This window comes from Quercus suber, unplaced genomic scaffold, assembly GCF_002906115.3.
Source record: "Quercus suber isolate HL8 unplaced genomic scaffold, Cork oak 2.0 scaffold_480, whole genome shotgun sequence".
NCBI classification, from domain to species: Eukaryota; Viridiplantae; Streptophyta; class Magnoliopsida; order Fagales; family Fagaceae; genus Quercus; species Quercus suber.
The window spans coordinates 506,631-617,458 of record NW_027069931.1 but is presented as its reverse complement, the minus strand read 5'-3'; the positions used below and the strand labels follow the sequence as shown (position 1 = coordinate 617,458).

Here is a 110,828-nt window from a genome sequence, read left to right as displayed (position 1 = left end):
TCTCTCTCTCTCTCTCTCTCTCTCTCTCTCTCTCTCTCTCTCTCTCTCTCTCTCTCTTGCGCGCACAATTTCTTTCTCTTTATTTATTGGCTGAAATGTGTTTTGATTTGCTTTTTAGGTTTAGCAATTCAAAAATCTAGGTTTTATTTGATTTGGGTTTAGTTTTTATTTGTCAATGTCGCTCAGATAATTACAGTTCCACTACTTCACCATCTACCAGCCAATTGGTTTCTAATGAAACCCAGATAGAAAAGTCAATTCCAAAGCACAATAACACATCAATTGTTACAAATTGCTTAGAGACTACCCAGTATGAATTTCCTTACCATTCTTTTCTATGTGATGTGCCTCTCTTGAACATGTTCTTGTTCCATGTTGTACCATACCCAACTCCAAAATACCGACTACCTTATTTGTATATAGTATACACACACGTTTTGGCTTTTGGTGGGTATGAAATTGTTGGAAAATATAAGATTTTTTTTTATTGTCTTCAACCTTAGATTTTATCTATTTATGGGAGACCTCATTATAGATTTTGATCATTGGATTGTGATATATCATATATCTATTTGATCAAGTTTAGTTGGATTTTCAATGTCACAATATTAAACCATATATGGTGTAAGTCTCTTTATATTCAATGTCACTAACCAATATTGCACATTACACAAACCTATTATTTATAGCTAATATGACACAAACTTTTTGCAGCACGACGATAGATCATGGACCCATTTATCATAGTATATTGACAGAACAAGTTAAACATTGATTTGAGTTACTGTGGAACCCTGGGGGACAGGTAATTGCATGAGTTTTCTTGTACTATGCATTCATGTCACAACTCTAATTAGCCATAAATACTAAATATTTGCATAAGATTTTTATCTATTATTATAATATTTGCAGGATCCTCCTAGCACGTTGGATTGTCGAAGTCACTATGAAGAGTTGATACTTCGAGGTCCTATGGTAGATGATCGTGTCCTTACCATTGTGAGGTTGCTTGGTCTAAAAGGTTTGCACTTGGTCCCATCCATATAGCTTGACCGTACATTGATCACTGCATTTGTAAAGCGATGGCGCCCAAAAACCCAAACATTCCACCTACCACATGGTGAGATGACAATCACATTGCAAGATGTGGAAGTTAACATGGGGTTGCCCATCAAGGGTGAGGCAATGGTGGGGCCTACTAAAAGAACTTAGATAGAAATGTGTGCTGAAATGCTTGGAATTCAAATTCCAAATGGCCGTCAAACTGTGCTAAAAGGTCAAAGGATTCTGATACCCGCACTTGTCGACCGAATCAGACAACCACTGCCTCCGGATGCCAATGAAATTCAAGTTCATCAGTACGCTCGCTGCTATATACTAGCCCTACTAAGGGATATAGTATTTCTTAACAAGTCCGAAGATAGGGTCCATTTCATGTGATTAGAGTTCATGCAGAACCTTCGTAATCCATGCAAGTATAGTTAGGGTAGTGTAGCCTTATTATGGTTGTACAGACAACTGTGCAATGCAACCGACAAGAAGGCAAACCAAATTGGCAGACCATTGATTTTGGTCCAATTGTGGATATATGTTAGGTTCCCACATATGTCCCAACAGATGGTGCCCCAACCTGAGGTTGTTTATGGTCCACCACTACCACTAATTCCTCTTGCTATAAAGTAAGTATATATTGCATAATTAGTGTGCTATCATGTATTATGCCACATTTTTTTACGTAAATGACTAATGACCATGCGATGTTATCTGGTTGTAGGTGGGCAGGGGCGATGTGTACAAAGAATGCTCCCACGCACATGCTTTCCGCATATTGCAATCAAATTGCCACGACACGACCTGACCAAGTATAATACTTGTATTTATACGTCCATAACATCTCATGTACTTCAAAAAGTTTTTCATTGCCCACTATTGTGCTACTTGTTATGCAAATTATGGGAAAATTTCCGAATGTGGTTGCTTTACTTGGTGGCTTTTGTAGGTTAAGTGGGAGCCATATGGAAATGACTTGAGCCACCTTCGTCCTAGTTTTCACATCGAAAGGAGTAACATGTGGAGGTAGACCGTTCCACTTATATGTTTTTGGCTTGTAGAGCTCCACCTACTCGATCATGTCCTACGACAGTTTGGGTTAAAGCTGGAACAACCCAGAGAAGCTAATACCAATCACGATTTACACAAAATAGATGCAAGGGGCAAGGTAGAGAAAAATTGGTTGGTGGAACATGCAGTCCATATTCAGAAGTGGAATGATTGTGACGAGTACGTTTGTAATGCACTCAAGATGGAGAAGGTGATGTCACGTCATTATCCATATATGGTGTGGTATCGTAGGATCACTTGACTGTATATCAACTGCACTAGCGCTAAGATGGAAATTTTGGTAATATGCATAAATTTATTTTGTTTTGCATGTTGTGTTTGACGTTATGTATGTGTCATACTTAATAATGCCGGTGATTTAATGACAGCTTGCAACCCAACTGGCTATCCTCAACTGGTTTAATGAAGAATCTTACAAATACAAGTTCATTAAGAAGGCCCTTGAGGATGTGGATGAGGTTGATCATATCGATGTGCCAGCCAATGACGAAGTAGCAAACCAGACTAAAATACCACATGTAGGGCCCAGTACGAGCTTAGCTACTCTAGTGACACTTCATCGACTTGCCCCCACCCCTCCTTTGGCCCATGAGACCCCTGTTCCACCTGTATCCACCCTTCAGGACACAACCGAGCCTCCATGCCACCCATCCCTTCCATTGACACTGGATCTCCTTTGTAGTTTACCCATGCTGAATTTGAGTCCTCCTTACACACCACCACTGTTGACCACAACTCACCCATGGCCCCATCCTATAGCTCCCCCAAACAATTATACCAACCCCTAGCCTTCAAACACCCTACATTGAGCTTATGTCTACCAAACCAAGTCATACACAATCACGTCCTACCTCCTCTACCTTGATACATGTTCCACAAGCCATGTATCCACATGACAATGGCGTTGAGCAAGGGCAACGTGACCAAGTTGAGCAGCCACAAGATGCAAACGCTCACGCTCCACCCAATATTTTAGTGCGTCGATCATAGAAATAGGCGACAAGTTTGCACCAAATATAGTCAACCAATGTAGATATGGGTAGTCCACGTGCACCTTTTAGAACTTCATTGAAACACTTAGACATATTGGTAGTCATTGCCCCATAACAGTGTCTACCATTATGTGACAGTGTCCACATCCTCAGACCCTCCTTCATTAGATAGGAGTACGGCTTCTTTTTTACTATATTGGGATTAGGTTCCTTACTGAATTTGAGTTCAACTTCCTAAAGGCAATCCAATATATTTTCAAGTTTACAATCTTGATGCACGTATCCTATTTTCAAGGTCAAAGACTTTAAGAATTTGTCATTAAATTGAGTGTTGAAGTTGCTGGCCACATGTTTAATGCAATATCTATGATATACCGAAACATAATCATTGGGCCGCTGTGCAATTGATGATATTATACCTCTATGGCGGCCTGATATTATGCAAATGTTGGAGTCGAGTACCACATCCCGTATTGCGATTCACAGGCAAGATAAAAACTATCCCTAATTGGCCCCCATCTTATCATCCACAACCGTAAAGGTAAGCGGAAAAATCTCATTATTAGCATCAGTAGCCATTGCAATCAACAACTTTCCTCTATATTTTCCATAAAGACGAGTTCCATCAATACTAATTACTGGCTTCCAATGTATGAATCCAGCAATGGAAGCAGCGAAAGCTTAGAACACATACTTGAATATAATAGTACCCAGTATGTCCCTATTGATCGACTGAAAAGACATTTGTGTAGCTGGATCACTATCCTTATATGCCAACAACAACTTCTGCAACTTTTGGTACGGCTCTTCCTAATTCCTGTGTGTATTTGCAATAGCCTTTTGTTTCACATCTCATATCTTGTAGTACGATATATCGTGGTTAAACCTTTCCTTCATTAGATTTTGGAGATCCTTTATTTTGCTGGTGTGATATGCAAGTACATATTTATGAAATTCTTTGGCAAGAAAATTCGAATCCATCATTCTGTCATTTTTGTTCACCCCAACTAACTGACAAGTGTGAGGATTGTCGTATACTGTGACGGCCCATAATCCGTTAAGCTTCTATTGCAAGAATGCTCGAACTTTCCATGCACATGACTCATTTGCGAACTTTGTTGAGGTTCAAAATTAATCACAGCCCAAGGCCCAAAGAAATAACATATTGGGCTAATTTCAAGGGAAATGAAGGTAGGAAAATAAAGGAGCTGGGCTCAAGTAATAAAGAAAAGAGGAAAAGAAAGAAGAAAAGGGTGAGAAGTCCAAAGAATTGGGATCCAAAGACTCATGAAGGAACGGGCTTTAAAGTCCATGAAGCAAAGGAAAGGCCCAGCCGGCCAAAATCAGTAAGACCAATAGGAAAAGCTGGGTTGGGATCCCTAAGGTTACCAGAGTCCTGGGATCTCTAGGACGCTTAACATAGTTTAAGTAAGAACGAAACGGCTCAAAGAAAAAAAACACAAAGGACGAAGGGCAGGCAGGTCTCAAGCGCCCAGTCATGCAGTGAAGGATCAGAAAGTACAAAGCAAACATTCATGAACGAAAGAGTTGTGCCTCAATGAACCAAGAATGAGAAAACCATAAGTAGAGGTGATTGGAAAGGAGCTTTCAACCCAGCAGTAAAAGATTCCAACTGTTTAGGGAAAAATGACAAGGATGGACTACAACCAAAAGTTGGAAAAGTGAAGAAAAAGGGTCAAATAGCTAAGATCAGCAACCTGAGGGGATCTTGAAATAGAAAATCAACTAGAGGCTTTCAGCTTGGTAGCACCAAAAGGAAGAAATTTCAAGAAAAAAGGAAACGACCAGCCCCTGGATAAACTAACACAGCATGAGCTCTGAGGGGCAAAAGAGAGAAATTACTGATACCCCGGAGCCCTAGAGTCGCACTATAAAAGGAAGGAGAAACCCATGCTGAGATTCATTCATTCATCGCCATTTTTCTGGATTCTTAGAAAAGATAGAGCTTTAGAAAGAAACTCTATAAAGTTCAAGGAAAAACAGAGGAATTTTCTCTTGGTATCTCAGAGACAGCCACTATAGCACATACTCGGATCCAAATGATTCAAATTTTACAAGTCTTAGAGGCTTAAATAGCCATCAAAGTCTGTATTTTTTGAACTTAGTTGAACCTTGTATCAAGTATTAGTGAGCACACTGTAATCATAACCAAAGAAAATTAATAAAATGCCTCTCATTAATTCAAGGATCCTTAACCCCTGTTTTACTGTATTTTTATTGCTGCGCATTTCTTTGCTGTTTGAGCTATCATTCAATACATATATTTTCGCTTGTTAGTTTATTTGTGTTGTAGGAAACTTGCTTTGTGCACCACTTGGTTCTTAAACAGCCTTTTAGCTGCGATGAACCAAACCCAGTCCACCAAGAACAATTATTTGGCCCAGGATCCTTGGGCCGTTGTGCTGAAGAAAACGACACTCTCACAAACTTCACACATAATCTTTGCTAGTTGGAACACTCAGTTATATAATTCTTATTATTGTCCATTGAGTAAACTATTAATGTTTGCCTCACCGCCTCTTTCTAAAATTCACTCCCCGCACCCAACTTGATGAAAATGGTATCTACATTTGAAGGATCAACTATATTATTCCAAGTGTTTGCATGGAATGACGGGCCATGAGCTTCATATGCAGAGACTGTAGTTGTAACATGCTGCACACTTATACCATCACCTGTATCATCTTGAAACTCTATAGCATCATCATGATGATCATCCACAACATCATGACGGACATTGTCAACATTTTCATAGTGATCAACATACTCGTGAAAGTCATCTATCCCAATCATCTCTTCATACTCATCTCTACCATGATCAACATCGTCTTCGTCTTCGTCTTCATCTTCCCCCCTAGAGATTGAATACATTATTGTTGATAACTAGATCCGCAAACCTCCATTGGAGTTGGTGCCTCTTGACATGGTAGTGTATAACCCCTAACTATGCTGCACAGGATAAGAGTTGAATGACTGTTCGCATGTAATGATTGGAATTCTTCCCCGCCACCACCCTCCAAAGTTGTTTGTTGTACATCTTCACTGCCAACTTCTATACAAGGCTCCACACTTATATACAACTCAACAGTTTTTAACCGAGGTGTAGAGTTTATCCTGTCAAACATAATCTTAACACGTTTGTCTCCTTTTATTTCAATAGGCGTGAAGACAATACGGTCACTGAACACTGCATGAAGAGCACGGTATATAATTTTTATGTCATGCAACTGACAGTCCAAATCCAACTCTTTAATAATTTTCTTTTTCAACTTCTTCAAATTGATCTCCTGCTGTCTTTTTAGCTGAATAATCTCTAACTTTTTACCTGACCCTTCATATGTCACTCCATAAGTCATATCACTGTGGGGCTTCCCACCATAATATATATAAATCAATTGAACTCATACAAGCTATAAGTCAAATAAGTTTACTAAAAGTTAGTGACGAATATATCACCTTTATTCGATATGAACTACAAAATATTGCCTCAAGCCAAATATAAGATAACATTGTATAGGTCCACCAAACAATTATAAACAATTGAGATTTGATTCTCTTCCAAGCAAAAATTCGAATTTTTAAACTCAGACAAATTTTTACATGGTTCGCTACCTTAAAATATAATATCGTTACACCTTACAACTAACAAACTATTACACATTACAACACATTGCAAATAAATAACATGTTACCCATTCATTCGCATTATACATAACAACACATTACAAAGAAAAACTCATTGCATATTTCAAAATAACACCATTACAAGCACAAATAACAAACAAAAAAACAATAATAATAATAATAATAATAATAATAATGATAAATTACTATTACAAACAAACATATTACTCATCAACAATAAAAGTGATGTGTATAATATTGTATAATATATATCTACAAATGAAAAAAGTGAGTATACATATTAGCCAGGAATAACAAAAAAAAAAAAAAAAAAGTTTTGTATAGTTACCTACAAATTGAAGAAGAAGAAAAGCTTTTTAGATTTGTAGAATGATTAATGTGTGTGAAAGGGGAGTTTAGGTGTGGGAGAGAGCTTGGAGAAGTGAGAGTTGAGTGAGATGGAGGTGAAAAGTGTATCAAAGAGTTTATATCTGAGACGGTTGAGGTTGGTGTAAAATTTATTGGAACTCAAGTTTGATAGACTTGAGTTCCATTTAATTTTTTTTTTACCGTGCTCGCATAACTGAGATAGGGTGGTGTAATTTACTAGCTGGAAGTCGAGTATGCTATACTCGACTTTCAATAGTCTACGTGGCTTTTTCCTCTTTTTTTTTTTTAATCCATGTTAGAGCTAATTTTTGGTAGGAAGTCGAGTATGGTAAACTCGATTTTGGCTGGAAGTCGATTTTGCTGTACTCAACTTCAAAAAACAGTCCAACTAACTAATAAAGTTTGAACGCAAGCCATCCACCTAAAACTTTTCCAGAATTATACTGTTTGGCAAATTTTGCCATTTAAACGAGCACTATTGATCCCATGTTAACTTTTGTTTGTTTCTTTACGTGTGCAAAACAATGATGCATTGTTTTTTAAATGGTGTGATAACATTTTTTACTATTCAAAAATTACACACCCAAATTATGCCTATATTTATCAAAACGTGGAATTTGGCGGTATTAACTATTGATTTTAATTAAATCCTTCTGAACTTTCAAATGTATTCATTTCATCAAATCATTTTTTTTTTTTTTTTTTTGGTTAATATTTAAAGTGATATGAACATGAAATATTGTTTATACCAAGTATTGCCATTGAAAACTTAAAAAATATAGTTAGATAAGATCAAATGGCGGTTAAAAAAATTAATTGTACCTCACAATTTCATGTCACATTGTTCTTACTAATGGCCACAAATGCATAAACTGAAAAACTATTTCCTCAAAACGATCATTATTATTTAGTTATCGTTTGATAAAGACAATGATGTGAACACAAAATAATCATAATGCTGATTCTCAAATAATAATAATAATAATAATAATGAAAAGTGGTGTGGTGTTCGTAAGTCCCTCTTAGGTTTGCCTACTTTTTTTTGGATTGCTTCCTCAGGCAATATTTTGTCTATAGAGAATCTCCACAAGTGAGGTATGACTATTTTGGATTCGTGTTGTTAGTGTAAAAAGAGTGGAGAGTTGGTGGATTGTCCCTTTGGACTCTAATGGGTTATGCCACAGAGAGTTATTAATATATTTGTTACTTAGACTGAAATATAATTTTTTGGAGGGCCGTATCACATTGTATTATGTAGTATCTTTGACGGTATCAAAATGTTGAAGTTTTAAAGGATGTGAATGATTTATCCTTAAAGTTAAATAATTTTTTATTGCATAATTTGTTGGATAGAAGTGTTGCTTTTCATTTTGTTCCTTGTTTTTCTTTTCTAAATATATTTGATTATTGTAATTTGAGAGATTGAGAGCCCATTTGGGATGTGATGCAAGCTTCAACTTGTTTGAATTTTTAGCTTCTTTTTTATATTATTTATGAGTCTTATTGCACTTTTTGGTACTATTTTTGGTCCTATTATACTATTTAGCTAGTTTTTTTTACAGTATTTTTAACAAAAAGTTTTCAGTTTCAATTTATTCAGTCGTTTTCAAACAGACCCTTCGGTACACCTTTGGTGTATTTGAATTTGTTTTGTTTAAATTTAAATTTTTCCCTCCCCATGAGTGTTTTTTTTTTTTTTTTTTTTTGGGTTTCTCAAAAATTTCCAACTTTTTCTATTAAAAAAAAAAGATTAATAAATATAAGTGGTTCGTGAATATGGGAAAAAAGGGCAACTATATTTGGGCTCAAAGCCTCAAATGAAGCACATGGAAGATAGGGAATGCCAGTATTTGACTGATTGGGCTTCGGCAAAAGCCCTAGTAAGAGTAAAATAGATGGGGATACAGCTACATGTCCGTAATCCGTTACCCTATCGCTTTTTAATTTTTTAAAATTCAACGCTATTATGTACTCTCTCTCTCCAGGCTCCACCAGCTCTCCCATCCCGTCTCCCCTGCAAATTCCAAACCGACTGGAACTTTCTCAAAAACTCTTTTTACATATAAAAGGAAACACGGAGTCAAAGTCTGAAAAAACACACACATCCTCAAAATATCAGTATAGGTCATTGCAGACAAAGTAGAAACCCCAAACAGTGGCATAAAAGCCATAAAGTACGATGGCCATGGAAGCCGAGGCTACAACTGCTCCTGCCTTGGCCCTTGCTGACACCGATATCAATTGGGACAGGTTTCTCTTTTCATTTCGTTTCTCTCTTCTTCTTTTTTTCCGCCCCTAAAATCCAAATGATGAAATTACACCTTTTTTTTTTCTTCCCATTTTGCCACTGTTCGGTCCAGTATGAAATTACACGTTGAATTGTCATTTTGGCCCGTAAGTTTTTTTTTTGATCATTTTAATCCTTAAATTTTAATGTTCATGTAAAGATCATTCCGTTCATTGTGGCTCAACTCGACAAAAATGATTTAAAAAAAAAAAGGACGAACATGACAATTCATCTAAATTTAGAACGTGTAATTTGGATTAGAGGGTTTATATATATGTATATATGTATATGTATATACACACACAAACACAACAACTTTTCTGTGAACGAGTCATTTCCTTTTGTTCTAAAAGGTTTCATTTGATCTTAGCTGGTTGTTGCATTATTTCATCTGCATTTGCATTTTTGCACGGACCAAATAGATGTTTTTTTCTTTTTAATAATTCGTGGTTGGGGAAGGGGGGGGGGGTGATTTTTGAACTCTGATGTCTTCATTGGAAACATTAGGAAGTGTCGGTTGAGCTACATGTGTTGTTCTGTTAGATATTAAGAAGCAAATTTTTTATGCTGATTGTTACTTTCCGTGAACCACGCTGAATGGTCTTATTTTTGCCTCTAATCAAGAGTAGTTGCTTATGCATGTCACTTTGAATTGTGAGTTAATAAGAAACCTCAACGGTACCACAATCGACCGAGGACTAGACCTCATGAAGTGAAGTCCGCTAGTTTGAATCTCCCATTACTCCCATTGGAGCCAAAATTCACTTATTGATCTTCTTCTTTTTTTGGAATAAGTGGTCATTTATTAGGAGGCACCTTGATCATGAAGTTTTGTGATGCGTGCAGCTTTGTGGAATTATTAATTTTATGGTGTAATTTTTAGGTCTATATATGGTTTGCCAATTTTAGTTAGTGAAACAATTCAAGAATGCAGTTGGGAAGGATGAATGCTTGATTTTGTGCTTTGTAACTAAATACTTTTCTCTCCACTTTGAATTCTATGATTGTTGCAATTTGCCATTGTACAACAAGTCTGTGACCACCCAGGAAAAATTGAAAAAAAGCTCAGCCACCAACAACCATTTCTTTTGCAGTTCAGTTAGAGTTTCTTTTTTATCCTGATTTTACATTGCATATCTTTTATATGTGGGAAGTCATTTAATGTGCTCAAATTTGGTCTAAAAATAATTCTTTTTTATAATCTTATTGGCCGCACTTTAGGTTGGACAAGACAAAGTTTCATATCATTGGAGCTATCCTCTTTACTGCTCAGACAGCCTTGTTACATCCTACAGCAGTTGTAAAGACTAGAATGCAAGTAGCTGGTTCTGGTCTTTCTCGCATGCGCGGAATTTCAGTATTTAAACATATATTGAAGACTGATGGTATCCCGGGCCTCTATAGAGGTTTTGGCACTTCTGCTGTTGGATCATTGCCTGGTAGAGTCCTGGCTTTGACATCACTTGAAATATCAAAAGATATGATGTTAAAATATACTGAAGGTTTAGATATGGCTGAATCATCGCGTGTCGGGATTGCAAATGGAGTGGCAGGAATGATGTCAAGTTTGGTGTCTTGTGCCTACTATGTGCCTTTGGATGTGGTAGGTGAACTTATTCTTTCCATTATATACACTCCTTTTGTGTCATCTTCCTAATCTAGAAATATGGGAAAGATGTTTGGAAGGGGAAAAATGGCTAGGCATGCCCATAATGTATTTTTTCTTGTTACTTGATGGCTGTTACAATTCTAATGTCACAGCTCATAAACTTTCTGAGTTGTTTTGATCCCATTGTGCATACAAGTGAGTGAGCTAAATAAACTATTTGCTAATTTTTTGTGCCAATATTTTATGTGTTATACTATTTTATGCACTGTGGCTTAGATCCAAAGGTCCAAAACTTGTGGAAATTTTTCTTCTTCTTTTATTATTGGCCTCAAATGCATTAAAACTTATCCAGTTTAGATTGGATTATTAAAACAATGTGTCTCTTGTGAGCTTGGTAGTTAGAGGCCAGTGTTTGGATTCGAATGAAACATTTTGGGTAAATGTCTTGTATTAACCATAGTTTTTATGTTTATACCATTTACCTATAAAAATAAAGCATTTTGGTTTTTTGAGAGTTAAGCGCACCAAAGGAACCCATTGCAATGACTTATAATTGAAAGTGATGCATTCTCAGATCTGCCAGAGACTAATGGTACAAGGGCTTCCTGGGACTACAGTCTGCAATGGACCATATGATGTGGTGTGTAAAGTGATTAAGGCTGAAGGGTTCCGTGGTATGTATAGAGGCTTTGGATTGACAGCCCTGACGCAGTCCCCAGCATCTGCACTTTGGTGGGGTGCCTATGGAGCTGCCCAACACATTATTTGGAGGTTCCTCTTAATGTTCCAGTGATCTATCATATTCCTTCACAGTTAAAATGTAGACTAATGTGTTCTCCTCTTTAACATTTCTTATCACTTCAGGAGCTTGGGCTACAAAGATGATATGGACAAAAAACCATCTCATATAGAGATGGTGACGGTTCAGGCAACAGCAGGAATGGTTGCTGGTGCTTGTTCATCTGTTATCACTACTCCCATTGACACTGTAAAGACACGATTGCAGGTAAAGTAATGTGTGTGATCCTCTGTTTCCATTGCCAGCTCCAAAGGATAAAGAACTTACCCTTTTATGTATCATGTTTGGTGCAACCTGTTGAATATTTCATACATGGAAAAACTCTAATATAAACTATATTGAATTTGGCTCACTTACATTGAAGGTCATGGATAATTTTGGGGCCGGAAGACCATCAGTACTCAAGACAATGAGGACGCTCCTTAAGGAAGATGGATGGCAGGGCTTCTATAGAGGGTTTGGACCTCGATTCTTAAATATGTCACTCTATGGAACAACAATGATTGTTACCTATGAACTTATAAGTATGTTGGCCTCCTAGTTGTCTCATTTTGAAAATGGTTATATCTGAAGTATATGCAGTTTTTAGCTTTGTTAGGACATCTTGTGCACATGCTTTGAATTGCATCAGCTATCTACACAATATGTCCCTCAATTCTAGCATTTTCCCCCCATGTTGTTTTGGAATTTTGGTATTGCCTAGAAATTGGTGTCCAATTTGAAAAAATAAAGTAAGTTGTGGATATTCTTATTACTTGAAAAAAAAAAATGGCTGCAATGTTCCATGTTCATTTTTTTCCTTGAATAGAAATTTATACAATATTTTTTTTTTATAAAAAATCTTTGATTGTTATTTTGCATGTGTGCATTGTATCTTATCTTGATTCTGGTTGGTTGGATGTACTAGCTATGACTAGAAATTCCATTTGATTACCAACTAATCTGTGTTTTCTTTCTCACTTGTTTTATCAGAGAGGTTATCTGTGAGGCAATAATGAGATATTGAGCTTGAGGAGCAAAGTTGGCTTGTTCAAAACTGAAGTTATTTGAACTGCAAGGAAATTGATACTGACAAGTTTAAATTTCATAGACTGAGAATGTGGAGACAGCTCTAAAGTTTTGCGTGACACAACGTAGGAATAGTTGGAATCTAGCCATTCTTAGAGAGAGGGTTTTCAATTCACTTCCTTCTCTATAGTTTTGATTAGAAGGTGGTATGTTTTCCCGAAATTTGTCAATGTTTTATGCCATTGAATTTCCATTGCTTATTCTTCCCTGTCATGATGTCGCTGGACTGCAATTCATAGACATTGCATAACAACGACATCGACTGGTTGTACCGCAAAACATTAATATTTCTTGTAATTCTAAATAATATATGAAATATTAATATTTCTTGATAATTTCAAATAATTATATGAATTTAACCTTTCATTCACAAAAACATATCCAAAATGGGAAGTTGTTTATAATTTATTGGGCCATTTGGAGCCTCAAATGGAAAAATAGACTATAAAGTATAAATTCAAAATCTAAGAAAAAAAGAAGTGAAAAAACATATATATTTTTTTAGCATCTTTCATGTTTAGTACCTTGCTTTCTGGAGCGAAGCATGCTTGCAAGTATCTGTATTTCAATGGAGGTTTGTAGCTTTCGGCTGCTATGTGTTGGTGTGTTGATGGTTGAGATCTAAGTTGTCAATATTGTACCAATGGTCATTCCAATTTGGTTAGGAAACGAAAATGTTTTATAAGCCAAAATATTAGACCATGTATATTTATCCAATTTAATAATTTTTTTTTTAGAGAGCTTTAATTTATGACGTCGGCTTCTCTTATTTAACCATTAAAAACTTTACCAGTTGAGCTAACTTTAGTATCTAGTATCAGTTTGATACATACCAACCATTATGGTATTAAATCTATTGATTACTTTGGTTGAGATTGACTTGTGTCGGATATATTTCCTCTTTTAATAATACCTTATTTATTAAAAAATGTATGGCTTCATACTCTATTAAAAAATTTAAAACGTTCCTCTATTACCATTCAGCCAGCGGCAGCGCAAATAAAAATAAGTTATACTCATAAAGAATTGAGTAGAAGTTTGTTTTTAAAATATTAAATTTTGTTAAGGAAAGTCATAATGTATATGAAACAAGGAAGTCGATACCGTACCGGTACCGGCCGTACCGGTTGCATTCCGGTATCGAAACATTAACGTTTCGTACCGGTTTAAATACCGGCCGTACCGGCCATGTACCGGCCATACCGGCCAATTTCGGGCAATACCGGCCAGTACCGGGCGTACCGGCCGGTACAGAAAAAAGTTTTTTTTTTTTTTAATATTTTAAGTTTTGTAATTTTTGAATTTTTGTTAGGGTAGAATGATAACTTATTTGTGGGTAGCAGTGGCTGATATTGGTGGTCGGTGGTTGATCTGTGGGTGGGTGGCCGGTGGTTGTGGGCTGTGGCGATTGATCTGCGGTGTGGGTCTGTTGCTGTTGGTGATAATAATGGATGAGGGGATAATATATTATTTTAAGAGGTAGTAAATATTATTTAAATGTATAAGATTGAATTATAAACATCTGATAAATGAGATTTGTAAAATGATGTGGTAAAATAATAAAGTAGGTGTTTTATGTGGTAAAATGGCAGAAATTTTGCAACATCTGATAAGGATGCTCTTAGTGCTAATCCGTAGCCTGTTGGAAAAGTTGACAAAGAAAGAGATGGAGCACTAGGCCATTACGTCATGGGCTATATGGAACGCAAGGAATAATGGAACTTCGAAGACACTCAAGTGCACCCCGTGGTTATTCTTTGTGGGCAACTTCTTTAGTAGATGAATATCAAGCATTGGAAGCAAACAAAGGACCCAGCTAGATTTTTTTAGTTGTATTTTACTGGTGTATGTCTTGTTCACATGCTTAAGCTAGTTGCTAAACCTATATTAGCATGGACCCTCTTATACTTATATTACTTTATTTCTTTTAATAAAATGATTCTACCCTTTTCAGTCAAAAAGGACTCCTAAGATTTAGGATATTTTTTCCCCTTCATGTTCAAAAATAAATTACAGTTACTGCTTATCTTTAATTTATCATTTTTATTTGTTTAAAAAACAAAAATATTATTTCTAAATTATAATAGATGCAAATTATTAACTTTACTTAAAAAATAAAAGAACCTCTAAGCACATACATGAGTGNAAACTCCAACACACCCACAAAAAACCCATATCCTCTATCACCGATCCAAATCAAAACCAACCCACTACAAAACCCACAACCATGGGGCCACCACAAAGGTGAAATCAGTGAACCTACCACCACAATGCCACCGGACAGACGAAGAGAGAATTAGAGGTTATGGACTGAAAGGTCAGAGAAAAAGAGAGAAATTATAGATCAGAGAGAGGCGAGAGGTTCAGAGAAAGAGAGAGAGAGAGGCGAGAGGTTCAGAGAAAGAGAGCGAGAGGTTCAGAGAAAGAGAGAAAGAGAGGCGAGAGGTTCAGAGAGAGAGAGAGAGAGACAGACGAGAGAAGTGAAGAAAAAGAAAACATTTGATGGGTTTAGATTTGTTGTGTTTTTTTTTTTATTTATTTTTTGAGTGAGTAATTAATATATTATTTTAATAGGTAGTAAATATTATTTTAATGTATAGAATTGAAGTATAGAACATCTGACAAATGGTATGTTGTAAAATAATGTGGCAAAATAATAAAGTAAGGTTTTAGTGTGGCAAAATGGCATAATTTTTGCCACATCTGATACGGATGCTCTAATATATATACATATACAGGGGAGTGTCATTTTATGAAACGTGGAACCTTTTTAGAATTATAAATCAACAAAACTGATTAAGAATAACTCAAGCTCAGATTGTGAGAAAAAACTTGTTTATGTTTGTTTTTTTAGCAAACAAGCCAAACTTATCTTTCGGGTTGTCCACAAGTCAGTCCAGATCGATTTTTAACTCAACTTGGACCCAACCTGCTCATGTAGAGTGGTAGGAAAGACCTGCCATCGACCGTTAATAATCACAAGTCTAGTTGAATCAGGCTCGAGCACACAACAATTAGGTTCAATCGAAGCTAATGAAGGATCAACATTGATGGCAAATTGGGCGACAATCTATATATCTTTGTTGGATCTAGGCTAAGATCTCTTAATCTTTGCTGGATCTAAGCAAGAATCTTGAGATTTTCATTGGATCTAAGCAAAAAACACCATATCTTCATCGAATTTGAGCAATAAAATACCATATCATCACTAGATTTGAACATATATGAGTAGAATCGTTCTTCTTTCAAGGGTTAGTCAATCGAATCATGTGGCTCAGGTTTTGGAGGAGGAGAGCCAACACTTGACTCACCATAATTGATTTTTGAAGGCAGTGACCTACTGTTAACCGCTGGAGTCGTTGGATTGGGTGATTTGGTTTCAATCAGTTACATCGAGTGGGTCAGGTGGGCTGGTGGCTTGGATAGCTCTACTCATCATAAGTTTAGTGTATTCGTAAACAAGCTATTCAATATAGCCTCTAAGCAGGCGTGCACTCATGTATGTGCTTAGAGGTTCTTTTATTTTTTAAGTAAAGGTTAATAATTTGCATCTATTATAATTTAGAAATATATATTTTTGTTTTTTAAACAAATAAAAAAGATAAATTTAAAGATAAGTAGTAACTGTAATTTATTTTTTGAACATGAAGGGGAAAAAATCCTAAATCTTAATAGGTCCTTTTTGACTGAAAAGGGTAGAATCATTTTATTAAAAGAAATAAAGTAATATAAGTATAAGAGGGTCCATGGGCTAATATAGGTTTAGCAACTAGCTTAAGCATGTGAACAAGACATACACCAGTAAAATACAACTCAAAAAATCTAGCTGGTGGGTCCTTTGGTTTGCTTCCAATGCCTGATATTCATCTAGTAAAGAAGTTGGCCCACAAAGAATAACCACGGGGTGCACTTGAGTGTCTTCGAAGTTCCAGTTATTCCTTGCGTTCCATATAGCCCATGACGTAATGGCCTAGTGCTCCATCTCTTTCTTTGTCAACTTTTCCAACAAGCTTCGGATTAGCACTAAGAGCATCCTTATCAGATGTTGCAAAATTCATGCCATTTTACTACATAAAACACCTACTTTATTATTTTACCACATCATTTTACAACATCTCATTTATCAGATGTTTTATAATTCAATCCTATACATTAAAATAATATTTACTACCCCTTAAAATAATATATTATCCCCTCATCCATTATTATCACCAACAGCAACAGACCCACACCGCAGATCAACCGCCACAGCCCACAACCACCGGCCACCCCCCCACAGATCAACCACTGACCACCAATATCAGCCACTGCTACCAAAAAAAAAAAAAAAAACTCAAACAAACACTACAACCAATATCAGCCCCTACACAAGGAAAAAACCACCATCAACCCAAATCTCACACCCACCCTAAATCTCACACCCACAATCCGATCAACCTACCACCATTAACCAAAATCAGCCAACCACCAACCACCAATAATCAAAACAACCAACCACCAAAAAAGAGAGAGAGAGATTGGCGAGATCGGAGCGGCGATGACGATGGCGATGATCGGAATGGCCTCACCCATGCCGCTTGCGCCTTCGACGGCGATGATCCCATCGGAGTGGCGATGAGAGAAGAGCTGGGTCCAATCGGAATGGCGATGGCGATGAGAGAAGACCGATGATCCGATCGATCGGAGCGGCCATGACGATGGCGATGATCGGAATGGCCTCGCCCATGTCACTTGCGCCTCCGACGGCAATGATCCGATCGAAGTGGCGATGAGAGAAGAGCTGGGTCCAATCGGAGTGGCGATGGCGATGAGAGAAGACCGATGATCCGATCGGAGTGGCGATTTGATCGGAGTGACGATGGTGATGGTCCGCTTGCGCCTCGCCCATTTTGTTCTTTCTCTGTTGAGGGAAGAGCTGGGTTTGATGTGAGAGAAAGAGCCGGTGAGTGAGAGAGAAGGGAAGAGCTGGGTCTGATGTGAGCCAATGAGTGAGAGAGAAAAGAAAAGAAAAAATGAAGAAAGAGGAGAGAGAAAGAAGAATATAAAACATTAAAACTTTTGCCACATCTGTCCGTACCGTTGCAAACTTGCAACGGTACTGTAGCAATGTGGTATAATTTTTGAGATTTGGCACATCTCATAAAGCATCATTTTTTTGTTTAGTGTGGTAAATGTGCCAAATATTTGGCATTTGGCACATTTACCACATTTGCTACAAATCCTCTAAGAAGTCTAGAGCATGTGCCTTGCACTTCTAAACCTTTCCACGAACAAGTGCCCACACATTTTTTGCTAGAGGACATTCCTAGAGGATATGGCCAACAGTCTCTTTGTAATGCCGACATATCACATAGTGAGGTTCCACCTTCACTCTTCGCTTTTGCAAATTAGCTCGAGTAGGGAGGATTTTTGCACATGCTCTCCATAGAAAGTTACGAACCTTTGGTGGGGTGTTGAGGGCCCAAATTGATTTCCACAACCATCCATCTGCTTATGATTAGGAGAGGTCTCCTGATGATGGATACTGAAGCCTCAACACAACCTTGTACGCAACCTTGTACGCTTTTTACAGTGAACGACTGGCTTTTGTTCTCCTTCCATGTCAGAGCATCTTTTGCATGCATCTTATTCAAGATGATGCGTAAAATATCACTGCATGTGTGGGGCTCAAACCAGCAGGCAATCTTATCACGACCCCATTGTCAAGTTACTTCATCCACCAACTCCACTACCATACATGGTCTAGGTCCATCTCTCCGAAAACATGGAGGTCTAGGCAGCCATCGATGATTTTCAATCTCAATCGTGGCACCATTTCCCACCTTCCACATCGAGCCTTTCAGTATAATATTCCTAGCTTGTAATAAGCTTCTCCATATGTAGGATGGGTTACTCCCCAAGTTTGCCTCCAAGAAGGAGTAGGTAGGGAAGTAACGTGCCCTGTAAACCCTATATAGCAGGGAGTGATGATGATGGATTAAGCGTCACGCTTGTTTTGCAAGCATCGCTAGGTTGAAGTCATTAATATCTCTGAACCCATTCCACCTTTTGCCTTCAGATCACATAGTCAACTCCACCTCATCCAATGAATTTTATTCTCATTGCTTGATTGTCCCTACCAATATTTTGCTAGTATGGAGATAATATCATCACAAAGCACCTTGGGTAATTTAAACAAGCTTATTGAGTAAGTGGGTATCACTTATGCGACTGTTTTGATCAAGATTTCTTTACTGCTTTCAATATATACTTCTCTTTCCACCCTGTGACTCTTTTGGCAATCCATTCACGAAGGTCTTTGAAGGTGTTAACCTTGTTTTACCCCCACCATCGACAATCCTAGGTATTTCTCAAAGTTAGAGATGATTTGGGCATTGAACAAGCGGCAGATTTCCTATCTTTGATCCATGCTGGTATTGGGACTGAAGAATAGAGTAATTTTTTGTCTATTGATGGCCTAGCTCGAAGCCTGCTCATACCGACCCAAGATGTGCAATAGTCAGGTACACTCCGAAGGTATGGCTTGACTGAACAATAAACTGTCGTCGGCGAAGAGGAGGTGGGAGATGCTGACACCATTTCGACATGACAGCAAACCCTTAATCTATCGTGTGTCCATAGCCTTAAAATAGGAAGAGGTAAGGTAACAAAGAATCACCTTGCTTTATTCTTCGGGAGGGTGAGATAAATCCACATGGCTCTCCATTTAATAACATTGAGAAACTTGATGTTGAGACACATTACATAGCCATATGAACCCATCTTTCATTGAAACCTAGTTTCAACATTATTCTGCATAGGAAATCCCATTCCACTTGGTTGTAGGCTTTACTAATGTCTAGCTTCACTGCCATGTGCTTGATCTTGCCCTTCCTTCTATTTCTCAACCTGTGCAACATCTCATAGGCTACATAATTATTGTTATAAGTAAGTCTATTTGGGACAAAAGTGCTCTAAGCATCGGATATAGCATTCGGTAGTATAGTTTTAACTTTATTGACCAAAACCTTAGGGACTAACCTACTTACCATGTTACTTAGGGGTCGATAGTCTGACATGGATTTTCTTTTTTGGTATAAGTAAGATGTGAGTAAAGTTCATTTTTTTTAGAAAATGTCCTGAGTTCAAAACATATAAGACAGCTTCAGTAACATCCCCCTCCCCATAATGTGCTTTTGAAAAAAGAAAGGAGATTAGGGCTATAATTGGTTCGGTTCGTTCGGTTTTTTTTTTTTTTTTTATCCGGCCACCAAAACAGAAATTTTCGATTTTTAAAAGTCTCAACCAAAACCGACCGAAATAGTTAAAAACCGTTGGTTTTTGTTTGTTTCGGTTTCGGTCGGTTTCAATTTTTGGGCCTGGAGTTTGGGCTAGTTGGACCTTTGGTTTTTTTTTTCCAAAAGTTTTCTGTTTGGGCCTTTTTTTAAAAAAAAAAATGCAGTATTCAAGCCTCTTGTTTAATCTCCCTTTTATGCTCTAATTTAGTCTTTTTTAGAAACCTGTTTTGGGCTTTTGTTAGGAACCAGATTCAGGCCTTCTCTATTTTGGCAATGGCCATCTTTGGGCCTTTTTTAGCTTTCTTTTTGGCCCTTTTGGCCCAGATTCGGGCATTTCCTATTTTGGCCATTCTTGGGCCTTTTTACACATCCATAAAGCATTTTACCAAAAAAAAAAAAAATCACAACTGCTTTGCAATTTAGGGTGCATTTGTTTTGGTGTAAAACATTTCAGGAAATCTTTTACACATTTCCTCGTGTTTGGTTGTGCAGGAAAATGGATTTTCCGGAAAAGAATTTTAGTTGACCGTAAAATTAAGGCCTTTGACCCGAAAATTATTTTTAGCCAAAATTTTACCTTCAAATCATTTTCGGAGACATGCAAAGAGAGAGAGAGAAAGGACTCACGCGCAAATAGAGAGAGAGAGAGAGAGAGAGAGAGAGAGAGAGAGAGAGAGAGAGAGAGCGAACCCAGACCCAAGATTGTCGCATCACCTGCGAGATTGTCAAACCCAAGATCGCAAACCCAGACCCACGAACCGCGAGTCGCATCGCGCTGATCGCACTACAACGATCAAGCAAAGATCAAACCCAGTCGCCTCACACGCCTTCGCCTTCACCTTCAAACCCAATCACCTCATCACAACGATCTGGTCGAATTTGATGATTTTTTTCTTTGGTTTTGTTTCTTTTGTGGCTTTTGATTGTCGGAGTTTGCCGCCGTGGGTTGAATTGGAGTTTCGGTGGTGTGTGGTGTTGTTTTGGTGGTGGGTATAAATTTCGGTGGTTATGGGTAGAAGTGTGCATGGATCGGGTTGAGGGGATTTTTTGACCCCACCCACCATGGTGTGTCAAAAAAATTCAACCCAACCCAATCCATCACATAAGTCCAACCCAACCCAACTCAACCCAACCCACATGGGTCGGGTTGGGTCGGGTTGAACCCATGGGTTTGACAAATTTTTTATTATTATTATTATTAAATTGAGTAGAAAAAAATATAAATGTTAATATATTAAAAAAAACCTAAAGATTAGTATCAATGTAACTCTCTAAAGGCAAACAACACTAATGACTAAACAACAATAGTAATTTATTAGGGTTTGTGTGAACTGATTGGCTTTTATATAGGATAGGAAGAACTGGTTATTTTAAAATTTTTATTAATTATATTATGTATATATATATATATATATTAAATTAGTATTAGTAGGAGGAACCGAAGAAGTGCTGCTCTACAACTGATTTTTTTTTTTTTTAAATTATTAAATATGGATGGGTTAGGTTGGGTTTGGCAGGTTTGTAATTTTATGACCCAAACCCAACCCGATCTGCTATAAAAAAAATTTTTGTAACCCAACCCGACCCAACCCACCAAGCCTTAAAAACTGACCTAACCCAATGGGTCGGGTTAGGTCGGGTCGGGTTTGACGGGTCGGTGGGTTTTTTGCACATCCGTAGTTGTGGTTTGTTGTCAAGTGTATAATTTGAAATTTTCTGTAATAAAATTTGTTTGGATGCTAAGAAAATAGCTGAGAAAATGTGAAAAATTTGTAGGAAAATAGCATTTTTAGAATATTACCAAACACCGAAAATTATTTTCTGAACTATTTTCCATTGCACAACCAAACAGCCGAATACGTTTTCCTTTCCCGAAAATAGCGTTTCCAGAAAATAAATGTTTCCCGGAAAATATTTTACATAAACCAAACACAGCCTTACATTTTTCATAACTTGCTTTTTGCTCAACATAAATCCAGAAATACACATTATAGCAGATTCTTCAAAAATAATCACAACCTATTATAGATTCATAAATCCAAAAATACAACACATATAGCAAATTCATAAATCACAACCTATCATAAATTCATAACCTGCTTTAGAGCTTCTATTATACTTATTAAAATACACATCACATATTCATAAATCCAAAAATAATCTGTCAACATGATATAACCTGTCCACAATACATTTGCACAAGCATAACCTATCAACACAGATTCATAAATCCAGAAATAATCTAGAGCAAAAAATTGCTCTAGTGCTCAAAGCCTCAAACTAATCTATAACTTGTTACAAGCACCCATCAAATACAAACAAAATTAAAAAATAAATTGTACAAATCAAAATAAAATAACTAGTGCATATTTCATTACTTCATTAGTAATATGCCATTGTCCACATATTTTCCATATGTAAATACCTACATAATAGCATTATAGCCAAAGACTCAAAATAAATTGGCTATATGTCAATGTCAATGTCAACATATACACTGTCCATATTTAATATTTGGTCAAAGACTCAAAATAAATTGGTCATATGTCATTGCCTATTGTCTAATATCATATATTATCTATGATTGCCTATTGTCTAATATCATATATTATCTATGTATTATGTATAGGCCACTGTCAAAGCCTATATTTATATGTAGGTCACTGTCTACTAGTGTCTAATAGCAAAAAGTGTATATATCAAAAAGTGTACATATCATCATCAATACCAATATACCACCTGTCCAAAGAGCACAAAGCAATCTTCAACCATCAACATCAGTAGGTGTTGGTGTGGACATGCCTAGTTTCGATGTTAATGCAGCATCACTCACGAGTTCTAAAAACAAAAAATGAAAAAAAAACATAAAAGTCACTTGTACAATAAAACAATAAATATGTCAAGAATCCAAGACATTTAGGTTTTTTTTAATAAAGGAAGAAGTAGACATGCAAAATATACAATAAAACAATAAATATGCCAAGAATCCAAGACATTCAGTTTTTTTTTTTTTTAATAATAATAGACATGCAGAATTTGTTTTTAATAAATAAAGAAATAGAAAGTCATTTTTTTAATATAACAAATAATAGTTATACCTCCATCAAGCTTTTCAAACTCCTCAACATCATCTATAGCAGCACGAAGGCAGATTGGAGCCGATGAAGGACGGAGCCAATTTTGACCACAAATGAGGGCTTCCACCATAAGTGAAGGTAATGAACTCCGAAAGGGGTCAAGTACACGACCAACCGTACTAAAGGCAGATTCTGAGGCCACAGTGGATACCAAAATTGCAAGAACATGTCATGCAACTCTTGAAAGCACACGGTATCGTGGGGAATTAACCTTCCACCAAGCCAAAATATCAAAATTATCATTGAAGATATCTTCACAACTCTCTAACAAGTATTTATCAACCTTTGATTTGGTATTTGAAGAATCAATAACCTTCAAGTGCTTCTTAAATCCCATCATCCTCATTGCCTTCGCATCAACCACACTAGAATCATCTCCCTCCATTGATCCACTTGGTTTTTGGCCTTGGGCTTGTGCAGTAGCACTAGCACTACTACTCCCCTTTTGATTTTGAGTATAAGATTTATACAAGTCCTCCAAAACAGCCTTTATTCTTCCTACCATATCAACAGCCTTTTGCCTCTCATACAAAGTACCAAAACAGTACTCAAAATACCTTAACTTGTATCGAGGATCAAGAACTAACCCTACATACAACAAATTATTCATATTATCAAAGTTCTCCCAATACTTTTCAAATTTTTTCTTCATATAATCAGCCATTTTTCTCAACAAATAACTATTTTTTTCATGCTCCAACTCTATTGTGTCATGAATTGACATGAGCTCCAAAAAAAAGAATTGCTAGTGACATAATTAGCACCCGAAAACCGCAAGGTTGCATCATAGAAAATTTTAAGAAATTTTAAAAAGATCCTAATCTTTTCCCAATCCACATCATCCATTCCCCAAGCAACCTCATATCTATCATTTCCTTCTTCCTTTGCCTCCTCTCTAATTGTCATAAGAAAATTTGGATCATCTTCCTCCAATCTCTCAAAAGCCTTTCGATACTTCTCAGCCTTCTCCAATATAATATCGGTGTAGTTCCACCTAGTGAGTACATCTAAGCACAACTAATTTTTAAAGTCAACTTTCTCCTTCTCCGCACATAACTTAAATGTGCTTTGTCTTTGTGGAGATGATCTTACATATCACACAAATTTCCTCACCTTAACTATTATCTCATCCATTTGAGCTAACCCTTCACAAACAATCAAGTTTAAGATATGAGCACTACACCTCATATGCAAGTATTTATGCCCTAAAATTGTTGTCTTCCTATGCTTAGTTTTTTTTTTTTTTTTTGAATAAAAGAAATCAGCTCACTATTAGAGGTAGCATTATCAACTATAATAGTTAGAATCTTGTCTATCCCCTAATCAAGTAAACACATCTCAACCGCCTTCCTAAGTGTTTCACCCTTGTGATTTTCCACTAAACAAAAACTAAGAATCCTCTTGTATATTTTCCAATCACTATCTATAAAATGGGCAGTAAAATACGTGTAGTTCAAATTTTGAACGGATGTCCATGTATTTGTGGTAAGGCAGACCCACTGCTCTCTTAGGGCTTCTTTCAACTTTTGTTTCTCATCTAAAAACACCCTAAAGCAAGTTTTGGCAATTGTTATGCGGCAAGGGATTGGATTGAACCTAGGTTGGGTAACAGACATAAACTTCCTAAAACCAAAACCCTCCACAAACTTAAAAGACAGCTCATCTAGAATAATCATCTCTGCCAATGCTTTCTTGCATTCCTCAAAATTAAATACCCAAGACACAAGTTTACCACTACTTTCTCCTTCTTCTTTAGGTTTGAATGCTAGGGTTGATTGGGTTTTTTTTTTTGTCTTCCCTATAAGGATATTTCAAACGTTGTGATTGTATGTGAGTTCTCATGTTTGTAGTGCCATTACACTAAGTGTCACAAGCATAGGTTGTGCCACAGTAGTTACAAGCTGCCCTAGGATCCCCCCCCCCCTTCAATAATAGTGAAATGACCCCAAACAATAGATATTTTTTTACCAATATTACCTTCACTTGGTGGGAGTGGGCGTTTGCCTTTGTCTTCATGCACATTGGGTACCCCTTGACCCGCTTCATTGTATTGACCCTCTAGGATTTCTCTCGTCTCATTCATCTACAATATAAAATAAAACACAATAAGTCAGCAACTATAAAAAGTAAAAAATAGGGATAATTACACTTTACCCACCTGTGGTTTGCCTCTAATTCGATGTGCCTACCCATGGTTTCAATTTTGACACTTTACCTACCTGTGATTCTCACCGTTACTGTGCTGTAACCCACCTCTCCACTTTCCGTTACTCTAACATAGAAAATGTAAAAAACAAAACCCCAATCGGATTAAAACACTCCTCACATGAAGAACATACACAAACATGGATTGATCCAATCTGGACTGACTGGTTTTATCAATTCTTTGCTTTGGCCACCAAGGCCGCTTGGAAATCTGCTCAGACCACCGGAGGAGTGAAGAAGCCCCACAGGTTCAGGCAAGGAACTGTTGCTCTCAGTGAGATCCGAAAGTACCAGAAGAGCACTGAGCTCCTGATCCGAAAGCTCCTATTCCAGTGCTTGGTTCGTGAAATCGCTCAGGATTTCAAGACCGATCTCCAATTCTAGAGCTCCGCCGTGGCTGCGCTACAAGAGGCCGTTGAGGCTTACCTTATGGGTCTCCTTGAGGACACCAATTTTTGTGCTATTCACGCTAAGAGAGTCACCATCATGCCTAAGGATATTCAAGGGTGAGCGTGCTTAGAGTGAAGGATTTTGTGTAGATAAAGAAATTTGGGCAAATCTATGTGTTTTAGGGTTTTTTTTTTTTTTTTTTTTCATGATATGGTATTTGCTTTCGTTGTTAGATTTAGATTGCTTATCTTTAATCACTGTTTAAAGCTGTAGTTGAAGCTTTCAATGTAGTAGTGTAGTCATTTGCACTAATGGAAATTAATTGCTTCTGCTTAATTTTGGATCCTTTGAATTAGCACTAATTGGTGTTTGGTTATTATTATCTCTTCTGAGTTGTGCATTTTTAAATATGCTTTAGCCCTTTAAGCAAGTTGTTGTGCACTTGATGTTTTGGCATTACTTTTTTGCTAAATTAATACATTTTGTTTCACAGTTTGGTGATGGTTGAGCTTGTTTTGTTTTCCATTGCTATCATTGTGATATTTTAGATTGTATTGAAACCTTTGATACTATGCTACTTGAAATACCATTGGCAACATTTCTCTTCCAAGTTGCTAAAAAACTTTGCATATGATAAGTATGGAAAGATACAATACAACTGAACAAGAGAAATGTGTTGGGATTTGAAATGACAAATTCATCTAACTACGCAAGACTATTTCTGGAAAGATTTGTAGGATTCTTCTTTGTTTTCTTCTGCTTCATTGATACAACCAGTCAATCCAGATTGTATCAATCCATGTTTGTGTATGTTCTTCATGTGAGGAGTGTTTTGATCCGTTTGGGGTTTTTTTCTTTACATTTTTTGTGTTAGAGTAACGGAAAGAGGAGAGGTGGGTTACGATACAGTAACGGTGAGAATCACAGGTGGGCAAAGTATCAAAATTGAAACCATGGGTAGACACATCATATTAGACGCAAACCACAGGTGGATAAAGTGTAATTATCCCTAAAAAACTTAAAAAAAAAAATGAAAAGGACTCTTCACTCTACTCTAGTATACAATATCACAATAAGTCAACAAGAAAGAAAAAAAGAAAAAGAGAAGGACTCTAGTACACAGCAACAAGCCGACAATAAACACGTCAATAAGATAATAATAAACACATCAACATCAAGGCAATAATAAACAAATACCCTAACATCACAGTCAACTATTAACAAATACACCAACATCACAGTTAAGCACATGGGGTTATTGATTTTCAAATCTATAACATCAATAAGAAAATAACAACTCAACATCACAGTCACAGATTCACATGTCAACAACAATAAACAAAAATATATCAACAATAAAAAAGAAAAAAAAAGAAAAAAAAAAAAAAAGAAGCAGCTAACTTTATATATCAAAACTCAAAGGCAATTAGCTAATCTGTATTTTTATAGGAATAATCATTGCATAGTCACTGAAGTTAATCTTAAGTTATAATTATTGAAAAAAAGAAGTGAATCTTAAGTTATATTTTTCACTCTCCATTTTTGGTTGACCTTTTTTATTATCTAGAAATGATAACTTGAGTTTGAATGTTTTTTTAGTTCTTCTGCTAGACTAATCTTACTAAATTTGTGGCAGATGCACATCCACCGTCACAATACCAATTTATGTATAGCAGTTCAAAGATCCCATTGCATGGAAGTGGGGTCTTATTGTCTTAACCACTAAATCATCTAGCTAGTTAAACACAAGGAAAAGGAAACAGGTTTCTGATACCTCAGCTTTTGCAAGTTTGGAGACAAGCCACAGTGAGTTAATATTCTCAAGATTAACTTAGAGTCCTCTTCGAATGTTCCAGTTTATTTTAAAACCCCTAACTTTGTTGATTCAGTATTAAACAAAACCCAAAATACAAAATAGAGAAAGGGTTATCGAGATTTTCAACGACCACATAAGACAAAGGCATAAAAAAAAAAAAAAAAAAAAAAAGAAGCAGCTAACTTTATGTATCAAAACTCAAAGGCAATTAGCTAATCTGTATTTTTATAGGAATAATCATTGCATAGTCACTGAAGTTAATCTTAAGTTATAATTATTGAAAAAAAGAAGTGAATCTTAAGTTATATTTTTCACTCTCCATTTTTGGTTGACCTTTTTTATTATCTAGAAATGATAACTTGAGTTTGAATGTTTTTTTAGTTCTTCTGCTAGACTAATCTTACTAAATTTGTGGCAGATGCACATCCACCGTCACAGTACCAATTTATGTATAGCAGTTCAAAGATCCCATTGCATGGAAGTGGGGTCTTATTGTCTTAACCACTAAATCATCTAGCTAGTTAAACACAAGGAAAAGGAAACAGGTTTCTGATACCTCAGCTTTTGCAAGTTTGGAGACAAGCCACAGTGAGTTAATATTCTCAAGATTAACTTAGAGTCCTCTTCGAATGTTCCAGTTTATTTTAAAACCCCTAACTTTGTTGATTCAGTATTAAACAAAACCCAAAATACAAAATAGAGAAAGGGTTATCGAGATTTTCAACGACCACATAAGACAAAGGCAATTAGCTGAGCTAACTTTAATAAAGAAATCAACTAGCACAAGCAGCCAAACACATGGGCTATCAATTTTTTCAAAATTTTAACTTTATTTGCATATAAAACATTAAAACTTGAAAAAATAAACATCTTGATCTTATGTTGTTTTTGCAAAGCAGAGATTCACTATTTTCAAAACTTAAAACACAAAACAAAGAAAGGGTATCAAGATTTTCAAAACAGAGACTCATCGTGAGATGAGAAGCCGATGATCAAGACGGCATGGGGAGGGTGGCGTGTGGAGGCGGCGGCAGAGGATGATTCGGCATGAGAGGTAGGGACTGTGGAGTGGACTGTAGAGGTTGTCTGAACTGAAGTCTGAACGTGAGAGAGAGTGGAAAGTGTGAGAGTGAAAACTGAAAAATGTGGGGTATGTAGGGTAGGGTTTCCAACTTTTGATTTTATACTCTAATTAGTTTTAGTTTAATTAGATATTTACTTAGTTTAATTATAGGTGATTAATCTAATGGGCTTTAAAATGTTATGTTTAAAAAGATAAGCTACTAAGCTAAGCTGGATCATTTGTTTGAATTTTGAAAATTTTGAATCATTGAAAATTGAATTGTGAATCACTGAATAGTCTGAATTGTTTTAATATGAAGTGATGGAAGCCCACTGCCCAACGCAAAGCTGCCAAAGGCCCAATGCCCTAAAGCGTGTGTATCTTCTTTTTTTTTGAGAATCCAAAGTGTGGGTCAATCAGAGTCATCAGTCAAATATTTAAAAAATATTAGATATTATTATATTTAATATAAATTATAATATAATAATATATTTCAGTTCGGTTTATTTAAATTTGCAACCGAAAACCGAACCGAACTTTTCAGTTTTTTATTTAATAAAATCGAAACCGAACCGAACCGAAATTTTTGCATCGGTTTGAATCAATTTTTTCGGTTCTTCAGTTTTTTGCACACTCCTAAAGGAGACATATCGTCTAGACTAGGCGAATTCGAAGGGTGCATTTGGAAGAGGGCTTTAGAAACTTCCTTACCAACAAAAGGCAAAAGCAAGTTTCGGTTCATGTCCTCTATGATTACTGCATCCACCAAAGCTAACACCTCATCTATAGTGTTTGGGTGGGAGGTAGAAAAGAGATTCGTAAAATACCTCTCCACCACTTCCAATATATTCTCCACTCCAGTTCTCCAGACACCGCCTTCATTCATTAGCCCATCGATCTAGTTTTTTCATCTTCTTTGGCTTGCCCTTATGTGGAAGAATTTAGTATTCTTGTCACCCATTGGAAGCCATATTGCTCTTGAACGTTGACGCCAAAAATCTTCCTCCTAATGTAGTAAGTCATTGATCTCTTTCCTCACTTTGTGAATTTGTTCCTATTTATTGGCATACCCCAGGTTGATAAGTTCCTCCATCTCATTCTGCTTCTATTCAAGTCTGTATTTTGTGTTGCCAAATGTCATTCGGCTCCAAGCTACCAATTTAAGTCGGCAATGTTTTATTTTCTCAAATAGTCTGAACATCGGACTACCATTCAGTGGGTTTAGGGTCCAAGCCTCTCTAATCACTTCTTCACATTCCTAGTGTGCTACTCACCTCTCTTCAAACTGGTGAAGTCGCTTTTTTCGAGCCTGGCTTTGCTAGGTATCATGCTGCATATTCAAGAGTATCGGGCCATGGTCCAGTAGGATACTTGCAAGTGAAAAACTCACACTTCGGGAAACATCAGTTGCCAAGGCGTGGTGGCGTCTAGCCTTTCTTGCACAAATGCATCCCCAAGGCACCCATTCCACCATGTGAAGGTATGTCCCTAAAAGCCCAGGTCTTCTAAGCCGCAATGAAGTAGAGTTTCTTTGAAAGCGAGCATCAGAGCCAACGGCTTTAAGAGGCATCCTTGCTTCTCATTGGAGTGTAGAATCTCATTGAAATCTCCCATGCAGACCCATGGTAACAGCACCCTAGCATGTAGATGTCTGAGGAAGTCCCAGGATTCATGCTTTCTATGCCCCTTTAGTCGGCCATAAAATCCGGTTATGCGCCAAGCTTGTTGATTAGTTGGCAAGATATGTGTGTCAATGTGATTGTGGGAGAAAATTTGGATGTGCTGGTTACACTTTGCCTTCCAGAACATACCAGGTCCACCACTCCAACCATCACTAGGTACAGCTAGAATCGATTGAAAGCCAAGATCAAAACATAACTTACGCATCTATAAACTTTAGGAGTTCTCTTTTTGAATTCAAAATGAAAATTGTTATTTGACATTTATGACTTTATTTCTAAATGAAGTTACCTTTCATTAGTGAGGGTATTTTTGAACCACATAAAAGTCTAGTTTTTTGTGTGTGTGTGTGTGTGTGTGTGTGTGTGTGTGTGTTGATAAGCATAAAAGTCCAGTTGAAAGATGTGAATCTTCTTATATATAGTATAAATGATTTTTTTTTAAGGAAACAATAATACTTATTAGAATACACAAACACAAAAGTAATATATAGAGTTTTTTAAACAGACTTATAATACATTACATAATCAGAGTATCACTATAAAATGGCTTAACATTTGTAGTAATAGTTTGGAGTTACAAGGACTGAAACTCTAACACACACAATCGATGATTTAAATGTGTTTATGTTTGTATAAATAATTTTATGAGATATCAAATTATTATTCATAAAAAAAAATGCACTCTATTAATTTAAATAATATATTAATCATACATTAATTATTTATTAATTATTAGCATGGATATAATGCGGAAAGTATAAGCATACTATACTATAGCATGGATTTGTGAAATTAACCATAAAATAATATATAAAAAAACTTGTGAATATGCTTAAACTTTTTTTTGATAATATAGTTGATGATGTACGAAAATCACTAGGCTAAAATATTTCGAGCTATGACAGTGGCTGTAAGTCCTGAAAAGAAAGAAGGAAGCGTCAAAGGTGGCTGGTATCATGGTATGACCTGGCCAAGGACCCTCCAACGATTAAGTAGGTTTTCTCTCTAGGATACAAGGACAGAAAAATAGCAAATGGTTAGAACTTATCTTTGGTAGATGGGACCTATTCCTTTTATAGAGAATTTGACGTCAGTCTACTTGTTTGGGATCCATCACCATCGTGGGTGATGTTGGTGGTTAATGAAGAAAATGGGGTATGTGGAACGAAGTGTATGAAATTCCTTCCATGTACCAAGCAACGTGTCATGTTTTGCTTATGTAGAACCTTTGGAGAATTTCTTGTAGAATTTACCAAGTACAATTTGATCGTCCATGGGTATTGTCGTCTATAACATGGTCGTCCATGGACAAGTTCTTTTTGGCAGATCCCATTATTCTTAATGAAGGGTCTTGTTCATGCATTCTGTCATTTTGTTGTGGTTTTCCTTAGATGAGATCAAGTTGTGAACATGAAACAAGGACGGGCTATACTTAGTTGATCCACATCAATAGTAATATAAGCTTAATCTTTTTTAAACAAAAACATGAATTAAACATATCACATAGTTTAACTAAATTTTTGCTCCCATAGAAAAAAAAAAAAGGATTTTAGCTCGTTCTATATTTAAAATAAAATTAAATAAACAATTTTGTTTAGTTGGCTTAACTAGTATAAGTAGTTGTAGATTCCAGTTAGCTTAATTGGTAAAATCTTGAATAAAAGATTTGAGGTACAATATTTGAGTAGTTGTGGATTCCAATTAACTTAATTGATAAAATCTTAAATAAAATATCTGAGGTACAATATCCGTTTACATCAAAATTCGATTGTTGTCTTAATCTAATAATAAAAAACTATTATGAGCGGACGACATAAGATGGAATTATCTTAATAATAAATAAATAAATAAATTTTTAAAAAGAAAAACAGAAAAAAGAAAAAAGGAAAGTAGAAGTGGTCTATCTAATTTAGTAATTTACCCAACAAAATTTAAACGCGTCTCTCTTTAAAATTCAAAATTTAAAAGCATCCCTTTTTTCGCGAGGTCCTTCCTCGATATATATAGGAGCAGAGAAACGGAAAGAAAGAGAAAATCCAAAAAAAGCATTTGATCCTTAATCTGAATCTAATTTAGCTCAGAGCACCATTTCCATTCGAAGTAAGCTTCTCTTTTATCCACCTAAATATCTGTTCTACTTTAATTTTCGGTTCAGATCCGATCTGCTTTTTCGAGATCTATGTGATTTGATTTGTTTGCTTTGTTCTGCAAAAATCAACGTACTGAAATTGAAAAAATGATCAAAATAATTTCAATTTGTTCGTGTTAGTAATCTATTACGTTTTTGTCTTTAGCTTGATCGCTTTGATTTCTATATAGATTATAGGAAATGAGTTTGTGTTGGGTGGGATCTAATGCAATTCTCATGTATTGGCTGTGAAATTCGAGTTTTGTGGGTTTGAATTATGAATATCATGCACAGTAACATGGATGAGCCAATGAGGTTAGGTTTTGTTATGTGTTAGATTTTAGATTGTCTATTTGAGTAGTTGATTTGATAATCCAATAATAACAAGAACATAACCTTAGTCCTAAAACTTTGGGATCGGCTACAGGTTAGAGTTGATTACATGTATTATTTTTGATATTCGATCATATCCAAAATCATACTCTTTGTTACTTGATGATTTGATATCAACCTTTTGGAAATATTTTTTGGGTAGATCTAAAGGAATCAAATGTCATGTTGTGTAGAGTTATACAAATGAGTTTTAGTTTATCTTTAATGATAATTTTACTTTTCGTCCTGATAGAAAACTTAGAAAATTACAGTACTATAGTCGCCTTTATGGTTTATAATATAGCTCTTAACCGAGCTAGAATTAGTACAAAGGTAAAAGTTGGGCCTGATTAGGCTTTGGATTAATATTCTAACGTGTGTTATATAACAGAAGAAAGTTTGCAAAAAATTAGTACGCATATCAATTTTCTCAAAATGCTCTTAGGTGGATTGTGTGTGTTTGGAATTATTAGAAAATGCTCTTACCATGTGGATTATTAAGTTTGATTTATTTCATTAATTAAAATGCATGCCATTTACATACTTTCATCTGTCATTGGGTGGAGGGAGTATGATTTTTCAAACTTAATTAGAAGGGAAACGGGATTTTTGTGGGTTTGTACTTAATTGGTTTGATGATGATTTATAGAGTACAATTGTATGAAGACTTGTAAGTGCTTGATATTTTGATGGTGTTTGATATATTTTTTTACCAATGTTGCTGGTTCAGAGATTACTTAGAATATGTGAAGAAGTTGCTATAGTGTTAGAATGATAGTTAGGTGATGAAATTCACTTTTTCCTATCAACTTAAGTTTCTGGGATAAGTCATTGAATGGGAGTTTGCACTTCACGTAACACATAGAATGCTTATTGTGAATTTGTGATTAGCTACTGAATTATTGTTCTTATTCATTCCATCCCATGTTGCATCTTAGGAAGCTACCTTTATTTACTTTTTTGTTGATTTTTTTTCATTATTTTTGCTCAGCGAATAAAGGGAGCTTGTAAGCTTAGATATGTAATAATTTCTTAACATTTGATGGATTTCTGACTCCACCTTTGGTGACTGGATATGTCAGATACAAAATGGGGCTGTCCTTCACCAAGCTTTTCAGCCGGCTTTTTGCTAAGAAAGAGATGCGTATTCTTATGGTTGGTCTCGACGCTGCTGGTAAAACCACAATATTGTATAAGCTCAAGTTAGGAGAAATAGTTACCACCATCCCTACCATTGGTATGTTTTCTTTTGTATCATATCTAAAATGACTAAAATGCCCTCTCCTTGTTTGTGATTTAGTTATTTAGCATAACAAGATGAAAGTGGAGGTTTTGCTGTTAATTGGGTAGCTTAGTGATTTGGGTTGCTATAAATCTAAAACCTTTGAACAACAGTGCTAAATGTGCACCATTTATCTTAATACCATTAATTGGGTAGCTTAGTGATTTGGGTTGCTATAATTCTAAAACCTTTGAACAACAGTGCTAAGTGTGCACCATTTATCCTAATACCATTTTTTTCTGCAATAATATACTGTTTCTTTTTCCTTTCCTTTGACAGGATTTAATGTGGAAACTGTGGAATATAAAAATATTAGCTTCACTGTGTGGGATGTTGGTGGTCAGGACAAGGTGAGCAACGTCTTATTCTATGATATCCTGACTCAGTAATGTTGTCTTTGACTTAATTTAGTCTACTTATGCAATCCTGCTTATTCTATCTCTTTCTACTGCAATTTAGGTGGTCCAGATCATGTCTGATTCAGTCAACCTTTATTTCAGATACTTTTATACGTAGACCCTAACCATAACTGATTGTAGTTGAATTATACACCATAGAGATCCCATATGGATGCTTAATATATCATACTATATATATGGATGCTTAATTATTGATTTTAGGTACCTAACGCTCTCGTAGGTTATATTCAGGAGACCACACTGGTCCTTAATATGCATTGTGGTTATAACCTGCCATGGAATTTTTTGTGTTAATTTAGATGCATGATGGTATGATGGTTAAACATTATCCTCAGTCTATGCTGTTCTGCTTTGGTCCTATTTCAGTTGTCATTACTCTATATGTCGCAGCTGATATGCATGCATCAAACACGATATTATTTCATTTTTTCTTTTGGGAAGGGGGTTGATATTTTGCATTTGGCATGGTTGGTCAATCTAGTGCTTATTAGGTATGTCTGTATTGTCTTGACATTATCATCAAGTTGAACTCACTCCTTTAAATAGATCTTAATTTGTACGAGTAAAGCTGATTGACTGTGTGGTTGACAAGTTTGTCCTGTTGAAGCCGGTTAATAATATTTGTCTCATATTTACTTTTATTGGATTGTACAAATCCACATCATAGTTTTATACCTTCATTTGAACATCTATGATGCCTCTTCAGTTCAATCTGAAAAGTTTTGAAATAACTTTGGTCTAATTCCATCAGGTGTTCACGCCCTTTACTTTTGAGAATTTCATTTTGATTTGATGGCTTGTTTCAGATTCGACCTTTATGGAGGCACTACTTCCAAAACACCCAAGGGCTTATATTTGTGGTTGACAGTAATGACCGAGACCGTGTTGTTGAGGCTAGAGATGAGCTGCACAGGATGTTGAATGAGGTACTACAAAATTTTGAGCTTCAATCAGCTATATTTTCCATATAATTAGTGGTAAAGTGGTTGTGTTTTGAAAGTGGTCCTGTTAACAGCAGTAAGTTCTCTTTTTCTTTGGCAGGATGAATTAAGAGAGGCTGTGTTGCTTGTGTTCGCAAACAAGCAAGATCTTCCTAATGCAATGAATGCTGCTGAGATCACTGATAAGCTTGGCCTTCATTCTCTCCGGCAACGCCATTGGTAAAGTTGATAAACATCTCCTCTCCACTCCATTAAAGTGATCAAACCACACACAGAAATACTCTCAAAGAGACAAACATGTGATTTGCTGTTGATACTTTGCAGGTACATCCAGAGCACATGTGCAACTTCTGGTGAAGGATTGTATGAGGGACTGGATTGGCTGTCAAACAACATTGCTAACAAGGTAAGATTATAGTTTTTTTCACATCTGCCTACGATTCACACAAAATTACATTAGCTTGCTGCGCTGTTTATCTGCTTTTTATTTCATCTAAATCTTTCTAATTCAACTTTTCCTGATCTTAGGTTTAGAGGATTGCGGGCTGGTCTCTTTATACTTTTCTTAAGCGAATGTGGCAAGAAAAGAGGATTTTTCGTTTTTGTTTAATTCTTTTGTATCCTACCCCTTAATGTGTACTTTGGTTGCGATCAAAATTAAATTTTCTGTAAGCTATTGGCATTTGCTTAAATACACAGTAACTCATGAAATATTTAAGTTTTGTTTGTGGTGATATTTTATCAATATCAGAAGAAGTGGTGAATAAATAATTAATAGAATACAAATTTTATTCTGCCAATAAAAATAAAAATATGCCAAACAGCCAAAGCCCTAATAGTAATAAGTTTGATTACCGCATTTGGGAATTGCATTGTACCCTTCTGCCAAGAGTTCAATTTGCTATAAGACATCAGTATATGCCAATCTTTGTTCTTTCTTTTTTAAGACAAGTGCGCAAGCCAAAAAAATAAAAACGTTTATACGAAATTCATTAAGAATCAAATGCACATCAAAATAACGGGTGCCATGACAAACGCAGGAGCAGTATCTTAAAGGTTAGCGTGATCCATGTAGTGTGGCTTTGCAGGCCATCATTGCTTGGTAAAAAACCTAAAACTAGGAGGAATCTACACATCAAATTCATCTCTAATAAATTTCACAAATATGTCTTGAGAAATCATGTAACCCAACAACAAAAAGCCAAAAAGGGAGGATGGCACACCCAGTTTGTTCAACATTATAATTTATATGTTAATTTTAGACATGAATAAATTTATGAGCTTCCTGTTGCCCCAACATACATCACTCAACAGCCAACCACAAAACTCTATTCAAAGCCTTTCTTTGTCCCTCTGCACAACTTCATATTGAATCAAATACTCTCTCACCTGGATTGCTGGAAGAATAAACTAAACTCAGGGTAGGCATTCACGAAACTTGAAATGAGCTGCAATGGTAATGCCTGCCCTTGTATTAGAACTTGGTGGTGTTTCTCAATCAATGAAAACACAGCTCCCTTCTGATCGACCTCTTCCAAACTACCTGTAGTCCCAACATGAAAACAGCTGATCACAATATAGAGCTTGGAGGAGTTCATGAGACATGCAATCATTTGACATACCCATCATACACAAGTTATAAACCAACCATTAAATTTGAAACTTCCGTATAACCATCCTCATTTATGATTGGTTGTAGGCACACACAAGTATCACATGAACTTCAACACGTGAGTGCAAGCACAAGCACTCATAAAAAGCACAGAATGACATGGCAATCAAATTCTTATTGTGTTGTTAGGAGAACCCTGTAACTGTAAAAAAAAAAAAAAAAAAAAAAAAAAAAAAAAAAAAAAAAGAACGCGGGAGCCTGATGCTGGAACCCATGTTATATCCTGATTTAGCTGATAATAAAAGAAAAGATGATTTCGAAAATAAGGGTTCAAGCTCTGAGGAATTAGACGGCAGTATCCAAACTTGCGTTGAGGATGGAATTCTTTAAATTTTGACAAGTCACAAATCCTCAGACCATTTGTAAATTATTACATATTTTACTACTAGAGCAACTTCAAGCAAAATAGTTATGGTCTTGGTGACTGGTGAGATTGTGGGTTCAAGATCCATGGGGTGCATACATAAGTACCAATAAAAAAGAAAAGAAAAGAATAGGCTACTAAATTATTAGTAGGTGCTTTAAGTTTTAACAGATCAAGTATCGGCACACATACCTAACTCAGTCTCATGGTCTTGATCTTCCTCATCTCCTTCCTCAATAACTATTCCATTTTCCAAAGCAACGGCTGCTTTAGCATACCTATCCAAAAATTCTTCTTCAGTTTCTTCATGTTCCTCAGCTTCAGACTCCTAACAGGTAAAAAGCAATGAGTGCACAAGCAAATATGGCAGTCAATGTACAAATAGAGAAATCAAATCCCTGAATACGAACTTATCAATTTTATGTACTCAGCCAAAAAAAAAAAACCTTATCAATTTTATTTTCTGGTCATCAATTAGAGTGTAATGAACAGAGCAGTTACAAAAAGAGGATAAGCTCAATTCACCTAGACCAATGGGCAATGACCTTATTTAACAGGTCCATCTCCCAGACCAATGTCCTTGTGCGTAACGACACTTCTGCCCAGCACAAGTACGAGGCGGTGGGCAAGGTAACGGATTCAAACCTCATTAGGTTAGTGAGTTAATTGCCAAGTGTGAGAACCATCCCCTAGAGGGGCATTTTGCCTTGATTAGGAGTGCAAGTAGTAGACAACGGTGCAGAAACTATACCTTACCACCAGAATTCCTTAAAATTAAATATATACAAGATTTGGAAGTCAAACCTCATCATCATCTTCGCTTTCTTCATCATCAACATCATCATCGTCGTCGTCGTCATCATCTTCGGCCTGTCCATCATCTTCATCTTCTTCCTTCTCTTCCTGCACTTCTTTCCAACGTACAGATGCCTCCAACAGTGAAGTAAAGCAGTCATGCAACAAAACACCACTTGGCTTCTCCAGTCCCAACAGCCGTTCAACCACCTGGGCAAGTGCCATCACTGAGAGTCATTGAACAACCATTAGTAGTGCCCTATAGTGTTCAAGATGTAAAATGTAGGAATTTCTGGAAAAAAGTAGTAAAATATAGCAGAACGAATAAACTATGACAACTAAAGCAGACAAACAATGATCACCTGTGAGGTGACATGATCACCACCCCTCAAATTTTTCTAAAACAAGTATATAAGTATCAGATGAGAACATGAGGTCAGTGTGGGTTAAAATCCCAATCTTTAAAAAGTGCCTTCAAAGAGTGGAATCCAAAAGTGAAATGTCCTCAATGAATCTGGCTTGCAAACCATCGGCCATTTTATATAAAATAAACAAAAACATTCAGGTACACAGAGTGTACAAAAGGTTACACCAACAAGGGGACAAAAAGAAAAGATAGGGAAATAGGAGAGAATGAAAAACAAACAGAATCCAATAGAGCATCAACAAAATATAAGAATGAACCAGTTGCTGGCTTATGTTCAATTAAAAATAGATGTCTACCACTTATTGGCAGCAAAATAAGGAAAAGAAACAAACAGGATATGAAGCAAATATGGAAGACAAGGACCAATAACTTAAAGCAATATGTGGGTAAAGAAAATTTTTATATTAAGAGTTTAGAAGTAAGCTACTAACCAACCAACTTTATCTCAGATGTTGCCGACAGACGAGGTTCAAAGGAGCTGGTGAGGAGAAAACCCAGGGCAGAAGCCCAAATTGCAAAACCACCATTTTCACCTTTCTCCAAAATCCCCTCCACCATGTCAGGATAGCATAAGTAGCATGATGATATAGCAAGTAACAAAGGCTTCCATAGTGAGCTAGGCTTGCTTTGAATTTCTCTGAAATGAGAAAATGCTGCCCGACTGAAAGAAATCACCAACGACTGCTTCACACCATCAGTTTCAAATGAATAACTTGGGACATGCAGTAGTACGTGGACACATGAGCAAGCCCTCCATGTTGCAGACGGATACTGCAATATGGCCTCACTGACAAAAACACCAATGCCTTCAATGATAGAACGCTGAGGCACAGGTGGAGCTGGAGGGGACGGCATCTGTCTTACAAGAAAATTCTTCAAGCCATATTTGCTGTGTAGATTCACAACTTCCTTGATACAGTCAAAAACTGATAAATCCTCTGATTCTTCCCATGCATTCCAGTCTGCTATTAGGTCAGCCCAAACTAACAATAGCTCCGACACTTTAAACTCTAGAAGCATATTACTTCCAGTAACAGAGTGCATAATGGACAAGAGCAACTTTGATGAATCATCTATGCATGATGGAGGGGCAGAAGCCTCACCTTCCTTATCCTAGTCAAATTCCAGGGAAATAAAATAAATTTTATGATAAAATTCGAGAAGATATGATGAATTAAATGAAAACATTAAATATTGGACTACAGAGAGGACACGTGACCATCAAGGCCACAAGCAGAGCAAATGCAGAAAGTATGGAGGATAGGAAACCATTATTTAAAGGATAAACCAAAAGAATAAAAACCCTTAATTCAAAGACCAAACTAAGAACATAAATTTACACTAAAATGATAGGACTTAAGAGTAATTGCAAACAGCTATTGATACTTGAAGTTAATACATAAATGAGGTGTCAACACCTTTCAAAATATTTGCATACTCCACTTAAAGATGTGATACATGATCTTATAAGGCTGCACCTAGCATATCCATCAGATAAGTGACATTACACAGTTGGAAATAATACAATCCAGAACGACGATGTAGTGATAGACCAGAAAAGAAGAGCATCTCAACCAACTAGCTTTATTTGTGTGTGTGTGTGTGTGTGTAAAAAATAAGGCTCTATGTTCGTATATCCCTGTATAAATTATACAGCTGATTGATATGAGTGAATAGTGATACTCCATATTCTGTTATGCCATGCATAAAAGTGCACCAAATTATTGACTGTAGAGGTTACATGCCTAAAAATTAAAAAATATTTTTTTGATATATATATATATATATTTACAATGTAATAAGTGTGACTATGTAAAAAGCTCTAAAATTGAAAAACGAAATGCTTGAAGAAAAAAGTACAAGAAAAATAAATTGTGCAGCAAGACTAGAGCCACTCAAAAGAAAATCAAAAGGTACCCAATACTGAACTGCAATCAACTTATGTGGAAACTTTAATCCCCCACAGACACATTCTTTGTTATCCTTCACTCATTGAACATACGGCTTAGGAATATCAAGGTAAGTTCCCTTACAAATATATTACAGAGAAAGAACTTAAGACAAACCAGTTGGTAAACAGTTGAGAGCCAAGCCCGTTGCAAGAGAGCAGAGAATGCTCCACCAATGGTAGCTCGGCCAGATGTCCACTTTTCACTTGATTCATTTTGCTCAAGTTCTTCAGGCACAATGTTTTCCCAACATTGAACCATCACAGCTAATGCTGCAAAGCCCCGCTCAACCACCTATCATGACTAAAGTATCAGTTCATCAATAGTACCATATTTAACTCATCATCAATTATGTCATCTTCAAACCCCCTTTTTACAAACAGAATAAGCCTGGGATCAGGAATTTCAATCTGTCAAATCCCAGCAAAAGCCAATTACAAAAGAATAGGTATGCAAGCACATTTACCAACAAATGAAAGCAAATGTATTTACCATGAAAACTATGGTGCGACATTAATAAATAGAAACAGATGCACCACCAATGAACCAGTGGGTCAGATGCACATGCAGGTCGTGTGCACACATGCAAAAGTGTGTGTGTGTGTGTGTGTGTGTATTACGGATAAGTCAAAACAACTGACTTTATTTAACAACGCATACCTAACACTTGATTGGACAAAATGGGCAAAGGATGGGGAAGATAATGGTTAAAAATTCTCAGACTTGAAACCTTTTTAGATTCTGATTTAATCAAAATAATTCTTTTCTTTTTTCCTCCCATATTGGTAAAACCTAATAAATAAGCCAATTTTATAATATATATATATATATATATATATGTTGTATTCCCATGTCTTAATTCAAAAAATCAGTACAACATGCTACAACCAGATTTTGAAAATGATAAAAACCAATGGACTAGCAAGGAAGATCCACACATACTTGAGGCCATGGCTCCAGATTTGCAGGTATCCACTTTGAGATTGCACCCACCAATGATGAAACAATATATGGTATATGAACAACAACAGTTTCATCTCCAGCCTCCACCACTGAACTCAGAAGCTGGAATAAAATGGAGCTCTCTTCATCTTCATTACTAATCCTACCAATCACACCTTCAAGTAGAGGTAACCACTCAGGTGGCGCATAGTCATTCTGAAGAGAAGAAAATAGCCAGATGAAAAACCGGAATGACCTTGCAATGGACACCATTACATAATCCAAAAGGGTTCATTCAAAGATCTACCTCAAGAAGCGCAGCAATTGCTCCAGCAGCAGAAACCCTGACAGGATAACAAGAAGTATCCCCTTTATCGGGCATGGCCAATGCCTTGAGCAATGAAGAATATACATCTGCACTCATCTCCTAGAAGCAAGACTAAAACTCAGTGGGGGACATGATAGTATCCATAAAAAATTAGTAATTCAGAGCTCAAGAAATATAATTCAAAAGAAGAAAGTGAGGTAGTGTGATATAGCAAGTGATCAACACTTCTTTTGTGTCAAAGAAACACACAAAAGAGATGGCATGAGTAAGAAAACAGTCATACTTCTGGTAGACAAGTTGCAAGCTCTCCAAGTATCCAATTTGCAGTGGCAACCAAGTACGGTAGGCTCACAGATAGCATATACAATGGTAACACCCGAGTACGAATAATAGTAGTTACATAGCCAGATCCTTGCTCCCTTAGAAACTATAAATGCAATAGTACAACTATAAACTTGTTATTGTACACTCTAATTTAACAATAACTCACCATTGAATAAACTAATGTGGTGAGATCTCCTTACATCTTGCAGACCACCATATGCCATCAGAACACCAAAATAACTGTCATGTTTAACATTTAAGAAAAAAATTATACATACGTACATATAAAATGCAATATAAAAACAAATATATGCAAACAAGGGAGCCAGCCAGCATCTTTATGACTTTATCGTCCAAATGAAAATTAACAGAAGACAATGAAATAAGGTACAAGAGCAGAAACTGTTTGAAATAGAGGTGGCAACGACAATAAGTGGCAATTATTCTAATAAGGCATCACCTTTGGGGAGGTCATAGCCCAAATGAAGAGGCTTTGGTGGCAGACGATATGAGTTGGCATAATGGAGTCCTACACTTGGATGTTTTGTTTACTAGGGCCATCCATGATTGGGACATGGGGCTTTACAAATCTTTTCTGCTTTCTCTATTCCATCAAAATTAATAGGGATGGTGAAGATCGGGTGCATTGGCTCCCAGCTAGGTGTGGTAGTTTTGAAGTTAAGTCTTTTATTAGTCCTTAATACCCGACCGACCCTAGTCTTCCCATGGAAAAGTAAATGGAAGGTTAAGTTCCTACTAAGGCTGCAAGAACAGTGGATAGTGACACGTGTCAAGTCAGACCTTTGCAACAGGAATATTAAACAACTTGGAAACGTAGATAGATAACCTAGTATTAAGCACCTAAGGTTGGTTGGAGTCGGCTACAGACTTTGGAGACAATTTCAATAGAAATTTTATTCATCAAAATATCCCCCTTAATAAGAGTACAAGACTTTGCTTATATAGACAGCTAAACCCTAATTATAACTGACATAAGAATCCTTAATTGCTTTATTACAAAAAAAAAAAAATCTTGTGTTTAGGAAATAAAATAGTAATAACCTAATAAACTACTAGGACCTAAAATAAAATACAATTAACCAATAAATAAAATAAAAGTAAATCAAAAGAAATCTTTGCTTGCACTCCGCATCATAGCAAATATGGTGCAGAACATGCCAGACCTTTGCAACAGGAAAATTAAACAATTGGGATATAAAGAAAGATAACTTAGGAGTCAATATTAAGATATCTATTAAACAAAATAAATTAAAATAAACCCTTGCTTGCACTCCCCTCATTAGAGAGACTATAGACCATTTACTGCTTCACTGTACTATGCAAACAATCTATGGCCTATAGTGTTTTATCTGTTTGGGCTTCAATGGGTTATGCCTAAGAGGGTAGTGGATTTGTTGGCTTGCTGGACGGGTTTTTGAAAGACATTGTTCTGTTGATGCATGGAGGGTCATTCCCCTATGCGTCATGTGGACCATCTAGAGAGAATGAAACCAGCACACAATTGAAGGGATTGAGCATTTGTCTTTGGAGCTGAAACTGTTTTTACTTCATTCTCTTATGGCTGGATGGCTGCTTTAAGAAGTCATTCATCTTCTTTTGGAGGAGTTCCCAGATTTATGTAACTTGTGATGATCTTTGTAGCTTCCCTAGTACACTGCTTGTGTACATGGGGAGTTTACCAAAAAAAAAATTCCCATCCTCCCCTACCCCTCACCACAAATTGGTAGGAATAAGAACAAAACAAAGCGCGCGTGCACACACACACATAAAGCTGTAGAAATATTTGTAACCAAACCTTAAATATCTGTTTTGCAAGACATACAGATTCAAGTTGTAATTGATGGATAATATCAGAGAGACATTCAAGAACTCACTCATTAATAATTCTAGTTTGTGATGCATTTGCATCGGAAGGAATAGGAAACTTTGACAAAAATGGAAGAACAAATAACTCCCCCATATAACGGTGCTGATTATGTCTCTTGTTCTTTTCACCTTTTTTGCGCTTTGATGAAGCTGAAGGACCATTACTGGAAGTTCCCATCGGAGGGCCCTATAGGGACCAAAAGACAACATAGACAATATTACTTATCAAAAAAAAAAAAAGTCTCAAAGACATTTATTAAGGAATACAACAAAGCAACCTTTGACATTGAAATAACACCAAGTAAGTTTATTGAGCTTTTTCTGGCTGTAAACAAATCCTCCCTCCATCCAGAAATTTCATCCTGCATAAGATTAAAAGCATTAACATGATAGCTAAGCAAAATGGCATATAAATATTTTGTAAAGATCATGATCAACTTTATACAAGATCAGATGGAAGATTCTTCCGCATGTATTCATCTGCATCTTCTTCCCACTCCGAAATATCCTATTTCCAACAATAACCATTGAAAAAGTCAGGATTTACATGACTAATCAGATTGTTAGCCTTTAAAGCAATTTTCAAATAGTAGCATACAAATTTCTTTCAGAAACCATACCTTCTCATTCATTACTAGAGCTGGAAAGATTGCAGAGTCCAACAAGAAGGTAAAATGAGGTGAAACTAATCTCCATCCCTGTAGCATATGAAAATGAATACCTCCAAAAAAAAAAAAAAGATGATGTTGCAATCAAACTAGGACTCCAACTGTCACCTTCTACTCATTATCTTTTCAAATAACTAATACCACTTAAGAGTAATATTGAGCAGAGAATTTAACAAATACCATAAAATAACTTACTGGGCCTGTCTCTAGGACACGTGATATCACATCAAAAGCTAGGGAAACAATCCTCTCTGATAAAAAATCAAGCTTCTGCAAAGGAAAAATTACTTTCAACTTTCAAGGTTCTAGAATGACCACAAAGCAGCTAAATAGCCAGCTATGGCAATGTCAACTTATGAAAGCAAGCAAATTCAAGCTGAGAGCCATATAAAATCACATAAAAGCACAAATCCATGGTGAAAAATAATTGTCAGCAGGATACAATATGAAGTTTTGGTGCTACACAGAACAAGTTGTGTGAAAACTAATGTGAGATGTTCAAGATATACATTTTTGCATAAATTTAAAAAAAAAATTCTTACACTGATATTTTTGCTATATTTGACCACATTTAAAGCACAGTTTATAATGTCTGGCATCAACCTGAATATCAGAGGGAACGCATGTCAACACTAACTAAAAATACTTCTGATCCAATCAAATTGAATAACAGATGTTATTACTTATCAGAACACTTCCGGTGTCGGGTAACCAAAGCACAGAAAATAAGCAAACTTCTCTTCCCAGTCTTCAATCTCATCATGTATCCATCCTCCAAGGTGACAGCACAATCAAAACTCAAAGAACCCAGAATGCTGATCAGATCACGACAAAATGAAGGCAAAAGAGGAGCTAAAGTAGATGGCATATACGACCTCACCTATAAAACTAACAGTGGTTCAAAAGCAATCCCTCAGGTGAAAGAAAAATGACATGACTGTGCAACAGAAAATCATAACTAGAATTCAAAAGGCAACAACAACCAAGTCTTAGTCCCAAAATTAATGGATTGGCTATGGATCCTCAACAGTTTAATTATAATCAGTCACATGTATTCTTTTCCACAAGTAGAATTCAGCAGGGGGGAAGCCAAGACACAAATGTTATTTGCAGCGAGGTACCACCAGCTATTAAATAGCAAAAATAAAATGAGAAAAAAGAATGTAATGGATTACGGTCATACCAATCTATTACTTGTGCCTTCTCATGTAAATATTAAGGCAGTTGTCAAACAATTGAAAGAAGAAACTCATTACTTTAAAAGATATATGAATCTGTAAGGACTAACAAACACTATGTTATACAATTTTGATAATTCCAACAGAATCTCTACCCCTTAAGTGTTGCAACAGTACATGCCCTAGTATGTGAAAAGTATAACCCATCCATGTTACAGACATAAACTAATGACCATGCATCACCCAGATAGATAGGTCAAGTTGTTCAAACAAGGATTTAACTGTTCTAACTTAGATCACTAGAAGTCCAGGAGAGCACAGAAGAAAGTGAGAAGCATCGTATACTGATTATCACATAGGCAAAGTGGTAACACAACCATATTTAGACACCATAGTACAACAAAATTTCAACCAAAAATTGCATATACCACTAGCAAAGCACCAGAATCAAGAAGGATACACTTGGATTTAATTCAGCTCTAAACTGATTCCACATATTCCAATAATTGAATGTCAAAGTGAATAAATACTACTGATGGATTACTAAATTTCTTTAACATCAGTATCAGAAACAGAAAATAGTACTTACAGCAAAATATATGCATTTACAGACAGTGAGAAGGACTTTCTCCGTTTCCATTTCTGTTCTATCATGGGTAGCTAAAGCCTGTTTCACACACCAAAGAATCAGACACTAAGGAGACTTGTAAAAGAGTGCCAAGTGCGCACAGGGACCACAGAGCACAATGAAGGGTAAAGATGACTACCTTTTCAACCAAATGATGGAATAATGCCAGCAGGGGTACAAGAATTTCTTTCGCAATTAGCTCTAGCTGTGGTGGCACTGGCTCCTTAGCAACTTTAGGATTCAAAAAATACTGCAAGAAAAAGTTTGAAGTTTGAGTGACTAAGAAAACCATAAATAATATGATTCCAAACATAAATTAATACTTCAAGATTTACCAACTTTGGCTTTACATTCCCGTTTCATATACCATTGAAAGTCTCAAAAACTTTTTTTAAAACATTGAACGATGATATATAGAAACACAGAGTAACTAAATAGTTTATGCCTTTGTTTCCTCCATGGGAAGCAGATGCATGAAAAAATATGAGAAATGGAAACATGAACAGATACCAAAAAAGGTTCTATCTTAGTTGGGAGCAAATAGGAAAAATGTACAGGGAAGCAACCAACTAAATTGAAAATTGAATGCGAGAGAGGGAAAACACATGAGAAAGTTAAAAGGTGATTGGATAAACTATATATCACTACAATATGGGCCATTGTTTGATTGACACTTCCCACATTTTAAAAAAAAAAAAAATTCACTTCACCATTATCTTTAATCCATTTATCACAATTTTAAGGAATCTCTCCAATTGTTTCCTACATCGGTCCATAGAAATATAACAGTTTTCACACAAATCCCATCCTCATTTAAAAGAGAGAGAGAGAAGGAGCTGGGGGCCTCAATCAAGTAGCCATTGTACTTGCTTTCTCCATGGGATCTTAGCAAGTTAGTTTATAAGTCACCAGAGGTTAAGCACCTGGAAAGGTCGAAGAAGTGCATGAAGAACTGTAAGGGCATTGATGGTGTTCCATCTCCAATCTGCACCATTGCTAATAAGGTTACTATTTTGAATAGCAGACAACAGATCAGGTACGAGTTCAGGCCATGAATTCTGCTTCACAAACTCAGCGACAACAATGATCCGGAACTGCGAGCATATCCAAAGCTTAGACATATAAGTAATGGACCTAATGCTGAAAAGAAGTTTGGATGTGCAGTAAAAGAACCCAAGGTCTAGATATAGAAAAATACGCATACCGCTTCTACCAAAACTTTTAGAACCACAGGTTCAACTTGAAGCAAAGCTTGCAAAAGCTGCTCCTTGAACTCCTTACTGACTTTTGACAATGTACCATCATCATTGATGCTTCGTCTAGTGAAGTTCTTAAGGTAGGTGGCAGCAGCAACTTTTTGACCTTGATTTTCACCACCTATAGATAAAAGTATAAGGTACCTAACATTATATCAAGTAACTTTCACCATTTTACAGGTATGAAATTAAATCCAGTACAACAAGCAATGACGAACAAGAATTAATGGGCTTTGACCTTACATTAATCAACATGATATTTATGAATTGAGAAAATAACTAAACTTGGGGTCCATTTAGCTGCTCAGAAAATGTAAGATGAAATCCGTTACTGTCAAATTCCTTCCTATTTTTTGTTTCTTACTTTCATTTTTGCAATAGGTTTAACAATAACAGTGCAAAATAACAAATAGTGAACATTTTCAATTTGACTTTCAAGTCATGTTTGGCATCTAAGGAAATACAATTTGAAACACTAGAAACCAATACCCAATAGGTCTGTAAAAAAACACGGGCTCGACTCTGAAAAAAATTGTTTGTCCATTTATTTAGAAAACAAGCTAAGCTCTGAGACTTAGGTTCATCGACAACCCAAGGTCATACATTTATTTTTGGATAGGTAACAACCCAATCTCATACATAATAATATATTTGTGAGTGAATTCATGAACATGGAGCTTGATATAATTATGCATGTGTGTGTGTGTGACTGTGTGTATAAATAAAATATTTACATATGGTTGAGACTGGATTGTCAATGTTTGTAAATAAGGTCATAGATATAAAAATATTGCATTTTATTTATTGATAATATAAATAGTCCATTCACTGCTAACAATTATATATCATTTTTTTTTATAAGTAATAATTTTATCGAAAACCATAAGAGTCACCCAAGTAGATGTATACAAATGGGACAATACAGTCAATCACGCAAATTACAATGATCTATCAAATCGCAAATCAAACATAAAGAATAACAACCCACAACTGACATCCAATCCAACAAAATTCTAAAGAAAAATAATTTAAGACCAGGCAAAGATCTTTCAGAATCTTCAAAGTTTTGGGCATTCCGCTCTCTCCAAATAGCCCACATTAGGCAATGCGGCACCGCCTTCCAAATAACATCATTTCGATGATGAACAAACCTCCCTTGCCAAGAAGCTATTAGATCAACAATACACCACAATTTCATAGCAACAGGGCAATGAAATAAAAGACGATTCACAGATTCCCCATTACTTTTTTTTTTTTTTTTTGACAGGTAGATTTTGGATTACATGTGCACATGCAACACCAATCCAAAACATATATATACTCTGCTTGCGCAAATTATCAGTCGTCAACATTTTCCCCAATTATATAGCATTTGTTACAAATACAAGATAGGCTAAATCTATAAATGAATATTAATATATCAAATTAACTCAAACAATATAATTATAACCATAATTAACTAAGCATTATCAAAGATTTTACAAAGAACAGCAAAAATTTACTAATAATCATAGTAATTCCTTCATATAACTAAAGAACAAGTTTAGCAACCCACTCACGAAAATGGTTTAGTTTATTCAAAAATAAAGAAATCAACCAAGCATTTCTAGCTTGGTGATAAGCTTGAGCTCGAGAATGCTCGACTCTATTACAGCCGAGCCTAACACTGTGTCTAGCTTAGCTATATATTTCTCAAAAACAAGAACGATTTCAAATGCTAGGCTTAGATGTATTTAATTTGAGCGAGTCTATACATACATACATACATACATATATATATATATATGGAGAGAGAGAGAGAGAGAGAGAGAAAGAGAGATTGTAAAATGAAGAGGATTTACCGGCGGCGATGGCGAGGAGGGAGAAAGGGAATTCAGGGCGGAGAGAGAGGCGATCGAGAGCTTCCGAAGCGGTACGGACGGCGTTGCTATCGGGGCTGAGCGTCTGGCTGAGTAGCGGAGCGATCTGAGCGACCTCCATAGGTGGTCAAGATTCGTAGAAACCCTAGCTTTTGGTTTGAGCTGCGGATAGATGAGAAGGAAAAGGAAGAGAGAATAAAGAAAAAGAAAAAAAGTGTGAAAATTAATTGGGCGGGAAAAAATTGATTGTAGTAGTTATAAACTTGTCATCTCAACGGTGGCAAGAGCTGCAAAGCTGTAAAAAAATTAAAAAATAAAAATAAAAATTGAGATCTGAATTCAAAATGACAAAAATATATCTGAATTCCGAAACGGACAAGGAAATAAGGGATGGAGATGCGGGGTATCGAACCCCGTGCCTCTCGCATGCAAAGCGAGCGCTCTACCGTTTGAGCTACATCCCCCCCATCAGCTGTTCTTTCGTTTACATTAAATATATTTTATTTCTTTTCCTGTATCATGCAATTTATTGAAGAAATTAATGTCAATGTTCAACCCAACCCACAAACACGACATAAGTTTTTGCGGGTTAGGGTTGGGCCTTAGTGGGTTTGAGTTATAAATGAGTCAACTCAAAAGCGACACGATAAAAAACGTGTCATAAGTTGGTCAACTCGCGTAACCGGCAATAGACACATTTGACATACTAATTTATTTTAGTCATCCCAAAAATAACTCATTTAACATAACCTGTTTAACTCGTCTAACAAATAAATAATAATTTTATTTTAGATTTGTCAAATACCTTTTATATCCTACCTATATTTTAAATTAAAAAAGAAAAATAAATAATTACAAAAACTTACAAGGGATAATAGTTGGTAATTGAAACTTTACAAACCTTGAGGATATTATATTTTTGTTGAAGTGTATGCACTTCTTTTGGAGTGTAAATAACTTATTTCTAGATAGATGTTATTGTTTTATTGAACTATATTATTTTGAATATGGGTTGAGACTTTAAGTGTATGAACTACTTTTGGGATTAAAAAAAAATTCTAGATAGATGTTATATTTAATATTATGCAGGTTGAAATAAGTTGCATTACATTCATGTTAACGCAACACGACCCGTTTATCAAGCATCTCAAGTGGGTTGGGTTAGGTCAATCCGCCTTATTAATAGGTTGGGTTAAAGTTGAAGGGTTATGACACGATTATTAAATGGGTCGAGTTCGGGTTAAGCCACTTAGTCGAATACCCCTATCTTGATACGACATAAACCCAATACGCTAACCCGAATTGACACCCTTAATTAATATTAGTTGATGGCCTCAACTCTCTCACCATGGGCCCTGAAAATAAAGATAGGTAGTGTAAAATTGGATAAAGTTGAAAACAAATTTCAGGTGCGATGGATAATTTTTTCTATGAGTCCCGTGCACTGTTCACGGGACCTAAAAGTATAGAATTCAGGAAAAAAATAATAAAATAAAATTGGGCCTCACACGGCACTATTCATATTTAAAAATTTTCTTGCTACAGTATTTTCAATTTTTAATAATAAGAATAGACTCATTATCAGGAGACGGATTGTTTTCATCAAAAGAGTAAGAAGTGACTTGTCAAAGTACAAAGTTATTCTAAACACTACATGACAATTTATTAGACTAGCATAATTTGGCTACAAATCAGGTAAGAAAATAACATGCATCTATTTCATGTGCAATAGTTAATAAACACTAGCCCCCTTTCTCTACTCGATATCTCACTCGGACTCTGCCCCTCACCGTGTAGTCGCCGCAAACCCAACCCTCACTGCCGACTCCACCGATTCGTGAGCCACCGAGCCCTCTACCGCCAGGTACCCATTCCCGTTCCCGCAGGTTTTACCCGTTCCCCTTCTCCTTCCCCATTTCCACTCCACCGGCCACCATCGTACCCCTTCCCCTTCCCCCTTCCCCTCCACCTCTCACTCTTAATACCCACAACCTCAAAGCCAAAATCCCACCCCTGGCCTCTTAAGACCCAAAATCTCAAACCCACTCTTAATATCCAAATCACACTCTAGGTAACTCTCTATCTCTAGTTGGTGGTTATTTTGGTTTTTTTTTTTTTGGTTTAGCTTGAAGTTTGGTTTGTGTTGTCTTAGGCATATGTATATGGCTGTGCCACTGTTAGTTCATTTTGAGGTCTGCAGTTTCGATTCTGGTTCAAGTTGTGTTCTTGTAGCTGTTGTTCCAATGGATGAAAGAATATGGTGTGATGCGTGTTTTTTTTTTTTTTTGAGAGGTGTTTTAAAAATGCCGGCAAAAATTGTAGAACAGAGGTCAAACATCATTATATTATTTAAAATTAAATAATTATTTGTTTATGAAAAAAATTGTCATACTATTTGATGATAGGAAATGACTAAATGTTGTTTAAAGAACATTTTATAATATTGACATTTATAATTTCATTGTTTTATGTCTAAGTACGGTTTAAACTATCAGGCTAGTGTATTGATAAATTTCGTTGTAAAATAATATTAGCTTTTGCAGGGAAGCATTCTCGCTTGGGGGAAGCTTGGATTTCTTGTAAAAAGGCTGGTGATCTATTGAGCATAGTAAGTACTTTTGACCTAAATAATTTTTCAAGTCTACAATATTAATGAGATGTTAAATTTCTGCTTTGTGGTGGGTAGTTGATTTGGTGCAAGCGGGTGGCTTGCGTGGTAATATAAGATGGTTTCAATGGGATATCGGAAGTGTTTAATGTGTACTGTGCATTGTACATATTTAGATTTATGTGTTTCACTGGATTATATATTGTGAGCCACTGATTTGCATCAAAATATTAATGTATTCAAATATAGGAAAAAACATATTGATTTAACATCACTACTCTTTTTTATATATATAGGCATTCATGTTTATGTAATATATATATTATATAGGTTAGGATATACCTTTCGTGTGCTGAGAATCTTGTTACTCCTGTTATATTAATTATCTTCATCTCTCAAATAATTTTTTCTCCATATATATACTCTTAAAGTATATGTTTATTATTTAAATATTTTCACAACTTTTAATACGTACGTAATGTACTTCATGCATTCTTATTCATACAGTTGGTATAAAGCTACCAAAAGAAAGAACAAGCTTAAATTCAAGCTTATTCTACACAGAGTGCATTCCCATAAAAAAAATGCTTCAAATTATGCAATTTCACTAACTTTTTTTGGTGATGTATGATTGTTTAATCAAAATGGAAGTCCTATTAGTTTGCAATTAGCTCAAACTTTTTCATATAATAAACCAATATGAAATCATATCAAATATGAAAGCCAACATTAAAATTTTGAAACGTAAAGGGACAAAATGATTACCACCCCCAAACTATAAGGGTCAAAAGTGTACTTTAGTCTAACCATAAATATGTGTATAATTAAATAAAATATATTGAAAGATTTTAATTAAGTGCATATTAAGTTTGGTCAATAACAACCAACATTGTCTACATATCATATGTCCACGTTTAAAGCTTTAGATGTTAAGAGATTAGGATCTAACCCTTAGTATGTGCACTAATGAAATGGTGTTGTAGGTAAAATTCGTAAGATTTTGTTTAGCAATGGATAAAAGTTGGATGAACAAGGAGAGGAATACTTGGGAATATTTTGAAGGTGTAAAAAATTTTGTGAAATTTGCATCTCTTACTGCACGCAATGGGAGGATGTGTGCATGGAAAACTGTTTCCAACAAAAGTTGTACGAGATCACCTATATAGTTATGGGATTCTTACCAATTACAGACCTTGGGTTTTTCATGGGGAATCAGAGTCAACCACGACACCTACTAAAGGTGGGAGTATGCTTCATTGGTAACGTTGTTGTTAAATTATCTTACGATGTTGCCTTTATTGTATTCAGGATGATGATGATGAGGATACGGATTGATGAGTATTCTCCTGCTCCTTACTACTGCATTATGGTTATTTACTTGTATTCAATGTATAAAGTAGGATACTTAACTTTTTATATGTAATGTCTACAAAATTTGAACTGGCTTCTTTATTTGGCATTTCAATCTATATATTATAGCTTGTTATAGTATTAATTTGGTAGTTTGGAAAGCGCGGGCGCTTTAGTTAGTATTGAATTTTGTGGAGTTACAGACAGGGTGACAAAAATTGCCTACGAGCTGTAAAGAAATTTTGTGATGCCAGGAGCTAGTTCTGCCCAGGAACAAAAAAAGAAGTAAGTGAACAATCTTATGGGCTATTAATACTCGGCTTGGTTGAACTCATTTACAATCATACTTTTCCTTCCAAACACTTTAAAATCCTCATACATATAATGATATTATACTTGCAAGGTTTCCTATGGTTCTTACTTGGCATCAAATATAAATTCTCTTATTATAAATGTGACAAGTGGCATAATAGGGGAATCACACTTGTAAAACCATGGGAATGTTGAAAGTGACATTGGATCATACATAGTACTTCTCATGCTAATTACTAGCCCATTAAAAGTGCATGCAAAAGAGATATGGCTTTAAGTAGTTTTACGCAGCTACAAACCACTATTTGACGTTGCCACAAGTGCCATTCAAGCCCAAGAAGAGCGAAAAATGTGAAAAAACCAATTGTTAGTAATCGTCAAACCTCAAGGAGATAAAGACACATGTATAGAATAATATCGTTACAAAATTATTGAGTCTCAAGTATATGTAAACAGAATGTCTGCTTTCAAGAGAATGGCACCACTCGCTATTGACAAACATGCATATACAATTATCATTCTCTTTCGTCCTAATACACCCCCCCCCTAAAAAAAAAATATATATATATATATATAGACTGAAAACCTAAATTACAATTCTCAAAATTTTATCTTAACCTCACTCTTCCTCCACTCAACCTCATCAACGCCTCCATCACTACTGCTACTGTTCTTTTCCTCAAATTAGACCCGGTGTTGTTGACTTGCTGCGACTGCTCCTTGCTGCAACTGCTCCTCCTCAGATCCTTGATCATAGTCACACACAAGTTTGGTAAATCTAAAAAATTTCTCTCCTTTCTCAAGTTCATATTTTTGTTCTTTTGTCTTTGCTATATTGCTCTGCATTGGTCCTCTGCCCTCTACGTTTTTTTATGAACTGAGATATGTCGTGTTTGTGAGTTGTGGCTTTTTATGGACTGGTGTGTTGTGTGGACTGTAGACTAGTTTGTGGCTTTGTATTGACTATTGTGTAATTGTGGCTTTTTGTGTAGACTGGTCACCTGTGTGCTATGTTTCAATGTTTGTAACTTTTTTTGTTGGTTTTATCTATAAAGACATAAAGTGGGACCACTAGGACAGTAGGACGTGAGTACTGAATTGTGATAGTGAATTTGTGAGACTAGTCTTTGGTAGCGACTGTTTTGTGAGTTGAATTTGTGAGACTAGTCTTTGATAAGTCATAAGTGACTTTTTTGTGAGACCAATTAACCAAAGTCTTTGGTCTAATTGATTTGGTTTTATCAAAAACTTTGTCTTTGTCACTTTGTGTGATGTGATGTGGCTAATATTAGTAATATATATGAACTTGTGAACTTTGTCTTTTTCACTTTGTGTGATGTGGCTAATATTAGTAATATATATAAACTTATGTGCTTGTTTGTGATTATTTTGGTTTTAGATTTGTTTTTGTTGAGATGTCCCTTTTTTTTTGGTTGGTGTATAGATCTACGAAATATGGAAATAATGAAACATTTTTCTTGGTTTGTAGATCATGAGTAAATCCACTACAAAATTAAATTTGTTTTAGACTTGGTAATTAACTTAGAAATTAACTTTCTTTTCATAATTAGTTGTTGTTAACATGTCCTCCTTTAAGCATAAAAAGTCCTCTTAATTGAGGCAATACTAAACCACATCCACTAAAAACAAAGTCAACATAATCCATCCCAACCCATAATCAATCAATTTGAAGAGGCATCAAACCACATGCAACCACTTCGAATAAGTGAAAATTATAAACAAATCAAATATTATCCACATGCTCTTTCATTTTTTTTTTTCCAAAATACAAAACTTTATTGAATTACCATTGAAGTTTTAAGCCCCTCCACCAATAGCAAAATGGTATCACCAACTACAAAATATTAATATTATTTCAACGGAATTTAGGCGTGGAATGATCTTATTTTTGGTGCAATGAAGTGGGGGAAGTGAGAAAAAACCGAAGTGTGGCAACTGAAACTGATCATGGATTCATGATTCTTTTTTTCATGATGGAATCATGGATTCATAATTATGTGGGTTGGTAGTTTTTATTTTTGAATGTTTGAGGAAGTGCTACTAATTCAAATAGTCATCTCTTAGAAGTTGTGATTGGGATAATTGGGAACTGGCTTGCCGTTTAGAAAAAATAAGGATATGTGATAGTGACTAAATTTAAAAAAAAATATATGAGAAGTTATAGTAATGGTTTTATAGTAGAAATGTTTTTTTTTTCTTCTTCCAATTCAAAATAAAGAAAAAGAGATTTGAGATGGGAAAAAAAACATAAACATGAGAGTAGAGAATAAGGAAAGTTGAAATTCAAAAACAAAAACAAAAACGTGAGATTAGGAATTAACAAAATAGGAAATTAAAAAAAAAATTAAGAAAAAAAGAAACCGGTAAGTTTTTATTTTATTTTTTTAATAGGCCAGTAAGTCTTGTTGATAAAGTAAAAAAAGAAAAAGAAAAAAAAAAGGTGAAACGTGGTGACGTGGTGAAGACATGGGTTAGTGAGAGAGTTATTTTATTTTGTAGGCAAAGTTTTAGGTGGAGTTAGAGATGTATTTTTACCATATTGTGCTAAAATTTTGTTCTACTTAAACTTAAGATGTTGGGGTATTTTCAAACTGCTTAAAAATCCAACTCAAGAAAGAGAATTTTATGGGGAAAATTTAGGGAAATTTGTGACGTTATTGACCCTATTCCTATAACATTTGTATGAGAAGTTATTGATTACTAGATGTAGTATTTTTTACGAGTCCAAATCTTCTGTCCCACTTTTCCTGCTCCACTCTATACTCCACCAATAAATACTTGCCACGTGTTCACCTAATTAATTAAATATTATCATTATTGACTTATTAATCCTACAGTTATTAATTAATAATATCACGTGGCATGTATTTATTGGTGGAGTATAGAGTAGAGCAGAAAAAGTGGGAAAGAAGATTTGGACTCATTTTTTACCTTTAGAAAAGTCCATATCAAAGAAGAGAATTCTGTTATAAATAGTATAAATAATACCATGTTTTCAATTAATAAAAAGGAACAATAAATATTCTTAATGCCATGTTAGGAGAGATAAAAACAATATAAGAGCAAAAAGATAAATAGGCAAATAGGCAAACAGCTAAACAGCTGTACAAATATTTTATAAGAAGATTGTTGAAGTTGTTTCTTTATAGTGGAATTTCCATGGGAGTAGTCCTTTAGTGGTTTTTCTATGGAAAAGGTCACTACTTGGTTTTTAACTTCATTACAAAACCTGTAAGTGCTTTTATTGCCTTGACTATTATTATTTCTTTAAATCTGGTATTTGATATTTGTTTGTGTGTGGAATTCATAATGCACTAATTGAATTAATTTGTGTATTCGACTACATAAATTGCTTGGGATCAAATAGAAATTTTTAACAATTTTTCTATCAATTTTTCTCCACGAGTTGCCCAGTTGGTTTGAGGTTGAATTCTCTATGCTATTTGCCTACTTCACTTACTAGTTATTTCCCTATTCTGAAGTGTGCACTGTGCTTAGTGTTGTTTGGAACCGCAAAAAATTTACAAGGGAATCTGTAAAAAAATATATAGGTTTGCTTAGTTCGTAGTCAAGAGTTATGAATTATGATTAAAGAAAAAGTATAAATTATTCTTGTTAGTGTATCGTTATTTACCGGCGGCGATGGCGAGGAGGGAGAAAGGGAATTCAGGGCGGAGAGAGAGGCGATCGAGAGCTTCCGAAGCGGTACGGACGGCGTTGCTATCGGGGCTGAGCGTCTGGCTGAGTAGCGGAGCGATCTGAGCGACCTCCATAGGTGGTCAAGATTCGTAGAAACCCTAGCTTTTGGTTTGAGCTGCGGATAGATGAGAAGGAAAAGGAAGAGAGAATAAAGAAAAAGAAAAAAAGTGTGAAAATTAATTGGGCGGGAAAAAATTGATTGTAGTAGTTATAAACTTGTCATCTCAACGGTGGCAAGAGCTGCAAAGCTGTAAAAAAATTAGAATAAAAATTGAGATCTGAATTCAAAATGACAAAAATATATCTGAATTCCGAAACGGACAAGGAAATAAGGGATGGAGATGCGGGGTATCGAACCCCGTGCCTCTCGCATGCAAAGCGAGCGCTCTACCGTTTGAGCTACATCCCCATCAGCTGTTCTTTCGTTTACATTAAATATATTTTATTTCTTTTCCTGTATCATGCAATTTATTGAAGAAATTAATGTCAATGTTCAACCCAATCCACAAACACGACATAGGTTTTTGCGGGTTAGGGTTGAGCCTTAGTGGGTTTGAGTTATAAATGAGTCAACTCGAAAGCGATACGATAAAAAACGTGTCATAAGCCGGTCAACTCGCATAACCGGCAATAGACACATTTGACATATTAATTTATTTTAGTCATCCCGAAATAACTTATTTAACACAACCTGTTTAACTCATCTAACAAATAAATAATCATTTTATTTTAGATTTGTCAAATACCTTTTATATCTTACCTATATTTTAAATTAAAAAAGAAAAATAAATAATTACAAAAACTTACAAGGGATAATAGTTGGTAATTGAAACTTTACAAACTTTGAGGATATTATATTTTTGTTGAAGTGTATGCACTTCTTTTGGAGTGTAAATAACTTATTTCTAGATAGATGTTATTGTTTTATTGAACTATGTTATTTTGAATATGGGTTGAGACTTGAAGTGTATGAACTACTTTTGGGATTAAAAAAAAATTATAGATAGATGTTATATTTAATATTATGCAGGTTGAAATAGGTTGCATTACATTCATGTTAACGCAACACGACCCGTTTATCAAGCATCTCAAGTGGGTTGGGTCAGGTCAACCCACCTTATTAATAGGTTGGGTTAAAGTTGAAGGGTCATGACACGATTATTAAATGGGTCGGGTTCGGGTTAAGCCACTTGGTCGAATACCTCTATCTTGATACGACATAAACCCAATACGCTAACCCGAATTGACACCCTTAATTAATATTAGTTGATGGCCTCAACTCTCTCACCACGGGCCCTGAAAATAAAGATAGGTAGTGTAAATTTGGATAAAGTTGAAAACAAATTTCAGCTGCGATGGATAATTTTTTCCATGGGTCCCGTGCACTGTTCACGGGACCTAAAAAGTATAGAATCCAGGAAAAAAATAATAAAATAAAATTGGGCCTCACACGGTACTATTTATATTTAAAAATTTTATTGTTATAATGTTTTCAGTTTTTAATAATAAGTGGTATCTAAATAGACTCATACTCAAGAGACGGATTGTTTTCATCAAAAGAGTAAGAAGTGACTTGTCAAAGTACAAAGTTATTCTAAACACTGCATGACAATTTATTAGAGTAGCATAATTTGGCTACAAATCAGGTAAGAAAATAACAAGCATCTATTTCATGTGCAATTTATGCGTACATTTCATGTGCAATAGTTAATAAACACTAGCCCCCTTTCTCTACTCGATATCTCACTCGGACTCTGCCCCTCACCGTGTAGTCGCCGCAAACCCAACCCTCACTGCCGACTCCACCGATTCGTGAGCCACCGAGCCCTCTACCGCCAGGTACCCATTCCCGTTCCCGCAGGTTTTACCCGTTCCCCTTCTCCTTCCCCATTTCCACTCCACCGGCCACCACCGTACCCCTTCCCCTCCACCTCTCACTCTTAATACCCACAACCTCAAAGCCAAAATCCCACCCCTGGCCTCTTAAGACCCAAAATCTCAAACCCACTCTTAATATCCAAATCACACTCTAGGTAACTCTCTATCTCTAGTTGGTGGTTATTTTGGTTATTATTATTTTTTTTTTGGTTTAGCTTGAAGTTTGGTTTGTGTTGTCTTAGGCATATGTATATGGCTGTGCCACTGTTAGTTCATTTTGAGGTCTGCAGTTTCGATTCTGGTTCAAGTTGTGTTCTTGTAGCTGTTGTTCCAATGGATGAAAGAATATGGTGTGATGCGTGTTTTATTTATTTTTTGTTTTGAGAGGTGTTTTAAAAATGCCGGCAAAAATTGTAGAACAGAGGTCAAACATCATTATATTATTTAAAATTAAATAATTATTTGTTTATGAAAAAAATTGTCATACTATTTGATGATAGGAAATGACTAAATGTTGTTTAAAGAACATTTTATAATATTGACATTTATAATTTCATTGTTTTATGTCTAAGTACGGTTTAAACTATCAGGCTAGTGTATTGATAAATTTCGTTGTAAAATAATATTAGCTTTTGCAGGGAAGCATTCTCGCTTGGGGGAAGCTTGGATTTCTTGTAAAAAGGCTGGTGATCTATTGAGCATAGTAAGTACTTTTGACCTAAATAATTTTTCAAGTCTACAATATTAATGAGATGTTAAATTTCTGCTTTGTGGTGGGTAGTTGATTTGGTGCAAGCGGGTGGCTTGCGTGGTAATATAAGATGGTTTCAATTGGATATCGGAAGTATTTATTGTGTACCATGCATTGTACATATTTAGATTTATGTGTTTCACTGGATTATATATTGTGAGCCACTGATTTGCATCAAAATGTTAATGTATTCAAATATAGGAAAAAACATATTGATTTAACATCACTACTCCTTTTTATGTATATAGGCATTCATGTTTATGTAATATATATTATATAGGTTAGGATATACCTTTCGTGTGCTGAGAATCTTGTTACTCCTGTTATATTATCTTCATCTCTCAAATAATTTTTTCTCCATATATATACTCTTAAAGTATATGTTTATTATTTAAATATTTTCACAACTTTTAATATGTACGTAATGTACTTCATGCATTCTTATTAATACAGTTGGTATAAAGCTACCAAAAGAAAGAACAAGCTTAAATTCGAGCTTATTCTAATCTACACAGAGTGCATTCCCATAAAAAAAAATGCTTCAAATTATGCAATTTCACTAACTTTTTTTGGTGATGTATGATTGTTTAATCAAAATGGAAGTCCTATTAGTTCGCAATTAGCTCAAACTTTTTCATATAATAAACCAATATGAAATCATATCAAATATGAAAGCCAACATTAAAATTTTGAAATGTAAAGGGACAAAATGATTACCACCCCCAAACTATAAGGGTCAAAAGTGTACCTTAGTCTAACCATAAAATATGTGTATAATTAAATAAAATATATTGAAAGATTTTAGTGCATATTAAGCTTGGTCAATAACAACCAACATTGTCTACATATCATATGTCCACGTTTAAAGCTTTAGATGTTAAGAGATTAGGATCTAACCCTTAGTATGTGCACTAATGAAATGGTGTTGTAGGTAAAATTCGTAAGATTTTGTTTAGCAATGGATAAAAGTTGGATGGACAAGAAGAGGAATACTTGGGAATATTTTGAAGGTGTAAAAAATTTTGTGAAATTTGCATCTCTTACTGTACTCAATGGGAGGATTCCATGTCCTTGTAATCGATGTGTGCATGGAAAACTGTTTCCAACAAAAGTTGTACGAGATCACCTATATTGTTATGGGATTCTTACCAATTACAGACCTTGGGTTTTTCATGGGGAATCACAGTCAACCACGACACCTACTAAAGGTGGGAGTATGCTTCATTGGTAACGTTGTTGTTAAATTATCTTACGATCTTGCCTTTATTGTATTCAGGATGATGATGATGAGGATACGGATTGATGAGTATTCTCCTGCTCCTTACTACTGCATTATAGTTATTTACTTGTATTCAATGTATAAAGTAGGATACTTAACTTTTTATATGTAATGTCTACAAAATTTAAACTGGCTTCTTTATTTGGCATTTCAATCTATATATTATAGCTTGTTATAGTATTAATTTGGTAGTTTGGAAAGCGTGGGCGCTTTAGTTAGTATTGAATTTTGTGGGGTTATAGACAGGGTGACAAAAATTGCCTAGGAGTTGTAAAGAAATTTTGTGATGCCTAGGAGCTAGTTCTGCCCAGGAAGAAAAAAAGAAGTAAATGAACAATCTTGTGGGCTATTAATACTCGGCTTGGTTGAACTCATTTACAATCATACTTTTCCTTCCAAACACTTTTAAAGCCTCATACATATAATGATATTATACTCGCAAGGTTTCCTATGGTTCTTACTTGGCATCAAATATAAATTCACTTATTATAAATGTGACAAGTGGCACAATAGGGGAATCACACTTGTAAAACCATGGGAATGTTGAAAGTGACATTGGAGCATACATAGTACTTCTCATGCTAATTACTAGCCCATTAAAAGTGCATGCAAAAGAGATATGGCTTTAAGTAGTTTTACGCAGCTACAAACCACTATTTGACGTTGCAACAAGTGCCATTCAAGCCCAAGAAGAGCGAAAAATGTGAAAAAAACCAATTGTTAGTAATCGTCAAACCTCAAGGAGATAAAGACACATGTATAGAATAATATCGTTACAAAATTATTGAGTCTCAAGTATATGTAAACAGAATGTCTGCTTTCAAGAGAATGGCACCACTCGCTATTGACAAACATGCATATACAATTATCTTTCTCTTTCGTCCTAATACCCCCCCCCTAACTACCAAAAAAAAAATATATATATATATATATATAGACTGAAAACCTAAATTACAATTCTCAAATTTTTACCTTAACCTCACTCTTCCTCCACTCAACCTCATCAACGCCTCCATCATTGCTGCTACTGTTCTTTTCCTCAAATTAGACCCGGTGTTGTTGACTTGCTGCGACTGCTCCTCCTCAGATCCTTGATCATAGTCACACACGAGTTTGGTAAATCTAAAAAATTTCTCTCCTTTCTCAAGTTCATATTTTTGTTATTTTGTCTTTGCTATATTGCTCTGCATTAGTCCTCTGCCCTCTACGTTTTTTTATGAACTGAGATATGTCGTGTTTGTGAGTTGTGGCTTTTTATGGACTAGTGTGTTGTGTGGACTGTAGACTAGTTTGTGGCTTTGTATTGACTATTGTGTAATTGTGGCTTTTTGTGTGGACTGGTCACCTGTGTGCTGTGTTTCAGTGTTTGTAACTTTTTTTTTTTGGTTTTATCTATAAAGACATAAAGTGGGACCACTAGGACAGTAGGACGTGAGTACTGAATTGTGATAGTGAATTTGTGAGACTAGTCTTTGGTAGCGACTGTTTTGTGAGTTGAATTTGTGAGACTAGTCTTTGGTAAGTCATAAGTGACTTTTTTGTGAGACCAATTAACCAAAGTCTTTGGTCTTATTGATTTGGTTTTATCAAAAACTTTGTCTTTGTCACTTTGTGTGATGTGATGTGGCTAATATTAGTAATATATATGAACCTGTGAACTTTGTCTTTTTCACTTTGTGTGATGTGGCTAATATTAGTAATATATATAAACTTATGTGCTTGTTTGTGATTATTTTGGTTTTAGATTTGTTTTTGTTGAGATGTCCCTTTTTTTTTTTGGTTGGTGTATAGATCTACGAAATATGGAAATAATGAAACATTTTTCTTGGTTTGTAGATCATGAGTAAATCCACTACAAAATTAAATTTGTTTTAGACTTGGTAACTTAGAAATTAACTTTCTTTTCATAATTAGTTGTTGTTAACATGTCCTCCTTTAAGCATAAAAAGTCCTCTTAATTGAGGCAATACTAAACCACATCCATTAAAAACAAAGTCAAAATAATCCATCCCAACCCATAATCAATCAATTTGAAGAGGCATCAAACCACATGCAACCACTTCGAACAAGTGAAAATTATAAACAAATCAAATATTATCCACATGCTCTTTCATTTTTTTTTCCAAAGTACAAAACTTTATTGAATTACCATTGAAGTTTTAAGCCCCTCCACCAATAGCAAAATGGTGTCACCAACTACAAAATATTAATATTATTTCAATGGAATTTAGGCGTGGAATGATCTTATTTTTGGTGCAATGAAGTGGGGGAAGTGAGAAAAAACCGAAGTGTGGCAACTGAAACTGATCATGGATTCATGATTCTTTTTTTCATGATGGAATCATGGATTCATAATTATGTGGGTTGGTAGTTTTTATTTTTGAATGTTTGAGGAAGTGCTACTAATTCAAATAGTCATCTCTTAGAAGTTGTGATTGGGATAATTGGGAACTGGCTTGCCGTTTAGAAAAAATAAGGATATGTGATAGTGACTAAATTTAAAAAAAAAATATGAGAAGTTATAGTAATGGTTTTATAGTAGAAATGTTTTTTTTTTCTTCTTCCAATTCAAAATAAAGAAAAAGAGATTTGAGATGGGAAAAAAAAAACATAAACATGAGAGTAGAGAATAAGGGAAGTTGAAATTCAAAAATAAAAACAAAAACGTGAGATTAGGAATTAACGAAATTGGAAATTTAAAAAAAAATTAAGAAAAAAAGAAACCGGTAAGTTTTTATTTTATTTTTTTGATAGGCCAGTAAGTCTTGTTGATAAAGTAAAAAAAGAAAAAGAAAAAAAAAAAGGTGAAACGTGGTGACGTGGTGAAGACATGGGTTAGTGAGAGAGTTATTTTATTTTATGAGTTTAAATTCTATAAGGACGTGGTGTAAAACCCATGTTTTACCCCTCCAATCCCAACATGACACATCATCTTATGACATATTTAAGAATAAACACAATCACACTTAATCAATTCTAATACCCATATATAAATCCAACCAAATTGGGAATCTATTAAGATGTTATTAGGTGTGGTAGGATGTATTGAATTTTAATAAATTTTAAGTAAAATGCGAATGTGGCAATCATTTATTGGATGGTGTAAAACATAGATTTTACACCTCATCCTTATAGAATTTAATCTCTTTATTTTATAGGCAAAGTTTTAGGTGGAGTTAGAGATGTATTTTTACCATATTGTCCTAAAATTTTGTTCTACTTAAACTTAAGATGTAGGGGTATTTTCAAACTGCTTAAAAATCCAACTCAAGAAAGAGAATTTTATGGAGATAATTTAGGGAAATTTGTGACGTTATTGACCCTATTCCTATAACATTTGTATGAGAAGTCATTGATTACTAGATGTAGTATTTTTTACCTTCAGAAAAGTCCATATCAAAGAAGAGAATTCTGTTATAAATAGTATAAGAGAGATACTACGTTTACAACAATTTTACAACAATTTTACAACAAATCACAGGTGGTTAGTTGTTATTAGTTTAAATTTGAAACTAACACTGAGATTACTTTTTTGCCCCAACAATAATAACCAGTAACAACCTGCCACTTAGGATTTGTTGTAGAAATATTGTAAAAATGTTGTAGACGTATCATTTCTCATAGTATAAATAATACCATGTTTTCAATTAATAAAAAGGAACAATAAATATTCTTAACGCCATGTTAGGAGAGATAAAAACAATATAAGAGCAAAAAGATAAATAGGCAAACAGCTAAACAGCTGTACACATATTTTATAAGAAGATTGTTGAAGTTGTTTCTTTATAGTGGAATTTCCATGGGAGTAGTCCTGTAGTGGTTTTTCTATTGAAAAGGTCACTACTTGGTTTTTAACTTCATTACAAAACCTGTAAGTGCTTTTATTGCCTTGACTATTATTATTTCTTTAAATCTGGTATTTGATATTTGTTTGTGTGTGGAATTCATAATGTTCTTATTGAATTAATTTGTGTATTCGACTACATAAATTGCTTGGGATCAAATAGAAATTTTTAACAATTTTTCTATCAATTTTTCTCCACGAGTTGCCCAGTTGGTTTGAGGTTGAATTCTCTATGCTATTTGCCTACTTCACTTACTAGTTATTTCCCTATTCTGAAGTGTGCACTGTGCTTAGTGTTGTTTGGAACCGCAAAAAATTTACAAGGGAATCTGTAAAAAAATATATAGGTTTGCTTAGTTCGTAGTCAAGAGTTATGAATTATGATTAAAGAAAAAGTATAAATTATTCTTGTTAGTGTATCGTTCATTTCACGTTTAGGATATATATGTTGATATCTTTGATTGACTAAAATAAATAAAAAATATTAATTGTATTTGATTTTAGTTTAATCAAGATATTTTTTTTAAGTCAATTTTAGTTCTTATATGGTTATATATACCTTATTAGGTTAATCGTAAAACAATAATTTTGAATAGAAAAAATGTACTAACTGTCAAGTAATTTCTGTAATTGATGTAAGTTGTAAGTCAAACCACATAATTCTTTTACTTTACATATTATTCTTTTTTCTCTAGTATTTTATTTCTTGTTTTTATTTAAACAATTGTAAATTTGTTAGCATTTATATTGATGGTGCTAAAAATTAGCTTTTAATAACTCAAAAAGTCATTTTATCTATTTTAACACATTACTTTACAATACATCAAATATCAAAAGTTCTATTTTTTTAACCACTTCATTTAGATATTCTTTCTTTATTCTTTATTTATTTTTCTTTCTCTTTCTTCTTCTTCATCTCTCTCTCTCTCTTCTCTGAAGCAAGAGCTACCAACAAACACACACCCACCACTAGCCACTACCAGCCACCACTACCAGAAGGAGGAAATAAAAAAAAAAAACACCAGCAGACCAGCCACCACAACCCTCTAGCCCCAAAACCCACTCAATTAATGGAAACTCATGGCTTGTTTGGAAGTTTAGAGAGGGAGGAGAGTAGAGGGGAGTAGAGGGGAGGGGAGTAGTGGGGAGGAGAGTAGAGGAAAATGATTCCCCTTCACCTTGTTTGGATGTTTTTAAAATTAGTAAGGGGGAAATGAGTAATTAGCCATTTCTCTTGTGTAATTTTGTTAATATAATAAGGGTAAATTAAGTAATTTACTTGGTCAATAGTTTATGTACTCTACTCTCCCTCCAAATCTCTCCAATTTGGGGGAATTAAAAATGGGGGGCTAGAGGGAGTTAAAACCCCTCCAAACCCCTCCCCCTCCTTTCTTAAAAAACTTCCAAATAAGGTAATTAGATTACTCTCCTTCCCTCTACTCTACTCCTCCTCATTTTTTAAACATCCAAACAGGCCATCAATTTTAACATTCTCCTACTTGCACAATATTAATTGGTGTTTTGTAATTTTAAAAATAAATTTGAAAACGACTCTCGCTGGTTGAGCAATAGCTATTATGGTGGCCACCATCTCGGGTATCAACTCAATTACAAACACATCCAAGAGGCTATGGTCCAACAAAAACACAATAACATTAGCATAAATATTCATCCATGATAACAATGTCAGTAATTTCGTTAATATGATCACTATTTGATGTGATACATGTAGATGGACTTGATAGCACTCCTTCATGTCGTCAACTGCCGAACTTTATAAGTTTATAGCCACAACGGAAGTCAAATTGGGAGGGAAAAGAGGGAGTCGCTGTGGTGAGAGAAAAAAGAGGGAAGAAGAGACACGGAGGAAGTCAATCCAAAGAGAAAAAAGAGAAAGTTTGTTATAATGAGAAGAGAGAAAAGCATAATAAAATAATAGTTTTAGTTTTTTTTTTTTTTTTTACTTGTAGCTGCAATTAACTGGTTTCATAGCATTTTACTACGGCTTAGTTATTAAAAATTTTAGCTGTAACACCACCAATGTAGTACGTCTTTAATGTTTTGGATGCAAAAATAGCATTTTAGCAATTTTAGTACCATCAATGAAAGAAAAAAAAAAGTGATAAACATGAGTAACTGGCGTAAATGTAAATGTGTTCAATATTTCAATATATTGAACACATTAACACAAGTAATAAATGATTAGCCTTTGAGCACGCGCATGCTTAGAGACCCTTCTATTTTTTGGTTAAATTTAATAATTTGTATAAATTATAATTTGAAATTACTACATTTTTTAATTACAAAATACCTAGGGGTGTGATGAAAAAAATATTTCATGTACAAACACATAACACTCATCACATCCCTAAGTATTTTTGTGATTGAAAAATGTAGTAATCCAAAATTATAATTTATGTAAATTATTAAATTTTATCCAAAAAATAGAAGGGCCTTTGAGCATGCGCGCTCACGCTTAAAGGCTAGTATTTCTTTAAAAAAATATCATAACACCAAATACAACAAATAACTAAACATGAATTTATGAAATTAGTCAAAATTAAAGCTACTAAAAGTATCTAATAGGCTACCATTTTATTTGAAAACTCAATTAAAGTAAAATACAAATTCTACAAACTCAATGGAAAAATACCGTGTGAAAAAAAAAAAAGCCTCTATAAATTATTACTTGTGTGCAATGGAGCTTTTTTTTTTTTGGATTTAGTGTCATAAAGTAATTCAAAAAAAATGATGTAAAATGAAAACTTATCTCGCATTTCACCTGAAATGTGACCAACATCACCCAATGTAATTGACTAAAGCATCATTTAGAATCAATAAATCATACATCCCAGTAAGTTAATTTTTGCACATTGAAAAACATAAAAGTAAAATGTTGGATTAATTTCCAACTAAATACAGTGAGCAATGACATATGTAAAGCCTTATGTAAGAAATAGAAACTTGCAGCAGAATATAAGTAATCGGTTTTTTGGCATACCTCTCTTGGCCTAAACCGATGATCACATAGGAGTTTTGAGATTGTTCTACATTATCTAGAACCACCCTCCATGCAGACCAGCTATTCAAACACATTCTAAATTCCAGTTTGTATGATCCACAAACCAAAACTAGAGTGATGCAAACATAACCCACAACCTAAAAGTTTCACAACACTCTATAAACACTATGAGAAATGTAGAATTCATTCACTGTTCAATGGGTACCATTCTTGGTGTTTATATACACACCACTCCATTAATATTGAGTGGGATAGTGGACTTAGTATGGTAGAGTAACGGTCCAATACCATTACTCCTTAACTCCTAGATGTTATAATCTGACTAAGGCAAATAGAGAGACATGCTCACTTAGGAGAAATTATAGAGTCCTCTGGTGGACCACGTCATTTGTCCACCATTCCACTAAAAAACTTCCACTTATTTAAAATTGCTGAGTCAGTAATTAATTTATATTTAAAAAAAAAAAATTCTAACTAACAATTTTAAACAAGTGGCAGTTTTTTAGTGGAATAGTGGACCACATTACTTATCTACCATGTGGATCTTATAATTTCTCCTTACTTTGGGTGTCTGTCCATATTCTTTTCAGTTTCTAACACCTTATCTTTCAAACACTTAGATAGCCAGATTTATTACAAAAATCAAGTGAAAATGTAATGACCAAATGGATTAATAAGAGGCAACAACCAAAGTTAGTTTTTTTGTTCATTAACGTTTAGACAATTTTTTCATATCGTTGTATAACGCAATCAATAAACAAAAGCAAAGATTAAACACAAAATGATTTTACTTTTTAACTTTTCTAAGTTCTAATTAATCACAAAATACAAATATAATCCCAAAGATATTGTGTAGGGTCAGTTTTTGCGGCCCAAGCCCAAGGAGGTATGGATTTGGAACCCTCTGAGCCCAAAACAATAAATTTTGTAGAGAGTGGGCGAAAGGGCTAGGCAAATAATGAAAATTACAGTATTAAACAGCAACACCAATGAGAGAAGTTGAATTAATGTGCTCTCGGACTAATGAGTACTCTGTCCGAAGAGAAGTTGTTCATTGATAATCAAGGGTTACAATTGCTGGAGCTACAACCATGTAAGGTACCCTTTCTCTCTCCTGTTTTTCGATCCCCCTCTATCAGAGGTACCCTTGAAAAAAAAAAAAGCCTCTATAAATTATTACTCGTGTGCAATGGAGCTTTTTTTTTTGGATTTAGTGTCATAAAGTAATTCAAAAAAGATGATGTAAAATGAAAACGTATCTCGCATTTCACCTGAAATGTGACCAACATCACCGAATGCAATGGACTAAAGCATCATTTAGAATCAATAAATCATACATCCCAGTAAGTTAATTTTTGCACATTGAAAAACATAAAAGTAAAATGTTGGATTAATTTCCAACTAAATACAGTGAGCAATGAGATATGTAAAGCCTTATGTAAGAAATAGAAACTTGCAGCAGAATATAAGTAATTGGTTTTTTGGCATACCTCTCTTGGCCTAAACCGATGATCGCATAGGAGTTTTGAGATTGTTCTACATTGTCTAGATCCACCCTCCATGCAGACCAGTTATTCAAACACATTCTAAATTCCAGTTTGTATGATCCACAAACCAAAACTAGAGTGATGCAAACATAACCCACAACCTAAAAGTTTTACAACACTCTGTAAACACTATGAGAAATGTAGAATTCATTCCCTGTTCAATGGGTACCATTCTTGGTGTTTATATACACACCACTCCATTAATATTGAGTGGGATAGTGGACTTAGTGTGGTAGAGTAACGGTCCAATACCATTACTCCTTAACTCCTAGATGTTATAATCTGACTAAGGCAAATAGAGAGACATGCTCACTTAGGAGAAATTATAGAGTTTTCTGGTGGACCACGTCATTTGTCCACCATTCTACTAAAAAACTTCCACTTATTTAAAATTGCTGAGTCAGTAATTAATTTCTATTTTAAAAAAAAAATTCTAACTAACAATTTTAAACAAGTGGCAGTTTTTTAGTGGAATAGTGGACTACATTACTTATCTACCATGTGAATCTTATAATTTCTCCTTACTTTGGGTGTCTGTCCATATTCTTTTCAATTTCTAACACCTTATCTTTCAAACACTTAGATAGCCAGATTTATTACAAAAATCAAGTGAAAATGTAATGACCAAATGGATTAATAAGAGGCAACAACCAAAGATAGTTTTTTTGTTCATTAACGTTTAGACAATTTTTTCATATCGTTGTATAACGCAATCAACAAACAAAAGCAAAGATTAAACACAAAATGATTTTACTTTTTAACTTTTCTAAGTTCTAATTAATCACAAAATACAAATATAATCCCAAAGATATTGAGAGTGAGAATTTTATCTTGTACAAGAAGGAAAAAAAATTAAAGAAAGAGATGTAATACTGGATGCAAATTGTTTTCTTCGATCATAGTCTTTCCTCCAAACTTAATGAAATTACACCTTCATCCGTGAAAACCATTGAAAGAGAATCAAATAGACACCAATTAACTTCATATCAGAGGAGAAAGTGAATAATTAATTTTTATTTATTTATTAAAAATGAAAGTTATCAACCTAGATTGAAAATGTAAGCCTCAGAAGTTTATTTGTAGGTTGTTCCTTGTAGAGAAAGAGAAACAGATGTTCCATTAAAATTAAAAAAAAAAAAAAAAAAAAAAAAAAAGGAAAGAGAAAGAGAAATAGATGTCCATTAAAAAAAGAAAAGAAAAAAGAAACGGAGAGAAATAGATCAATCCGTAGGGTTGGTGTCTTTTTTATGGGATAAGTTTTCAATTTGTGGAAGATATCTATGAGTAGTTTTGGTTAATTTTAAATTTTGAATAAAGAATGGTGAGACATGTGAATAGGGGTGAAAAAGGAGGAAATTAGATAAAAGTGGATTAGTGGGACGGAAGAGAGAAAATGGAAGGTTTTTTTTTTTTTTTTAATTATTTTTTAATTATGAAAGAAAAACGGAAGTTTTGTTTTTGTAAGTGGGGTGGGAAGTTTTTTTGGTTAAATTAGAAACAGGCATGCCTGTCAAAAAAAGAAACAAGCGTTGGAAGTTTTTTTTTTTTTTTTTTTTTTTTTTTTTTTTTTTTTTTTTTTTTGTGTGTTTAGTGGAAAGTTAAAAGGAGATTTTTTGTGGTAGTTTCTTGTGTTTTTGTATGAATATTAGTACATGGGGTGTTTTTAAAAAAAATAATAATAATAAAGCATTTAAAAAAAATAAAAATGACATGTATTTTAGTGTTCTTATTTTAGTGTAAGTTAGACATATATTTTTACCAAATTATTCTTTAATTTTATCTTTATTTAAACTTAGAGAAATAAGGGTATTTATAAAATAAATAAAAAAATTCATTCTAAATAAGAAAAACTTCTTAAATAATAGTATAGATTTAATGTAAATGTTTGATAAAAAAATAAAATAAAAGGGACACCCCTTCTCATCTGATGCAGAAAAGTGTTCAATATTTCAATATATCTGCATTCCTGGTTTCTTAAATCTTAAGTGATAAACACGAGTAACAATAAAGAGTTTCATCTTTCAAGTATGACACTAGCATTGGACCAACGTTCCCAAACAACGCAGAAAATCAGCATCAGTTTCAACAGGAGATAAAAAAAATGACCCAACCAAAGAAAAGAGAGAGAGAGGAATGGCAGTACACGTGGAAGGGGCTTAATGCACTCCTGTACCATGCAGGCAACTGCCGAACTTTATAGCCACGATGCATGCCACGTTCTCTGCGTGCACCAGACCTTCATCCTTTATAAACTCAACCTCTCTCCCACTTCCACATCAAGCAAAGAAACACGAAAAACAAAAGAAGAGTCTCTGACATTGTTGTTTCCATTGCATTGAAAAATGCCAGGCTTGACCCTGGGAGACACAATTCCCGACCTTGAAGCAGATAGCACCCATGGAAGAATCAAGCTTTATGACTTCATCGGTGATAGCTGGGCCATCATCTTCTCTCACCCGGGTTGGTACTTCATATCAATCAATTAGTGTTTGTAAATCAAAAGGTCCTTAATTTGCATCATTGGTGTATTTATGTGTTTAATTAACATGCATGTTTTGGTTTGCTTGGAACTTTTGTTTTGTTTGTGTTATGTGTAGGCGATTTCACGCCGGTTTGCACTACGGAACTTGGCAAGATGGCAGCCTATGCTAAGGAGTTCGAGAAGCGAGGGGTGAAGCTTGTGGGGCTGTCTTGTGATGATGTGCAGAGCCACAAAGAGTGGATGAAGGATATTGAAGCCTACACTGTATGTTTTTTTTAATCTTAATTCTTATGTTTTGGATTAATTCTCGTTAGGTTACTGTATTTTTGAAAATTGACACACCAATATGTAAAAATTATCTAGAGAAATTGCCACTATCCCAAGCATAACTCATAAAACAAATGTCTTGTTAATTTATTATGTCCTTTCAGCCAGGGTGCAAGGTGACATACCCGATCCTTGCAGATCCAAACCGAGAGATCATCAAGCAATTGAACATGGTGGACCCAGATAAGAAAGACTCCTCAGGAAACCAGCTCCCATCTCGAGCTTTGCATATAGTGGGCCCAGATAAGAAGGTATAAACTCTATATATATATATATGGTTCCAATATTGTGTTAATTTGTCTAAATTAACAAAATTACTAGTAGTAATTGTTGGTGCTAACATTTTATTTGGTGGGTTGTGTAGGTAAAGCTGAGCTTTCTATACCCGGAAAGTACTGGCCGAAACATGGACGAAGTGGTGAGGGTCTTAGAGTCGCTGCAGAAGGCAGCTAAGCACAAGGTTGTCACCCCAGCGAATTGGAAACCAGGAGATCCTGTGGTCATTTCTCCCAGTGTGTCCAATGAACAAGCCAAGGAGATGTTCCCTCAGGGTTTTGAGACTGCAGACCTTCCATCCAAGAAGGACTACCTGCGTTTTACCAAAGTGTGAATGATCCAAAGCACAAAGTTGTGTTGTAAATAATGTATGAAGTCAAGTTTTATGTAATTAATGGGGTTATTTCAGTTCCATGAGCAGTACTAGTGTGCAACATGTGTGCATGTCTTTCTTATGACATGTTCTAATGAATATGTGAACGCTGTAGGAGTTGTTTATATGCTTATGGAAGCAACATATTAGCAGTAATTAATTAATTTTGTTTGCTCGACTAATGTTTCTGCCTTTCTGGTTTTAGTTTCTCCTAGTTATCTTAAACCTTTTTCTTTCGTTCCTCTTTAGCGACATGCAGTTTAATTTCAATGCATGAACCAGAATAAAAGACAACTTACTGATAGGCTAGTGGTTTCTGAGCAACCAAGCCCTCTTTGAGATGAATGAGACCCTGGATTGGAAATCTTAATCAGTATCTTTGATCATTCCTACGTATTCTTTGGATTGGAAATCTTTAATCAGGATCATTCCAACGTTTTCTTTCCTGGCTTTGAAATCTTTAGTCAATATTTTGGGGTTATTCTAGCGAATCATCTTGTAAATTACTTGATATGTATAACACATGATCATACACATCCGCAAAAATGTAGTACCCACGTTGACCCATCCCGGCACAGTTGATGGGGCGGGATGGGTTTTGCTGCCCCGTTCCAAATGTATTTATAAATATTTAATATTATACTAGCTTCATCACACACGCACAGGGCGTGCAATGAGAATTTTTTTTTTTTAGTAGTCCTATTTTGTGGAAAAAATTTGTGTTTTCTTTAATTATTTTATATATAATTTTTATTTTGAAAATTAATAGGAAAGTAGTCCGATTTTTTAGGTAATGTTTTAATGGGAGTTAGAGTTGCATATTTACCAAAATGTACTTTAGTTTTATCTATACTTAAACATAGGGATATAAGGGCATTATTGAACTAAAAAAATGAGAAATCCAAACAGGAAAAACTCCTTAAATAATAGTATAGATTAGCTTCTAAGTACGTGCTCACACTACAAAAAACGCGGGCTATAGCCGCGTTTTTTAGCTGCGTTTACAAAAAAACGCAGCTATAGCTAACCTATAGCTGCGTTTCTTAGAAACGCAGCTAAAGCCTCTAGCTATAGCTGCGTTTATCAAAAACGCGGCTAACGCCTCCAGCTATAGCTGTGTTTTTTCAAAAACGCGGCCATAGCTAACCTATAGCTGCGTTTTTCAAACGCGGCTATAAGCCCAGTAGAATAAAATTTTTTTAGGGTGACCTATAGCTGCGTTTTTTAAAAACGCGGCTATAGCTCACCTTTAGCCGCGTTTTTAAACGCAGCTTCAAGTGAGCTATAGCCGCGTTTTTGAAAAACGCGGCTATAGCTCCAAAAACGCGGCTATAGCTCACCTTTAGCCGCGTTTTTAAACGCAGCTTCAAGTGAGCTATAGCCGCATTTTTGAAAAACGCGGCTATAGCTCCAGCCGTATAAGTAATCGGGGCCTATAGCGGCGTTTTTTAGCCGCGTTTTTAAAAACGCCGCTATATGTAACAATCAGAAAACAAAAAAAATTTTTCCTTTAGCTTCCCACGTGCCCTCCCCTTTCCCACCTACATCTCCACCTACCCCCACTTTCTTCTTTTCTTTCTTATCTCTTTCTTTCTTTTTTCCTTTATTCATTCTTCCCTCACACTCTTCTTCTACCGTAGCTCTTCAGGTTCTTTCTTTCCTTCTTCTTCTTTTTTTTTTTTTTTTTTTTTTTCATAGTTGGGTAACTTNCCCCTAACGGTCTCGGCTAGCCGAGGACGACATCGTCCTCGGCGATGTTTCCTGGCAGCTTGGACTACCTGTGTTCCTTCTCGGACATTCCTTGATTCTCGGCATGGGCCTTGGGCCAGATATAAGATGGGCCGGGGTTGTCGAATTATTAGGCCCCACAACTACTATTTAAGGGGCTTCTTTGTTTGGATCAGATTTTTTTTTTTTTTTTTTTGTTCCAAAATACCCTTACATCCCTAGGTTTAAGTAGATACAAAACTAAATGATAGTCTGATAAAAATACATGTCAACTTGCACTAAAACATTGCCTACAAAATAAGAATACTCTTCCACTAACCCATTTCTTCAAAGCAACTATACATTTTTTTTTTAAATAGAAAAATAAGTTAAACAACCGACATTGCTGCTTTTTTTTCCTTTTAAAAAAAAAACATCCCATGTTTATCCAAAAACAAAACTAAATATCAAAAAAAAAAAAAAAAACTAAATAGATATATACACTCTTTTTTTTATAAGTAGATACATCTTTTACTCCCATTAAAATATTGCCTACAAAATAGAACCAATCTTTTGATGATTTTCAAAATATTGTTCAATTTTTTTTTTTTTGTAAAGTTAATAATTTGCATCCATTATAATTTGAAATTACTACATTTTTCAATCACAGCTTAGGGTGTGACGAGTGTTCTGCATTTTGGATGAAATAATTTACTCATCACAGCACCCCTAGGTTTTTTTTTTTGTAATTGAAAAATGTAGTAATCCTAAATTATAATAGATTCAAATTATTATACAAAAAAATAAAATAAAAAATAAAAGAGTCTCTGAGCACACGCTTATAATGGCGTGTGTGACTCGACTTGAGTTTTATCTATATTACCATTTATAGGACTTCCTGTATTTGGACCGGATTTTTTTTTTTTTGTTCCAAAATACCCCTACACTCCTAGATTTAAGTAAAGACAAAACTAAAAGATAATCTAGTAAAATACATGTTTAACTTGCATTAAAACATTACCTACAAAATAGGAACACTCTTCCACTAACCCACTTCTGCAAACTATATGTTTATTTATTTTTAAATAGAAAAATGAGTTTTTTTATAAGAAATATTTTTTTTAAAAAAAAGTTAAACAACCTACATTGCTACTGTTTTTTTCCTTAAAAAACCCCATGGTTATAAAGAGTGTATATATCTATTTAGTTTTTTTTTTTTTTTTGATATTTAGTTTTGTTTTTGGATAAACATGGGATGTTTTTTTTTTAAAAGGAAAAAAAAGCAGCAATGTCGGTTGTTTAACTTATTTTTCTATTTAAAAAAAAAATGTATAGTTGCTTTGAAGAAATGGGTTAGTGGAAGAGTATTCTTATTTTGTAGGCAATGTTTTAGTGCAAGTTGACATGTATTTTTATCAGACTATCATTTAGTTTTGTATCTACTTAAACCTAGGGATGTAAGGGTATTTTGGAACAAAAAAAAAAAAAAAAAAATCTGATCCAAACAAAGAAGCCCCTTAAATAGTAGTTGTGGGGCCTAATAATTCGACAACCCCGGCCCATCTTATATCTGGCCCAAGGCCCATGCCGAGAATCAAGGAATGTCCGAGAAGGAACACAGGTAGTCCAAGCTGCCAGGAAACATCGCCGAGGACGATGTCGTCCTCGGCTAGCCGAGACCGTTAGGGGAGGAAGTAATCAGCCACCAAGAACAGCTTTTCTGAGCATCCAAAGAAAAAGGGGAGATGCAACGTGTCAGCCAGAGAAGCCTGGTGGAGAAGTAAGTCCAGAACGAACTGTCACCTCCACATTAAATGCCCATAACTAACGTTCTGGCTTCATTAATGAGGAGATGACCCCTGAACAGTACTGTCTTGGTTGCCACAACCCACCGGAAGGATGGAAAGGCGGCTGATGAGACAAGCACTCGAATAGCGGCCTGGTTGATCAACAAATGTAGGGCTAGGGTCAGTTGAGGGGGGATATATAATGTAAAGAATCCCTCTAGATGAAGGAAGGAAGAAAAAATAAAGGAATACGGTAGCAACCGGGATTCTCCCAAAAATCATTATAACCAATCACAAAGGGAGTAGTGAGAACCGCAAGCTCCTAAGAGAAGAGCCGAGGAGCACCATTGCGTATTTTAACCCACGTTTATGTCATTCAATCCACATGCAACCAGGCCTGGCCGTTGCATCTCTCGCTAGGGCCTAATTCTTGAACCCGCTCTTTACAAATTCATTGTAATGGGCCAACCGGGCTTGAGTCCACTCTCTCAACAGTAGAAGTGCTCAAATTCGGTCCCTACAGTAGTGTGTGTGTATATATATATATATATAAATTTTGGGTATATATAACTTAATATTTTTTATATATTTTTTAATTATAATTTAATTATTTTTATACATATTATTATCATCTTCAAAACACTTGTCTCACACTTGTCTCTGTACTCGCAGGGTTAATTATCATCTCTCTTCACATTTCATCTTTTTATTTCATTATGATTAATAAAACCATAAAATTTAAAGTTATATATATTCTAGATACAAGAACACAAACAATCCATATATTTATGACAGTTTAGGTCCGTACCTCTAGAAGCTATAAGCAAACCTTAAATAAATTACATGAAATTTCAAGCATACACTTGGCATAGCTGTAAAAGCTACGAGCAAACCTTAAACCATTATTCAAAGGAGATAATGAAATGGAATGGAAAGTCACTTCCCTTGTTTAAGAGATTTAATGAAGGGAATGAAATTGGTAGAATATTCATTCATCTCTGTTCCTTTAAAACTTCAAGTTTTTTATTTCTCCAAAAATTGGGAGGAATTGGAGGGAATGAAGTTAAATTTAATGAATTTTTTACTAAAACTATCTAAATACCCTTATATATTCAACTATTTATTTTAAAATAATTAAGGGTCTAATAATAATATTATCAGAAAATTATTTCATTCTTTTCCTTCTATGTTACTCCCAAACAAGGTTACTTACATTTCATTCATTTTCATTCATTTATATTAAAATATCCAAACAAGTTTACTTTATTCCATTCCATTTCTTTCTTTTCCATTCATTTTCCTTACTTAAATACATTCATTTTCTTTCCATTCCCTTATAATTATTTTATTCCATACCCTTATGACACTACAACAAAATGTATTTTCAGTGGCGAAAATTTTCGTCACTAAATGTCCAGTTTTTTATCGCCTAGGATTTTTAATGATGAAATCTGCTTTTTAGCGACGAAATTCATTTTGTCGCTAATACCCCATTGCTAACTCCTCTTTTCAACAATAGCTCTTAATTAAATTACACGCATAAGTGAAATTTCAAGCATACACTTGGCAGACCTCTAAAAGCTATGAGTAAACCTTAAATAAATTACATGCATAAGTGAAATTTCAAGCAAACACTTGGCAGAGGGCCCATATATATCTTCCTTTGCATACTCCTCCTCTTTTCAATGATAGCTTTTAATGAGGCATGTCATCCTAACCTTTAGAACAAATGAGATCTAGGGTTTTGTCCAATGTTAAGAGTAAAAATGAGACATAGTCTTATATATTGAGACCCACCAATCATGCATGGACCATGTGCTTTAAAATCTACATTCTACCTCAACGTTGGACTAAGCCTAATAAAAACAAGAGATGAGACATAACCTTATATATTGGGACCCACCAATCATGCATGGACCATATGCTTTAAAATCTACACTTTACCTCAACATCAAACTATGCCTAATAAAAAACAAGGTGTACCAATGCCTAATATTGAATATGATCACGAAAAATTAATAGGCTCTTAGGTAGATTAACTGAGTTATATCTAACCCGTTCATATAGCCAAAAGTCCAATTGATGGAAGCTCAATTCTAATATTCTTCCACTTGGGCAACATTATTGCATATTTTGTAATTTTAAAAATAATTTTGCAAACAACCTCCAACATGATCCGGTCCAACAAAGCCACGAACATGGAATAGGTATGGCATTATGGGAAAATTATTTAATACTCCGGGAGTACCATAAATGTGTATTCTTCCATCTCACATGAATTGTAGGTCCCACTATAAATTTAATTATTGGGACCCACAATTATGTGAAAGGGGGGAGTACGCATTTATGGTATTCCGGAAGTATTCAATAGTTACTCGGCATTATGCAATTACTCTCTTAAATTCATCCATGATCATAGTGTCAGTAATTTCATTAAAATGGTCATCATCCAATGTGATGCGTTTAGTATGGACTTAAGAGCATCCACAACCGGTTTTTTTATCTCATCTTATTTTACCATCTCAAAAAGCTACTTTATTACTTATATCATACCATTTTACAATACACTCAACATCCCAAAATTCTATTTTTTTTCCCCATTTTATTTAAATATTCTATTTTATTTATTTATTTATTTTTTACTATTTCTCTATTTCTATTCCTTTTCCTCTCTTTCTCCCTCAACTTCTAGCAGACTAGCATCGGTTTCAACACAGAGCCACACACCTAGAGACCCATCATACACCGATCCACCTATCCAAACACATCACCACACACACAAAGCCACACACACACACAAACATAGGTAATCACTCTTTTGAAACAAATTGTTTCATTCTTGAAAAACCACGACAAAAAAGATTAAGAACCAAGATTTATAAGTTTCATTTTCTCTCTGTTCTTCCTCAACTTTCTAGGAAACCAAACAAGAACAAACAAGAACAAAACCCAGAACCTTCTCTTATTTTCTTTCGTCTTCACACCAAACAAAAAAAGAACACAATCCAAGAGTTCCAAGAGTTTCAACTACCAAACAGCCACTGACCCAGTCTTTAAGCCTCCACTGCTGCCACTGTCGCCATCCCCTACTTCTGCTATAGCCATCTCTATTCATCCCAAATCCATCTGTTCTCACCAGCAACCATAAAAATTCAAAGATTAAAAACCCAGCCACCACAAATTCAGCCACCCATGGCCTTTGACGGCCTGGACTTTGAACCTGTGCTTCTTAGCCATCTCAAGCAACTCAACATACCCACCCCAATTTTACGATCTAGCCGCCATTGATCACCGACCCCCACATCGCCACCATCAAGACCATGGGTAATGGGTTTGAAGAAAATGGGTTTTGGGTTTGAAGAAAATGGGTTCTGTGTTGGTGGTGGCCACCGTTACCCATCATCGGAGAGAGAGAAGCTTCTAACTTATCGGTGATCATGGGTTCTCATTAAACGCTCATACTATTTTTTTTTTTTTGAGAGAAAAATCGCTCATACTACGAATTTGAAACATGTAAACTTTTCCTTAACAAAGATAAACAATATGTCTTCCCACAGTAGTATGAACAATAACATAATATCGCTAGAAGAATAACAAGTATGCTTCTCAATGGTCGTGAAGCCATCATATATTTTATTTAATAATATAAGGTAACATCTGTCACTCAATGGCAATTCAATTATCAATACATCTCGAGAACTTTATTGACATTAATCCATATAAAAACAGATGTTACCTTATTTTTATTGGGCTTGTGCACTAGTTTGATGTTCAGGTAGAGTATAAGATTTAAAGTCTGGTCTATAATGGATGGATATTCACTAAATAATAAATATATAAGGTTAGGTGCCCACTCCATTCCTGACATTAGACAAAGCCTTAGATCTCATTCTTTCTAGAGACTATGGTGACTTATCCCATCGAGAGCCATCTTGAAAGGAAGGACATGGAGATGAAGATTTGCTTGGGCTGTGTGCCTAGTGTGTGCATGCGATTTCTCCAAGTTACTTATTAAGATTTGCTCATAGTGTTTAGAGTTACGTTCCTAAACCTCATAGCTAGACTTATTACTTATATGTGTTCTAGACTTATAGTATTTAACATGTATATGCCCTTTAAATCTTGCATGAGAAAACAAATAATTTCATAAGTCACATTTTTTTTGTGTGTGGATAAAAGTCACATGTTTTTAAATCTAGTGGAATTCCGCTTGGATATGACTTTTTAAATTATTTAGTCTTGTTAAAATGGTAAATTACTATGGTAATTCTCTCATACATGGATTTGTTGATACTAAAATCCTTTTTTTTTTTTTTTTTTGATATGTAACATAAAAATTTTATTAAAAAGAACACAGCCCAGTACATAGGGAATGTACTAAAGAGGCAAAAACATCAAGAAACCAAATTACAATAATCAAGCAAAACAGGAAGGGAAAGACAAGAAAAAGAAGGTAAAACTAAACACCATTCAAGAAGAGTAAAAAAGAAAAAAGACCTAAACTCAAGAATGGACCGTTCGTATCCCTCAAAACTTCTAGTATTCCATTCCTGCTAGACACACCACATCAAACATTGCGGCATAGTCCTCCATATAGTTATATTGCGATGTCGCCTGAAATTGCATGACTAACAATCCAACAAATCCACTACCCTTTGCGGCATCATCCAACAAATGCCAAACAAGCAAAAGACCATACTCCACATCTCATATGCTATAGGACAATGAAGGAGGAGATGATCTACAGATTCCCCACACCTTTTGCATATATAACACCACACAAGAACAATAAAATGCCTTTTCCGAAAATTATCTGTAGTTAGAATCTTGCCTAAAGCAGTAGTCTAAGAGAAAAAAGCTACCCGAGGAGGAACCTTCGATTGCCACACCATTTTCCATGGGAAATAAGCGATAGTAGAAGGGGATAGAGAATTATAATACCTACTCACCTTGAAACCTTAACCGCTGGCTAGCTTCCAACAAAGTTTGTCAGAACCAACACCCCACACCTTTGTGGAATAAATTAAAACCACAAACGAATCTAAAGATTGACTCTTGATCATTCACTAAACGACAAAACTGTAAATCCCAAAATATTCTCCCATTTGCATAGCGCATAACCTTAAAGACCGAAGTATCCCTTGTCCTACTAATATTATATAAATCTAGAAACGTCTCCTTAAGAGGACGATCCCTACACCACACATCATCCCAAAACTTCACTCAAGTACCATCACCCACATCCTACTGAAGGAACTTGGAAAAATTCAACTAGCCACTTCTAATGAACTTCCACACAAACACCATCTGCCCCAAACACAGATTTTGTACACCAACCACCCCACTCATTCCCATACTTCGCCCCAATGACCCTTCTCTAAAGGGCATCATTCTCCACACCATAATGCCACAACCATTTGCCTAATAAGGTAGAATTAAACCTTCTTAAACACCGAATGCCTAACCCTCCATTCTTCACTGGCCTACATACCTTAGACCAATTTACTAAATGAAGTTTACGTTCGTCACCAATACTAGTCCAAAGAAATTCTCTTTGTAATTTCTTCATCTGCTTAGCCACCTTAGTTGGAATAGGGAGAAGAGAAAGAAAATAAGTAGGCAAGCTAGAAAAAGTACTCATAATAAGGGTAACCTTACCCCTCCTTAGATAAATACAACCTCTTCCATCCGGCTAGCCTTCGCTCCATCTTCTCCAAAATAGGATTCCAAATCATCTTATCTTTAAAGGTAGTACCCAACAGAAGACCTAAATATTTCAGCGGAAGAGTAGACTCCCTACAACGCAAAATCTCCACTAACTTATGTAAATTAGGCACATCCCCAACTAGAACCAATTCAGACTTTCCTAGATTAATTTTTAACCCTAGCACCTCCTTAAATCTGGAGAGAATCCCACGCAGAGCTATTATATGATTGATGTTAGCATCACAGAAAATAAGGGTATCATCCGCAAACAACAAATGAGACACTGTCATCAAGGAACCAGTCGCATTCCTAACTGTGAAGCCCGAAACTGTCCTGCTGTAGTAGCTGCAACCAACATATGGCTCAAGGCCTCCATGACAATATCAAAGAGAAAAAGGGATAAAGGATTACCCTACCGAAGTCCTCTGAAACTCCTAAAAAAATCAGATAGGGAACCATTGATCAAAATGGAGAATTTAATAGTTGATATACAACACCTAATCCACCTTCTCCACTTTTTAGAAAATCCACAACGCTGTAACAAAAACATCAGAAACTCCCAATTCACATGGTCATACACTTTCTCAATATTCAGTTTGCACAACACCCCCAGAACCCTTTCCTTCAATCTACCATCTAAACACTCAGAAGCAATAAGGACAGAATCTAAAATCTTTTGACCTTTCACAAAGGCATTCTGAGAATCTGAAATAAGACCGTGTGCCACCCTTCGAATTCGATTGGCTAACACCTTAGCAATAATCTTGTACAACCTTTCCACCAAACTAATAGGCCGAAAGTCCTTAACATCCACAACATCATTTTTCTTAGGAATGAGTGCAAGAAAAGTAGCATTAAGGCTCTTTTCAAACACAGCATTGGCATGAAAATTATGAAACACATTCATAATATTTGTTATCACCACGCTCCAACAAGACTGAAAAAATGCCATTGTAAAACCATCTGGACTTGGAGCTTTATCACCATTGAAATCATGGACCACTCTAAATACTTCATCCTCATCAAAAGGTCTGTCCACCCAAGTAGCATTTTCCTCAGAAATTTTGAGTGCAAGAAAAGTAGCATTAAGGCTCTTTTCAAACACAGCATTGGCATGAAAATTATGAAACACATTCATAATATTTGTTATCACCACGCTCCAACAAGACTGAAAAAATGCCATTGTAAAACCATCTGGACTTGGAGCTTTATCACCATTGAAATCATGGACCACTCTAAATACTTCATCCTCATCAAAAGGTCTGTCCACCCAAGTAGCATTTTCCTCAGAAATTCCAGAAAAAACAACCTCATCCAAAAGAGGTCTGTGGACCTCATTCTCTGAGTATAACTGCCTATAGAAATGAGTAATGCACCCCTCAAGGATCCCCTGATTTGTAGATAACTCCCCATCAACCATAACCCTATCAATAGTATTACATCTTCTACGGGAATTTGCAATACGATGAAAAAAATTTGTGTTCCCATCTCCCTCTTTAAGAAAGAGAGCCCTAGATTTCTACCTCTAGCAGATTTCTTCCAACAAAGTTGTTTTTTCTAACTCTCCACGAACACGTTCCTTTTCCATACTTTCCTCCGCTGTAAGAACACGATCATCCTCGATAATTTCCAACACATTAAAATCCTTCCATAAATTCTGTACCCTAAGTCCTACATTACCGAACTCCTCCACATTCCATCTCTTCAAATCCAATTTCAACATCTTTAGCTTGTTTGCCAAAGTATAACTACGAGTTCCATGGAAATGATAGGACTCCCACCATGAACACACCCTTTCCACAAAGCCCTCATCCTTTAACCACATGTTCTCAAACCTAAAAGGTTTTTTGCCTCCTTGTAAATTCTCACCCTCAAGTATGATTGGAAAATGATCCGATAGCAACCTAGATAAACGGCGTTTACAAACAGATGAAAATTTCTCCTCCCAATCCGCTGACAAAAGAAACCTGTCCAATCTAGATCTTGAAGCAACCTCTTTAGAATTAGACCAAGTGAAATTCCCTCCAACCAAAGGCAGATCAATAAGGCTTTGCTCTGAAATAAAAGTTGAAAACCGATGCATAGCTATAGTGAAATTTGCTGAACCAGAATGTTCAGAAGGAAACCACACCACATTAAAATCACTTCCCACACACCAAGGCACATCCCACCAACTACATAAGTTAGATAACTCCTCCTATAAGAAACTTCTGTCTCTATCACAATTAGGTCCATAAACACCAGTGAATGCCCAAATAAAATGATCCACCACATTTTTGAATTTACAAGAGACTGAGAAACGACCCACTGCTTCCTCCACCTTATCCACAACCCTATTGTCCCTCATCAACAACACCCCACTTGAAGCACCCACAGAGCCTAAGTAGAGCCAATCCACATGTTGACCTCCCCACAAACTACAAATGACACCTTTATTAATTAACTCCAACTTAGTTTCTTGCAGACAAACAATATCTGCTTTCCAATTTCAGATCAAATTTCAAACCCGTAGCCACTTATCCTGCTCATTCAACCCTCTCGCATTCCATGAAACAATGCCCAAATTCATTAATGCACTACAATAGCCCAATCTCTACTAGCACTCCTACTCCTTTCTAACACATTCTCATTATCCCAAGAACTCATTAAACTCTTTAATTCATGATGCCCTTTGTGCCTAGCCTTAACCATCTTTCTCTGAGAAGCTACATCAAGCATCCACTTTTTTCTTCGAGCTTCTAAAGCTAAAAGCAAACCTATAACTTGTTCTTTGAAACCCTCCAAAGAGGTCCCAACAGATTTTTGAAAAGCTTTAATTCTATTAGTTATGCATTTTGACAACTTGGTGTTATTTACGTCTACCTTACACCCTATATCCTCAATTAGATGAATCTCCGTAACCACTGAATTATCCATTGCCAAAGGTGCCAATACTAACGGTTCACCTAAATGTTCCCAATTCAATCACCCCTCATCAGAGTCTCAAGCCTCACCTTCTGACCCTATCTTAGGGGCAACATAGCCCACAACACCATTACTCTCAGAAGCCCAACAAATAATATGTCCTTCGTTAATAACAGAAGTCATACCTAGATTAGCCACACTCTCCAATGCAGGCTGATCCAACACAGACTCAGGAGAACGATATGCAAAAAGCAGAATAACTATTTTTCCTTCCATCCTGAAGTTCAAGCCTCCAATCTTTGGAATTACCCCATGTTTTGCTAAAATCTCCAACATAATTATTGATCTTAGGACCAAAATCGTGTGTTGCTTTGGTGAAAATCGGTTCTGTTTTCTCCGATTCCTTTGCATGCTGAGATGACACTGCCAAATTAGTCTCAATATTCCCCTCTTCCGACCTCATTCCTTCCATGTCACTCGTTGGATTGCTAATACCCACCTTTTGTGTGCAGAGTGGCAGTTGATCTGGCAGCTTACTTGAGAGCACCAGAGGAAGCCTAATAGTTGTGTCACATGCAGTGAAAGGAGGAGATGCCAAAGACCCAAACCCAGGAACCACTTGATTAGGCACAGAAAGAGAAGTGTCAGCTATTGCAATGTTATCACAAGCGAGAAGCAAAGACCCAATCCCAGAATTGTGACTGTTGAAAAATACATGTTTGTATCGCATACAAAACGTACGTAGTGGAAAATTAACGGATCTACTTCATTCGTAATTGATAACATGTATTATGTAAGTTTCAGAATTTAAGAACAAGAAAACGTACCTTGGTGCGGTGAAATTCAAAACAAAATATTAGAAGGATTTGGGAACACTTTTAATCTTCACTCCAATTCCACTTGATGCCTAAGAAGTGTGGTCTCTCAATTAGTTTCCAAGGGAGAATAAGAGAGTGGCTTACACTCACATACACACCATTTCATTCCTTATATGATCTTAATGAAAACCCTTATGAAATTCTATATGTTTCTTTTCTTATATATAACTGATTATCTAATTGGGATAGCCTTTTGGGTTATTCCAATTAGGCTTTAGTATGTAGCTTGGGGTGGGACCAAAAGGAAACAAATAAAACTCTAGCTCCTGTGAGAGACCGCGCCTCCGGCCTGTTTTTTATAAGATTTTAGGCCAAACCCACATGAATGGGTGGAGTTGTGTTATTGCCTCTCAAAATGATGGTTTGACTAGTTATATTTTTCTCCTTAGATTAAGGGTTTTACAATGGAGTCGCTACTTATTTAATTATTGGAAAAATAAGAAAACCATAATTGAAAATTTTCTCATTTTATTAATCTGAAATTTTGCATTGATCATCGGAAAATTACATGACTTTGGTCCTAGATACAATCTAAGATAAAGTACATAACTTTGTTTTCTATTTACAATCTAAAAATCGAAAATTACATGGATAAGCATTTGATCTACTAACCCTTGATCTAAGTTCGGAGGCTATGTTATAAGGTGGGAAGGTGTTAGGCATGCACCTTGCCCAGTGAAACCGGTCTTCTAGACTATGATGGCCAACATTCATATCATATCATCTAATATGTCAATCAATTTATATGTTGAATTTAAAGTGTGTGCATGTGATAAACCTTAATTCAATTTATTAAGCATTGCTTTTGGATTGAAAAATAAATTCTAGTGAATGTGTGTGGATGGTGATAACCTAGATTCAAGGATTTGAAAAGATTATTAAACAAACATGTTTTTTATATTTTTTATGTGGATTTAAGATCAAAACTAGTGTTCTATGTGAAGAACACATTGGAACATTTAAGAACATTCAAACATATTCAAGAGAATTTAAATGATTACTATCATGCTTTAATCCTAAATTCTAATCATGGCATCACAAAAATCAAGTTAGGAAAATGGATTATACCTTCATGCAAGATCTATACGGTGGAGGAGGAGACTCTTGGTGGAAGTCCTAAGGGTGGAGGAAAAAAGAAGAACTAGGAGAGGGAGAGTAAGTCTCACTCAATACCTTGAGTTTCAGGAAGACCAAGATATGACAAAACTACTCAACTTCACTAGAACTCAAAAGATGAGAAGAGATGGGATTTTTTTGTATCCTTTGGAATGAAGGAGAGGGAGAGTTTATATAGTAGTGGTGGAGGAAATATGAATGGAAGGTCATTTAATGAGGGTTGACAAAAAGTCATGAACCTAGACCTCATTTTAGTTTTGGAAAAAATCTGGTGTATTAAATGGAAAAATTGGTGGGAGTGGGAAGCAAGTCAAAATTCGGTTTTCCCGTAGCTATTGTAACAGCTTATAGAGCCAATTTTTGAAAAATCATATCTGACTCAATTCTGATCGGAATTGTTTCGTTCTTGTGCTCAAATTGAAGCTCCGGATGTCTAGTTTCTGAAAAAATTAACTTCATTCACAGATTCAAAATATTTTGAGAGATATCAATGAAATGGTGAGCAGAGGTCATTTGTTAGAAAATGGTTTCAGCACAATTAACATCAATAAGTCCCAAATTAGCTCCCAATTAACATTAAATGGCTCCAATCACTCCCATTTCAGACTTAATTGGTTCCAAATTTACTCTAATTAAAAGATAATTGTACAAATTGCTCATTGAGTAATTAATGTTTAACAATCTAATTAATTAGATGTATGCAACATCACCATAAAATGTAGTCCTAACCAATCAAATTATGACACATCATTGATCTCCAATTGATTACACTTATAACCAATTAAAATCAATTGTTCATAATCACATATAGTCAGACTTAATTTGTGATAGTGCATCTCAGGCATTAAAACTTGATTTGATGATAACGTTCAATTTGGTGGTCCGATTAGGGCTTATGACCAGTCGATTTGATTGTTATAACATTAAGATCATTTTGGTGAAATGAGATTAAGGATCTAATGGCTAGAGTCAAGATGCATATTTCCAAGGTGAAAGTACAATTTCACCCTCCATGTGAGGTTAAATATGGGTTGCAAAATAGGGTGTCAATAGCTCCAATAGGCCTTGGGCTTTTCTGTCAACTCTTGATAAGTCCAAAGTTACTATTAATTATATTCAATATCGCTATATGAATATAATTGCACTCTAGACCTTATTAATAAATTATATCCCAAAACTTTATTATACATGTAACCTCTTTATTAAAATATTTATAATAATATAAAGTCATGAATGTTGACTGCCACTTTAAAGATTACTACATCTTAATCCTTGAGTACCCGGTTTAATCAATTATTCATCATATATTTATGAAATTCAATTTCATAAATATATATTTTAGTGACTCTTTACTAAACTAGTTGGGCCCAATACTTTGAATAACCAAATCCATTAAACTTATCTCAAGAGAATATTTTATGTCTTTGTTAAGAGATTATGAATTCCATCTTGAAAACATATGTTCCATCAACATTAAATGCGATTGCCCAACATACTGAGATTTTGATCATGACTTTAGATCTCACTCCTGATATATCAAAGCAACCTACACCTCATGATCAGGTTCATTATTCTCTCAGGATTTAGAGTTGATGTAAATAGAAGTTGTAAGATTTATTATTCATTTGACAGTCGTTAGGAGAATAATAAATCTCACAGCGGTTCAGTTCAATATGTCTTAACTCTTCAAACATATCAACTAGAAGTTTCCATTTCCATGATCAAGATAAATCATCTTAGTTGATATGTTATAGTCTTCGTAGATGAAATGCCCAATTTTATCACCGGTTACGAATTAAAATTATGAGTTTACAAAGAACTTGTGATTTATATTTTCTGTGACTAAATCACATATTATGCATCTCATGGACTAAGATAATGTCTCATTAGTTCATTTATAAATAGTCTTATATAATTAAACAATTTAATTATTTATGATATGCCAATAAATTGGATTTTATGGCATAAACCCCAACAATGACAACCCAAGACACTCAGCTGAGATGAAGCCACACTCAACGACAGTGCAATAGTGTTGCAGGCGAGAGAGGAGATCCATCGCCACCACTGGTTTTATGGGGGCACTCGTATGCTTAGCACCGATATTCTGTTTAATTGGATGGATTGTCTTTCTCAAATGTATTTCAAAACCTCTCCAGCCACTCCCCAATTTCCCTTTTGGTATGACAACGGATCCCTTTCAGCGGCCTTTATCTAATTCAAAGAACAACAAAAAAGTGCCATGGGCATTGGACCCCAACTGAAGAATAAGAATTCTATCTCCTTCCCTAACCGTTCTCGCAAACTAACCCGAATTTTGCTTACATATCCAACTCCTCAACATGAAACAAAATTCTCTTAGCACTCTCCTTACCCATATAGATAGGACGTAAGGAATTCTGACCTTTTCATAAATACGTAATAAGAAAAAGAACCCCCTTCCTCAATTGCAAACTCAAAAGTTTTTGATTCAATGAAAACAAATGTAGAACCTCCCATAACGGAATCAAAAAAGAACACGAAACACAACTATCACAAAAACAAACCGGGGAAAGAACATAATCTATGGCTTATTTGAGGTAGCCAGGCCTCATTTGTGACTAATCTGAGGTAGCTAGGCCTCTTGCATGCCCTATGGATTTACTTATAGCAATGGTAATATTGCTATATCCAAAATTCAAATGTTGCTGTCAATGAAAATGTGATTATTCATTATTATTATATTATGTGAACGTTTGAGATTTTCCTACCCTTGTTTCATTCCATTATGTGTGGCACGGGATTAGAACCTCACAGCCATAATCATCTCTTTGAATTATCATTTTTGGTGCTTGTAAGATCTGTTATCATTCTCCGACATTGATCTTACATTCTTACTGTGGCAGTAACAATCTTGTTTAAATAATTTTGGATGGCATTACTTGAATATTGTTGAGGCTTCGCTGGAATTTCACGATACTAAAATCTTTATAATTCCACTTCTGGATTGAAAATGTGTTTTCAATTTCATGGATCATTTCGTGAAATCAATGACATGTTTCCGTTTTTTTTTTTTTTTTCTTTTTTAAGGGGAGATTTATTAGATTTGAATGAGTTAAATTGGGTCCCACAAAACTTCTTAATTGATAAAAAATGTTTCACCCAATCCTTATTATTTGAAACATTTGTTTTTTTTTTTTTTTTTTTTTTTCAATCATAATTACTTAAAAATCGTAATTTTGATAGTAATTGTATTTTCTCTAATAGCCATTGAAATGAAACGCCAAAAACTATGATTTAACTTATCTGTTAAGTCTTTTTCTATGGTCGGCTTTAATGAGTTGCAGGCTAGCAGCCTGTTCTGGTCATCATGGAGGAATCTTTAAAATCAGGCCAATAGCTTAAATCTCTTTGCTACCAAAGATTGAGGGATTTTAGCATACATGGGTGATTTAGACGGATTTCAACTCAAAACGTTTAAGAATTTTGGGGTATTTGGTAGAGTAGTTTGAGTAATATTGTTTGTAATTTTTTGAAATACATGTGAGTGAAAACGTGTGTAATGTTATTTAAAATGTAAAAATGTGAGTTTGAGATTGATGATCAAACAGGCCCGAAATTTCAAATTTATTACACTTTACACCCCGTTCATTTTATCCTATCGACTCTTTCTCCTTAGAAGGGCTAGAGCATAGTTTTGGCGTCTCTTTAAAGCCTGATCAAAGGGGAAGAAAAGACCCGTAATTTATGTTTAGCCTGCTTTGCGGTAATTAGAAGTTTATACTTTGTTCAACCCTCCCCCAAGAAAAAAGATATTCTAAAATAATAATATAGTTCTAACCCTAGCATCCCTATGAAAGATTTAAAAGCATATCTATAGATACTAGAACACATATAATCAATATATCTATTAGAGGTTAGCTACATACCTCATTGAAAACCAGGCGGTTCTTCCTCTCCATACTTCTCCTTCATGACAGCTTTCAATGGAGCCACCCTAGACTATAGAAAGAATGAGATTTAGGGTCTTGTCTAACATTAAGAGTGGGGAAGGAACCTAACCTTATAAATAGTATCAAAAATAAGTTAAGGGTCCGTTTGGATACAACTTATTTTTGCTGAAACTGAAAAGTAAAAACATTATAGTCAAATAATTTTTAAATGTGTAAATAGTACCGTGAGACTCATTTTTAATATTTTTTTAATAAAATGGTTGTGGATCCCATGGACAGTGTAATTTGTCTCATGAACAGTGAATCTATGTGTATGATCAGTACAATTACTGTTTATACACGCTGAAAAAAAAAAAAAAAAAATGAAGGAAATGTGACTCAGTAAAAGCAGATGCGCAAATAAGTTGAATTCAAAATCTCTATAAATATATAGTAAAATTAGCTAATTTTTTAATTTAAAACAAAAGGCTAAAAGGTGAAATGAGAGAAGTGGAGATCATCTTTTCAACCTCATGGGGTCACAGAGCCTGCGAGCCCGGACTCCAACCTGTTTTGAGTTGAAAGAAGTGGCAAGCTTGTCACAGGCCCCGATGAAACGCGATCAATAATGTAAAATCTGATCACCTTTCTCAAATTTTCTTCTCGTGGATCCCAGCACCAGCCTGTCCAACGGTCAAAAGGTGTCTTCAATTATGGTTTATGGAGTAAATTCCGGAGACCTGTTGATTCTACCTTTTTCTGTACACTCACAGTCACTCACATTGGTGCCAAAGTCACTAACCTACTCATCAGATTGAACTCGTTTTGCTCTTCCTTGTTCTACTACACTCCTACCTACATTACATGAAAATTAAATAAAATTGCATCAAAATGCAATCTACACTAACGCCATACACCCCATTCTTCAAGCTTCGAATCTTAACACTACTATTATTACAACTTCAAATCCTCCCTACTCTCACTCTCTCCCCTTGCCGTACCTCCTGTGGCAACGTTGCTATAAAGTACCCATTTGGTCTCGACGATGGTTGCGGCGCACCACAGTTCAGGCACATGTTTAACTGCACCACTGACTTGTTCTTCACAACACCTTCTGGTGTCTACAAAGTCCAATCCATCGACTACGACAAAAAAACTATGGTAGTCTATGACCCAGCAATGTCTACATGTTCCATTCTACAACCTCACCACGACTTTGTTATGACGGACATTCAGTCTGTCATAATACCTCCTTCACCAGACACCATTTTTGTACTCCTCAATTGCTCCATTGACTCTCCTGTACTTAACCATTACAAGAATCTTTGTTTCAACTTTTCGGGTCACTCTTGCGACGAGCTTTATGGTTCATGCAATGCTTTTAGATTGTTCCATTTGTTGACTAATAGTACTCCACCATGTTGTTTTACTGGGTATGATACTGTGAAGTACATGAGCATGAATATCTTGGATTGCACGCATTATACTACGGTGATTAATAGTGATAATTTGAAGGGAATAGGACCTTTGGATTGGGTGTACGGGATCAAGCTTTCGTTCACTGTTGCGGAAACTGGGTGTGAAAGGTGTGCAGGGTCTGGTGGCACTTGTGGGTTTGATACTGAGACCGTGGGGTTCTCCTGCCTTTGCTCAACTTCTATGAATGCTACTAGAGAATGTGGTAAGGCCTGTTGGAACTTTTTGAAAGAAAAAAAAAATAGAACAATTAGTATTTTCTTAAGAAAAATTCTTAATTTACATAAGTTTACATTATTTTTAAATAAATGTGTACAGTATTGTACACTTTTATGCAAATGTGTATAATATTATATATTTTTTTCAGTCTGTCATAATACCTCCTTCACCAGACACCATTTTTGTACTCCTCAATTGCTCCATTGACTCTCCTGTACTTAACCATTACAAGAATCTTTGTTTCAACTTTTCGGGTCACTCTTGCGACGAGCTTTATGGTTCATGCAATGCTTTTAGATTGTTCCATTTGTTGACTAATAGTACTCCACCATGTTGTTTTACTGGGTATGATACTGTGAAGTACATGAGCATGAATATCTTGGATTGCACGCATTATACTACGGTGATTAATAGTGATAATTTGAAGGGAATAGGACCTTTGGATTGGGTGTACGGGATCAAGCTTTCGTTCACTGTTGCGGAAACTGGGTGTGAAAGGTGTGCAGGGTCTGGTGGCACTTGTGGGTTTGATACTGAGACCGTGGGGTTCTCCTGCCTTTGCTCAACTTCTATGAATGCTACTAGAGAATGTGGTAAGGCCTGTTGGAACTTTTTGAAAGAAAAAAAAAAAAAAATAGAACAATTAGTATTTTCTTAAGAAAAATTCTTAATTTACATAAGTTTACATTATTTTTAAATAAATGTGTACAGTATTGTACACTTTTATGCAAATGTGTATAATATTATATATTTTTTTGCAAATTTTATATTAATAGTACATGTAAACATATATTGTCATTTTCTTAAATTATTATTATTATGAACAAGAGCTTTTATTAAAACAAAGTTACTGATTGCACTTGCCCATAACAAAGAGACCACCTACTCTAATACTTAGTGTACGAAAAATGCTAAAGTTACAAACTATTTTATAAATTGTTAAAGTAGTGAGTAATTATTAGTAGGTAAAAAATAATGTCAGTGATGGGCCTATATTAGAACCAATAATAATTTGTCACATCAATATTTTGTAAAATAATTTGTAGTTATAGTATTACTCATACTCAACATTTAGTGTCCGATTGACATTTATCAGTTTATAAGCTTAACTTTTAGTTTTTATGTACAATTTTTTTAAGTCTCACAATTTTTTTTCTGCATTTTATCACTTTTTCAAAAAATTTCAAGGTACAATTATATTTTAATACACTTTCAACAAAAAAGTTAAATAAGTTGAATATTTGGTATAATTTTTTTTTTTTAGTTTTTTATAAATGAGAGAGTTTGAAAAAGTTCTCCTAAAAAAAGTGAAATTTAAAGTAGTTGTACTTGTAGAGAGTAAAGTTTCAAACTACGAAATTAACCATTTTTTCTTTCATTTTGACAAATATCTCAATTCGATTAAATACTACAACCTGTATTTTTACAATATTTTTTTCACCTATACGTATTTTCACAACATTTAAACATCATAACTTGCCAATTTTCCTTTGCAGCCCAAGCTCACTAGCTCCCCATCCCAAAACCAAATAATTTTTAGGTTGTATACTTGTACTAATTAAGTGACTAAGAGCACAAGGGATTTAATATTTTGTTAAATAATATTTTTATACATTTTTTCTTTAAAAATAAAGTCAATATTGTGTACAGTCATTAAAAAAAAAAACACACATACACTTGTGTGAACTTAGTAATTTTGTATGTGCAAGGTGCAAACTAATGAATTATTGAAAATTTTGTTTATTTTTTAGATAAATATGTATTACAATTCGTAATTGAATATTTATTATTTCTTAATATGTGCACTTAAGACACTCATTAACAGGATTCTATTATGAATATTGGCTAATTTATCAACACTTTGTATTTCAGCTGCAGGCAGTGTTACAGATGATGGACACGGTCATGCTCCGATGTTATTATTCCAAGCATTTGTTTTGATTCTGGGGACATTCCTGTGCATGAATTTGTAATGATGTCTCGCTGTTATTTGATTTTGATTTTTTTTTTGGTTGTGGGGAGAGAGAGTTGGGCTTGGGAGCAAACAATTTGTAATATCTTTTTGGACCTACTGAGAACATGCTTTGCTTGGGTTTTGCAATCTTTCCAAATAGCAAAGGTAGCTAGCAGAAGGGAATTCGCATGAGTTTACTATGACTTCCCTACTCGATTTGCACATTTTTATGTTGTTTCTCATACAAGGCTGGGAACTCTGTGGGAGAAACTCAACACCAAAATGTCATAAGTAACCGTGTTGAAATTTGCGCTTCAGAATTTGTCTCAATTAGAATATTTGAATCATGTAATATGATCAATCTTTATCACCATATTCAAGCAATGGAACAAAAATGAGTTTTAAGTTATAAGAAAACTTGTATTGGTTTACCCAAAAAAAAAAAAAAAAAAGTATTTGATGGAGAATAAAAATGAGCCACCGTCCAAAGTACTCGTCTAGGTAATGGCATCATCCATAGTAATTTATCTCTATCACTCAGTAATTTTTAGCTACATTAATTCATCGGTTTTGGAATTTATCACACAAGTCCACTAATTCAAAACGTGGAAATGAATTTCCCAAAACTTGCTCTGATTCACCTCACCAAGCCTTGGTTTGGATAGCACTGATACTTGCGGCGCGTTTTGTGAGTTGCGTTTTCTCTCTCTTTTTTTTTTTGGCCCGAATTTGACAACAGTGGGAGACCATTTTTACTGTGCATGAATAATGCAACACTATTTATGCACTAGTTATTGAAAACTGATTGTTGCTGAAAATACTGTAGCAAAATAATTTTTAAATATATGAATAGTACCGTAGGACCAATTTTTAATATTTTTTAATATGTGAACAGTGCGTGAACAGTGTAACCCTGTTTATGCACAGTAAAAATTGTCTCCCATTGTCGTCAAATCCGGGCCAAAAAAAAAAAAAGAGAGGGAGAAAACGCAACTCACAAAACGCGCCGTAGGTATCAGTGCATCCAAACCAAGGCATAATATAAAGGATCAGACTTTATCAAATCAAATGTAAGTGAGAAATTTACCAACTCTTGCACTTTGAGAATACATGGAGATTTTGAGGGAATTCTAACTTAACTATCAGAAGGGCCCAAGGCTTAGGCAAGTTAGGCCTATGCCTCAGGCCCACACCCTAAAAAAAAAAATCCCCTTAGAGAAAAGGCCTCACTTCCAATGATTAAAGACCTAAATTTTTACAAAATTATATATATTTTTTAAAATGTTGTGCATTTTTTTATTATCAGTTATGTTAAAGATACTACAAATTTTACTATTAATTTACAAATTATCAAGTTGCTAATAACAAAAAAATGGTTAAACATTCATTAGTTAGATTGATGAATTTCATCAATGAGAGTCAATGTCACATCATATTGTGAACATTTTATAGTGCTTTAAGTGCATTTTTCATTTTCATTTCTATTAGGACTCTCAATGTACGAGACTAATAGAACTCTAATCCAATTGAAACTCTAAAATGTTTCAAAAAAATGTTGCAAATGTGTTAAATCATCTGAAGGGACTCAATTTGGCTTTGACCTTGAGTATGAATGGGTTTTCAGCCCAACAAGCCCAAACAATAAATTTGTAGAGAGTGGGTTAAAGGTTTAGACACTGGCCGTCGTTCACCAAGCATGAACTCTCATTTATAAAAAGATACTTAGAGTTTCTTTACAACTGGGAGGATGCTCCTCGGCCATGAGTCGAGGAGGCCTTTTGCTTCTCTTTTCCCCCCCTTCTTTACTTTACTTGTTTTTCTTATATAGTCTTCATCTTCCTATCCCCTTCTTCCATCTGTTGATCATCCATTCGCCTCCCTTCTGGTCATCCGTCCCATCAGAGGCCTTATCAGTACTCAAGTGGTTCACTCTGATCAACGTTGCCCTGCTAAGGGGTTATATCCCCATTAATGCGGCCAGAGGGGTTAGGTGAATGCATTAAGTGCGAATGTGACAGTTTGCTCTGGGCTTGTCTCCTCCCAAAAATTATCCCTAGTATGCCGAGGACGGAGAGGTCCTCGGCGTGGGTCAAAAAGGGGCTTTGTCTGACTTAGCCTTGACTGGTCAGTCCTCCTCAGCGCTGGTCTTGGGCCTACTATGCAATGGGCTGTGGCTGTCAGGCCCACGGGCCCCACAATAGCCCCTCAAAACCCTACTGCACGTTCCCTCGGACGGGGAGGAGGGTTTTGATACCTACGGGCCCTCTTAGGCGAATCGCCTCACTTTGGCTTGTGCTAATGCTGGCGACTTTTCGACTGCTCGATGTGCGTTTTTTACTTTTCAAGACTTAATGCGTGCCCACATTAAATTTTGGCGGCACCATGTTTCCCACGTTCAACGGCGTGATGGTAATCGTTTGGTGGGGATCTCCTGCTTTTATGTGCAGGCAGTTACACTTGGGGAACTTAAGGGGGAGTATAAGTACTTGTTTAAACCGCCTGGTTTCCTCATTTTCGCGCTTACAACCATTGATGCGTATGACTTGCGTTTAGTTCAACTTGTACTCTTCCTGAAGAGAATCGCCATATTTCTGTAAGTCTTCTTCTTCTAGTGACCCCCAATTTTCCTTGATTTTACTCCTCCTTTTCTTCTTCTGGAACTTTTAGTCGTCTTTGGAGAATGGGTAAGTTTAAGAAGTTGGTTGATTCCGAAGAGATGATGAACAAATTCATTGTTGACTATGGGATACCCAACAATGTGAGTTTGAAGTACTGTGAAGAAGGGGAGTGGTACCTTAAGAGGAGAGAGGGTGAAGTCGTAATTCCGATAGTCGCTTTCGTAGAGGGAGGGATGAGAATCCCTATGAGGCCAGTGACCCTCAATTATCTTAGGCATTTTCGCCTGGCTCCTACCCAGTGTGCCGTGAATGTATTTAGGATATTAGGATATGTAGATATCTTGAATGAGAAAATGGGGCTGAGACTGACTCACCACGATGTGAATTGGTGCTATAACCTTCATCACCTGAGGGGTAAGACGTACTATATGAAGACAAGGGACGATAGGATTCGTCTCATTCAGTGTCTTCCTGATTCCAATAAGGGGTTGACTCAAGATTTCCTCATAGTGTCGGGGGAGTGGCACAACGGCTTTCATTGCTCAACAGTAGAGGGGGAGCCAGGTAGGATATCCGAAGTAGGAGACAATCTAGGTTTCAATATTTTTATCTTTATAACCATATATCCGCTTTGGCTTATTAACCATAGAAGTTTCATTTTCCTTTTCGCAGATCCGCACGCCTTTGCACGTCATTTCCACCTGGTTAACAAAGTGGATTTGGAAACCGTTCTCAGGTCGGACCTTTTCCTGAACGAACCTGATAACCAGGTCAGAGCCGCTCATCAAATCCTCGGATGCGACCCAGCTCAGAAATCATTCCCAATCCCGAAGCACGTAATTAGAGCTCGTGACCCTCGGCTTACTTAATACCTCCTTCACCAGACACCATTTTTGTACTCCTCAATTGCTCCATTGACTCTCCTGTACTTAACCATTACAAGAATCTTTGTTTCAACTTTTCGGGTCACTCTTGCGACGAGCTTTATGGTTCATGCAATGCTTTTAGATTGTTCCATTTGTTGACTAATAGTACTCCACCATGTTGTTTTACTGGGTATGATACTGTGAAGTACATGAGCATGAATATCTTGGATTGCACGCATTATACTACGGTGATTAATAGTGATAATTTGAAGGGAATAGGACCTTTGGATTGGGTCTATGGGATCAAGCTTTCGTTCACTGTTGCGGAAACTGGGTGTGAAAGGTGTGCAGGGTCTGGTGGCACTTGTGGGTTTGATACTGAGACCGTGGGGTTCTCCTGCCTTTGCTCAACTTCTATGAATGCTACTAGAGAATGTGGTAAGGCCTGTTGGAACTTTTTGAAAGAAAAAAAAAATAGAACAATTAGTATTTTCTTAAGAAAAATTCTTAATTTACATAAGTTTACATTATTTTTAAATAAATGTGTACAGTATTGTACACTTTTATGCAAATGTGTATAATATTATATATTTTTTGCAAATTTTATATTAATAGTACAATGCAAACATATATTATCATTTTCTTAAATTATTATTATTATGAACAAGAGTTTTTATTAAAACAAAGTTACTGATTGCACTTGCACATAACAAAGAGACCACCTACTCTAATACTTAGTGTACGAAAAATGCTAAAGTTACAAACTATTTTATAAATTGCTAAAGTAGTGAGTGATTATTAGTAAGTAAGAAATAATGTCAGTGATGGGCCTATATTAGAACCAATAATAATTTGTCACATCAATAGTTTGTAAAATAATTTGTAGCTATAGTATTACTCATACTTAACATTTAGCGTCCGATTGACATTTATCAGTTTATAAGCTTAACTTTTAGTTTTTATGTACATTTTTTTTATATCTCACAATTTTTTTTTCTGCATTTTATCACTTTTTCAAAAATTTTCAAGGTACAATTATATTTTAATACACTTTCAACAAAAAGTTAAATAAATTGAATATTTGGTATAATTTTTTTTTTTTTAGTTTTTTATAAATGAGAGAGTTTGAAAAAGTTCTCCTAAAAAAAAGTGAAATTTAAAGTAGTTGTATTTAAGTAAAGTTTCAAACTACGAAATTAACCATTTTTTCTTTCATTTTGACAAACATCTCAATTCGATTAAATAATACAACCCATATTTTTACAACATTTTTTTCACCCATATGTATTTTCACAACATTTGAACATCATAACTTGCCAATTTTCCTTTGCAGCCCAAGCTAACTAGCTCCCCATCCTAAATCCAAATAGTTTTTAGGTTGTACACTTGTACTAATTAAGTGACTAAGGGCACAAGGGTATTTAATATTTTGTTAAATAATACTTTTATACATTTTTTCTTTAAAAATAAAGTCTATATTGTGTACAGTCATTAAAAAAAAAAACACACACACACACACATACACTTGTGTGAACTTAGTAATTTTGTATGTGCAAGGTGCAAACTAATGAATTATTGAAAAGTTTGTTTATTTTTTTAGATAAATATGTATTACAGTTCGTAATTGAATATTTATTATTTCTTAATATGTGCCCTTAAGACCGTGTACATGTCCATCATATTTATTATTTCTTATTATGAATATTGGCTAATTTATCAACACTTTGTATTTCCGCAGCAGGCAGTGTTACAGATGATGGACATGTACACGGTCATGCTCCGATGTTATTATTCCAAGCATTTGTTTTGATTCTGGGGACATTCCTGTGCATGAATTTATAATGATGTCTCGCTGTTATTTGATTTTGATTTTTTTTTTTTTTTTGGTTGTGGGGAGAGAGAGTTGGGCTTGGGAGCAAACAATTTGTAATATCTTTTTGGACCTACTGAGGACATGCTTTGCTTGGGTTTTGCAATCTTTCCAAATAGCAAAGGTAGCTAGCAGAAGGGAATTCGCATGACTTTACTATGACTTCCCTACTCGATTTGTACATTTTTATGTTGGTTCTCATACAAGGCTGGGAACTCTGGGAGAAACTCAACACCAAAATGTCATAAGTAACTGTGCTGAAATTTGGGCTTCAGAAGTTGTCTCCATTAGAATATTTGAATCATGTAATATGATCAATCTTTATCACCATATTCAAGCAATGGAACAAAAATGAGTTTTAAGTTATAAGAAAACTTGTATTGGTTTACCCAACAAAAAAAAAAAAAAATTGTATTTGATGGAGAATAAAAATGAGCCATCGTCCAAAGTACTCGTATAGGTAATGGCATCATCCATAGTAATTTATCTATATCACTTAGTAATTTTTAGCTACATTAATTCATCGGTTTTGGAATTTATCACACAAGTCTACTACTTCAAAACGTGGAAATGAATTTCCCAAAACTTGCTCTGATTCACCTCACTAAGTCCACACTTCTCTATTGAGGAGAGTGACACAAAACAATGAGACCTACTCAAGATCCTCTATATAAAGGATCAGACTTTATCAAATCAAAGGTAAGTGAGAAATTTACCAACTCTTGCACTTTGAGAATACATGGAGATTTTGAGGGAATTCCTACTTAACTATCAGAAGGGCCCAAGGCTTAGGCAAGCTAGGTCTCTGCCTCAGGCCCACACCCTAAAAATAAAAATCCCCTTAGAGAAAAGGCCCCACTTCCAATGGTTAAAGATCCAAATTTTTATAAAATTATATATATATTTTAAAATGTTGTGCATTTTTTTATTATCAGTGATGTTAAAGACACTACAAATTTTACTATTAACTTACAAATTGTCACGTTGCTAATAACAAAAAAGTGGTTACATATTCATTAGTTAGATTGATGAATGTCATCAATGAGAGTTAATGTTACATCATATTGTAAACATTTTATAGTGCTTTAAGTGCATTTTTCCTTTTCATTTCTATTAAGACTCTCAATGTACGAGATTAATAGAACCCTAATCCAATTGGAACTCTAAAATGTTTCAAAAAAATGTTGCAAATGTGTTAAATCATCAATTATGAATTAATCTTTAATAGTTTGAGACTTTAATTTTTGTAAATTGATAACCTACAAAACCACACACCAAATAATATCTATCTCTCTCTCTCTTAAAAACAAGATATAAAATTAAAAATTAGATTTTAACTTTACTTAACTATGTATCGTTGTATATCCAAAATAAAGTATTTTTTTAATCATGATATATTTTTATTTTTTTATTAATATTTATTGTTCAACTTTGATATTCAATTCTCTATATGAAATTGACATTAATTTAGTTAGTATTATTCATCAAATTATGTATTTAATGTATCAAATTAATCTAGATTTGATTAGTATTAAATAATTTTGTTTAATTAACATTTACATATTAAAAGTTCCACATAAATTTTTCGCCTAATGATGGGCCACCCTTGACTATCATAGGGTCCTTAGCCACATCACATTGGTGTACTCCAATAATATTTTTCTCTTCTTTTTAGGTCTTTAATCATATACAAAGTCTGAAGTATATAGCTCATTGATTTCATATTTGATACTTGAACATTACACGCTTGACACTTCTACATCTATATAAATTTTTGGTAAAAATGTAAAATTGGTCCACTAATTTTCACTGTTTTTCATTTCATTTTTCTAACTTTTAGTTTTATCAATTCAGTCCTTTAACTTTTAATTTTTGTCAATTTAGGGCTCTGTTACAACTTAGTTAATAGCTGCCATTAGAACTCTCGAAACGATGGCCTTTTGCTCTTTTTTTTTTTTTTAATAAATTCGGAATTAAAAGAAAATAAGAAAAATCTAAAAAAAGAAAAAGAAAAAGAAAACATTAAGGGAACGACCCCTTCCCCTGAAATCAAAACAAAACAAAGAAGGAGCTTGCAGTTCCAAGAGGAATAGGAAGAAGAGGGAGTAAGGATTTTGTTCGATTTGTCTCTGTGTTTGTCTAAATCTCCAATATCTTTTCATTTTTCTGTAGGTTTTTCTTAGCAACCAGACACAAAGAAAGGGATAGAGAGAGGGCGCGAAACATAGAAGCCATGAACGGCGAGATCGGTTTTTCTCGGTGGCCGAGCTCGAACTTCGATGATACTGCAGCTCAGTTTAGAGATCCTCTTTCTCCCCTGGTTAAAGCTTGAACCAGTGAACCTGGTTTAGTTTGTCCATTACACACTGCAAAGCATCAAGGCTCAAGATTCTTTTTATCCTTAAAAAAAATTATTTATAAATAACTTAAATAAGCCGAGAGGGGGAATCTGGTAATCAATCTGTGGAATTGTATTTGTGAGAGTTGTAATAATCAGGAATTGAATTGGGTTAGTAGTGGATTCGAACGGTTTTGTCGCCGCTGCAAGAGGCGAAGACGAGAGGGGTTTCGGCGGTGCCGGTGGTTGGGTTCCAAGCGAGGCTCCATACTCTGTCGGTGTGGCCTTCGAGAGTTTGGAGTAGTTTCATCGCGCAAGCTCCTTCGTAAAACTCCATGGAGAGTTGAGTGAAGAGACTGAAGAGTGTGTGAAAAAGAAGATTTTGAGATTTGGGGGTTTGGGTGCTCTACGTGTGGACTGTAGTTTTGATTCAGAGGAAGGGAACAACGGTTGTTTTTTTTTTTTTAATTAAAAAAATAAAAAAGCAAAACTGCGTTGATTAAGAAGTTCTAACGAGAGCCACTGACTGAGTTGTAACGAAACTTATGACAAAAATTAATGGTTGAATTGACAAAATTAAAAATTAAAAAATTAAAATAAAAAATTGTAAAAAATAGGAGGTCAATTTTTATATTTTTGCCAAAATTTTTTCTTGTACTAACCATGTCACTGCCACCCATGACCCACACGTAGCTTTTTTCTTCCCCCATTTTGAGCAGTAGAATATGAAGCGTTAACTCTCTAGTAAGTTAAAACTTAAAAGTAGTAGAATTTAACAGAATAAAGTCAATAAACAATAACGGCTAGATTTTAAAATCAAGGGAGTTAATATTGTAGTGGTAGCTGTACCCATTTGGCTAGCGGTACGATAATTTTAGATACCTGTCAATACCAGTGTACTATTTCGAGTTTACCGCTATAAATATATATATATATATATATGTGTGTGTATATATTATAATAAATATAAAAATTTACCATAAAACATTTCCTCAATTTAGAACTAATTATTCATAGTTTTAGACTTTAGTATCAATTAAAAGGAAAAAAAAAAAAACACACAATATAAAAAATAGAAAGCTTAAAAGTTATCATTGCATGCTAAGAAAACAAATAATACTAATACGTTAATGCAAATAAGTTACCATTCTACCCTAACAAAAATTCAAAAATTGCAAAACTTAAAAAAAAAAAAAAAACTTTTTTTCTATACCAGCCGGTACGCCCAGTACCGGCCGGTATTGCCCGAAATTGGCCGGTATGCCCAGTATATGACCAGTACGGTTGGTATTTTTTCTGGTACGAAACATGGGGGTTACATGTACCGGTATGCTTGCCGGTACGATATATACCGGTCGGTATGGTACGGAATTGACTACCTTGTTTTAAATAGCAATAGTTCATCTTATTTAAAAGGACACATACAAATATACAATGGTACAGTAGTGATGATTCAAGGATCTAAAAATCAGATAGTCGTGATGATTCTTGTAAATTCTATGTCATAAAATTAGCCTTCACGAACTTAAGGGCTTTTTTAAAGGGTTTTTAAAAACTATTTTCAGTTCAATATTTTTTTGAAAGGGGGAAAAAAAACAGAAAACGCTTATAAGCATCTGAGCTCTGCATTCAGAATATATCAGTTGTGAGAATGATACGTCCTGCATCTTATACTTCTCCTCTTTTAATTAAGTGGATCAATAGTTCTTTGACTTAAATTATGTAAACAGTCACTTATTCAAGAGTGTCATACTGAAATTACAAGTTTCATGGAACTACACTGTTATATTTCATTATTGATGACATTAATGAATTAAGAATTTAAGATCCTTTAGAGTTCTTAAAGTATTATTTTCTAAATAATAATAAAAGAAATCTCAAGGTACTCCACCATAGATTTTTTTTTTAAAATTTTCTATTCATCCTGGTATTTATTTAAACATTGAAAAGTACAACAAATACAATTCACTAATTTCAAAATATACATGTAAGATTTTGGAAACTATGATAAACTTCCCCTAAAAACATCCTAATCATGCATATAATCATATAGACAATTTCCATTTGATGTATATAGCTTTTTGGGTTTGGCTCATCTATGCTAACTAAGACCATAACAGTTTGTTATCACCATGTATTAGTTTGAGGGGGCATAGATAAGACCCATAACGGTAATATGCGCATAGAAGATCTTTTCCAACTTTTAAGTGTCAAATGACAGCCATGCCAAGATTGATTAACTTAAATTGTGAGAAATTATTTGGTACACTCGAAGTACTATATCTTCTCATATAAATATGAATCTCATGTATGGGATACACTTATATATGTAAAGATGGTATAATACACCGAGTACATTGAATAATTTACATACTTTTGAAATTTAACAAAGCTCATAGGATATTCTCTGATTCCTTTTTAAATGATGCTTAATTGTTTGCAAATTGATGATGCCGAAAATATCAACAGTGAGTTGCACGATACTCGTACCCTTGAAACGACACCTGCACAAATAAAAGAGGACCTAACAGAGAGCACCGGTGTGGTGCCGACCAAATACCCTCCGAAGGTCAAGTTAGAACTTCTTTCAACTCTAGAGTGCTAGAGAGGGGTTAATTATGCGTACCTTGATTTGTGAGGGTATTGGGGCTTTTATAGTAGTAGGGGGTTGACCTTTCTTCCTTGGAGCAGAAGTCTTTTCCATATAGGAATCCTTATGAGCGCAGATTGCGGAGTCCTTTCCTTATAGGAATCTATCATCAAGCGTGGTGGCCAAGTAAAAGTTTCACTGTGACCGTCGGCCTCCTACCCGTCGGCTTGTCTTATCCCCTACCTTGATAAAGGGCCGTTAGCATTTTCCTAAATTTCCGTCAGCGTGTCTCCTTCCGTCAGCTTACTAGAGTCCCCAACGTCCGTCATGACTGGCCCGTCAGCCAGAGCAGAAGGCTGACGGCTCGAGCTCATGGTTCTTGCCATGATTCTTTCTTATCAGTTGCTCCCTACTCCATATCTCCGTCAGCTATAACTGACGGGTTATGAAGTTTTCATTCGTCATTACCTGCTACTTTGGCCAGGGGAGAGAATAATTTAAAAGCTGACACCCCAGTATTAAATGCTAGGACACGTGGCGCGCTCGGGTTGGCTCCGCGTCTGGATGAGGGCGTCGCTTCGTCTTCCGTGCGTTTTCCTTATATATATGTATGGCCCACCTCCCTCATTTTCACTATTTTACTTTCACTGATTCCTGGAGAGCACATCCGTCGCTTATATTTCGTCAGCACTGCCAACATTTCGGTCGTCACTTTCTCAACCGTTACTCTTGCAAAACTTGTAAGTTTCCTTTCTTTTCTTGCACACTTTCAATTATTTTCTTTAAAGCGAGGTCGTCATCCTAGGTGCTTAGTTTACACCCGTCACTTGTAGGTAAATGTCGAGTGACGCGTCGAGTGACCAGTCGTCGGTCCGCGAAGGAGCGGGCTACGACGAGGTGTTTGGTTCAGGCTCAAGTAGTGAGTCTAAGAGTTCCTCCTGGTCGTCAGAGAGGGAGACGTCAGCCCATGTTCCCGTCGAGGAAGTAGGAAGTCAGGGAAACGACGGCCAGGAGGAAGAAGTAGGCGAAGAGGGTGAAATTGGAATAGGAGAGGCCAATAGTGACGGGGAGGAAGGTGACGAGGAGTCTTGTGAAGGGACTTCAAGTCCTGGAAGCAGTCGTCCTTTCATCCTTCCCAAGGACTGGGCTGTGAATAAGTTCCTTCCAAAGATGACACTTAAAATTTTTAACGAATTACGCACCCGTTTCCAAATCCCCGACCATATTCCTATCTGTCTGCCTAGGGAGGGTGAGAAATGTTATATGGGAAGAACTGCAGATGTTGGCATGTATGATGCCATGTTTGCTGCCGGGTTGAGACTGCCTCTGACGGCTTTACACCGTCAGCTGGCTGATTTCCTCGGTATATCCGTCAGTCAAATTGCTCCAAATTCGTGGAGAATCTTTATTAGTGTTGAGGTACTGTGGGGTCGTCTAAGTGGAGGCCACCGTCAACTTTCTTTGGATGAATTTTTCTACTGCTATAGACCCCGGCACCTTTCGTCTTCAAAGGGGATGTATCATTTTGCCGTCAAGGAAAAGGAGTTGAGGTTGGTGTCTGAGATGCCAGATTCCAACAGAGCCTGGAAGAGTAGGTTCTTTTTTGTGGAAGGGACAGACTGGGTGTGCCGTCAGGAAGAGTGGGAAACGATACCCTTTGGTTGTTTTGACAGTACTTGAGGGTTCGCTAGGGAGTCAGGTTTTAACCGTCAGCTTTTTATCCTTGTCAGTTTGCTACTTGTTTTAACTTATTTTTGAAATTGTACTAACGTAACCAATTTGTTCTTTTTCAGCTTTTATTCGTCCATCAATAACCGACGAGCAGGAAGATTTTATCCGTCGGGTTTTGGAGACACCTATTGAAGAGCGATCGTGCCAGGACCTGATTACCCTCGACACTCTTTACACGTACTGCGGGGGTCCCGAACCGACACCTGAAGCTCGCAGATTGGAAGAGTTTTCCCGTCACCATAAGTTCCTTGACCTATTTGTTTACGTCACTCCTTGTACTTTTAGTCGTCAGCTTCCCTTATGTGTGAAATGGACGCAGAAATGGACACAGCTAAGGAACGGATCAGGGCTGCCGCTGCCCGTCAGAGGGAGGAAAGGAAATCGAAGGGGGAGGCGACGTCCACGTCTGCCCCCCAAACCGTCATTAAGGGTTCCCAGAAGAGGAAAACTGACGGGGTAGTCATTCATCCGTCAAAAAAGCTAGCCGTCACCCCTGGGACGTCGCCCCCCAAGTCGGGCCGTGGAGCAGGGAAGGGTGTTATGACCTCTTCTGGTCCCGTCCTGCAGGGACCCCACAGCCTGCTGACGCATAAGGACTTTGCTGTCGAGTCTATTGAAGCCCTCATAAGACCGACGGATATAGATCCTTGCGCTCAGCTGGGGATGGAGGACCTGAGGTCGTCAGCTTTGTTCGATCTTTCGCGAGTAAGCCGTTAGCTTTTTGACTGACGTTCTTAATCTTTCTTTTATGGTAACTGACGGTTGTATATTTTTCTAGGCCTTGGTTCGTGTGAAGGCGTTGCAAGACCGGTGCGTGGTCAAGAAGGGGGTCGTCACTCGTGTTAGCAAGCATAATTCTAATATGTGAGACCAGCAGGCTCAGTATAAGGAGGCGGTGCGCACACTTAACCTCGAGCTGAAAGAGGTAAAGGAGAAATTGGAAGAGGCGAGCCGTCAGCAGGGCGAGCTAGAGGGAGAGCTGACGACCCTTCGTGGTCAGTTGGAGATGGCAGGGGCTGACGCCGTTGAGAAATTCAAAGCGTCAGACTCCTTCATCGATTCTTGTGGCGCTTAGCTCCTTGAAGGTGCTGATAGAGTTGGGCGTCAGCCAGCTGAACCATATCCTTGCGGGGCCTTTGAGTGTTGTGGGGAAGGCCCTGCACATAATCTCATCTGCTACCCCCTGAAGATGCATCAGGGTTTTGAAAGTTTCCAGGTGATCCAGAGGATCCTTCACCCTGTCATAGCTATCTATATTCGGCATGCGGAACTTGTGGGGCAGGGGGAAGGAGTTCACGGCCACAGTGAAGGGCGAATCAGTACGATTGACCAGATCGTCAAGATCACTGGAGACTCGCCCCTTGAGGGCGTTCATCATGACCTCCATCTGTTCCCTCATTGCCTGCATCTCGGCGGCAATATGTGGTGGAGTCGCATCCGTGAGGGATGGCATGTTCACGTGCTGTCTATCCGGCCTGCTTGGGGTGTGGCTGCCCTCAGGTCTCTCCTGATCCCTGTTTGGAGCGCTAGTTCCTTCCTGATCTTCTGGTCGGTCATTTGGTGCTGCATTCTTCTGGCGCAGCTGTTCCTCCAAGTCGAGGTTCTGTTTGGTGAGACGCTCCACGGCGGCACTGAGGGTCCGAACTTGTCTCTCGAGGGCAGTCGTGGGTTGTTCCTCTCCTTGTGTGTCATTAGTAGTCGGCATTGAGCGAGTGAGTACCATGCAACCATTTAGTCCAGGAAACGATAGTATGGCTTAATTACGACGTCGTTGCGTTTCCCACAGACGGCGCCAACTGATGATGCCGAAAATATCAACAGTGAGTTGCACGATGCTCGTACCCTTGAAACGACACCTGCACAAAGAAAAGAGGACCTAACAGAGAGCACCGGTGTGATGCCGGCCAAATACCCTCCGAAGGTCAAGTTAGAACTTCTTTCAACTCTAAAGTGCTAGAGAGGGGTTAATTATGCGTACCTTGATTTGTGAGGGTATTGGGGCTTTTATAGTAGTAGGGGGTTGACCTTTCTTCCTTGGAGCAGAAGTCTTTTCCATATAGGAATCCTTATGAGCGCAGATTGCGGAGTCCTTTCCTTATAGGAATCTATCATCAAGCGTGGTGGCCAAGTAAAAGTTTCACTGTGACCGTCGGCCTCCTACCCATCGGCTTGTCTTGTCCCCTACCTTGATAAAGGGCCGTTAGCATTTTCCTAAATTTTCGTCAGTGTGTCTCCTTCCGTCAGCTTACCAGAGTCCCCAACGTCCGTCATGACTGGCCCGTCAGCCAGAGCAGAAGGCTGACGGCTCGAGCTCATGGTTCTTGCCATGATTCTTCCTTATCACAAATCTTTGCACTACAACCATATGACATTTAGTTGCGAGTTACTTTGTTTAGGGCCTCAGCCTATGAATGGTAATCCTCAAAGATCTTCTCTATTTTACTTGAAATGAAAAAAAGTCCGTCTTTAACATCTTTTTTTCAAGCCGATGAATACAACATTAGGGATTCTTGTGGAAGTCCATGCAATTCAGCAGAAAAAGCAAAAGATTAATGGAGCCTATTGCCTTTCATTTTAGTTAGACTTTATAATAATGATCTCTGCCAAATGTTAGTGTTAAAGTAAGTTGAAACTGTCAGCTTATTATTTACTTTCACAAATTTTGTACTCGATGATTTGTTTTTCTTTCAGTCCGAGATTCCACTAACTTTTCTGTAAGTCCCACTTGCTCCACTCTTTAATTATCGTCAAATTGAATTGCTATTCAAAATTTTTATGAACAAGGAGAGCGAGAAACATTGCTAGCTGAAGTTTCAGAATTACGTAATAAGGTCTATGAAGATCTTCTCATTCCCTTTTCTTCTGTTCTTCTTTCTTACAATAGCAAAAACCCTTTGTTGATCCTTTAATAACTGTCTTTAACATTTTCAACGTGCAGCTTCTTGAAGCGCTAGAAGGAAAGCTTACATCCTCTGTAAGAAACGATAATCAGGTTGACACGGCCTTTTGAATTAATTATATAGAATTTGTTATGTTTCTTAATATTTGTGCTTTTCAACTGCAGAATAATTGTACTATAAAGGAGTTGGAAGATTGCAGGAATACAAATTTCAAACTGATCAGGTACTTAAATCAATATACTTCATTTTAGGCATATTCCAATCAGTGGTTGTAGCAAAAACATCCTCCAGGGGCTTGGAAATTTGGGGTACCACTAAAATTGGGTAGCAGTGCCCAAAATACCCTAGCTAAGGCCTACATGAAAATACCACTAAACAGGTGTATCTACAGTTCTAACAAATTAATATGACCAAAGACATGATGTATGAACATATGATTTATGATCATGAAATTGCAACTGACCATCAAAAAAAAAAAAAAAAAAAAATCTAAGATGATAATCACCATAAATTAAAATAACACGTGGAAACTAATCTATTTCCAACGCATGTTTTTGTTTTTGTTTTTGTTTTTTTTTTTTTTTTTTT

The 110,828-nt window shown here is 35.6% G+C and overlaps 6 protein-coding genes, 4 long non-coding RNA genes and 2 other non-coding genes across 14 annotated transcripts in view; 9 read left to right on the top strand and 3 right to left on the bottom strand.

The window, feature by feature from the left end:
- The first annotated feature begins 9,095 nt into the window (after window positions 1–9,095).
- LOC111996127 (uncharacterized) lies at window positions 9,096–13,246 on the top strand. Of its 2 annotated transcripts, none has more exons than XM_065762923.1 (6): window positions 9,096–9,398; window positions 10,657–11,038; window positions 11,619–11,815; window positions 11,909–12,050; window positions 12,208–12,299; window positions 12,816–13,246. In XM_065762923.1, the coding sequence occupies exons 1-6, from the start codon at window positions 9,328–9,330 to the stop codon at window positions 12,847–12,849; spliced, it is 918 nt and encodes a 305-aa protein (XP_065618995.1). In that variant the 5' UTR covers window positions 9,096–9,327; the 3' UTR covers window positions 12,850–13,246. The 2 variants fall into 2 exon arrangements, with proteins under 2 accessions (XP_065618995.1, XP_023883836.1); XM_024028068.2 differs by having other exon boundaries at window positions 9,098–9,398; window positions 12,208–12,367.
- A 19,201-nt stretch (window positions 13,247–32,447) lies between these two features.
- Window positions 32,448–36,368, top strand: LOC111996100 (ADP-ribosylation factor 2). Its single transcript, XM_024028035.2, has 7 exons — window positions 32,448–32,581; window positions 34,064–34,218; window positions 34,543–34,613; window positions 35,489–35,608; window positions 35,724–35,842; window positions 35,948–36,029; window positions 36,152–36,368. The coding sequence occupies exons 2-7, from the start codon at window positions 34,071–34,073 to the stop codon at window positions 36,155–36,157; spliced, it is 546 nt and encodes a 181-aa protein (XP_023883803.1). The 5' UTR covers window positions 32,448–32,581; window positions 34,064–34,070; the 3' UTR covers window positions 36,158–36,368.
- Window positions 36,369–36,722: 354 nt separating this feature from the next.
- LOC111996099 (importin beta-like SAD2 homolog) lies at window positions 36,723–50,218 on the bottom strand. Of its 2 annotated transcripts, XM_024028030.2 has the most exons (21): window positions 49,883–50,218; window positions 47,990–48,162; window positions 47,709–47,879; window positions 46,925–47,035; window positions 46,747–46,824; window positions 45,663–45,859; window positions 45,522–45,582; window positions 45,175–45,249; window positions 44,932–45,009; window positions 44,757–44,819; window positions 44,590–44,673; window positions 44,320–44,498; window positions 42,625–42,664; window positions 42,384–42,527; window positions 42,080–42,199; window positions 41,773–41,988; window positions 40,948–41,124; window positions 39,313–39,994; window positions 38,464–38,681; window positions 37,852–37,987; window positions 36,723–37,166 (listed from the first exon to the last, which is right to left on the bottom strand). In XM_024028030.2, the coding sequence occupies exons 1-21, from the start codon at window positions 50,019–50,021 to the stop codon at window positions 37,009–37,011; spliced, it is 3,300 nt and encodes a 1,099-aa protein (XP_023883798.2). In that variant the 5' UTR covers window positions 50,022–50,218; the 3' UTR covers window positions 36,723–37,008. The 2 variants fall into 2 exon arrangements, with proteins under 2 accessions (XP_023883798.2, XP_023883800.2); XM_024028032.2 differs by lacking the exons at window positions 45,522–45,582; window positions 45,663–45,859 and having other exon boundaries at window positions 49,883–50,217.
- Window positions 50,219–50,291: 73 nt separating this feature from the next.
- On the bottom strand, window positions 50,292–50,364 carry TRNAA-UGC (transfer RNA alanine (anticodon UGC)). Its single transcript has one exon. It is a non-coding gene; the product is annotated as a tRNA-Ala (tRNA).
- Window positions 50,365–51,622: 1,258 nt separating this feature from the next.
- Window positions 51,623–53,989, top strand: LOC136063042 (uncharacterized). Its single transcript, XR_010624745.1, has 3 exons — window positions 51,623–51,971; window positions 52,444–52,508; window positions 53,492–53,989. It is a non-coding gene; the product is annotated as an uncharacterized LOC136063042 (long non-coding RNA).
- Window positions 53,990–58,226: 4,237 nt separating this feature from the next.
- Window positions 58,227–58,299, bottom strand: TRNAA-UGC (transfer RNA alanine (anticodon UGC)). The gene has a single exon. It is a non-coding gene; the product is annotated as a tRNA-Ala (tRNA).
- A 1,248-nt stretch (window positions 58,300–59,547) lies between these two features.
- Window positions 59,548–61,978, top strand: LOC111996104 (uncharacterized). Its single transcript, XR_002881192.2, has 3 exons — window positions 59,548–59,923; window positions 60,407–60,471; window positions 61,451–61,978. It is a non-coding gene; the product is annotated as an uncharacterized LOC111996104 (long non-coding RNA).
- A 10,490-nt stretch (window positions 61,979–72,468) lies between these two features.
- Window positions 72,469–73,833, top strand: LOC111986967 (1-Cys peroxiredoxin). Its single transcript, XM_024018659.2, has 4 exons — window positions 72,469–72,671; window positions 72,809–72,957; window positions 73,125–73,271; window positions 73,385–73,833. The coding sequence occupies exons 1-4, from the start codon at window positions 72,554–72,556 to the stop codon at window positions 73,628–73,630; spliced, it is 660 nt and encodes a 219-aa protein (XP_023874427.1). The 5' UTR covers window positions 72,469–72,553; the 3' UTR covers window positions 73,631–73,833.
- An 18,528-nt stretch (window positions 73,834–92,361) lies between these two features.
- Window positions 92,362–93,502, top strand: LOC111986956 (uncharacterized). Its single transcript, XM_065762922.1, has one exon. It carries the CDS (start codon window positions 92,570–92,572, stop codon window positions 93,500–93,502), a length of 933 nt encoding a protein of 310 aa, XP_065618994.1. The 5' UTR covers window positions 92,362–92,569.
- Window positions 93,503–93,521: 19 nt separating this feature from the next.
- LOC112029940 (uncharacterized) lies at window positions 93,522–95,642 on the top strand. The gene is made up of 2 exons (XR_010624744.1): window positions 93,522–93,966; window positions 95,246–95,642. It is a non-coding gene; the product is annotated as an uncharacterized LOC112029940 (long non-coding RNA).
- Window positions 95,643–98,817: 3,175 nt separating this feature from the next.
- LOC111986966 (uncharacterized) lies at window positions 98,818–101,011 on the top strand. The gene is made up of 2 exons (XR_010624740.1): window positions 98,818–99,249; window positions 100,550–101,011. It is a non-coding gene; the product is annotated as an uncharacterized LOC111986966 (long non-coding RNA).
- A 9,100-nt stretch (window positions 101,012–110,111) lies between these two features.
- The window catches only part of LOC111986951 (kinesin-like protein KIN-12C), a gene marked incomplete at its 5' end in the record, with an annotated part of 17,246 nt that continues 16,529 nt past the window's right edge, over window positions 110,112–110,828 (top strand). Inside the window, 3 exons of the mRNA XM_065762910.1 lie at window positions 110,112–110,171; window positions 110,279–110,332; window positions 110,405–110,463. Coding sequence (XP_065618982.1) covers window positions 110,112–110,171; window positions 110,279–110,332; window positions 110,405–110,463 — 173 coding nt within the window. The remainder of the gene's footprint in view (window positions 110,172–110,278; window positions 110,333–110,404; window positions 110,464–110,828) is intronic.

What these genes read in the sequence shown, in the direction of transcription:
- LOC111996127 (XM_024028068.2), top strand. Translation starts at nt 9,328, where the DNA reads ATGGCCATGGAAGCCGAGGCTACAACTGCTCCTGCCTTGGCCCTTGCT. An exon ending in CTGTAAAGACACGATTGCAG is followed by an intron (nt 12,051 to 12,207) that starts GTAAAGTAATGT and finishes CTTACATTGAAG; the next exon opens with GTCATGGATAATTTTGGGGC. An exon ending in TGTTACCTATGAACTTATAA is followed by an intron (nt 12,368 to 12,815) that starts GTATGTTGGCCT and finishes TTGTTTTATCAG; the next exon opens with AGAGGTTATCTGTGAGGCAA.
- LOC111996100 (XM_024028035.2), top strand. Translation starts at nt 34,071, where the DNA reads ATGGGGCTGTCCTTCACCAAGCTTTTCAGCCGGCTTTTTGCTAAGAAA. An exon ending in ATGTTGGTGGTCAGGACAAG is followed by an intron (nt 34,614 to 35,488) that starts GTGAGCAACGTC and finishes GGCTTGTTTCAG; the next exon opens with ATTCGACCTTTATGGAGGCA. An exon ending in TGCACAGGATGTTGAATGAG is followed by an intron (nt 35,609 to 35,723) that starts GTACTACAAAAT and finishes TTTCTTTGGCAG; the next exon opens with GATGAATTAAGAGAGGCTGT.
- LOC111996099 (XM_024028030.2), bottom strand. Translation starts at nt 50,021, where the DNA reads ATGGAGGTCGCTCAGATCGCTCCGCTACTCAGCCAGACGCTCAGCCCC. An exon ending in TAAAAGTTTTGGTAGAAGCG is followed by an intron (nt 47,880 to 47,989) that starts GTATGCGTATTT and finishes ATATGCTCGCAG; the next exon opens with TTCCGGATCATTGTTGTCGC. An exon ending in TTGCAACTTGTCTACCAGAA is followed by an intron (nt 42,200 to 42,383) that starts GTATGACTGTTT and finishes TCTTGCTTCTAG; the next exon opens with GAGATGAGTGCAGATGTATA.
- LOC111986967 (XM_024018659.2), top strand. Translation starts at nt 72,554, where the DNA reads ATGCCAGGCTTGACCCTGGGAGACACAATTCCCGACCTTGAAGCAGAT. An exon ending in CATCATCTTCTCTCACCCGG is followed by an intron (nt 72,672 to 72,808) that starts GTTGGTACTTCA and finishes TGTTATGTGTAG; the next exon opens with GCGATTTCACGCCGGTTTGC. An exon ending in TAGTGGGCCCAGATAAGAAG is followed by an intron (nt 73,272 to 73,384) that starts GTATAAACTCTA and finishes TGGGTTGTGTAG; the next exon opens with GTAAAGCTGAGCTTTCTATA.
- LOC111986956 (XM_065762922.1), top strand. Translation starts at nt 92,570, where the DNA reads ATGCAATCTACACTAACGCCATACACCCCATTCTTCAAGCTTCGAATC.